Below are 108,057 nucleotides of genomic sequence, written 5' to 3'. Positions count from 1 at the left end.
GTTTTTGTTTTGTTTTGTGTTTGGGTCTTGATTTTTTAAAATAGGTCTCTCTGTGTATCCCTGACTGTTCTGGAGCTCACTATGTAGACTAGGCTGGCTTCCAACTCACAGAGATCCCCTTGCCTCTGCCTCCTGAGTGCTGGGACCAGGCGTGTGCCACCACAACAGCCACACTGTGAGGTTTTTTTGAAACGGGTGTGCAGTGTTTTTGTATTTGTACATGTTAAAGATTTTAAATACTAGAAACATGCCTAGGAGAGACAAAAATCTCAAGTTTTGATTAAGTATTTCTTTGGGATTTATTTTTTATTGTGTGTGTATTTGCTAAGTAAGTGTAGGTGCCCTTGGAGGCTAGAAGAGGTACCATCTGATGAGGGTGTTGAGAACTGAACTCAGGTCCCCTAGAAGAGCAGCAAGTGGACTTAACTGCTGAACCATCTCTCCAGCCCCTTGATTCCGTATTTTAAAATACAATAAGCATGAATCTTATGGGACTACGGAGCTTGGTGGCACCTGGAGAGAAGCTCTCCAGCTACAAAGGTCAATAACTCATAAAAAGGGGGTTATTTCAGCCCAAAGTCTTGTCTATGACACAGTGCTTTAGACTAGTCAGCAGAACAAAATCCACTTATCTCATATCCAGGAAACAAGAAACAAAGGCACAAGGATCCCACAATTTCCTTCAAGGGCATCCCCCAAAAGACCTACTAGGTTCCACCTCTTTTGCTTGTTTGTTTTTCGAGAAAGAGTTTCTCTGTGTAGCTTTAGAACCTGTCCTGGAACTCGCTCTGTAGGCCAGGCTGGCCTTGAACTCAGAGATCCGCCTGGCTCTGCCTTCTGAGTGCTGGGATTAAAGGCATGCACCACCACTGCCTGCCTTCTAGGTGCCACCTCTTTTTTTTTTTATAATTTTAATAAAAAATTTTATATGCATTGGTGTTTAGCCATGGGTCCCCTGGAAATGGAATGGTGAGCTGCTATGTGGGTGCTGGGTGCTTTGGAAGAACAGTCAGTGCTCTTAACCACTGAGCCATCTCTCCAGCCCCTTTTTAGATTTTTTTTTTTTTTTAATTTCCGGAGCTGAGGACCGAACCCAGGGCCTTGTGCTTGCTAGGCGCGTGCTCTACCACTGAGCTAAATCCCCAACCCTGATACAGTATAAATTCTTATCCTAATAGTGAAATGTTTCATTGAGGCTTTAGGCGCCACCTCTAGCTGTCACTGCCTCTCCAGTATGGTCAACCTGATGAGCAAAGCTTTGACACATGGTCTACATGGTCTACAAAGCGAGTTCCAGGACAGGTTCTAAAGCTACACAGAGAAACTCTTTCTCGAAAAACAAACAAGCAAAAGAGGTGGAACCTAGTAGGTCTTTTGGGGGATGCCCTTGAAGGAAATTGTGGGATCCTTGTGCCTTTGTTTCTTGTTTCCTGGATATGAGATAAGTGGATTTTGTTCTGCTGACTAGTCTAAAGCACTGTGTCATAGACAAGACTTTGGGCTGAAATAACCCCCTTTTTATAAGTTATTGACCTTTGTAGCTGGAGAGCTTCTCTCTAGGTGCCACAAGCCCCCGTGGTCTCACAACCCACGTATAAAATAATCACTCAGATGTTTATATTACTTATAAACTGTATGGCTGTGGCAGGCTTCTTGTTATCTACTTCTTGTATCTTAAATTAACCTATTTCTATTAATTTATAACTTGCCACGTGGCTTGTGGCTTACCTGTACCTTACATCTCATTTGTCATGGTGGCATCTGGCAGGTCTCTCTCCCTCCACCTTCCACTTCCCAGACTTCTCTGCTTGTCCCACCTATACTTCCTGCCTGGCTACTGGCCAATAAGTGTTTTATTTTAACCAATCAGAGCAACACATTTGACATACTTGAACATCCCACAGCACTTCCCCTTTTCTTTTTTTCAAAAAGCAAGGCTTTAACTTAAGGAAGATGTAAGGTACCAGTAAGCCACGAGCCATGTGGCAAAGTATAGATTAATAGAAATGGGTTAATTTAAGATAAAAGAAGTAGATAGCGAGAAGCCTGAGCCATTAGGCCAAACAGTTTAAATAACATAAGCGTCTGTGTGTTTATTTTATAAGTGGGCTAATGGACTGCTGGGGCTTGGTGGGACCTGGAGAAAAGCTCTCCAGCTACAGACCTTGGTTGTTTCCTGCTGTGGATATCGCTCTGTGTAAATAAAGTTCTGATTGGCCAGTGGCCAGGCAGGAAGTATAGGCGGGACAAGAGAGAAGAGAATTCTGGGAAGTAGAAGGCTGGAGAGAGACACTGCCCAGCGCCACCATTGAGAAGCAACATGTAAGACACTGGTAAGCCACAAGCCATGTGGCAAAAGTATAGACTAAAACAGAAATGGGTTAATTTAAGATAGAAAAGGTAGATAACAAGCAGCCTGCCATGGCCATACAGTTTGTAAACAATGTAAGTTTCTGTGTGCTTTCTTGGTTGGGTCTGAGCGACTATGGGACTGGCGGGTAAGAGAGATTTGTCCTGACTGGGCCAGGCAGGAAAATCTAACTACAGTTTCCTTACAGTGGCAAAGGCTGCTGGTGACTCAGGATCTTTCCTCTTGGAGTTATGAACTCATGTTTTCACTTGTTAGGCTTTGTAAGTACTGTTAAGACATGGTCTTGCTAATTCATGTCTCCTGTTGCTGATACAGTTGGTTATTGGACGCAGGGTCCACTCTCTTTTCTTCCTCCTCCCTCCTCTCCCCTCTTTGAGACAAGGACTTAGTATGTAGATCAGGGTGGCCTCGAACTTGCAGAGATCTACCTGCCTCTGCCTTCTGTTATAATATGCCACTATGCATGACTTCCTTCTTTCGTTTTTTGGAGACAGGATCTCATGTATCTCAGGATGGCTGCAGACTTAAACTTCAGAGGTCTTCTGCCTCTATCTCCCAAGTGTTAGGATTACAGGTGATGTGATGCTGGGATTGATCATAGGGCTCTGTGTGTGCTTAGCAAGCACTCTGCCAAGTGAAGCCCATTCCCACCCCAAATAGGTTTCTTTTCTTTTTTCTTTTTTCTTTTTAATAGAAGATATACTTACTTTTATTTTGTATGTCTGCATGTATGTATGAGCACTGCATGTGTGCAATATCTGAGGGGGTCAGAACAGGGTTCAGAACACCTGGAGCTGGAGTCACAGATGATTGTGAGCCTCTGTGTGGGTGCTGGGAACTGAATTCAGGTCCTTTGTAAGATCAGCCAGTGTTCTTAACTGCTGAGCAAACTCCTGTTGAGGGAAATTTGATTGCACAGTGGCACTCTGAGACTGTTAATAAAGTTTAACCTTAAATCAGTGCAGAGTTAGCGACTAGATGACCAGAATTAGCCATAGAGGTTTTGGAGGACCCAGGATACATACAGAGAGACAAAGGCAGTAGTAAGGAGGGGTTTAGAAAGATTTGTGGGCCCTTTTGGATAGGGAAAGGAGAGAGAGAGAGAGAGAGAGAGAGAGAGAGAGAGAGAGAGAGAGAGAGAGATATCACTGGTTGCTTCTCCACCGCTTCTCTCGTCAAGTTTTTACCCCAATATTTGACTCCTGAGTTTTTAATAATAATAAAAAATTCAGATAAACTCTTCACCTCTTTTATTTTCTTTAATATTTTCTAGATTTGTTATTTTATGTATATGAGTATTTTTCTTGCATATATGTCTGTTCACCACATATGTGCCTGGTGCCTGAGAAGGTAGAAAGGACATCAGATCCCCTGGGACTGAAGTTACAGATGGTTGTAAGCCAGTGTGTGGAGCTGGGAATTGAACCTGGGTCCCCTGCAAGAACAATAAGTGCTCTTAACTCCTGAACCAACTCTCTAGCCTCCTTTTATTTTCTTTACTTTGATTGTCTACGGGTTTACAACTCATACCTTCAAATGACAGAATCCAATTTCAAATGGTTCCATATTAGTTCAATATTACACAAACCCACAAGCAGTGGGACTTTCTGTCCTTTGCTGTGTTCATACCGCTCACGCCCATGGATGTCACATATCCCACAAGACTGTCTCTGGTTTTACTTTTTGTTTGTTTGTTTTTAGGGATAGGGCTTCTTTGTGTAACAGCCCTGACTGCCCTGGAATTCTGTCTGTAGACAGGCTGGCCTCAAACTCACAGAGATCCGCCTGCCTCTGTCTCCCGAGTGCTGGGATTAAAGGCATTCGCCACCACGACCCGGCTTACCAGTTTTACTTTTATCAGTTGACTTCTCTCTTAAAGAAAAATTTAAAACAAGAAAACTATTTTCCTAGGTACCAACACATTTACCATTCTAGAATTCTTCCTCCTTTCCTTTGGTCCAGTTTGGGTCTGGCCATCTTCCTCTGAGGGACCCCCACTTCCCACACAGTGCTTCTTCTGTGGGTCTGCTGGAATACAGTATGACAACTGCGGGGGGTGGGGGGGGGAGGTTGGGTTGGGTGTCTTAGTCTTCTGGGTCAGTTTTGCAGGACCACTCTTGAAGATGCTGTTTTGTTATCCCTCCTCCTCTGCCCTGTGATGGTGATGTGCCTGTGACTCACCTATGTGGGCTCCTGAGGCAGATGGGGTGGGGTCTGAGGCACCAAATGTTTCATAAGCACAGACACTTCTGCAGGGAAGAGGCAGGGACATGGAGCTCCACCCAGGCCCAGTTGCAGGGCATTGGAGGGAGCTGGGCTCAATTGAGGGCCCAGTTGCAGGGCATTGGAGGGAGCTGTGCTCAGTTGAGGGCCCAGTTGCAGGGCATTGGAGGGAGCTGGGCTCAATTGAGGGCCCAGTTGCAGGGCATTGGAGGGAGCTGCGCTCAGTTGAGGGCCCAGTTGCAGGGCATTGGAGGGAGCTGGGCTCAATTGAGGGCCCAGTTGCAGGGCATTGGAGGGAGCTGCGCTCAGTTGAGGGTCCAGTTGCAGGGCATTGGAGGGGAGCTGCACTCAGTTGAAGGGACAGCAGGTTACTTGGAAATGTGTTCGATGGAACCAATCAGCTCTCTTCAAGGTGAGCTAGGCATTTACAGCCTTCACCAAGTTCAGAAGATCGACAAGTACTCTCTCTGTCAGCATGTGATCCCCTGTTCCTCTTGTCCCATGATTTGTTTTTGTTTTTGTTTTTGTTTGATTTTTTTTTTTTTTTGTTTTTTTTTGTTTTGTTTTTTTTTTCATTACAGGTGCTCTTCTCCTCTAGACAAAGTTCCACTGGGTTCTTTTTCTGTCTCCTGTATTTTCTCATCATATTTTTTTAGCAGTGTTGATTGTGCCTGTGCATGCCATCACCTCTGCATTCCTTCTGCTTCTGCAGACAGAGTTCTTCCCTCAGGTTGTGGACTGTTGCGGCAGGCAGCTGCCGTCATGGTGTGTGAAGGAGTTGCTTTTGTCATTGTGACAAGACACAGGAGAGGAGAAATAAAAATGAAGAAGCATTGGTTTCACTGCCATGGCTGCTTGGCTCCATGCACATGGGCAGAGAACTTGGAGGGGAGCTGTTTACTTCCTGTCCAACCAGAAGCACAGGGCACTAGAAGAAGGACCTGTCACAACACACTCCTAAACCTGCACTATTTCCCCCAGTTGGGACCCACCTCCCAAGGTTTCCAAGCTTTGCCAAATAGCACCTCTCACCAGAGACCAAGCATTCACAACATGAGCTAGTGGGGGACGTTTCGCTTTCTTTATTCTTTGCCCAACACAATATTTTTATTAATTATTTGGGAATTTCATACAATGCACCCATCACACTTGTTTCCCATTCCTCCTGTGTCTACCCTCCCACCCTTGTGCTTTCCCCCACAAAACAAACAAGCCCACCAAGTCCAATTTGTGTTGCCCATATACCCATTGGAGCATGGTCAATCTCCCAGGGGATGGCCCCTTAAAGGAAACAGTGTGTTCCCCTGCCCCCCACAGCCCTGCAATAAGTCATCGTTTGTGAAGAGGGACACTTCAGCATCTTATCATGTTTTTTGTTTTTTGTTTTTCAAGACAGGGTGTCTTTGTGTAGTTTTGGTGCCTGTCCTGGATCTCTCGCTCTGTAGACCAGGCTGGCCTCTGCCTCCCAAGTGCAGGGATTAAAGGTGTGCGCCACCACTGCCTGGTTCTTTGTCACAATTTTTAAGGACTCTTTTCAATAGCTTCTTGTTGAGACTGTCTCTCTTTTTTTTCTTTTTTGTCAAGGAGAGAGGTTGTCTTCAAGGTCTCCCATTCTTAGTTATGAGTCTTCAGTCATTGATACCACTGCAAAAAGCTTCCCTGTCCATAGCAGCAGCATGAACCACGGACATCAACATAGCTACCAGCTGCAGCATGGATCATGGACATCAGCATGACCCCCAGCAGCAGCATTGACCATAGAAGTCTTTCAAGGAGGCTCAATCCAGAAAACAAACCATTCCTCATCTCGGATACCTTGCTGCTGCTCAGAGTCAGGGCAACCATGCAGTTGGGCAGTGTGTCTGGGGGCAGGGCCTGTGCAAGCTCCAGGTTGCTGTACACCACCCTGCCCATGGCCCGAGCCTCCTGGCAGATGAGGACTGGCCCTACTGGGCAACAACATTCTCCTTTGTTGCTGGGGCTGAGCTCCCATACCTATAACCACTGTCTTGTCTCTAATTCCTCTTTTCTCTGCCTCTCGCCATGCCATTCTGCCATCTTCTTTTCCAATTCAATGAAACCAGTTTTTAAAAGCATCTTCTCATAAGAGCTGCCCTTTAAAAGTTGTTCCAGAGATACTGTGTGCTCTGCAGGCTCATCTTCCACTGCCGCATCTCCCCTTGTAGCCTCCATGGATCACGTAGGCTTCTCAGAGCAGCCCTGTAGCCCTATGGGTGCTGGCAGCTGCCATCATCTTGAATCTCCTAAGAATCTTTCTTATCGATGTTTCACTTTCAAATGGTAATTGTAACAAATCCTGTGGTAATCAATTTACAAAGGGAGGTTTATTTTGGCTCCTGATTTCATAGCTTTCAGTGTGTGTTTATATAACTCTGTAGTCTCAACCCATGGCAGCTTGGTGCATCCTGCTGCCAGGGTGTCTTAGTTGGGGTTTCTGTTGCTGTGAAGAGACACCATGATCATGGCAACTCTTATAAAGGAAAAATATTTCATTGGGGTAGTTTACATTTTCAGAGATTTAGTCCATTATCATCATGGTGTGCCATCATGGCATAGAGGCAGACAAGGTACTAGAGCTGAGAGTCCCACATCTTGATAGGCAGGCAACAGGAAGTGGTCTGGCTCACTGGGTGTGGCTTTAACATAAATGAGACCTCAAAGCCCACCTCCACAGTGACACACTTCCTCCAACAAGGCCACAGCTACTCTGATAAGGCCATACAGAATAGTGCCACTCCCTTTGGGGCCATTTTCTTTCAAACCACTACATTCCACTTTATGGCCCCCAAAAACTTGTAGCCATATCATAATGCAAAAATGCATTTAGTCTAATTTCAAAAGTCCCCATAGTTTCATATAACAGCATCAAACTTATTTCAAAGTCTAAAGTTCAGTCTCTTCTGAGATTCATGCAACCTTTTAACTGTAGTCCCCTGTAAAATCAAAATAAAAAAGCAGATCACATACCTCCAACATATAATGGCACAGGATATACATTACCATTCCAAAATGTAGGGAAGGGAGCACAGTGAGGAAATACTGGACCAAAGCAAGACTGAAAATCAACTGGGCAGACTCCAAACTCTGCATCTCCTTATCTGACTGACGTCAAAATGTTCTCCAGATCTCCACTCTTTTCAGCTTGATTGACTGTCACACACTTCTTTCTCTTGGGCTGTTTCCACTCCCTGTTAGCAGCTTTCCTGGGCAGATATCCCACGACTTGGGCATCTCCAACATTTTGGAGTCTCCAAGGTAACCCAGGTTTCTCAACAGCTTCACATAATGGCCTCTTTGGGCCTCCATTCACAGATTCAAGATGGTGGCAGCCACCTCATTTGTTCCTGTGGTTGTGGTTTGAATGTGGCTTGGCCACTCCCAAGTTCCCAATGGAGTTCAACCCCACTGAGAGATATTCAGAGGGTGGACACTTGGTCTGACTGTGGTTTTTAGAGGTGGGTTCCTTGGGAGCTAACTGGGATTAAGACATCATAGTCAACTCTGTGATAGAATTCTGGTGTCTTTATTCGAAGAGGAAGGCCCAAGGACAGAGCCTCACACATCCTCTTTCTCTCACCACGCAAAGTCTTACATGTCCTCTGGACTCTGACTGTAGGAACTATGTGTAACTCTGGATAAGGCATTCCGCCTCCCAGAGCCCGAACCCGAATAAAGCCACCTCCTTGGTGACTTATTTAGACTGTGCTTTCAAGGGTTATGAGCAATAGAAAGTAGACTAACATGCCGTCTCCCAGAGGCTGCTGCCTGCACATGGCGTTGGTCAAGGCCTGAAAAGAGGAATGCCAAGGAAATCCCAACTTCTTCGTGTTTGCAGAAGGCAAAGCTGGTTTAGTTGCTACCACATAACTAGAAATGGAAGCTCTTCAAGTCTTTAGACACCGCACACAGAGGAAGAACCAGCTTTCCTGTTTTAATAAAAGTTTCTACTTTCTGAGTCTGTCCTAAATAACAGATACAATTGGAGCCACACTGTTGCCGCGGCTCTGTGTTAGTCTCTTCTATGTGGTAGCAGGTGTCAGCATCTCTATCCATTGGAAGGCTTCTGGACAGCAGTCTGTGGTGTAGACACGTGTCTGGGGTTCCTGGGCTGCTTCTTTTGCCTCTTGTTAATCCTGCCACTGTGGATATTGGTGTGCACATCTATTTTAGTCCTCAGTTTTACTTCTCCTGGGACTATGCCCAGAAAAAGTGACATTGCTGAGGCAGATGGTGACACTAACCCAACTTTCTGAGGAACCGCCAAGCTGGTTTTCATGTTGGCTCACAGTCTCACCAGCCACACTCCAGGTTCCCGATGCTCAGTGTCCTCAACAGCACATGTTTCTTGTTATTGTACACATATGCCAAAGCATCCAAGCGGCTGGAATGGATGAGCACTGAAAGCTAGTTCATCTTCTACCTCTGTGTGTAGATTCCTGATTTTGGGTTTTTGCATCTGATTCTTGAAGGTTCTGTGTACATATGATCTCATTTACACAAAATTTCATACAACTTGGCACAAATGGCAGTTTCCTGTACAGATATATCTTCAACCTGTCCTTGGACTTACAGCAAACCCTGGGGTTAGTTCCACCACTGTCAGCCCGCTCTCTCGCTCCTTGTAGTGACTACCCAGTAATCTTGGCATAGATAGGACCTCATGTATGGACTGTACTGAGCTCACTTGCAGCCTGAGCCAGCAGATATGAGGTCATTTTTGTGTATCTGCAGAGTCTGTGGTATCTATAGGAACTTAATCAAAAGTGTTGGGCCAAAGTAATCAAAAGTATTTGAAAAGGACATGTTGTCAGGTCCTCTTGACAGGTTTTGACAATTCTTGTCCCATCCCAAATGTGCCAGAGGATCTGTTTCTGACCCTGCCATGACTTGTGGCACTTTCAACCCATCATAGGCAGATGTCAAGGTGTCAAGATGTCAACAACCATGACAGTTCCCCCATGTTGAGGGCCACCCTGAGCTGGCTTCCCCATGGCCTGTGCTAGAAAGAGGCAAGGAATGCTGGGGTGGTAGTTAGGGTTTCTACTGCTATGATAAAACGCTGTGATCAAAAGCAGCCTGGGAAGGAAAGGGTTTACTTCAGCTTACAGCTTGTAGTCCACCACACAGAGAAGTCAGGGCAGGAACTGAGGCAGAGGCCATAGGGGAGTGGGTGTTCTTTGGGTCCATAGCATGGAAGCCTGCTTGGCACTCCACAAGGCTGCTCTCCCAGGGGGACCTGCTGTTTCCTGGCCCCATCATTCCCTTTTCCTTGGTTTCTGCCAGAGCACATCCTTGAGGAGTCTTTTCAGAAGCTCACGGAAAGTACATCTGGCAGTTCCTCAACACAACTGTTCGTGACCTTCCCCTCAGTGGGAAGTAGAACTGTGTTCCCCTCCTGTCTTAGCTGGCCCTGTGATATCTGGCCCTGCCCCTGGATTGCAGCTGCAATGGGAGAGCTGGCCCTGCCCCTGGATTGCAGCTGCAATGGGAGAGCTGGCCCTGCCCCATAAGGGAGAGCTGTCCCCACCCCACAAGAGAGAGCTGGCCCATCCCTCACCACAGGAATGGGAGAGCTGACCTGTGGGCTCAGGAAAGCTAGCTCTGCCCCTCATCTAAGGGGAGGAGGCAGTCCCAGCAGAGGCCCAAACTGACCAACTCAGCTACCTCCCAGGCCCAAATTCATGGCTTTGAGCGGTCCACCTCAACATCTACTCCACCTATGGTCTGCACATGAAGGGACCGGTCCTGTGGAACCATAGCTGCAGGATCTCCATGACTCAAGGCAACAGCATGATATCCAAGAGGAGTTTTGGTGAGAGTCCAGTATTGATGGTATACCAAAAGTCAGAGGCCTTGAGCCAGACCAATAACTCATTCCAATGAACATTTGATAGTAAAGCTATTTGGACAGAAGGGTGTACTGTGTGACATACCACAGCTCCCAATGGCACAAGATGAATGAAGAGTGATGGAGATGTGGGAAAGACAGAGGAGTGTTGTTGCTTGTTTTCTTTACTTTTTGCTCTTAGCTATTTTGGCCCTTTTGGGGGCCCCACCATCCAGCTCCCAAATAAATCACATGTGGAGGCTTATTCTTAATTATAAATATCTGGCCTCAGTTTGGCTTGTTTCTAGCCAGCTTTTCTAACTTAAATTATCCCATTTACCTTTTGTCTCTGGCTTTTTCCTTTTCTTACTTCTGTAATCTTACTTTCACTTTTACTCCGTGACTGGCTGTGTGGCTGTGTGGCTGTGTGGGTGTGTGGGTGTGTGGGTGTGTGGCTGGGTGACTGTGTGTCTGTGTGTCTGTGTGGCTGGGTGACTGTGTGTCTGTGTGTCTGTGTGGGTGTGTGGCTGGGTGGCTAGCCTCTAGCATCCTCCTCTCCTTGTTCTCTTGCTCTTTCTTCTTTTCCTCCCAGATTTCTCCTTCTACTTATTCTCTCTGCCTGCCAGCCCCGCCTATCCTTTCTCCTGCTTCGCTATTGGCTGTTCAGCTCTTTATTAGACCATCAGGTGTTTTATACAGGCACAGTAACCCAGCTTCACAGAGTTAAACAAATGCAACATAAAAGAAGGCAACACATCTTTTCATCATTCAACAAATATTCCACAGCATAAAAGAATGTAACATACCTTAAAATAATATTCCACAACAGAGGAGCAAAGTGCTTTTTTTTTTTTTTTTTTTTTTTTTTTGGTTTTTCAAGACAGGGTTTCTCTGTGTAGCTTTGCGCCTGTCCTGGAACTCACTTGGTAGCCTAAGCTGGCCTGAAACTCACAAAGATCCGCCTGGCTCTGCCTCCCAAGTGCTGGGATTAAAGGTGTGGGCCACCACTGCCCGGTACAAAAGGCTTTTTTTAAAATTAATATTTTTATTTTATTTTGAGAGGAATGCTGTGAGGGTGGAGGGTAGATATGGAGATACTGGGAAATGAGTGGGATTTGGGTTCATGATGTGGAATTCCCAAAGAATCAATAAAACATTATGCTAAAAAATACACATATTTTTATTAATCTTAGAGAATTTTGTACATACATACAATGTATTTTGATTTTATTCACCTATTCCTACCCCTAACTCTCCCTAGATCTATACCCACCCCACCCAACTTTCTGTCCTTCATTAAAATTTTTTTTATAGCCCACCAGGTTGACTTTGTATTGCTCATATACTCATGGGTGTGGGACCCATGAGTGGAGCACAGTGGACCTACTGGGGCCACAGTCTTAAAGAAACTGATTCTTCCTCCCCCAAGAAGCCAAGGGCATAGTTTAAAAGCCATCTATTTTATTGAGTCTCATTTTTTTTTTTTTGTTTTGCTTTTGAGATAGGGCCTTATCTAAGCCTGGCTGGTCTGGATCACTGTGTAGACCATAATAACCTCTGACCTGTGGCAATCCTTTTGCCTCTGTCTCCTAAGTTCTGAGATTACAGATATGTATATATCACCATGCTCAGATAAAAATTTTATTTTTTAAAATTTTATTTAAAAACTTGAAAAGTTAAAAAAACACACACACCAGAATTAACCAGACTCAAAGTCTATACAACTTGAACATATATAGAGTTAGAATTGGCATTTTAAATGAAAGATGTGAAGCTTTACATGATTTGACCCTTTCAGTATTGAATATACTTTATGATTTAGCCACCATCCAAACCAAAACACCCATGACAGAATTAGAACTAGAAAAATAATTAGCTTTATTTTCTCATTCATAAGTCATGACCACTACTTGCATTTAGACCTTTCTCATCCCCTTTACATTTAGTTTTTAAATTTTTTCCTTTTATTGATTTTTTTCCTTTTATATTCTCATATAAAACCTGACTATGGTTCCTCTCCCTCTACTCCTCCCAGTTCCTCCTCACCTTCCTTCTGTTCCCCCCTTACTCCTTTACTCTATACCTAGTCTCTGTGGTTCTATGGAATTATATGATTATCATTGACTTAACAGCTAATATTCACATATAGGAGAATAAATATTATATTTGTTTTTATGAGTCTGGGTTATCTCACTCATTTGTATCCATTTACTGGTGAATTTCACGAGTTTTTCTTTAGTGGCTGAGTGATATTCCATTGTGTAAATGTACCACATTTTCTTTATCCATTCATGTTGAGAGACATCTAGGTTGTTTCCAGTTTCTGGCTATTGTAAATACAGCAGCAATGAACACAGAGTGAGTGTGTCTGTGGTAGGACAAAGTATCCTTTGGGTGTATGCCCGAGAGTGGTGTTGCTGGGTCTTGAGGTAGATCGGTTCCCATCTTTCTGAGGAATTGCCACACTGATTTCCACAGTGGCTGTACAAGTTTGCACTCCCACCAGCAGTGGAGGAGCGTTCCCCCTGACCCACATCCTCACCAGCAAGAGCTGATACTTGTATTTTTGATCTGAGCCATTCTGAGAGGTATAAGATGAAATCTCAAAGTAGTTTTGATTTGCATTTCCCTGATGGCTAAGGATGTTGAACATTTTCTTAAGTGTTTTCAGCCATTTGAGTTTTTTCTTTTGGGAATTCTCTGTTTAGATCTGAACTCTTTTTTTTTTGAGCTGAGAATCAAACCCAGGGCCTTGCACTTTCTAGGCAAGCGCTCTACCACTGAGCTAAATCCCCAACCCAAACTCTATTTTTAAATTGGGTTATTTTCTTGATATCTTGTTTTTTAAAGTTCTTTATACATTTGGACACTAGCCCTATTTTGGATGTGGAGTTGGTAAAAATCTTTTCCCATATTTTAGGCTGCCACTTTGAATGACAGTGTCCTCTGCCAATCCGAAGTTTTTCAGTTTCATGAGGTCCCATTTATTAATTGTTGATCTTAGTGCCTGTGCTAACGGTGTTCTGTTGAGAAAGTCTTTTTCTGTGCCAGTGAGATTTCTGTTCTATCAAGTTCAGTGTATCTGGTTTTATGTTGAGTCCATTGGTCCATTTGAAGTTGAGTTTTGTGTAGGGTAGTAAGTATGGATCTATTTGCATCTTCTACACACAGCCATCCAGTTTGACCAGCACCATTTGCTGAAGATGCTGACTTTTCTCCAGTGTGTTTCTGACATCTTTATAAAACACCAGTTATCTGTCTTTATAAAACACCACCAGATTTATGTCTGGGTCTTAAATTTAATTCCATTGATTGATGTGACAATATCAATTTTGACATCACAATTTTTTTGACAATATCATACTGTTTTTATTACTACAGCTCTGTAGTAGAATTTGAGGTCAGGGATGGTGATACTTCCAGTAGTTTTTATTATTATTATAATTATTATTATTAATATTAATATTATTATTATTATTCAGCATTGTTTTAGCTGTCCTGATTTTTGTTTTGTTTTGTTTTGTGTGTATGTGTTTATTGAAGCTGAAAATTGTCCTTTCAAGATCTGCAAAGAATTGTGTTGGAATTTTGATGGGGATTGCACTCAATCTATAGATTGCTTTTGGTAGGATGGTCATTTTTACTCTGTTCATCTTACCAAGCTATGAGCATGGGAGATCTTTCCATCTTCTGATAGCTTCTTCAGTGTCTTAAAGTTTTTATCATGACTTTTACTTGCTTGGTTAGAGTTACCCCAAGATATTTTATATTATTTGAAGCTATTGTGAAAGATATTGTTTCCCTGATATCTTTCTCAGTCCATTTGTCATTTGTATATAGGAGGACTACTGATTTTTTTAGTTAATTTTGTATCCAGCTACTTTGCAGAAAATTTATCAGCTGTAGGAGTTTCCTGGTGGAACTTTTCAGGTCACTTATGTATACTATCACGTCATCTACAAATAACAATACTTTGACTTCTTCCTTACAATTTGCACCCCTTGATCTCCTTCAGTTGTTTTATTGCTGTAACTAAGACATCAAATACTATATTGAATATGTATGGAGAAAGTGGACAGCCTTGTCTTGTTCCCGATTTTAGTGGAACTGCTTTGAGTTTCTTTCCATTTAATTTGATATTGGCTATCACCTTGCTTTAAATTGCCTTTATTATGTTTAGTTATATCCCTTGTATCCCTAATCTCTCAAGGGTTTTTATCATGAAGAGGTGCTGGATTTTTTTCAAAGGCATTTTCTGCATCTAATGAGATGATGATGATGATGATGTGATTTTTGTCTTTCAGTTTGTTTATATGGCAGATTACATTTATCAAGTTACATATGTTGAACCACCCCTGCATCTCTGGGATGAAGCTTACTTGATCATGGTGGGTGATTTTTTTTTAAAGATTTATTTATTTATTATGTAATGTTCTGCCTGCATATATGCCTGTATGCCAGAAGAGTGCATCAGATCTCATTGTAGATGGTTTTGAGCCACCATGTGGGTGCTGGGAATTGAACTCAGGACCTCTGGAAGAGCAGCCAGTGCTCTTAAACTCTGAGCCATCTCTGTGGCCTCAGGTGATCTTGAATTCGGTTCACAAGTATTTTATTGGGAAATTTTACATTTATGCTCATAAGGGAAATTGGTCTGTAGTTCTTTTTTTGTTGGGCCTTTTGTGGTTTAGAAATCAGGGTGACTATGGTCTTGTAATACAAATTGGGCAATGTCCCTTGTGTTTCTGTTTTGTGGAATAATTTGAGGAGTATTGACATTCTCTTCTTTGAGAGTCTGGTATAATTGTGTGCTAAAACCATCTGGCCCTGGACTTTTTTTAGTTGGGAGATGTTTAATGACTGCTTCTATTTCACTAGGGGTTATAGGTCTGTTTAAATTGCTTATCTGATCTTGATTTACTTTGGTAAGTGGTATGTGTCAAGAAAATTATCCATTTCTTTTAGATTTTCCAATTTGTTAGAGTGCAGTCCCAACCCCCCCGAGGTTTTTTTTAATTAAGCGATTTTCTATTCATTTTACATACCAACCATAGATTCCCTGTCCTCCCTCCTCCCCGCCTCCAGGATTCCCTCCCTCCATTCCCACCTCCTCCAAGGCAAGGTCTCAGGTTTGTTTGTTTGTTTTCTGAGCTGAGGACCAAACCCAGGGCCTTGTGCTTGCTAGGCAAGCGCTCTACCACTGAGCTAAATCCCCAACCCAAAGAGTTATTTATTTATTACTTATACAGTGTTATGACTGCAGGCCAGAAGAGGGTGCCAGATCTCATTACAGATGGTTGTGAGCCACCATGTGGTTGTTGGGAATTGAACTCAGGGCCTTTGGAAGATCAGCCAGTGCTCTTAACCTCTGAGCCATCTGTCCAGCCCAAGGTCTCAGGATGTCCTCAGTGTCTGTTGATGTCCCCCCTTTCATCCCTACTTTTATTAATTTGGATATTCTCTGCCTTTTAGTAAATTTGGATCAGTTATACTGATTTTCTCAAAGAACTAGCTCTTTGTTTCATTGATTCTTTGTATTTTGTTGTTGTTATTTCTACTTTATTGATTTCAGCCCTCAATCTGATTATTTCTTGACATCTACTCCTTTTGGGTGTGATTTCTTCTCTTTGTTCCAGAGCTTTCAGGTGTGCTGTTAAATTACTAGTATGAGATCTCTCCAGATTTTTTATGTAGCACTTAGTGCTATGAACTTGCTTCTTACAATCACCTTTATTATGTCCCATATGTTGTGTGTTCATTTTCAATTTTCATTCAATTCTAGGAAGTCTTTAATCTTTTCTTTCTTTCTTTCTTTCTTTCTTTCTTTCTTTCTTTCTTTCTTTCTTTCTTTCTTTCTTTCTCTCTCTCTCTCTCTCTCTCTCTCTCTCTCTCCTCCCTCCCTCCCTCCCTCCCTCCCTCCCTTCCTTTCTTCCTTCCTTTTTCTTTCTTTTTTTTTTTTGTTTTTTGTTTTTTGAGACAAGGTTTCTCTGTGTAGTTTTTGTTTTGGTGCCTGTCCTAAATCTTGCTCTGTAGACCAGGCTGGCCTCGAACTCACAGAGATCCACCTGCCTCTGCCTCCCGAGTGCTGGGATTACAGGTGAGTGCCACTGCTGCCGGCTCTAATTTCTTTCTTGACTCTTTTTTTTTTTTTTTTTTTCATTTAGTAGTGAGTTGTTCAGTTTCCATGAGTTGTAAGTGTTCTATTGTTTCTGTTGTTGAGATCCAGCTTTAATCCATGGTGGTCAGGATATAGGATGTTATTTCAATTTTCTTGTATCTGTTGATACTTGTTTTGTTTTACCCGAGTATGTGGCCAATTTTGGAGAAAGTTCCACGAGGTACTGAGAATAAGGTATATTCTTTTGTGTTCAGTGAAATGATCTGTGGATATGTTAGGTCCATTTGGTTATAACATCTGTTAGCTCCAGCATTTCTGTTTAGTTTCGTCTGGATGACCAGTCTATTGGCGAGAGTGGAGTATTGAAGCCTCCCACTCTCAATGTGTGAGGGTCAGTATGTGATGTAAGCTGTAGTAGTGTTTCTTATATGGACATGGGTGCTCTTGTGTTTGGTGCATAGATGTTAAGAATTGCGCTGTCCTCTTGGTGGACTTTTTCCTTTGATGAATATGTGCTGTCCTTCCCTATCTCTTCTCATTAGTTTTGGTTTGAAGCTCATTTTTGTCAGATATGAAAATGGCTACATAAGCTTAGTTCTTAGGTCCATTTACTTAGAATATCTTTTTCTATCCTTTTATCCTGAGATGGCATCCCTCTTGTTGTTAAGGTGTGTTTCTTTGGTACAGCAGAAGGATGGATCCAGTTTTCACATCCATTTTGTTAGTGTATGTCTTTATTGGGAATTGAGACCACTGGTCTTGAGAGATATCAATGAGCAGTTTTGTTGATTCCTGTTACTTTGTTGTGTAGTGTTGTGTGTGCTCCCCCTCTTTTGAATTGCCGGTCTTGGATTATTTAGTCCCTGTGTTTTCTTGGGTGTGGTTTACCTCTTTAAGTGAAAATTTCCTTTGGGAAAGCTGGATTTGTAGATAGACATTGCTTCAATTTGGTTTTATCATGGAATGTCTTATTTTCTCCATCCATTGTGATTGAAAGTTTTGCTAGGTACAGTTGTCTGGGATGACATCTGTGGTCTGTTAAGTCTGTAGAACATCTGGCCAGGCCCTTCTGCCTTTTAGAGTCTCCACTGAGAAGTTAGGTGTAATTCCAATAGGTCTGACATTATGTGTTACTTGGTCTTTTTCCCTTGCAGTTTTTAATATTCTTTCTTTGTTCTGTATGTCTAGTGCTTTGATTATTATTATGTGCTAAGGGGATTTCTTTTCTGGTGTTCTTTATGCTTTTTTAAAAAAAAATTCTTTTTATTTTATACGTATGAGTGCTTTTGCTACATATATGTATATGCACCATGTGTATACAATGCCCTTGGAGGCCAAAAGAGGGCATCAGAACCCTGAAACTGAAGTTACAGATGGTTGTGAGCCACCCAGTGGGTTATGGGAACTGAATCCAGGTCCTCTGTAAGGGCAGTAAATTCTCTTAACCACTGAGTCATCTTTCCAGCCTTCTGTATGTTTCTTGTACCTTGATAGGCATCTCCTTCTTTAAGTTAGGAAAATTTTGTTCTATGATTTTGTTGAAAGTATTTTCTGTGCCTTTGAAATGGATTCTGCTTCCTATATTCCTATTATTCTTAGAATTAGATTTTTCATAGTGTCCCAGATTTCCTGGATATTTTGTGCCAGGAGTACTGTAGATTTAACATTTTCTTTGACTGAGGTATACATTTCTTCTCTTGTATCTTCAATGTCTGATTCTCTTTTTCACTTGTTGTATTCTGTTGGTGAGACTTGTCTCTGAGGTTCCAGTTTGAGTCCTAAATTTTTCATTCCCAGATTTCCCTTAGTTTGGTTTTCCTTTATTGATTCTAATTTCACTTTCAGGTCTTGAACTGTTTTATTCATTTCCTTCCATTGTTTGTTTATGTTTTCACAGATTTCTTTAGGGGATTTATTCATTTCCTCTTTAAGGACCTCTACCATACCCATAAAGGCTATTTTAATGGCTTTGCTTTGTGCTTCAGCTGTGTTGCAATTCCCAGGGCCTAGTGTGGCGTGTTTCTGGGCTCTAGTGGAGACACACTGTCCTGGTTGTTTGTTGTGGATTACTACTTAAAGATGCATTACATTCGTTTATGCTGTGGGATATTTATTTAATGATGCAAAGATGTGTTGCATCCTTTCGTGTTGCATTTGTTTAACTCTGTAAAGCTGTGTTACTTTGCTTTTTGATTGGTCTAATAAAGAGCTGAACAGCCAATAGCTAGGCAGGGGAGGGACAGGTGGGGCTAGCAGGCAAAGAGAATAAATAGGAGAAGAAGGAAGGATTGGAAAAAGGAGGAGAGGAGGACTCCAGGGACCAGCCACCCAGCCACCCAGTCACCAATGGAGTAAGAAGTAGAGAAAGACATATAGAATAGAGAAAGGTAAAAGCCCAGAGGCAAAAGGTAGATAAAATAGTTGAAGAAAAGCTAGCTAGGGGCTGGGGATTTAGCTCAGTGGTAGAGTGCTTGCCTAGCAAGCTCAAGGCCCTGGGTTTGGTTTTCAGCTGGGGGGGTGGGTGGGGGGAAGCTAGCTAGAAATAAGTCAAGGTAAGCCTGGGCATTCATAAGTAAGAATAAGTTTCTGTGTGTTTATTTGGGAGCTGGGTGGTAGGCCCCCAAAGAGTCAAAAGAGAAAAAAAAAACAAAACCCAAATACAGTTGTTATGGATTGTGCTTTTATGGTGGTGTCTAGGCGTTTGGGTTCGGGATGATTGTAGTTCCAGGTGCTGTTATCTGGTCTTGTCTTTGTTGGGTGTTTTGTTCCTTGGTTTCTGTCACCTTCTTTCATTCTTAGGAGGGTGTGGTGGCTGTATGTTGCCTGGTATTTTGATAGGTGTGGCCTCTGGAGGTTCAGGGTAAAATGTTTTTCTAGGTATTGGGAGCTGACACTTATGAAAGGGGATGGGCTGGTGGGGGAGGGGAGGAGGCTGAAGGTGTCCACAGGAGGGAAGAAAGCAGAGTGTTCCACCAGGCTCTGCTAAGTTCCCTGGGAATCAGGGGAGGCCACAACAAGTAGTCTGCTGCAGAGCTAGGGACGAGACTGGGGACTGGATTTGGAGCCGAGAGTGAAAACATGAAGCTCACCTTACTTGCCCTGTTGGCCTACTTGATTCTCTGGCAGGCTTGGCTGGTGGGTTCCCAGGGAATGCCTGTTGCAGCTGGGGGCTGGAATAAAGTGATGAGTTGAGGGGAGGAAGATTGAAGGGGAAGATATGTGTGATCCACCTAAGATGAGGGGAGGGGAAGGAGGAGGCCATAGTTGGTCTGCTACTGAGCTGAGGATGAGACTTGACTGGACTTAGAGGAGAGGACTGGGAAGTGAAGATCTGCAGTTAGCCTACTGGCTTCCCTGACTGGAGTCCCCACTCTGTTTTCCAATTGGTCATTTTCAACAGGGGTGTCTCTGCCTCTTGGGCCTTATTGTAGGTCCCATATAACAGACTCAGGAAGTCTAATGAGGTAGTAACTGGCTCCAGCAGGTGGAGTCTCTCTGGCAAGTCTCTGGACTGGACAGCTGCAATGCTCAGCTCCATCCTCAGGTATAATAGGTATGACTTAACTCTTGAGTGTCCTATCAAGGACCAGAGTCAACTGCCAAACCAGGATGACAACCTATGACTCTCTTACCTTTGGAACTCCTACTCCCTGCTTACGATGCCTTCCTCCCTGGTGCCACTATTAGGAAGTCTTGGCATGGTTCACAAAGGGATATGAGATGTGGATTAACAAACCTGGAAAGACCCAGAAGCAGGGCTGGCTTTGGAGATGATTTAATTTGGTTATTCTGCAATGCTGTCATTACCTGGCTCTCTCTGCCCACTTTCCCCTTCTGCTATTTGGGTTTTATTTAAGGTGGCTCCTCATGGGTGTGGAGTAGCTCCAGCCATCCCTGCTCCTAGAGGCCCTCTGGGGAGTAGTGGTGACCTCTTGCTGTGTCTTCACAGGCAAGCAAGGTCCTAGGACACATTCTGCATGTATATTGATACCTCTGCCATTTTTCTGTGTTTCCTGACCAGAGAAAGAGAAGGTGGGGGAATCAGGTATTCACATATTTTGTGTGGATCATTGTATGGGTAACATAGAGGATTTTGGGTATGATAGGCAGAAAAATTATTCCTTTACCACATCACATCTGTGCCAGAACCTGTATATATTTTGTTATATGGCAGAGTCTAAGGTCACCACTGGCATGAAGGTTGCTAATCAGTTGACCTCTACAAGAAGTCCCCTGAATTGTCCAGGCAGGCCAATTTAATCATAGTTCTGAAAAGTGGAATCGGGAGACAGAGAAGATGCAGGTGTGGCTATACAGTTGTTGGTTCTGGATATGGAGGCAAGGGCTTCAGAACAAGATAGCTCAGCAGATTCTGGAGGAAGAAACAGAAAGGGTCTCCAGAAGAGTCACAGCCCCACCACCATGGATTTTAGCTCGCTGAGATTCACAAGGGCTCTTGAGTTCCAGAACTGGAAGGGGATAAGTCCGTGCTGGTTTAAGCTCTGAATCCATGGTAACTTGTTCCACTGAGGTTGTATAGTATCATGGGAAATGTGGGCTCTTGGTATTTTTGCCTACTGAGATGAATTTGGCTTTTGTTCCTCATGAGATGAGACTTTATAGCTTGGAGCGGTGGTGCTCACCTGTAAGCCCAGCACTCAGGAGACAGAGACAGGAGGATTGCAAAATTGAAGCCAGCTTGGGCTATGACTGTCTCAAGAGGGTGGGGAAGGGGGCTGTGTTTGCACATCTGCTTTGTGTAGAATGAGGAGCCGTGAAGAGAAGGGCCAGAGCTTGCACTGCCCAGAAGCAGGTCACCTGCTGCCCCTTGCCCATCTCTCCACCTGCCTCTGTCCTGGATGTTCACTCTCTGACATGACATTCCCCACTCTGAGAACACCACATTAACTGGGCACTGGGACTCTTGTTCAACCGAAACTCATACTCACCCACAATGTGAAAACCAAAATGCAGGCGATCGTTCATGAGCAAAAATGCATTTTATAAGTCTGCAATCAGAGCATTTCTTCATTATAAAGTCAGCCTGAGAACAATGCTGCCTCTTGCTGAGCACAAACCGAGTCAGTGAGGCTGACAGCTGCAGTCCTTTATCAGCCCAGCATCCAAATTACTTCCCCATTGTGTTTCCTCGCTCAGCGTCCAGCAGTCCTGCGTCACAAAGATAAGAAGCCCCCGTAGTACACATTTTATAAGGGCCTGCTGCGGTGTCAGAAGACCTTCAATGCCAGTGACGGGGTAACAGGAAGTCTGTCCAGATGGAATCTCTAACAGCAGTTCTCCAGGAGGGCAGAGCGGATTGTTTTGAATCACAAATAGGAAAGTCAGACGAGAGGCCCTGAGCTGAAAGTGAGCACTAAAGCCAACAAGCTGTACTCTGGGTTCTGAGTGTAGGCCAAAAGGGGCTCATGCCAGACCTCTGAGATGCTGGATGCGCCTGTCAGGAATAAACCTGAGAATATTCCCGGCTCCTGCCTCTTCTCCAGCTCTGGGACTGTCTGCTCCAGGGAGACCAGCCACTGTCCTGTGTCCTCCCCCAGCATTCCCTGGGAAGTTCCTCGTCTCGTACTCCCTAGCATTGGCAGCAATGGTGTCCTAGCCCAGGATGGCTCTCACTACCTGATGATGCCCTGGAGGCATCTACTTATGTTCTCAAGGGGCTGCAGACTCAAGGGAGTCCTCACTGCTGAAGCAGCCAAGCACAGGGGACACTGGAACCAACTTAGACGCAGTCACTTCTCTCCCTAAGTCTGGGATTGCCCAAAGCCCTGGGTTCTGTTCTGCACTTTGTCCTGGGAATCCCTGGCCACGGTGACAGTAAGAAGGCCAGCCAGTAAAGCCTTTCATGGTGTTTGTGTTTAACCCAGTATTCCACTCAGTGTTTTCTCATTCACCCCACACACCGCCCCTGTAAAGGATATGGGATATTCCTGCCTATTCTGTATAGGAGGAAGGTAAGATTTGGAAAGTTCTGCCCATGGTCCTGGCCAGTGCATTCAGAAGATAAAGCCACTGCAGCCCATGATCCAGGTGACAGGCAGCTTCTAACATGCCCAGGTGAGTGAGCAGGAACAGGGATTCTGGAAGGGGGTGGGGGTGGGTGGGGTGGGTGGGGGTGGCAAAGACCCCTTAGAGCCTCTCCCAAGCCTGGTTGCCAATTTGAGGAGCAGCTCTGGTTTGCCTGAGAAAAGGAAACCTCAGATTACTACCCTCCATTAGGGGGCAGAATGAGGACACGGAAACTTGAAGTCCCAGACAGGCTCAGAGACCATGACCTCAACTAGCTTAGACATGCTGTCTATTCTGGTCACCCCAAACTCCACCCTTGTGCAAGATACTGCAACAGAGACTTAGGGGGTGACCTCAGAGAGGTTGACATGTTCTCTGGCTCCCAGAGTGTAGCCTTCTGGGGGTACACCTGAGCTGGGCCCCCAGAGTTCCCACCTTGGTGTCAGAAACAAGTTGCAACAGCTCCAGTTTGACTGAACCTGCCTCTCCTGTCAGGAAGAGGGTGGAACCTGGAGAACACACGCTCCCTGCAGGGTTTGCTCTTCTGAAGAGCCCAGGGCATCCACCCTGCTTACACAGGAGCTCTGGTGAAGTTATTGGAGAACAGTTATATGGATCTGCTGTGCATCCGGAAACATGAATGGAGGCAAAATAGATGAGTTTTCACTTGTAATTGCACATCACCCCTAATATATCCGGGGGTGGGGGAGCTCACTGTGCCCTGCTTGGGTTGAAGTAGGCTTCAGCTCACCCTCTCAGCCAGCAGAGGGGTCTGAAAGAGGCAGCAGGTAGCCAATAGGTACCTCTTCTCTCCTCACTCAGAGCCTCGGTCCTCATTTTTAGACCTGCTGTGTCAGCCAGTCTCAACCTGAGGAAGGTCCTGTAAAGCTAAGAGCTGGGCAGGGGCCTTGGGCAAGTTCAGTCTAGACACTCAATACTAACCCCTCTGGGTCTAGGAATGCTCTGCTCGCTGTGACCCATGGCAACAGAGCTGGGTTCCAGGTACGAATGTTTGGCCCACAGTGGGCACTGCTGCTGTAGGTCAGGACATTTCCAATAGACAGACTAAGCTGGGGCAAAGCTCCAAGAAAGATGGCTCCTCTGTCCAGGCCCAGGCCCATGCTCCTCCCTCTTTTGGCACTGGTCACGTAGTTATAAACTTTCTGCTCTCAGTGACAAATCCTGTGTGAGAGCAGTGTGACCAGGCTGGACTAGATGTCCAAGGCATGCACCAGCCTTCCTACTTTAGGGCCTTTGACTGGCCTTTCCCATCATCTCATCATCAGAAGCACCTGTGGGTCTGCTCGGCAGTGCTCTTGCATACCCAGCAGAGCAGGGTGCTGCCCTCCATACTCTCCTTGTCCCACTCACATGAACCCTCACCATCTGCCCTGCACTGCCCTATCTGCTTCATCAGGCTGTGATGCCCCTAAGGGAAGACCCTGTACCTCCCACCCCTGTTACTGCTCAGCACAGCTTCACACAGGAGCTGCTATGCATGCAGTGAGAATGTCAGCGCCACACAGTATGCTGGGTCTTGCATTCGGAGGCCTGGCTGCCAGGCCATGGCTCCTCCAGCTGTGAGACCCTCATCTTTGCCCTCTGTGGTCACCACCTTCATCAATCAGATCTGAGGGTGGTGGGATGAGGTCTCGGGGGTTCATCCTGGCTACCAGGCAGACGTCATAGCTGTCATGCATGAGGACGTTGATGGCGACAACATTCCAATGGTTCTCCCAAGGGTCTAGCTCCAAAATTTCTTTGGAGATAACCTCATGGCGATCTGAAAGGCAGCAAAGGAGGGAGAAAAAACAAACAAACAAACATGGGCGTGTTAAGCTCAGAGGCTGTCACCACTCCATCCAACTGCATCCTCTTTGAGGGCCAAGGGTTAATCAACAAACCACTGAAAAGGTACTTTGGCATGTGGAAACATGTGTCCTGATAGTTAAGAATTTAAAGAAGACTGCCATGCAACTCACATTATAAAATTGTCTCAGCACAGCTGGAGAGATGGTTCAGCAGTTAAAAGTACTTGTTGCTCTTGCAGGGGATCCAAGTTCAGTTCTCAGCACCCACATGGGGTAGCTCACAACCACCTGTAATCTAGTTCCAGAGGATCTGACACCCTCTTCTGGCCCCCTGGGACACCACACACACATGGTACACATACATATAGGCAGACACTCACACATACACATAAAATAAAAAGAAATGTATCTCTAAAAAGTATTCTGGGCTGGAGAGATGGCTCAGAGGTTAAGAACACTGGCTGTTCTTCCAGAGGTCCTGAGTTCAATTCCCAGCAACTGCATGGTGGCTCACAACCATCTGTAATGAGATCTGGCATCCACTTCTGGAGTGCAGGCATATATGCAGGCAGAACATTGTACACATAATAAACAAACCTTTAAAAAAAAGTATTGAAGGGTTGGGGATTTAGCTCAGTGGTAGAGCGCTTGCCTAGCAAGCGCAAGGCCCTGGGTTCAATCCCCAGCTCAAAAAAAAAAAAAAAAAGTATTCAAGGATTGATAGAGTATGCCGCTGTCTCACATTGGAAGGATGTTCTGATGCTGTGGAACTGTCTTGATTTTGTATGCACAAGAGGAAAAGCACAGCCTGAGTGGTGTGACCTTGACCCGGCCATCGCCTTCCCTGGTTCAGCCAGGATGTGGGAAGCAGACAGCATGAGAACCCCGGGCAACTTGAGAATTTAGTAAAGGGGGCTTGAGAAAGATGTGGGCGTCTACTGCTGTAGATGCCCCAGTGTTCCTGAACTGAGAACAGCAGGGGTCCGCAATGCTGCAATGGGCGGTAACAGTAACTTCCAGAGCCATACTTTCTGGAGGGGTCTGCCCGACAGGAGCTTATGCAGGCAGAAGATAGATGCAACCACACTTGGCAAGTGTGCGGTGCCGAAGTGCAGGGATAAATGTCCTGTGCTCTGTATGTCGTTCTGTGATGGTCAGCTGGGCATGGCCAGGAGGAACTGTAGGAGGAAAACAGCCCAGTGTAACAACGTCCCAGAGGCAGGGGACAAGGCACACCTTTCAGTGTCGTGGTGAAGACACCAGGTGGTCACGCAGTGGAAGGCAGGCCTGCGGCGACAGGCTAGGCTTCCCATCAGGAGTCTACTACTGCCTGAGATTTTTGTTTGGTTGACTTTTAATAATTTATCTTTATTTATGCATATGTGTGTGCGTAGCCACAGAGTCTAGACGAAACTATCAGATCCCCCAGAGCTAAAGTTACAGGTAGTTATGAGCTGTCCTGTGGGTGCTGGAAACTGAACTCAGGCTCTCTGCAAGAGCCACAAGTGTTCTTAACCCCGATCCATCTCTTCATCCCCTAATATTTTCATATCGATTTTTCTACATTCTTTAATTATGTAAAGATATTTAAAGTATCTGTCTTTTATTCCTTTTTTGTGAAAATACCAATTTTGTTTCTTCTAAAATGTTTTCATGTAAAATATATGAAATATAAACAAAATTTTACACAACTGTCTTATAAATAAAATGTTAATTTTAGAATAGTAAGCTTTTTTTAAAGAAAGAAACTACAGCTTTTCTTAGAAAAGGGTTCTTTCTAAATACAAGGAAATGTCTTTAACAGAACTTTAGCCTGATACCAGTTCTGGCCGGCAGGTGGCGATGAAGGCAAAAATTCAAAATGCAGGCTGTCCTGCTTTATTTAGTCCTTCATTCCTTCATTCCTTCATTCACTCACTGGTGCTAGGGAGTCCTAGAACCCAGGACCTCACACATGCTAGGCAAGGCTCCATTGAGCTACACCCACACCCCAAATACTTTTCTAAAAATCAAGCTATTTAATCTCCAAGCATTTGTTCGGTCCCTTGTTCTTCCATTCACTAGTCTATACATCTGCTATAAAGCCTGCACTTTGTTGGCCAGTGGGCCTCAGCGCATGCCCGTCAAACCACAGCTGACCTCTGGGGCTGCCTGCATCCCCTGGAAGGGCAGCATGCTGGCCATGTGTATCCATGCAGCCATGACTGATAGCTCCTGGGTGGGTATGGATTCGAGGGTACAGAGAACTGATTTGCAGCCTGGGCACCAAGGACTGGTGCAGGAAGTGAGCTGGGCCAACTGTGTTCATTTCTGAGATTTTTAACCTGGAGAGAAGGAGCCAAGTCATGTGTGACTGAGAATCATTACCTAGATTCTACTACTTGGCCCTTTAAGAAAAAGTCACTGACCCCAGTGAGCATCAAAGCCAGAAGGTTCAAAATGGATTATGTCTAAGCTAGAGAAAATGGATACTGAAACCTTCAGGAGGAATGCACTTAGGACAAGTTCTGTGGAGGGAGCCTCAGCTCTCCAGGGGTGGAGAGTCCAGACAGGCAGGCATATCCCCACTTCTCACTCAGGCCTGCTTGTAGACTGGGCCCCTGCTGGAGATCCTCACAGGTGCAGTACTGAATTGAAGATTGTACTGAACAGAAAGCTGAGGAGTGCCAGGCAGAAGTCAGCAGAGGGAGAAGGGATAGGTCTGAGTGAGGGGCACAGGGTTGAAATCCAGGAAAGCACCAGGCTAGGCTTCTCTGATGTGCTTGGAACATGGAGCTCAGAAACTGTTCTAGTTTGTTCTGAGGCCAGATGGGTTGTGGTTTTCATCCCTGGATCCTTGTGCCCAGGCACCCTTCCAATTCAATGCACAAAGATACTTGAGGACGTATGTGTGGCTTACACTGAGAGAGCCTAACTAATACAGAAGCAAAAGAGGACAGGTATGTTCGGTGAATCCTCCATTTGGAAAGTGGGTGACTTGGGGTAAAACGTACCACTGCTCTGTGCCTCTTTTTCATTCTTTGTAATGTTCTCAGGGGATAGACTCAAAGGTCACATGTGATTGCATGTACATCATAGGTGATCTTCAAGAGCAGTGCCTGGCACATGCCAAAGACAGGCTGACTATGAACACACTGGCCCTCCATGTCCACTGGTTCTATATCTGTGAACCTGACCAACCCTGGATGTAAAATATGCAAAGAAGGCACCTGCATCTATCTGTGTGAGCATGCAGATTGTTCTCTTGTAAGAACCATTTGCATTGCTTTTATAATGCACTAGCTCATACACGAAATGTAGAGGCAGTTCTTAGACTGTGGGTCATGTCTCCACATGTGCCAGTTGTGAAAATTCTGGCATCAGCAAACGTTTTATAAATGCCCAAGGTCTAGCAATTAGTTCAAAATCAAATGCACATTACATCGGAGACTTTGCTGGCTGTGCTCACCTGTGTGGCGCTGTGACCTCCTGACAGTCCTGGTTCTAAGCACACAACACCGACAGTTGCTCTGCATTCATCAACCATACTGCCTAAAATACCTCGGCTCAGATTCAAGCCTGTGTACTGTATGTTAGGAACTGCAGGGGTTTGTTTTGTTGTTTTAAATCTTATCTTCCATCTTTTTTTTTTTTTTTTTCATTTTCCTTCCTTTATTTTTTGCCATGGTGTCTCTAGGTAGCCCCAAGCCCTGGCTGTCCTGGAACTCACCATGTAGACCAGCTGGTCTCAAACTCACAGAGATCCTCCTGCCTCTGCCACCTGAGTGCTGAAATTAAAGGCGTGCGTCACCATTTGCAGAAACTTCACTGCTTTTATTGCACACACACAAAAAATGTCTACTCATTTTCTAATTTTATGTGTATTGTGCACCACGTGTGTGCCTGGTGCCTGTGGAGGTTAGAAGAAGGTATCAGATCCCCTGGACCTGAAGTTACAGATGATTATGAGATGCTTGGTGGGTTCTGGAACTCAAACCCAGGCCTTCAGCAAGAGCACTAGTACTCAGTCACTGAACCAATGCTCCAGCCTGAAGTTTCTGCTCTTCCAGAAACCCAAGTGTTTAATTTGGAGCACAAAGACTTTCCCTGATTTCCTCCTGTCATTCCTCAACGTATAATACTCAAATCCATGGTGTCGTGGGTTGTATTGTGTGACACTATCTGTTTTCAAAAATGGCTGTCTATTTGCTGACTTGAATTTCATTAAAAAATCACTAAATGAACTTAGGTTTGGGATTGGGACAAAATTTCCAACAATTTCAGAATCGGCTTTAAGCATGCTTCTGCCACTGGGTTCTGTGTGTTTATGCAAAACACTACTCTTGGTACCAATGAAAATGAAATTCGGATTTTAGCTACAAAATGTTGAAGATTCTCTATGTGGTGGTTAATATTGTTAGCCTGACAGGATCTAGAGTCACCCAGGAGACAAACCTCTGGGCACGTCTGTGAGGGAGTTCCGACACTGGGTTGGTTGAGGTGGGAGAATCTACTCAAAATGTGGTGGCAGCATCCCATGGAAGGAGGCCCTGGGTCAAATAAAACAGAGGAAGAGGGCTGAGCATTAGTGGTCATCTCTGACCCTGGACCTGGAGCCAAAGCAACCCCTTCTTTCCTTCCTTAGCTGCTTTAGTCAGGCATTTGACCACAGCAGCTACGAGAAAAATAACTAGTACACTCTGTGTCCTACGTATCAACACTTGGGCAAGCTCTAACTCTATACAAAACTAGACAAGCACTTCCACCTCATACACAAACTTGCCTTACTCTTTAACAATAGATGGTAAAATTATATGTATGCCAAAGAAGTATTTTAAATAAATGTCTTCATGACTTGCTGTCGATATGTTTTGATTTGTGTGCCCCCCCCCTTTTTTTTAAGATTTATTTATTTATTATGTATACAGAAGAGGGCGCCAGATCTCATCACAGATGGTTGTCAGCCACCACGTGGGTGCTGGGAATTGAACTCAGGACCTCTGCAAGAACAGCCGGTGCTCTTAACCACTGAGCCATCTCTCCAGCCCCTCTGTGCGCCATTTTAATGCACCTACACCCAGGGTCACGGAAATCTCGGGTGAAGAATGCTGCAGGTGGAGAAGCTAAAGAAGTTCCAATGCAGGGGGTGGACAGGGGAACCCATGGCTGATGTGTAAAATTAAAACACAAATATAATAATAAAAAATAAAAAAAAAATAAAAAAAAATAAATAAAATGCTGTTTGGCCAGTGGCCAGGCAGGAAGTACAGGCGGGACAAGAGAGAAGAGAATTCTGGGAAGTGGAAGCCTGGGGGAGGAGCCACCACCATGACAGAAAAGAGATAAAGTACTGGTAAGCCACGAGCCACGTGGCAAAGTCTAGACTAACAGAAATGGGTTAATTTAAGATAGAAGAAGTAGATAACAAGAAGCCTACCATGGCCATACAGTTTGTAAACAATGTAAAAAAACAAGTCCCGATGCAAGGTTTACAGATGTGTGCAAACTATGCAAACTGTTGTTATCTGAGGACTGGAGCTTATGAGGTGTCAGCAGTCCACACACCCCTCCTCACCCCCACCTTCCCACCCCTCCACCCCTACCATGACAACAGAGAAATCAGGCGGCTGCTGAGAGAGAATCTGAATAAACCCCCCACTCACTTATCCCCGCTGATTAAAGGTCACTATTTGGGGATCACACAGATGAGTGAGATGCCTTAGTTTCCCACTGGGTGTACTGTATAGAACACCTATGACGTAGGTGGCTGTAGAACATCAGTTTAGGTACGTTCTGAGATCTGGCCACCCCATCACCGCTGGAACTGGACCCAGCAGCTTAAGCACCCAGACTCCTTCAGTTCTCACCTCACCCTTGTGCCCTTAAGCACCTCATGGCCTCCAGGCAAGATGATGATTTCTCATTAGTCAATCCCAGAACCCTTAATGGCCCGTATCCTCCCTTGTTTGAGGAGCAGCTTGATCCTCTCCAGGCTGCTGCCAACTCCTTCTCAGCCTCAAGCCGGAGCCCTACGAAAGCTTTGCCTGTTTTCCTCAAGCCGGAGCCCTACGAAAGCTTTGCCTGTTTTCCTAAGGCACACATCCTTGTCTCATCCCCCTGCGTCCATGCCAAAAGACATGCAGAATAGTCATTAAGATTGTTAGTCAGCCTCTATCATGGTGACAAGATACCCAAGGCAAATAATTTCTAAAGAATAAAGGTTTACTTTGCTCAGTCTTTGAGGTTTTATCCACTGTTTATTAGCCCTATTATTTTGGGACCGGGTGCTGATGGTGCGCACCTTAGTAGGAGCACAGCTGCTCACTTTGTGGCAGCTGGGAATCTAGGAAGGCGGGTCTCACAGACACCTCCAAGGGCACCTGGGGACCTGGGAAGGGTGCAACCCAATGACTGAAAGATCTACCATTAGGCCTTATACATCCTAGAGGTTTAACCACCTTCCAACATCACCAAACCAACGAGCAAGCCTTTGACGTACAGCTTACAGGGGACACTTACAGATTCAAGTAATAACAGGAAAGGACACAGCAAGAGGTATGGGTCTACAGGGACACACACCCAAAGAGTCGGAGACACTTGGCTTTTCTGCCTTCAACACAGGTGCCCTGACCTTTGCTTTGTATGTATATTTTCTCATTTTGATGGTGCTGACATCACCTTCTGATGCTTTGTTTCATGAATCCTTTCATCTTACCATGTTTCTTGTGTGTGTGCATGTGTGCTTGATACAGCCCTGGCTGGACTAGTACTGTGTAGCCCAGGTTGGCCTTAAACTCATGGTCCTCTTCTGCCCCAACCTCCCAGGTACTTAGATTACAGGCCTGTGCCACCATGCTTGGCTGTCTTCTCTTATTTCATAGAGAAAGCAGGGATGCAAAGATATCTTGAGATCTGGAGTTTGTCAGGCTTGGCGGTAGAGAATTTCTGCATCCCAGTGACCACCCACTTCCCATTTCCCCCTCTTGGGTATTTCTGATGCTTTTTGTTTACTATCTTGATAACATCTAAATAATACTTTCAAACTGGAGGGATTTTAGGTTCAAACAACTAACTTAAAGGTTGTTCTGATGAAAGAATAATGAGAATCTGGATGCAATGTATCTTAGGGTTTCTATGGCTGGAACGAAACACCATGACCAAAGGAAACTTAGGGAGCAAAGGTTTTCTATGACCTACTCTTCTATATCACTGATCATCACTGAAGGAAGTCAGGACAGGAACTCAAACGGGGGAGGAACCTGGAGGTAGAAGCTAATGCAGAGGCCATGGAAGGGAGCTGCTTATTGGCTTGCTCCCATGGCTTTTTAAGCCTGCTCTCCTATAGAACCCAGAACCACAAACACAGGGATGGCACCACCCACCACAGCTGGGTCCTCCCCCACTGATCACTAATTAAGAAAATGCCCAGATCTTAGAGAGGCATTTTCTCAACTGAGATCTCTTCCTTTCAGTTGTCAAGTTGACTTAAAGCTAGCCAGGACACAGTGGTATAAAGAATGAGGCAGAAGGATCATTGCAGCCTAGAAGTTCAGTACCAGCCTGGGCAGAACAAGATCTTACCTTAAAAAAAAAAAAGCAAAAACAAAAAGCCCCACAAGACTAAATTCATATAAGGACAAATGCTTTCATTTGTGCAAGGTTGTCTGATGTTAATAAAATGACTATTTAACACTAGTAGGTGCATTAACTGTTGAGAAAATCAACTGGTCCTTTGAACAAGCATCTAAGAAACATTTTCTCCATTCATAGTGAGGGTAAGAGGTTCAGGCAAGCTAATTAACTTGCCTAAGGTTTTACGGCCCTTGGCAAACAAAACTCCACTGTGTAACACTGTCTTGAGGGGGCTAGATAGCATGATCAATAAGTTTAACCACAGAAACGCAGAGCCCTGTTCAAATGAATCTAAGTATGCACCCACCCAAATATTTCTAGAATGTACACATTAATCAACAATGGATCAGGACAAAAGAAAATCTCAATAGAGCAGAAGTTACAGAAAGTGTGTAGCTGCCCAGAACACAACCGAATTTAGATTTCACTATCAAAGAGCAAGCCAGGCAGTGGTGGCGCACGCCTTTAATCCCAGCACTCTGGAGGCAGAGGCAGGTGGATCTCTGTGAGTTCGAGGTCAGCCTGGTCTACCAAGTGAGTTCCAGGAAAGGCGCAAAGCTACACAGAGAAACCCTGCCTGGAAAAACCAAACAAAACAAAACAAAAAGCAAACAACAGGATCAGGATACGACTAAACACAGAAAGAGGCTTCCTGATGCCACCTGGAACCTGGCACGGAAGGGGCATCACTGATAGTAAGCAACACTGTTGATCAGTAGGTGGGACAATAGCATGGTGGGGGTTAATACATCCACCCAGTCAAAGATGGCTGCTGGCGTGTCAATGAGTGAAATGGCCTGGTCCTTACACTTCTTTAAAAGTACTACGGACAAAACAGAAAGAGGAGGAAAACACAAGCATATTTAGAGCACAAATAAAAGTGACAGACTAAAAATAATGACAAACTAGTTGACGTGGCTACTGGAGTGACTGTTAGGGGAATCTTTCTGAAATAAATGCTCTGACACCAGTGAGATGGGAGAGGAGATGCCACCAGTGGACCGCAGCCAGGCCATCTCCTGAAGGGCTTTGGTGAAGGGTCCCGCCACCAGTGGACCGCAGCCAGGCCATCTCCCGAAGGGCTTCGGTGAAGGGTCCCGCCACCAGTGGACCGCAGCCAGGACACCTCCCGAAGGGCTTCGGTGAAGGGGCCAGTGTATCCTCATTTTGCACCCTAAAACCACGAGGTATTGTGGCCAAGCAAGCGGGATTTTACAGAGGCGTACACAGCAGTCAGCAGGGTGTTAAGGGCAATGGCCCACTGTTTCAGCCATCCCTCCAGGTCCTTCTGGTCCAGGAAGCAAGTGAAGTCATGCTTGGCAAATAGGCAGTACAAGCGGTGCTTTGAGTAAGTCACTACATAAACGAATACATCACTAGCTGATAACTGGTCTTTTCTACCTTAGTCTACAAGATGACTGTATTATTCAAGGCCAGCCTGGTGCATTTAGTGGGACTCTATCTCCAAATAAAAAGTGAAAAAAAAAGAGGGTTGATGATACAGCTCAGTGGTAGAGGAACTGCCTGGCATGCATGAGGCCCTTGGTTTAATCCCCAGAACAGAAAGGAAGAATTAGTATGATTTTGATTGAATTTATATACTATAATTTGTGATCAAATTGGGAAGGGCTTACAGCAGAGACCCTAATTAGAAGCTAATTAGATATACTTCTCAATCTTGGGAATTGGGGAGGTCTTATTATCTTTGTGAAATCCCAGTGAATATACTAGACGCATGGAAAGCAGGAAATCACACCGGACTTCTGACCTCAAATCAAGCACTTTCAAAAGTGTGACAGGATCATTTGCACCAAGCTGAAAGCTGTTTCTGAGAGTTTCACTTATTCTATTTGCAATTCTTTCTCTGTCCCCTGACACGGGTGCTGAATTCACTCTTTAATTTTTCATATCCTTTCAAATAATGTCTTCAAGTGTCTCTTCTGAGGGCTCTACAACCATCTAGAAGATTCCAGGTATGGTTCAAATTTCTCCACAGTCTAACATTTCAAAGTGAATACTGTTTTAACTCAAGACTTGTTTAGAATGTTTACAATTTTCAAGTGGAGGTCTGGAGAGATGGCTCAGCAGTTAAGAGTGTATACTCTTGGGTCCTCAGTTAAGAGGACCCAAGTTTAGTTCCTGGTACAAGTTAGTGGCTCACAATTGCTTGTAACTTAAGTTCCAGGGGATCTGATGCCCTCTTCTTGCCTCTATGGGTATTTCGACACACACACACACACACACACACACACACACACACACACACACACAAAATTTTTAAAAATTAAGCTGATTGCTGAGTGGTAGTGATGCATTTATTTAATCCCAAGACTCAGGAGGCAGAGGCAGGTGGGGTTCTGTGAGTTTGAGGCCAGTACTGTCTACAAAGTGAGTTCCAGGAAAGGTGCAAAGCAAAACTACACAGAGAAACCCTGACTTGAAAAACAAAAACAAAAACAAAAACAAAAACAAAAACAAAAAACAAAACAAAACAGAAATCCTGTCTCAGGGTAAAAACAAAACAAAACAAAACATTAAGCTGATTGTCAGACATGTTGGTACACACCTTTAGTCCCAGCACTCCAGAGGCAGAGGCAGAGGCAGAGGCAGGCAGATCTCTGAGTTCAAGACCATCCTGACCTACATTTCCAGTTTCAGGAAAAGCCAGAGCTACATAGTAAGACACTGTCTCAAAAAAAAAAAAAAAAAAAAAAAGCTGAATTGTAAGTATGAATGTATTGGTGTTTGTCTATCCTTTGACGATAAAAAATTTAAAACAAAATATATTTATTGTGTATATATGTGTGAAGAGTTGACCCTCTCCCTCCACCATGTGGGTTCCAGGGTTACCCAGGGATACCCAGGTTATCAGTCTTGCTGATAAGAACAAGCTTCATTAGCCCCTAGGCCATCTAAACAGCTTTAAAATTTTTAACTTAATTGCATTGTGGACAGGCATACAGTTTCTATAACTTATATTCTGGAAGTTACATTGAAAATTTCTTTTGCTCTATTTACAGTTGCTAACATATATATTCATAAAGTGTCCAACAGGAATGCATCCCTTATTTGGTCAGTGAAGGGTTCTGTACTTTTGTTTGGTTAGAGAGGGTGTAGTTCCAGCTGGTGAGGAACTTGCTATGTAGATCTGGCTGACGGAAAAATTCACAGAAATCTGAGTGCCTCTGCCTCCCAAGTGCTGGGGTTCAAGGCATGCGTGCGTGCGTGTGTGCATGCGTGTGCCCACGCCACAGGTCCTACACTTCTCTGAATTAAACTTGTTCTAGTCCTCGTCTTTACCGCAGTGCTCCACGAGGGGCTTTCTGTGCTGAGGGATGTACTCTAACCTGTGCTGGCCAACACAGGCAGGCATGTGTGATGTCGAGTGCTTTGGATTGTTGTAGTGAGACTGAGGAACTCATTTTTTAGTTTTATTGTTTTTAGATTAAACTAGAAATTAAAATAGTCACGCATGGCTATTAATGGTCTTGTTGGACAGCTCAAATCTCAATCTTTTTGCTCTAGTTTCTAGCAAATTTCCTGGTTTCTGAGAAAGGCATCTTCAAGTCCATCCATCTTAATGGAGTTATTCCTGTATTCTACAGTGTCCAGTGATCCTGCTTTCCATATTTCAGAGCTGAGTTAAGTGCAAAGGGCTTGCTCACCAGGGTTTGGGTGTGGGACGAACAATCTGGCAGCCTGTGGCACGGTGGGGTCTGTTGGGAGGACAGCAGCTCACAGACTGTGGCACACTGGGGCCAGAATGCCAGCACTGCCCCTTGATGTATCACTGCTATGTCCCCTTCTTAGTGGGGGAAAGGAGAGACTGCTTGGGCCCAACCCTGGGGCTGTGGGATACAGGTGCAGGAAGAGGGGGCGCTGTGGGCCTGAAGTGACTGCTCCTTCTCACGGTGACTGTCTTGGGATGCGCTTTTTAGCATGGCCACACTCAAGCTCTGGTTTTCTTGTTTTACTGGGAAGAAGGTCTCTGTGTTTTCCTTCAGATGGATGCAGGCAGACCTCTTAAAACGGCAGTCAGTTTCAGTTGACTTTTCTGGACTCTCCTTTCCCCATCTTCCGTGTGTGTGTGTGTGTGTGTGTGTGTGTGTGTGTGTGTGTGTGTGTGTGTGTGTTTCCTATTTTTTTTTAGACAACGTTTTTCTGTGTAGCCCTGGCTGTTACGGAACTGGCTTTATAGACCAGGCTGGCCTCCAATTAGAGATCGGCCTGCCACTGCCTCCTGAGTACCGGGATTAAAGGCATGTGCCACCACCACCCAGCCCTCACGCTGTTTTTAAAAACCATGTGTGTGTTGCCATTTTCTTCTAGGAATCTGTTACTTCACTGATGTGGAATAAAAATCACTGTATCAATCATAAGAGAAAGATGATAACCAGATGGGCTTCTCCTCAGAAGGAGGGCGCCGTGCACACACCTTCTGTGTGACTCCAGGTTATCACCGTTCCCACCAGCTTGCCTTGGCAGCTTGGTTTGTCCCCTTGGTGTCGCTCTTGCTACTCTTCTAAGCTCAGGGCTCAGGAAACAAGGAACCAGGGCTGGCAACTGAGCTGACCTACTTAGGATGAAATATCATCACACTAACAAGGAAAAGGAACAGGAGGCTGAACCCCATGTCAGCTCTTTTCAATCGAGCTAGTCCCCAAAAATAGATGCACCACATACAGTAGCATCATATTCCCTGAAGGAGTCAGCGAGCCGTGACCACATCTCCAGCAGCCAGTGGTTTCAGAACACATAGGAAATGGGCTCAGCTACACCAGGGAGTAGATGAATATGCACTTGAGTTTTGAGGTATGAAAGTCCGTGTATGTGGCAGACTGCCCTGGGATGCACCCCATGTTTTTTAGGGTGTGCCCTGTGCTCTGGGAGGTACTTCAGTGGGAACACTGGGGACCATTTTCATTTAGATTTACTAAATCAGAAATGCAATCAGAAAACTGGAAACACTATTTGGGGGACTGTAGACTGTTTTCCACTGATTTGCCCATCAGTGAAATGCTAACTTGCTGGTTTGTTATTATAGGAATAGTGTTACTATTTAAAACCTTTTTAGATTCATTTTGTAAATTATGTGCATGTGTGTCTATCTGTCTCTGTGTGGGTATGGACAGTGCTCATGGAGGACAGAGGAGGATGTTGAATCTCCTGGAGTTAGAAGTGATTGTGAGCCGCCTGACTGGGGTCCTAGGAGTTGAACTCAAGTCCTCTGAAAGAGCAGTGCACACTGCTAAGTTCTGAGCCATCCCAGCCCCATAGGAACATCACTGGGGCCATGTCCCACCAGTTTATGTAAGGTACGCCTCACCTCTCTCATGCTTATGTTCCCTTTACTCAGTTCCTGTCCTGTGTAACTGTTGTCACTGTGGTGACCAAATACCTGACAGGAAGCACTTTAAGGAGGAAGGATTTCTTTCTTTTTTTTTTAGCTTAGGGTTTGAGGGAACATAGTCTGGCATGGTGGTGAAGGCATGGTGGTGGACGGCTTCATGGCGGCAGGATGAGCGTCGCTTGCTTTGCTCATGTGTAGCAGACCAGGAAACAGGCTGAAAGCAGCCTGCTCCCCAGAGCCCCTCTTCCTCCCTCGAGACCCTCCCTCCTCAAAGTTTCCTAGCCTCCCCAGACAGCCCCAGCATCCAGGGACCAAGCTGTCATACTCATGAGCCTGAGAGGAGCTGTTTATACCAAAACTGTAATACAGGTTGATTTCAATTTCCATCTCACCGTGTGGTGTGCTCCAGGTTCTGTCCTGTACATGCATGACTCTGAAGAGGGGAAGGAGCCATCTCACTGCCTGTGTTGCTCTGGTCTACTGAGTATGTGAATAAATAGTGAAGAGACCAGGCTCCTTTGGCTTGTTCCCAGTCAGGGATGTGACCTGCTCTTCTGTTGGCTGAGGAAGCTGCCTGTCAATGAAAGCAACAATTTAACTGACCCTGGCTCAGGAAGAAGGAGCGGGCAAGAGGAGCATCGGGACAGGCATGACCAGCAGGTGACAGCCATCCACGCGGAGGGTCTTCGTGATCCCATAGAGCACACAGGTTGGGATCACACAGACAGGAACATGTGTCAACATTCCTGCTTTGACCATGCATTTAATTAGTTAAGGATTTCATCAAAATGAAAGAATACACATGTAAAATGATTTTTGATCAAGCGACAATTGGTATCCCATTATTGGACTGTAAACACATTCTTAGTTTTTCTAAGTTTATTTATAAGAGTATTGAATATCGTGAGGTTTTGTTTTTGTTTTTTGAGACAGAGTTTCATACACAGTCCTGGCTGGCTTGGAACTCGCTCTGTAGCCCAGGCTGGCCTTGAATTCACAATGACCCACCTGTCCCTGCCTCCCAAGTGCTGTGATGAAAGGTGTGTGCCCCAATGTCCAGCTTGGAATGTTTCTATTAAGTTGTATAGATGCATTAAAACAGCAAAACGGGCTGGAGGGATGGCTGGGCAGCTACTCCTGCAGAGGACCTGAGTTCGGCTCCTAGCACCGACCTGGCAGCTCATGTGGATCTGTGGTAGCTGCAGGTGGCGTGCTCTTTGCTCTGCTGAGTGCTATTCCCTATGAAGTTTACAGCAACTTGTTTCTTTGTTCATCTCCTTAAGGGCCTTAGAGTTGCTCAGCTTTAGAAATTAAAACTTGAAAGATATTCATGTGCAAGTTTTTGTGTTCACGTTCTTCTCTCTCTGGGGTAATTACAGAAACAGGCACCAGGTTACAGGGTAAGGGTGTTTTAGCTTTCTCATTTTCCAGAGTGGCTGATTCATTTGCATCCTCACCAGGAACACCGGAGTCTGTTTTGTCTAACGTTCTCATTAGGTCAAGACCTACTTGTCAAATAAATCCTAAAATATTCAGCCTTTCAAATAGTTTGTGGTATCTCGTGGTGACTTTAATTCACATTTTCCTAAGGAAATGGTGTTGGACATCTTATTTCGGGTTTGTTTGTCTACTTTGGGGAAGAGTTTGTGCCAATCTTCTATCCATTTACTTATTTCGGTGTCTTGTTTCCTTAATTGCTGGGTTGAGTTGGTTCTCTCTCACCTGTCAGATTCAGGTTGTTGGGCTTGGGGACAAGTGCCATTGAGCTACCCAGGATCAATTCTGAGCGCCAGCCTTCTTCGCTCAGCCACATGCTCCTTAAATGTCAATTTTCTGGCTAGGAACTGTGGCACAGGCCTTTAATTCCGAACTGGAATGGCAGAGGCAGGGTGATCTCTGTAAATTCAAGGCTATCCTAGTCTACATATTGAGTTTCAGGCTAGTCATACTACACAATGAGATCCTGTATCAAAACAGAACAAAGGAAAGGGAAGCAAAAGAATCTGCCACATTTGTTTGGGTCTGTTTATGGATGTTTGATTTTTTTTTTTTTTCTAAACTCATTTTTGTGTTCTTGTCCTGCATAGATGTATGTCCTCTTGACACAAGCTGAAGTCATCTGAAAAGAGGGAGCCTTAATTGAGAAAATGCCTCCATAAGATCCAGCTGTAAGGTGTTTTCTTAGTGACTGTGGGGGAGGGCCCAGCCCATTATGTGTGGTGCTGCCCCTAGGCTGGTGGTCCTGGGTTCTATAAGAAAGCAGGCTGAGCAAGCCATGTGGAGCAAGGCAGTAAGCAACACCCCCCATTCAGCTCCTGCCTAAGGTTCCTGCCCTGTCTGAGTTCCGGTCCTGACTTCCTTCAGAGATGAACAGCAATGATGAAAGTGTAAGCCAAATAAACCTTTTCCTTCCCAACTTGCTTCCTGTCAGCAGTCCCACACTGTGTTAATGACTGGCTTTACACTGAGTCTTCAAATTAAACGATGAACACTCACTTTAATCTCTGGTTTAAAAATCATTTTGGCTCTTCTAGCTCACTTGATTAGATCTTCCCAAACACAGATCCTCAATGTACATTGTTAGATTTATACAAACAGCCATCTCCTCAGCACAGCTCCCTTTTGCATGTTTGAGACAGGGTCTCATGAGGCCCAGGCTTTCTTTCACACTCTGTGTAGCTGAGCATGATGCTTGTCTCCATCCTCCAAGTGCGGGAATTAGAGGTGCACCACTTCTTCCAGTTTCGTCCTTTGGCTTTTGCTTCATTTTGTTTGTTTGAGACAGGGTCTCACTGTGTAGCCCTGGATGTCCTGGAACTCACCCTGTAGACCAGGCTGGCCTTGAACTCAGAGATCTGCCTGCCTCTACCTCCGAGTGCTGGGATTGAAGGATTGTGCCACCACACCCAGCTCATCTTTTGACTTTGGACTGGGTGCAGTTATGTTTACATGCAGTTTCTTTTCTTGCTTTTGAGGCACAGTCTCATCATGTAGTGCAGGCTAGCTCCAAACTCACAATCCTCTGAACTCAGCCTTGGGGTGCTGACGTTACAGGGGTGCACCATCACACCCAGTGTCAGTCTGACTTTTGTAGGCAGCATATAGTTAGATGCAGTTTATTTAGTCTTAACAACCTTTGTCTTCTAGTTAATTTAATTAGACCACACACAATAGAATGGTCAGAAACAATATGTGAGTAAACAGACGCAGTTTCTAGTGAAATTTTATTTATAAAACAGTGAGCTAGATCTACCAGGGGTGGGCCACAGTTTTCAAATCCCTGGTTTGGGCTATTATATCTGTTGTGATAATAAATAACATGCTTGAGGGTAGGTCTAATTAACTGAAAAAATCATTTTTTTCCCTTTTCCCTATCTTTGTTTTTAAACCGTGTGACTATTTTCAATGTCCATTTTTACATTATCTCAAGGTTCTGCTGGACAGAGAGGGAATCAGGAAGCCTTTTCAGTTCCCAGGGAAGGAAGGAAGGATGTGGAAAAAATGGAACTGAGGTGGGAGTGTTCCTGGAAGCCAGCTGAGGCTGATTATACAATGTCCTGGTGAGCTGCAAGAAGAGCATCTCAGGCTCAGGCTCAGGCTCTGGATGAAATTCTAGGCAGCCAGGGATGGGCTGAAATGGAGATACGACAGGTTCTGCTCCCTAGCATGCCTGCAGAGTTGCCTTGTGATGCTGGGGAGGGAGTAGCTGCAGGCTGGCTGCACAGAAGTGTCTGTGCTGTTGTAGGGATGTGGGGTCCTGTACCAGAAAACCCTGATGAACTGAATTTCATGTCTTCTAAGAACTCAAGGTTTTCACAAAATGCCCACAGTCCAAGCTCATGTGGTCCCTTGAAAAGCAGGATTCATGGGTGCCAAGCATGGGCAAAGGAATCACCTGCCCTCCTAGGGTCACAATTTTTGGGTATTCTTACAGCTGGAACGGTGTCTGCCACTAGGTGTCATCTGTCACCACAGTCTTCATCTCTGGGATGTGTTCTTCCTGCCTCTTCCCTGGCAAAGTGCAGGGATTATTTGGGGGTTGACGATATTCTCAAATTAGATGGTGGGATGGTCACACAAACTGTGAATATGCTAAAAAAAACATACCCCATTGTTTGTTCTTTCGCTTTTAGGGAGTGGATGTTATATGAATTATATGTACTAATACTTACTTTAAAGGAAAAAGTAAGAACTACCACCCCTCCACTCCCTCCTAAGTGGTCAGCTTTGAGGTCTGACACTAAAGAATTGAGCTGAAGTACCCACAGGGAGAAAGTGTGACATCACTTCCCCGGCCACCTTCCTTTGATCCCCAGCCTCCACAAAACCCACTTCTGCCTTTTCCTGGGCTGTTACAACACTGCAGTGAGGACACTCCCATATGAGCTTTTGTGTAGAAACGGAGTTGGAGTCCCTTATGTGTGTACTAGGGGTGAACTGCTAGGTCACAGGGCCCCTGGAGGTTTAACACTTTAAGGAAGTGCTGGCCATGTTTCACAGCAGTTATGCCCTCACCAGTGGGGTATGAGGATCTGACTTCCCCAGACCTTGCTAATACTTGTTATTATCTAGCCTTTTGTGACAGTCACTCTGGTGGGGATAAAGTGTGACCTCATTGTGGTTTTGATGATGTCCAGCACTTGGCCATCGGTTTATATACATTGGAGAAAGGTCTATTCAGGTTCTTTGTCATTAGCAAATTGGGGGCTCCCTCCCTACACCAAGAACTACAGGTAACTGAGGAATGCTGGTGGTGGTGGTGGGGGGTGTCTCCAAAGAAGAGCATATCAACTGGTTAACTAATACCAATGGTCAGCCCTGAAAACATGCAAGTAACATTATACAGAGTGATCGGGGTATTTGTGCATTTAGGAAGGATATACGGAAGGGTCTGGAGGGAGGAAAGGGATGGGGAAATGATGTGATTATATTATCTCAAAAAATAGAAGAAATAATTTTTAAAAGCTTGATCTGTCTTTTTGTTATTGAGTCAGATTTCTTTATGTAATCTAGATATGTCTCTTGCTTGTCAGATACATTATTTACAATTTTTCTCTCACTTTGTCAGTTTTCTTTTTTTTTAATGCTTTTAGAACAATTTGCCTATTAATTGTATAATTCAAAGCCACAAAGATGCCTACTTGGTAGTTTTACCATGACATTTACATTTTTTTGTTTGTTTTTGTTTGTTTGTTTTTCGAGACAGGGTTTCTCTGTGTAGCTTTGCGTCTTTCCTAGAACTCGCTTTGGAGACCAGACTGGCCTCGAACTCACAGAGATCCACTTGCCTCTGCCTCCCGAGTGCTGGGATTAAAGGCGTGCGCCACCACCGCCCAGCGACATTTACATTTTTAAGTCCTTTTTGAGTTCATCTTTGTGCATGGGGTAAGCAGGGTCTACTTTCACTCTTTCACATGTGTCTACCCAATCATTCCTGTACAGTTGGATGGCAAAAGATCCTTTCCCAACTAAACCACCCGAGCAGCTCTGTGGAAGACCAAGTGACTATAATAGAAGGGGTCACTTCTGAATGCTCAGGGCTCTTCCACTGAGCTGTTCCGTGTCATTTGCCCAAACCCTACAGTCTCCTCTCAAAGCTCTGAAGTGAGTATTTTGGTTCTTATTATAAAGGTCTCTTGCATTTCCATATACATTTTTTTCTTATTTTTTTCATATATTTTGAGCATATTTTTTTCTTCCCCCAACTCATTTCAGATCTTCTATCCACCTCCCTGCCCACCAAAGTTTATGTTCTTTATCTTTCTTTAAAAAAAACCCCACAAAATCCCCAAAATGAAAATCAAAATAAATAAAAAAATCCCAATAAGACCAAAAAAAAAAAGAGAAAAGCCAAAACAAAACAAGGGGTGGGGGGGAGAAACCAAAAAACCCCATAAAGTTCTTCATTTTGTGTTGGTCAATTCCATTTAAAATTTAAATCTTATTAATCTACTTATTTGGCTTATTATTTAAATTTTTGGATTTTTATTAATTTTTATTTTGTGTATGAGTGTTTTGCCTGTATGGATGTCTGTGCACCATGTGTGTACAGTGCTGCAGAGACTGGAAAAGGACACTGGATCCGATGGTACTGGAGTTATAGACAGTTTTTAGCTGCCACATAGATGATGAGAACCAAATCTGTGTCCTCTGCAAGAGCAACCAGTGATGTTAATAGCTGAGCCATCTCTCCAGCTCTGGGTTGTTAATATTACTATTATTAATTATTTTGTACTTTTTAATGTACAAGTTCTTTGCTTTTTGTTAAATTTATTCCTAAGTATTTTATTTATTTTTATGGCACTATAAATGTAATGTTTCTTAATTTTAACATTTGGATTGTTTGTTGCAAGGGCATACAAATATGATTTTCTGCACATTAATTTTGCATCTTGCAACCTTTCTGAACTTGCTTCTTAGTACCAATAAGTTAAAAAAATTCTCAGAATTTTCTAAATACAAGATCATGTCATATGCAATTAACTATTACTTTATAATCTGGCTGCTCATGTTTTCCTTTTCTTTCCTAATCACCCTGAGCAGAGTCTCCAGCACAATGCTGAACAGTTCCAGTTCCTAGTTCTAAGGCCAAAGCTTTTGGTCTTTGCCCATTAAGTATGACATCAGCCGCAGCTTTTCCATAGATGTATGTTAGAGGTTCAGTGTGCCGAGTGTTTACGTTATGAGTGGGGGCTTCATTTTGTTGTCTTTTATTTGTCATCTGTTAAGATGCTCATCCTGTTTTTTATTTTATTCTACTAACAGGTGTGTTATATTCATCAGTTTTCAGAGACTTGGCCAACCTTGAGTGTCTAGGAAAATCCTGCTTGGTTATGATATATAACTCCTTTTGTACATTGCTGGGTTCAGTTTGTGAGTATTTTGTTGAGGAGTTTTGCATTTGCAATCTTTGATTATTTTTGGTGTGTCTATGTGCCATGTGTACAGGTTTTATACACATGAGTGCATATATGGAGGCCTGAGTTGACATCAAGTGTCTTCCTCAATGGCTCTGTACCTTGTTTATTTTTTTAAGATTTATTTTTATTTTTTATTTAAAAATATTTAGTTGTATGGGTGTTTTTCCTGCATGTATTTCTGTGCATCACATAGGTGCCTGGTGTCCAAGGGGGACAGAGAAAGGTGTCGGATCCCCTGGAAGAGGAGCTGCAGGTGGTTGTGAACTGTCACGTGGGTGCTGGGAACCAAACCCCAGTCCTTTGACAGAGTGGCCAGTGCTCTCGACTGCTGAGCCATTTCTCTAGCTCCTTATTTTTATTTGTAATTGTCTGTCTGTCTGTCTCTCTGTCTATGTGAACGCAGGTGCCTTTGGAAGCCAGAAGAGGACATCCGATCTTCCAGGGCTGGAGGTATAGGTTATTGGGAACCACACTCCAGTCTTTTACAAGAGCACTACATGCTTTCAGCCCTGGAGGCATCTCCAGCCCAACCCTTATTTTTCGAGACAGCACTGCTCTCTGAACTCACTGATTTGCTAGACTGGCTGGATCCTTCCTAGTGCCGGGATTACAGGAGTATTTCCGGCCTCTAACATAGGTTCTGAGCGATCAAACCCAGGTCCCCAGGCCCACAGGGCAAGCACTTTACTGACTGAGCCATCTTCCAGCTTCTGAGCTTTGCTTTTTTTTTTTTTTTCCTTAGTTGGGTAACACTGACTTCACAGAATAAGTTGGGAATTGTCCCTCACTTATGTTCTGTAAGAATGTGTACAGAGAGACTGGTGTTATAAGCTCCGGCCTTGAAACAACGCTGGCTTCCTCAGCCCATGTTGGAGGTGGAGAAGATAGCCTCCTGGGAGAGAGTTAGTGCTTTGTCAAGAACTGTGATGGCTCTGCATTTTTCTAAGCTAGTTTGCTGCAGACTCCAGGGTGCCGAAGAAGACAAGAGACCCCCAGTGTCCTTTGCTGCTGCTGCCGCATGTCAACATTTTCAATGCCAGCTATCTGAGCTCACCATCTCAGAGCGACCTGAAGAGTGCCAGCTAACACCTGTGAGTGCTAGAAAGAAATCCTGGGCTTAGGAACTGGGAGACTTTCCCAAGGGCCAGTGAGCATGTCTGCCCTTCGTTATGGAGGGAGATAATGTATTTTCTAAGATCATCTGCTATACAAAAAAAAAAAAAAAAATGCTTAAGAACCAGTCCAGAACAACGGCAGCCTGTGTCTGCCCGGAGACAGGAGAATCCCACCAGCCCCCCAGGGACTGGTCTCCAGCAGCTCCTTAGAGCTCCCCTGCCATCCCTCTTTATGCACACTTGATTTGCATATTGTCAGCTATGTTCCAGCTTTCCCAGTTTCATAGTCACATGGAGGAAGGGTCGGATGACTCTGCCCCTGCAATTCCTTGAAGAAGCTGTCCCTACCCACTGCTCTTCTCCCCACCCGGCAGCTTCTCCCAGCACTGACTCCAGCCCTATAAATAACATCTTATAACACTTCATTCTTGATTTCTCAGATGAAGGCGGGCGTGCTTAAGAAACTCTTTGAGTTTGTTCTCTAAAGATTCATGTGTAGGAAACTTCGTCTCCAGAGTGGTGGGGCTGGGAGCTGACGGGGCTCTTAAGAGGTGGGGTTTTGTAGAAGGTGAGCAGATCCTGGGATTGCTCTCCTCAGAGGGGGCTGGTGCAGCTCTTATGGGGCCTGACTAGGGCCCCAGATTGGTTGAGTGCAGCCTAGTTGATCATGCCTATAACTGCAGCACTCAGGAGGCAGAGGCAGAGGCTCATTGTAAGTTCAAGGCCAGCCTGGCCCACATAGTGACTTCCAGGCCAATCCAGGCTAGGTAGTGAGACCTTGTCTCACAAAACAAAGACCAGAGTGAGCATAGCTGCTGAGATACTCTGCTTCCTATTTGCCATGTGACCTCTCCCTTCTGAACACACTGCCACCATGACACCATCCACCATGCAGTGACTCAGCTAAGAAGCTCTCTTACCAGAGGCCAAACAGTTGGGGTCACTTGAGTATGAGCTTCTCTTCTCCAAAACTGTAAGCTAAATAAGTGTTTTCTTATTGGCACCCAACTTCCGGGATTTTGAGATAACCACAGAAACAGATAAAGACAATGGCTGAGAATGCTTAGACTCCCCTTTTCCAAGACTGCAGGCAGACCCTGCAGTCTCCACACTCTGCCCCCACACCCATCTGCCTGAGACCCCAGCCACTTCCTAAGACTCAGGGACCAGCCCCCAGCTCCCATCCTGCCTGAGCTCCCATCGGGACAAGATAAGGAGATCCCAGCCACTTCCTGAGACTCAAAGACCAGCCCCCAGCTACCATCTGCCCTGGAACTCCCATCTGGACCAGAGCTTCCATCCTGCCCTGGAACTCCCATCTAGACAAGAGGAGCTCCCATCTGGACAAGATATGGAGACCCCAGGGACTTCCTGAGACTCAGAGAGCAGCCCCCAGCTCCCATCCGGCCAGCACTCTCATCTGGACCAGAGCTCCCATGTGGCCCAGAGCTTCCATCTGGACCAGAGAGAGGCTCCCTAACTCTGTCAGCTCTGTCTGGACAAAGTGCACTGATAAGACCAAGAATGAACCCAAGAGGAGATGGGCAGACGTCAAGGCAGAAGTACATACAACAAAATAAAGAGCAATACAGCATCACCAGAACTTAGCCCTTCTCCAACAGCTAGACCTGAACATCACAGAATGGAAGAAGCAGAAGAAAACAACCTTATAAGTAACATCATGAAGAGGCTAGAGCCTTATATAGAAGAAATCAAAAATAAAGTAGAGGAACAGACAAACAAAAAAATGGGAAGAATGCTATAAAAAACTAGAGGAAAGGACAATTAAAGCAGAAGAAAACAATAAGTCCCTGAAAGAAAATCATGAAAAAACAATGAAACAGATGAGGGAAACAGTCCATGAACTGAAGAGGGAAATAGAAAAAATGAAGAAGACACTAGCAGAAGGAATGCTGGAAATAGAAAATCTGAGTAAATGAACAGGAACTTCAGAGGCAAGTATAACCAACAGAATGCAAGAGATGGAAGACAGGATCTCTGGTGTTGAAAATACGGTAGAAGAAATAGATTCATCAGTCAAAGAAAACACTAAAGTCAACAAAGTCATGACCCAAAATGTCCAAGAAATTTGGGACACCATGAAAAGACCAAACCTACGAATAATAGGGATAGAGGAAGGAGAAGAATACCAACTCAAAAGCACAGAAAATATATTTAACAAGATCATAGAAGAAAACTTGCCCAACTTAAAGAAGGAAATGCCTATGAAGATACAAGAAGCCTATAGAACACCAAACAGACTAGAACCCCCCCCCCAAAAAAAAGTCCCCTTGCCACATAATAATTAAACAACTAAACGTACAGAATAATGAAAGAATATTAAGGGCAGCAAAGGAAAAAGGCCAAGTGACTTATAAAGGCAAATCCATCAGAATAACACCCGATTTCTCAATGGAGACTTTGAAAGCCAGAAGGACCTGGACAGATATAATGCAGACACTAAGAGACCATGGATGCCAGCCTAGACTAATATACCCAGCAAAACTTTCAATCATCATAGATGGAGTGAACAAGACCTTCCAAGACAAAACCAGATTTAAACAATACTTATCCACAAACCCAGCCCTACAGAAAGCACTGGGAGGAAAATTCCAACCTAAGGAAGTCAGGCAACAACACAGGCAATAGATAACACCACAGCAGTAAACCCCAAAGAAGAGAAGTACACACACACTACCACCAAAAACTAAAAATAATAACAGGAATGAACAATCACTGGTCATTAATATCCCTTAATATCAATGGAATTAATTCACCTATAAAAAGACACAGACTAACAGAATGGATATGAAAACAGGACCCATCTTTCTGCTGCATACAAGAAACACACCTCAAATTCAAAGATAGATACCTCCTAAGAATAAAAGGCTGGTAAAAGACTTTCTAATCAAATGGTATTAAAAAGAAAGCTGGTGTAGCCATCCTAATATCCAGCAAAATAGACTTCAAACTAAAATCAATCAAAAGAGATGATGAAGGACATTACATACTCATCGCAGGAAAGATCCACCAAGATGAAGTCTCAATTCTGAACATTTATGCCCCAAACACAAGGGCACCCACATATGTAAAAGAAACATTACTAAAGCTTAAATCACATATAAAACCCCACACATTAATAGTGGGAGACTTCAACACCCCACTTTCACCTCTGGACAGATCTGCCAAATTGAAACTTAACGGAGAAATAATGGACTTAACTGATGTTATGACTCAAATGGACTTAATCGATATCTACAGAACATTCCACCCGAACAAAAAAGAATATACCTTCTTCTCAGCACCCCATGGAACCTTCTCTAAAGTTGACCACATACTTGGTCACAAAGCAAATCTCAACAGATACAAAACAATTGGAATAACCTCCTGTGTTCTATCAGACCACCATGGTTTAAAGTTGGATTTCAATAACAACAACAACAACAACAACAACAAAAACAAAAACCTACAGAAAACCTACAATCTCATGGAAACTGAATAATGCTCAACTGAATCACCAATGGGTTAAGGAAGAAATAAAGAAAGAAATTAAAGACTTCCTAGAGATCAATGAAAATGAATATACCACATACCCAAACTTATGGGACACTATGAAAGCAGTGCTAAGAAGGAAATTCATAGCACTAAATGCCCACATAAAGAAGTTGGAGAAATCTCACACTAGTGACTTAACAGCACACCTAAAAGCTCTAGAACAAGAAGAAGCAAAGTCTCCCAGGAGGAACAGAAACCAGGAAATTATCAAATTGAGAGCTGAAATCAATAAAATAGAAATAAAGAGAACAATACAAAAAAATTCATGAAACAAAGAGTTGGTTCTTTGAGAAAATCAACAAAATAGACAAGCCCTTATCTAAACTAACCAAAAGACAGAGAGAGAGCATCCAAATTAACAAAATCAGAAATGAAAAGGGGGACATAACAACAGACAATGAGGAAATCCAGAGAATCATCAGGTCATACTTCAAAAACCTCTACTCCACAAAACTGGAAAATCTAAAAGAAATCATACCTAAGTTAAATCAAGACCAGATAAACCATTTAAATAGTCCAAGAACCCCTGAGGAAATAGAATCAGTCATTAAAAGTCTCCCAACCAAAAAAAAGCCCAGGACCATATGGTTTCAGTGCAGAATTCTACCAGATCTTCAAATAAGACTTAACACCAATACTCTTTAAATTGTTCCACACAATAGAAGCAGAAGGAATATTACCAAACTCCTATGAGGCTACAATTACCTTGATTCCTAAATCAAACAAAGATGCAACAAAGAAAGAGAACTACAGACCGATCTCCCTCATGAACATTGATGCAAAAATACTCAATAAAATACTGGCAAACAGACTCCAAGAACACATCAAAACAATTATCCACCATTATCAAGTAGGCTTCATCCCAGGGATGCAAGGGTGGTTCAACATGTGAAAGTCTGTCAATGTAATACACCATATAAACAAACTCAAAGAAAGAAAAACACATGATCATCTCACTAGACGCAGAAAAGGCATTTGACAAAATCCAACACCCCTTCATGATAAAGGTCTTGGAGTGATCAGGAATACAGGGAACATACCTAAACAAAAATAAAGGCAATCTACAGCAAGCCAACAGCCAACATCAAATTAAATGGAGAGAAACTCAAAGCAATACCACTAAAATCAGGAACAAGGCAAGGCTGTCCCCTCTCCCAATACTTATTCAATATAGTACTTGAAGTTCTAGCTAGAGCTATAAGACAACATAAGGAGATTAAGAGGATACAAATTGGAAAGGAAGAAGCCAAGCTTTCCCTATTTGCAGATGACATGATAGTATACATGAGTGACCCCAAAAATTCAACCAGGGAACTGATACAGCTTATAAACACCTTCAGCAACATAGCAGGATACAAGATCAACTAAAAAAAATCAGTAGCCCTCCTATATACAATAGACAAACAGGCTGAGAAGGAAATCAGAGATAGCTACAATATAGCCACAATAGCCACAAATGATATAAAATACCTTGGGATTGCTCTAACTAAGCATGTGAAGGACCTATATGACAAGAACTTTTTATTTTATTTTATTTTTTTATGTCAAGAACTTTAAATCCCTGAAAAAAGAAATTGAAGAAGATGTCAGAAAATGGAAAGATCTCCCATGCTCATGGATAGGCAGGATTAACATAGTAAAAATGGCGATCTTACCAAAAGTAACCTACAGATTCAATGCAATCCCCATCAAATTACCAACGCAATTCTTCACAGACCTGGAAAGAATAATACTCAACTTCATACGGAAAAACAAAAAACCCAGGATAGCCAAAAGAATCCTGTACAATAAAACAACCTCTGGAGGCATCATGATCCCTGACCTAAAGCTCTACTATAGAGCTATAGTAATAAAAACAGCTTGGTACTGGCATAAAAACTGACATGTGGACCAATGGAATTGAATTGAAGAACCTGACATTAACCAGCACACCTATGAAAATATAATTTTTGACAAAGAAGCCAAAAATGTACAATGGAAAAAAGAAAGCATCTTCAACAAATGGTGCTGGCATAACTGGATGTCAACATGTAGAAGGCTGCAAATAGATTCATATCTGTCACCATGCACGAAACTTAAGCCCAAGTGGATCAAAGACCTCAACATAAATCCAGTTACTCTGAAAAGAAAAGAAAGTAGGAAGTAGTCTTGAATGCATTGGCACTGGAGATCACTTTCTAAATATAACACCAGTAGCACAGACACTGAGAGAAACAATCAATGGGACCTGTTGAAACTGAGAAGCTTTTGTAGAGCAAAGGACATAGTCAACAAGACAAAGTGACAACCTACAGAATGGGAAAAGGTCTTCACCAACCCCACATCTAACAGAGGGCTGATATCCAGAATATATAAAGAACTCAAGAAATTAGACATCAAAATGCCCAATAGTCCAATTAAGAAATGGGCTATAGAACTAAACAGAGAATTCTCAACAGAGGAAGCTCAAATGGCTGAAAGACATTTAAGGAATTGCTCAACTTCCCTAATTATCTGGGAATGCAAATCAAACGACCTGATACCACCTTACACTTGTCAGAATGGCTAAGATCAAAAACACAGAAGACAGCTTATGCTGGAGAGGATGTGGAGCAAGGGGAACTCTCCTCCACTGCTGGTGGGAATGCAAGCTTGTACAGCCACTTTGGAATCAATATGGTGCTTCCTTAGAAAACTGGGAATCCATCTCCCTCAAGACCCAGCTATAGCACTCTTGGGCATATACCCAAGGAATGCTCACTCAGAACATAAGGGCATTTGCTCAGCTATGTTCATATCAGCATTGTTTGTAATAGCCAGAACCTGGAAACAACCTAGATGCCCTTCAACTGAAGAATGGATAAAGAAAATATGGTACATATACACAATGGAGTACTACTCAGCAGAGAAAAACAATGACATCATGAGGTTTGTAGGTGAATGGATGGATCTAGAAAAAAAATCATCCTGAGTGAGGTAACCCAGACTCAGAAAGACAAACATGGTATTTACTCTCTCATAGTAGGACACTAGATGTAAAACAAAGATGACTAGACTGCTACACAACTCCAGGGAGGCTCCCTAGAAAACGGGACCCTAGAAAAGACACAGGGATTGCCCAATGACAGAAAAATGGATGAGATCTACATGAACAACCTGGATGACAGTGGGAGTAATGAAGGGCAAGGTTCGGGGGAAAGAGAGCTTAGGGGAGCAGGAGATCCCAGCTGGATCAAGAACAGAAAGGGAAAATAAAGAATAAGAGACCATGATAAATGAAGACCACATGAGAACAGGAAGAAGCAAAGTGCTAGAGAGGTCCCCAGAAATCCACAATGATACATCCACTGTAGACTACTGGCAATGGTCGAGAGAAAGCCTGATCTGACCTAGTCTGGTGATCAGATGGCCAAACCCCCTAACAGTTGTGCTGGAACTCTCATCCAATAACTGATGGAAGTGGATACAGAGATCCTTGGCCAGGCCCCAGGTGGAGCTCCAGGAGTCCAACTGTCGAGAAAGAGGAGGGACTGTAAGAGTGTGAATTATTGAGACCAAGATTGGAAAAGCACAGGGACAAATAGCCAAACTAATGGAAACACATGAATTATGAACCAAAAGCTGTGGAGCCCCCAGCTGGATCAGGCCCTCTGGATAAGTGAGACAATTTAATAGCTTGAACTGTTTGGGAGGCACCCAGGTAGTGGGACCCGGACCTGTCCTTAGTGCATGAGCTGGCTGTTTGGAACCTTGGGCTTACACAGGGACACTTTGCTCAGCCTGGAAGGAGGGGACTGGACCTGTCTGTACTGAATCCACCAGGTTGAATTGAATCCCCAGGGGTGTCTTGGCCCTGGAGGAGATGGGAATGGAGGGGAGGGGCTTGGGGGAAGGTGGGGATGGGGATGGGAGGGGGGAGGACAGGGGGAACCCATGGCTGATATGTAAAATTAAAACACAAATATAATAAAAAAAGAAAGGAAAAAAAGCAAGAAAGAAACATTAAAAAAAAAAAAAAGAATACTTGTTGCTCTTGCAGAGGGACCAGAGTTCATTTCCCAGCACCATGTTGGATCTGATGCCCTCTTCCCCACAGCGCGTGGATAGCTCTATTCTGCACCGATGTTCCCCAGGTCTGCTGTACAGCAGTTATTTTTCTGGGGTCTCCCTTCATGCTCTCAGGAGTTTCCTCTTTCTACTCCACTTAATCCTTTTCCTGGGATCTACTCTTTCTTGGTGTACATATCAAGTTTTTGGTGAAACCTCTTGATTTTAGAAGGACATGGAGGAGAGGTGACTTGACTAACAGCCCAGCAGGTTCAGACCATGCAGGTGGAAAGAAGTTTTCCACAGAAATTCTGAACGCATATGCTTCATTTTCTTTTCGCTTCTGACATCACAGTTGAGAAGTCTGATACTTGGTACTTTGGGTAAAACTCTTCCTTTCTTTAGAATGGTTTGAGATCAAAGTTTCTCTCTAATGTCATGGTGATGTGCTTTGGCTTGGTCTGTTTTCACCTGCTTCCCAGGACATTTGGTAGCTTCCCTTAGTGACTTCAGTTCTGGGGTTTCTATCCATCTACTCTATGGATGACACGTTCTGTCCACTTTCTCTGTTCTCTTTGCCAGAGGTTCTGGTACTCCAAGGCTGGACCTCCTGGACTTCATTTCTCTCCCTCTGATTTTACAATGGTTTCTCTACTCTGCTTTCTGGGAATTTTCATCAACTATCGTTGCTAACATTTACAGTGTAGATCCAATTTATGCTATAAATCTTTATTTCCAGGAAATTTCTTCACTATCCATTCCCTGTTCCTTCAACACAGCATTTCCCTCATCTCTCAGGCTGCAGCTTCTCCTGGCATAGTCCCTGGTCTTCTGGGCTTTGTACATTTTCCTCAGGTGTCTAGCTGTTGGCTTCTCTTTCAACATGAGGTAGCCAGATTCCAGCACTTGGGATGCTGATGCAAAAGGATCACAAGTTCAAGGCCAGGGTGGACTACATAGTGAGACCTTGTCAAAATATATATATTTACACACACACACACACACACACACACACACACACACACACACAAATATACATATATATACACATACATACATATATGTACACACATACATATATACATGCATATGTGTGTTTGTGCGTATATATGTGTGTGGGGACCATGGGATATCAAGGGAAGTTTTTCTGTGAGTCTCTTCACAGGAGGACTGACTTGGCTCTGCCCAATCATGGCTTCTGTAGGGTAAAACTGTCAGCATTCTAGATGTCAGGGAAAGAAGAAAACTGGGGATCTCAACTCCATGTGATCTTTCTCTTAATTCCCATCTTTAGTATTGGACCCCGACCTTAGCGCCTGTCCTCACTTCTGTCGCTTCTGGGATGAAGGCTAGGTCTCTCCATGAGATCGGGACAGGTGACTGGGTGGCTTCCTGTCTTTCAGTACTCTCCATGCTTCAGTATCACCCTTACTTCTCCACCCAGAGTCAGCTGCTGTTGCCAGCTCCTGAGGGTGTGTGGGGTCTGCAGTACCCACTGTTTTTCTTTCTCTTCTCATTCTGGTTTAGGATTAAACTGTCTCAGGTCTTCACCATGTGCTCCTCTGCTTCCCAGCTTCCAAGCTGTGCTGCTCTGTTCTCCCTCTTTTCTTAGACCATGCTGATGTTTCAGGGGGACTTGCTATTTTAACCCAGAACAAATCCCTGTTCACTGTGTGCTAATGTATCTGTCTTTCAAATGCTGAAGATCTCAAAAGGGCATTTCAATGAACTTCTGCTGAATTCACAATATTAAAAGAGACTGAAAGCTAGGTCTGGTGGCTCATGCCTGCCACTGCAGCACTTTATAGGCTGAGTGAGGCATGACGGTTGTCATAAGTTGGGGTCTAGCCTGAGTAACTCAGTGAATTCAGGTCACTATGGGTCACAGGGTGAGATGCTGTCTTCACAGGGGAAAGTAGGGAGGGGGTTCATTGATTATGGTTCCCTAGATAAGTAATGGAACAATAGGTTCTATCTGTATATTGTCACACAAGGAGAGAAAATACAGTCTCTTTAAGTCTGGTGACAACCCCAGATCACAAGAGCATGCTGTCATCCAATTGTTATATTTCCGCATAAAAATCTCAATGACAATCCATTCAGCAAACCCCAGGCAACCTACCATCTTAGAACTAATGAATTAAAATGGGCTTTGGGAGCTCATGAGGTCCATTCTTTCCTTCCAGCTGGAAGCATGATCAGTCTGTTATAGAACCAAGGAGAGTTCAGCATGAGATGACTTTATCAGACCTCTGAAGAGCCGGAGGAACTCTACACAAGGGAAGGTAGGATCCAGACATTAGGCAAAGCTGTCCACCTTCCAGTGCCTTAGATACTGGTGACCACCCATTCTCAGAGGACCTGAGGCCAGCTCTTATATCTCTGCCCTTCTTTTCTGGTCAAGAGAAAGTCAGCAGTCATGTGACCAACAAAGGCCACAGACCAAACTGGAGGAGAACCCAGTGCCCAAACCCTCATCAGGCAATCTTTCAAGGAGCTGCACTTAGAGTTCCTATACTATCAGTTTTCCTGCTACTGTGAGAGAAATTAACTCAAAAAAAGACCTCTTTGGGGTGGTGAGATGGCTCAGCAGGGCCAGTCTCTTCCTGCCAGGCCTGACAACCTGAATTCAATGCCCCAGGACCCACATGGACAACCAGCTGCCAAAAGTTGCTCTTGGCCCTCCACGCTCCAGTTACCCCACCCATACACACACTGAGTAAATGTAATAAAAATGTAAAGACCTTTTTGGGAAGTTCCCTAAAGGATAAATGGAGAAAAAGGGAAGTCCTGGGGACTTTCCGGCACACAGCAGTGAATCGGTGAAGGCAGCCCAGGCCAGCGCAAATCTACCCAGTTCTAATAATGATCACATTCATCAGTGCCGCAGAATGGATTCTAGCTCCTCCTCCTCCTCCTAAAAACTCTACTGCAGAGCTACAGAGGTGGCTCAGTGGTTTAGAGCACTTGCTCATCTTTCAAAGGACCTGAGTTCAGCTCCTGGCATACAGGTTGGGTGGCTCACAACTGTCTGTAAACCCAGCTCCCAGGGATCTGACACCCTCTTCTGGCTTCCAAGGTCCATGTGGCATATACACACATACTTAAATAAAGAATATTTTAAAAGATTTGCTATAGTAGTGCAGACTTCAGACAGTGCATCATTTTCACCTCAAATACTCAAATATAATCTCCAAGTGTTCAGAACATTCTTTTTTTTTTTTTTTTTTTTTTTTGGTTTTTCGAGATAGGGTTTCTCTGTGTAGCTTTGTGCCTTTCCTGGAACTTGCTTGTAGACCAGGCTGGCCTCGAACTCACAAAGATCCACCTGGCTCTGCCTCCCGAGTGCTGGGATTAAAGGCGTGCATCACCGCCGCCCAACCAGAACATTCTTTTTATTTAGATTTACATAAAATACAATACCATTATTGTCTCTATAATAGCTTATTAATGTCATCTAATACCCAGTCCTATTTTTAAATTTCTCACAATATATGAAAAATACCATTTTATGAAAGGTTTAAATAAAGAACAAAAACTTACTGCATTTGACTTATATATCTTCTAAGTTTCTTTTTTGGTTGTTGTTGAAAATTGTGTGTGTGTGTGTGTGTGTGTGTGTGTGTGTGTGTGTGTGTGATTCCTCAAGTACCTTCCATCTTTTGAGAGAGGGTCCCTTACTGGCCTCGAACTTTGCCAAGTAGCCAGACTAACCAGGCAGGGAGCTCCAGTGATCTGCCTGTCTCTGCCTTCCATCTCATAAGCACTAGAATTATAAGAATGCTCCATTATGTCTGCAGCATCTCCAGCTTTTTACATGGGTTCTGGGGGACCGAACTCAGGTCCTCACTCTGTAGACCAGGCTGGCCTGGAACTCACAGAGATCTGCCTCCTTAGTGTTGGGATTAAAGGTGTGTGCCACCACCACTTCCCAGAAAGTCTCTTCTAACTCACAATGAAAGCCTCATTCTCTAAGTTAGTTACTTAAAACTGTACGCTTACAAAATGAAGGCAAGTTGATTTTAATCTGGCTTCTTTCAAACTTTTAAGTGCTCTGGGGCGTGTGTATCGTGGGTATGTATTGGCTCAACACTCCAGTTGGGGAGGTCAGAATCAGCCAGTCAGTTTACTAAGAAGGCATTCTGCCTTATTTACTGAAGTAGTTAATGAGACTTTAGAGACACCGGCCTCTAGATTTATGCGGGCTTAAAAGCCTCCCTGCTCCCTGCTGTAGAATGCAATGATGGTATTGGATGTGCACATTCAGTAATAAGAATGTATACCAGGCATCATTTTAGAAATGCATTCAAGCAATTTACTCCAGTTGGTGGTAGTGGGCAGTAGTGGGGTTTTCTGGGTTGGTAGCTAAAAACCTAACACCCAACACTTCGGCTCATTCTTCTGCTTCCATGTCCCTCCTGTTTGGAAATCATTCTTTTATTCCTGCTAACAGGAATTTGCCTTCCTCTTCTATTTCTTTGCCCGTCATACTCAACTGCCATGGGCTGAGTGGCTGCCATGTGCTAGATGTATTGGACTTGAACCCACAGAATCCTCACCATTTTCTAAAGGCGAGACCCCAGAGAATCTAGCTGCTGCAGGCCACTGGGCTCTGAAGGCCAAACTCTTGCCAGTGCCTACTCTGAAAAGCAAGCACCGGCCATTAAGTCATGTAATGGAGGTAGAAGTCAATGCCAAGAAGTCCATGCTGTATTTATAGCTAGAGCGGTACCTGCTCCATGAAATCCCCCGCAGACATAGAGCTTGCCATCCACGACACCTGCATTAGTGGAATTGGTTCGCAGTGAGAGGAGGGGACTTGGCATAGGTGGGCCTTCCCTCCAGAAGTCTCCATCAGGGTTGTAGATCTCCACCACATCAAGGCATTTCCGAACCTGTCCCTTGTCGCGGCCCACACAGCCAATTCCACCTAAGAGAATGAAGCACAAAAATGGGGTGTTTGGTATTGTGGAATATTATTTTAAAGTGTGTTGCATTTTTTCCTACTGCTTTTGTTAACAATGAAAAAATGTATTACATTTGTTTGATTAAATAAATTAACCTGTGAGCAGGAGGCTGAGTCAGCAAGCAGCTAACAGGAAGTAGTAGGGAGGAACCACGTATAGCGGGAATCCTTAAGAAGGATGGTTGGGTTTTTTGGAAGAAGCAAAGGGAGAAGGTTAGCTACTTGCTATTCAGCCTCTCTGAGCAGGCAGAATTCCATCTCAACTTTTGAATCGTGAGTTCTTTAGAGGGATAGAGATCTAGATAAAGTTTCCCTGAAAGAGTTGGTGCCTGAGGGAACAGAATTCCCTCAGGTTGTTGCTGGTAATGGTGGAGCTGCAGTCTCTGATTAGGCAGCTGCAGTTAACAACAGTTTGGGAGAAGCCTCACAGTGGACATCCTCCCCTCCTAGTGTGATTGGCAGCACAGGCTCGCTGGCCTTAACTTCTCTGTGTCACCTATTTCAAAGGTAATTTCTATGTGACAGCAATGTCTTCTGACAGCAATATCATCCGTGTGTTTCACGGACAAGTTTAATGTCACTATAGTGCAGTATTTCCCGTCACTTAGATGTAAGATTCATTCCGAGTAGACCCTGCAATGTTGGTTCACATAATGAGCACTCCCTTTCCAGTAAGAATATTGGTTGAATGGCTGGGACACCACCTCATTGAGAGCCATGGTTTCACTGACGTAGTTATCCAGGACTATCTTTGCCATGCCTCATCACTGCAAACTGGCCTCTTGTCTGCATTTGCATGGATACTTTTCCATTTGAAAAGAAGGGCTCTGGTAAATTTCAGGTTTGAGATTAAAGGAAGAATGTCATTGGGGATGGGGCATGTCCCTGGGGGTGGCCTTTGAGAGTTCCAAGACCTGTACCATTCTTCAGCTTTGCTCTCAGCTTCCTGTTTGTAGTTCAAGATGTGAGCTCTTAGCTTATTGCTCCAGTCACCATGCCAGCCTGCTTTTCCTCCATGGTAATGGACTCTTATCTCTTTGGAATGGTAAGCCAAAATAAACCCCTCCTTCTGTAAGTGGTATTTTATCTCAGCAACAGAAAATTAACTAAGACACCTCCTAAGTCCCAAGACAAAAGGATTTAAATGTGAGGGTCATGGTTCTTGACCTACAGGCAGCTCCTGACACTGAGGCAGATTCCCTGGAAGAAGGGACAGTCTCGAGGTGAAATTGTTCTCATCACTACCCCATTCCATTTATACCCACTGCTGATATTTGTAAACCATGAAAGGACTGTAAAGTGTTGGCCTTGGCTACACCAGCTCTCGGGGAGGATGGTCAACTCAAAACTAAGAAATGCTTATGACCTTTATGATAGACTCCACTTGCTGAGAAGTTGCTCACAGTCTCCTCTCTTCCTCACTGCTGCTTAGACTCTACTGTTCGCTGAATCAGTCAGGCAGCATCTTCATCACCATTTGTGTCTCTTTGTCTTGTACTCTGACCCCACCTTCAGCACCACCCTCGGGTCCTGACATATCATGTGTCTGGAATGAATGAATGAGTAAGATATGTTCCTTCCCCATGTTCTCTCTGCCATTCTTTCCACACTGTATTTATTCCCTGTCTGTCCTGGTACTGTAAGCTCACGGAGGGCAAAGGTCACATCCTCCTAACTGGGCCTTCCACACAGTACTCAATGAATTCAGGGATGGGAGCTGTGTGCTTCTCCATAAATGGGTCTTAAGTTCTGAAGGTGATAAAAGACTGGAGTCGTCCCCTCTTTGCTGATGTCACCTGACCAGTTCTCTTAGCAGGAACCCAGAGGCTGATGATATGAACTTATCTGCTAAGACATATAATTTAGCCCACTATGAAGCCGAGTCTGAGCTGCTGTGTTTTGAAGGAGGGGACACACTGGCCTCAGCATAGCTCTGTGTTCAGGGGCAGGCCTACTTTCAGTGTGACACTGTGGTAGTGGGACACTTTTTTGTTTTTTGTTTTTTTTGAGACAGGGTTTCTCTGTGTAGCTTTGTGCCTTTCCTGTAGATCAGGCTGGCCTCGAACTCACAGAGATCCGCCTGCCTCTGCCTCCTGAGTGCTGGGATTACAGGCGTGCGCCACCACCGCCCGGCTGTGGGACCCTTCTTAGTGTAGAGAAAACACAACTTCCTACTATTGGACAAGAAGTCATACAGAAGAGGGTTTATCTGTGAGAGGCAGGAGACATGCTCTGGTGCTGGCAAAACTGGTGTTGCAACCACGTTAGGCCAGTAAATGAAGCAAGCAGTCTGGATGGAAGTCACCAGGAGTCAGGCTGTGGCACCCAGAGCACCAGCCTCTCAATTCTAACTCCACAGAAAGGCCCCTTAGGGAAGCTCCCCAATGTGGCACAAGCGGTGTGGGTGTCATTCTTGATTGTCTGAGATAATGAGAGTGCCTGTCACCTTTGCTCTGCTAGCAAGTGCATTTAATTACTACATTCAAAACTAACCTTGTGCAATGTGCCCATTCTTTTTGGTGAGCAGATGGTTCACTTGCTCTGCCCCATCCCTGGGTGACCCGAGCTTACTGTGTGCTCTGTTTCTGTCCTGGCTGTGAAGCCTGGACTCATTCTCTATGTCAGTGGGTGTAATTTCACCTCAAGCACACTCCATTAGCAGCAGGCTTAATGAGCTTAGACTGAAGGTGAATCTTGATTAGATAAATAATCAAATAAAGGCCTGATCTTTATTAATAAGTCAGCACCGGCTCTACAAGCACAACCTTTTGATGAGAGGAAGCCTAGGGTGTGATCTGCAGCTGCAGAATGTCAATAAGTCAGCTCAGTGGCTTTAATCTCTGTGCTGCCAGAATTTCCGAGCATGACATTCCTTCACTCAAAAGCGAGCAAATGAACAGAAATTACCTTCATAGATCATGCCCAAATGCACCCCACATGCAAAATATCTACCTAGATTATTCGGGTGTGGGAGGGGGAAGAAAATTACAACTTGCCACTCTTTCTTCATTTTATTCGCACAAAGATAAAGATTCCTTCTTCTGATGTTGGGCTATGATCGGTTCTTTCATTTCTGGTGGTGTGTGGAAGTCAGCTTGTCCTCCTACAGAGAGCCTGGCAGACAGCTGGCTGAAGGCTGTCTTGGACTTGCCATCCCGTTGCCCATGAATACAGTCCATACCCTTGCCCTCTGGGGCAGCCTCAAGGTGGCAGGCTTATTCTACCCTGCTCTGGGCTCGATCCAAAGCAGGAGAAGGATTTCATTAATGTTTATGACAAACTCCCAAAGTTGCTTGCATTGCTAAATTAGGCTTGGGGGTGGGGCACTGACTGTGTGTGGTGGTGGGGCACCCATGTGCCATGGCGAAAGCATGTGGACCTTTAGAAACAGATCCTGGTTCACATTCTTGTAGCACTACCTGATAGCCAAATGCAGTTGACTGACTTAATTGTTCTAAGACTCCATTACTCTCACCTGTAAACTAAGGATAATAATGCCAATTGCACAAAATGTGGCAAGGATCAAACTGCTCTCAGATAATAACCGCAGAAAGGAGAAAGCAAGGAGGAACTCAGAGCACTCATGGGTATCACCAAGGGAATTTTCTTTTACATATTTCCTCTTGTATACTGCATTGAAGCAACACGGCACACATGTGGCTGGTGCTCAGATGACGATTATTTCTTCATGTTCTGTGGGGTTTTAGCACACCAGTGTTCTCTGAAATTGTTGAGAGCTTGTGATTACTCTCAATTGAATTTTTATGTGTACAGTTGCTGGCTTATTGATATAGGATCAAATACTCCTAGATATTTCTTTTCAACTTGGGTAGAGGGAATCAGGTCAAGACAGCCAAAAGCTGTGGTATTACATGCCTGTAATCCCAACACTTGGGAAGCTGAGGCAAGAGGATTGCCATGAGTTTGAGCCTAGCCTGGCTACATAATAAATATGAGGCCAGCCCAAATTACTTAGTGAGTTATCAATCCAGCCAGGGCTACAGAGTAAGGCTCTGTCTCAAAAAGCCAAAATCCATCAGGCATCAGATGTTCTCTCTGACCCCGAAGAGCCACTTAGCAGCCATAAGCATTTGAGCTGTAAGAACCGTGGGGAAGAAAGTTCGAGAAATCTTCAGCGTCTTGGAGTCAAAGCGGCCCACCTCTGAGCTGCCAGGCTTCTTTCTCCCAGGTGGATCTTAGCCCCTGTCTACTAATGGGATGCTTTTGACAATTTGCTTCATTCTCATGAAAGCTGTCAGCTCTCTGACCCTCCCCCTAAGTTATTTTAGAATTCTAGGTGTCAAGCCTAAAACCTTAAAAAAAATCAACTTGTCACTTTCTAAAGCCTAACAAAGGGACTCTTGGACATTTTCAGTAAAAAGTTCTTCCTTCCTCTTACCAAATTCTGGACAACACTAGGCATTGCTCACCAACAGTGTGCCTTAGGTTCAGAGAACTTGGGTTGGTGGTTCCCACACATTTCTCAGCAAGCTGAGAATGTTAACAATCTGCTTTGCATTTTATTTGCTACTCAAGCAGAATACCACAACCCACTATCCCCCAAAAAACCAAAATCCCAGAAAAAAAAAAAACCAGCAGAAAGACCGAGTTTCATGTATTAGAGCTTGATTTTGGAGAGAAAACCCCCGCATATTTGAACTGTTTTGTGCCTTCTAAGTCGAAGGTGAATAGACAGTTCTAGAATGACACAACCGAGAAAAATAAGAAAAAGAAAGTAAGAACACAGAAAGCCCTGGAGCGGAACCACTGGGGCCACGTGAGCGGCTGTGAAGTCCCGTCCCAGTGGACGGTGAGCAACCCTAGGCTGTCGTTCAAGCCGGCACTGGGCAGCGGTGTTTCTAGTCACACCTGGGCACTTCAGAGCCTGAGTTCATCTTTCCTTGTCTCTTCCCATGCTGTGCCAGTGTGTACTGCAGGGCCTCCAAAGGCCTGAGGGTTGTTGAGTCCCCAAGGAGAGAACAGCTCAGGATGGGGCTGGGACAGCAACTCTGAGCAAGTTTCCAACAAAACCAGTCTCGACCACAAGTGAGGCAACAGCCCCAGATGAATGGCACCATTATCCTCCACATCTTTCTTAGTCACCTGTTCTGTAGACACTGTCTATTTCCATATCTACTCCTTCCTCTGAAGGGGCACAAGGCTCTGGATAATGCAGGTCCTGCCCTCCTCACATGCCTGCCCCCCCAACCCCGTCCCCGTCCCTGTCCCCTGCACCTAAGTTAAGACAGTTCAACAGTTCCCCACAGAGTCAAGACCTTTCTCTCTGACCTTTTCTTGGGGTGCATTCTCTGACATTCCTTTCCCAGCTTGACATACTCCTGTGCCTTTAAGGCCTAGCTTGCCTATACCCTCCCAAAAAGTCATTCCTGTCTCCATACAGGATGCGACTTTGTCCCCTGAACAGAAATCAAGGTTCCTAGAAAAATGTGCTCTCTCTCTCTCCCTCCCTTCTTCCTTTCTGTCTATTAGATTAGACTACAAGCACCCTGAGGACAGAACTCCCAGTACTTTCTTCACTGAAATTGAGGTGAACACATGAATGGCAGTTTCCTCACCTTATCCCCAGGTCACCTGTTTCCCGATGACTAACTGTAGAGTGAGGCAAGTTCTAAGCCCCAAAGAACTCAGCACTTGGTACCTGGACAGCTGTAGAAGCAGACCACATGCAAATGAGACTGTGCTTCTCCTCCTCGGGCTTGCCTGCCTACCAGGATGACTAGCCTCTCCTGACTTGGGTTGGACCACCTAACAGGATACAGACCAAACCCCCACTATTACCTCTACAAAGATCTACCAATCAAATACATACCAGCTCAAAAGCATAGGGGGCACAAGGCAGAAGTCCTTCAAGGCATGGTGTGTACCTGTGTATTTCCTGAGGTGCCAAGCCTGATGTCTTTCTCTTAAATAGGGCTTGACAGAATTTGAAGAGAGAAGATTAGAGTGGGGGAGATGATCAGGAGGTGAAAGTATTAGATTTGTATACTGGAGGACCCGAGTTTAATTCTCAGAATCTACGTTAAGAAGCGGGATTTGTTTCTGTAATTTTAGGACTTCTACACGGAGGTGGGAGGCAGAGACAGGAGGATGCCTGGAAGCTCACAGGCCATCTAGCCTGGAGTGTGCAGTGCAGCAGAAGAAACAAGGAGACCCCAAGACAAAGTGGAAAGCAAGAACCAACTACTAAGAATTGTTTTCCACATACGTGCAGTGGAATACCTGAGTGCTCTAATACATACAAACCACACACACACACACACACACACACACACACACACACACACACACACACTATTAAAAATACTAACACCTGTATTCTACCCTTAGGGATTCTGAATGTATTATTTTTAATGTATTTATTTTACTTTCATGTGTATGAATGTTTTGCCTACATGTAAGTCTGTGCATCACATGTGTGCCTGGCATCTGCAGAGATCAGAAGAGGGCAGCAGATCCCCTGGAGCCAGAATTACAAGCAGTTTGTGAACTGACTGACCTGGGTGCTAAGAACTAAATTCCAGTGTTCTTGTACCATCTTTCCAGGCCTCAAAACCATTTATACTTCAAGCAATCTAAAATTTCCTGTGCCCAGTTTATACTTGTATCAAACATCAGGCAATAAGCAGCATCTGGTTTTCGTGTTTTGTCCCTACAACACTCAGAGTCTTCGTGGAGAGCACACACATAACACAGAGTGTTGGGGTTTTGTCCTATTAGACTATCACATCGCGATGAAATACAGAACCTTCAGGACATTAGTGGCAGACTCTACTGTAGCTAAGCTGCAGTCTAGGAGCCACATGCAAGTCTGGTCTTCTGAGTGCTGTTAAGGACACCTGATGAGAAAGGGTTAACATGATTTTAATGCTTAGCTGGAAACAACTTATTACTATGTACAAGCAAGGATGAGCCATTCACCCCAGCTGAGAGCCTCTTGGCCACAGAGGCTCTACACGCAGGACTTCTCTCGGAACAAAGAGGCACTGAGGATAACTTATTGACCCTCTGGCAACAGGAAAGTACATTTTCACCCCCATTCAGCATGAGTTTTATGAATGTCATTTTAAGCAAGGAAAACTTAAATATCGTGCAATCAGAGAAGATCATGCCAGGCCAGTGCTCACATCACTTGTCAGGACACTTTGACCAGATAATGGAGTGCACTGTGCTAGCTATGACAAGAAGCACTGTACTCATCCAGGTCTCTTCTAAACCAGCCCAGGGCTGGCCAATGCAGCACAAGTTTAGTAAACACTCTGAGTATATGTCACCTACACAGACAATCTCACAATATCTGTGTTCTCAAAGTTCAGCCCTATGACCATTCACTCCAGAACTGCCCAGCAACTCCCTACTATCAGGCTCCCAAAGACAGGTAGCTGCCAAGGACAGGAGCCAGGCACATGCCATTTTAAAGCACAGCCAAGGTAATTCACAATACACTTGTATTTTTAAAAAAATTGTCAAAAGAAAAGACAGTCTTGTTACATTGAAGTTTGGTGCTCTTATAAAATAATTCACCACTAAAGTGATCTTTGGAATGCATTTCCAGTAATAACATGGACCTTTTATGTAACAATTCCCTTCATTACTCTTTAATGGCATTCAAGCTGAGTCAGTTTCAGACAATGCTATTATATTTTCAGCAAGGCAATGAGGCACAGAATGGCTTCCTGAGGAACAACATTGATGGTTTGGGGCATTAGCTGTGTGGGAAGACTTGACATTGACCATCTCCCTCTCTACAAGGAAATGAAAAGCCTCTATTTAAGAAAATTGCCCAAAGCCCTCTAATCTGACTTTTAACAAGTTGAACTTTACAGGAAGGAAGATTAAGGCAGGATATAGACATGGGGAAATTCATGTTGGCACACAAATGTTTATCAAGTATCTGCCACATAAAGCCTGCCCTTAGGTAAGGGACGAAGAGATAAAGGACATGAGGTCTTTACTGTCTAAATGCCAAGAGCAGTGGCAGAGACAGGGGACCCTTGTGCTGTGGAGAACCAGTGGTCCATCTGACCAAGGGGTCACAAGCTGCTAGGAGGAGATGGATTTCTGCTGGACTCTGAGCTGCCCAGAAAAGAGGGTAGGGGACATATGTCCAGGGGAGGGCCCTGAAGCCAGGGCTGTTCCCGGGATTTCAGGGTGCAGCTGGAGAAGTGGGGGCTGCACAGTGTGCAGGGCTGCCTCGTGCAGGCCGAAGGCTTCTACAGGTGGCCTCTGCTCCCCACTTCCTGCATTCTGTGAAGTTAAGGTGGAGTCTGTACTCAATTTGACTTTTCATAGAAATCCAAAACACACACACACACACACACACACACACACACACACACACACACAAACACACACATAACACACACATATGCACCTTCATTTCAGGAGCAAGCACAGACTATTCAAAAGCATAATTAACAGTATGGGGTTTTTAAAGGTGCCTGCTTCTTTATCAGCCCACCATGTGCTTCTGTGCCCAGACAATCTCAGGGCATCTTAGTAGGAGCGTATAACTAACTTTTTTTTCCCTTTGAGAATAGTTTCACTAAGATTTTGACCATGGTTTCCCCTCCCCCAGCCCCTCTCAGAGCCTCCCCACCTCCTTACTCATCCAAATTTATGTTCTCTCTCTCTTTCAAAAAAAAAAAAAAAAAACCCACAAAACACAAAAGCAAACATCAGAACAAACGAACAAAAGACCAATAAGGAAAAAAAAAAGCTAAAACCAAAGTCTACAAACAAACAAACATAGAGTTCCTTTTGTGCCGGCCTACTGCTCCTGAGCTCAGGGCTTGCCCTGCAGTGGGGTGGATGCACTCAGTGAGCTTTCACTGGAGAGCTGCCTGCCTTCCTCCCTTGGTGCTGGGACCCCGTCTGCTTAAACCTGTGCAGGTCTGTGTGTGCTGCCAGTCTCGTACGTGCACCTGTCCTGTTGTGTCTGGAAGACTCTGCTCCTTGGAGTCATCTCCTTCTCGCTCTTCTCAGTCTCTGCTGCCTAGCTCCCCGGGCCCTGAGGGGAGGATGGGGGAGCTTGATGAAGACATCCCATTAAAGACTGAGTGCGCCAGTCTCTCACTCTGCAGTGTCCGGTGTGGGTCTCTGTGTTAGCTCTTGTCTACTGCAGGAAGTTCTTCTAGTGAGCACTGAGTGGGACACTGATCTATGGATATACAGCAGTATACAAGTAAGTTTTCATAACGTGGAGCCCAGAGTGTCCTATGTTTTAGATACTTTACTGGTATGAGCCTGAATTTAATTCACTTTCTACTTTGTTGTTCACAAAATGGGATTTAAACTTGGAAATAAGGAGCTCACATTTTCTATAGAAATAGGATACAGTAACCTGTTTTCTAGACATCTCTTGTAGAGTAAGCACTTAATGATCTATTAAAGTGAGCTTCCTCCTGCAAGTGAAAAAAAGGTTTTAAACTTCAAAATAAGGCATTTAAAATACACAGTGAAGGCAGCACCCACATTTGGTCTTTTCCAGATTGGGTCCCAGTGGCTCTGTCTGGCACACAGCACCATCACCACCACAATACTTCCAAAAATCCAGGCATGAGGAAACCCTCAGGAAGAAAGTCAAAGTGAAGATCAGGCTGTTTCAGCACCTGTATGTTTGGTGGGCATACATTTACTCATAAACCTCATATAGACTATTTAGATCAGCAGTTCTCAACCTGTGGGTTGCGATCCTTTTGAGGGTCAAACAAGCCTTTGTGGGGAGGTCACCTAAGACCATCAGAAATATCAGATATTTACACCATGATTAATAACAGTAGCAAAATTACTATTATAAAGTAGCAATGAAAATAATTTTATGGTTGGGGGGGGTCACCATAACATGAGGAACTGCATTAGGTTGCAGCATTAGGAAGGCAGAGAACCACTGGTTTAGATTATTTTACACTTCCCAGGAAGTCACCTATCAGAACCATCAATCATAGCACAGTAGAGCTGATAAAACACACATGGCATGGAGTCTCTCAAAGAAGTGAGCCATATTTCTATCTCTATGTGAAGAAGGCAATCTGTAGATGGTCAGGAAATAGATCTATGTGAAACTAATGCTTCTGCCCCTTGACTAGTTCAATATCATTCCAGAAGCTCTTTTCACCTAAATTCAAGGTTATCTGTAAGAACATGCTTTTCAAAAACAAACATTTCCTCAGTTAAAAAAATTAGTTCAAGCCGGGCAGTGGTAGTGAACACCTGCAATCCCAGCACTTGGGAGGCAGAGGCAGGCAGATCTCTGAGTCTGAGGCCAGCCTGGTCTACAGAGAAAATTCCAGGAAAGGCTCCAAAGCTACAGAGAAACCCTGTCTCAAAAAAAGAAAACAAACAAACAAACAAACAAACAAAAAAACGAAAAAAAAATTAGTGCAGATTTTAACTGAGGCTCAAATTAAGAATTGTTTACAATTGAAACCAAACCTTGGGCTGGGATAAGGGTCCGCACACAACTGTTGAAGGCTTTTGTCTTCAGTATCTGCAGCAAGAACATATTCTGCACAGTATTTTGAGTACTGACCATGGGAAAACGTAAGTGCACCACACAGGGCAGCAGGTAGTTCGAGAAGCAGGCAGAGGTAAGGTTCTCTAAGAAATGCCCCAGCACAGTGATGCCCCCTCAGGCGGCCAGACAGAGGTATCTGGGCTGATCACCATCAGGGCTCTAGTGCATGCTGGACCTCTTACTAAAGTGATAATAATTACTTTAACTATCACCTACCACACACTTACTATCCAGCACTTGACAGAATGTGCTCTCAAGTGTCAAGTCAAGTGACTTAATGTGTATTAGAGAAACAATCTTGGTAAGTGAGGTGGCCTGGACCCAGAAAGACATATGCAACATATTCTCTCTTAAGTTTGGATTCCTGTTCTGATTCTTGTGGTGTGAGTAGACACAAACCAGGCAAGGGCAAAAGGGACCAACATGGGCAGTGGAGGCACTGCCGTGAGGAGGATAATAGGACACAGGTGCTGTGAAGGAAGAAATTAAAAATGGCAGGGGGCTTTAACTAAGGAAGGGGAAGGGAAGAATACAGAGGGTCGGGAAGGGAGAAGGAATAAATAACACTACAGATGTTTGAAAAAGCCATGGGCAAACACATCACCTCCTATTTACGTAAAAATACACAGTACATAACAATCCTTCCAAGAGCCATAGACTATCTAACAAAATCCCTAGTGCCAAGTATAGGAAACCTCCCTTTGAATTGTTGGTTGGGATGTCCAAGAGTCTCCCAAAACAATACAGGCTATCACTGTTGTCCTTCAGAACTCATCGTGAAGATGCCATACACTTAGGGTGCTGGGCAGGGAAGAACCGGACTGGAACTGCCCTGGAAACCCCCTCACTTAGGACCAGCTCTCAGGGTCTCACAAGGTGCTATGCCAGCTGCCAAGGGAGAAAAGCAGTCAACCGTCCTATGCAGCTGTGACGAACTCTAGCAACCATGGCAATATATCCCCAGTGGTGCGACAGTGGCACTCAGGGGTCAGGAAGTCAGACTTCCAGACCGCTGCCCAGCACACAGAGGCCAACTGCGAAAAAGTAAAATTGTGTGTGTGTACCAGCGCCATGACAGAGACCTGAAACTCTGTTTTGTAACATTTGGGAGGGGTGTGTGTGTGTGTGTGTGTGTGTGTGTGTGTGTGTGTGTGTGTGTGTGTGTGTGTGTGTGTGTGTTATATGATCTCATGGCCTAATTTCATGTATAGTCTGTAGAGATACACAGTTGTCTGTAGTGCGATCTTGTGCATGTTGCATAGAATGCACAGAGAATCTTGCATGAGCACTGTAACAGCCACAAAAGATGACGAAACAGTAACTAGTATCAGAAGGAAGGATTGAGGACTGGGTTGTGGCTTGGTGGCAGAACACTTTCCTGGCATGAAGCAAGGCCTCAGGTTCCATCCCCAGCCCTAGACAGAACCTGGCACTTGCCTAGCAGTGTGAGGGTAAAGAACCATCCAGGTTATCTATGTCCTCTTAGTTCAGGGGATGAATAGTTTCATGATTCCACAGCCACGGACATTACTCATATGCAGAGGACAACATTTGCTGATCTCCCTCTCTCTCTCCCCTTCCCCTGTGTGTGTGTGTGTGTGTGTGTGTGTGTGTGTATGTATGTATATATATATACACACACATATATATGAAGTACAAATTAAAAAGGAAAAATAGATTATAAAAAAGTAGTGTTAGTCAGGCAGTGGTGGAGCACACCTGTAATCCCAGCACTTGGGAGGCAAAGGCAGTGGATCTCTGTGAGTTTGAGGCCAGCCTGGTCTACAGAGTGAGTTCTAGGACAGCCAGAGTGGTTGCACAGAGAACCTTGTCTTGAAAAACAAAAACAAAAACCAAATAATTAAAAACAAAAGGCAGTGTTGTGAAATACTCCTTTTGTACACTGTGAAGATATGTTGCTCTCATTGTTAATTAAAAGCTGATTGGCCAATGGCGAGGCAGGATTTTGGGGGCAGAGAGAATGCTGGGAAGAAGCTGGAGTACGAGAGGATAGCATGGGACTTGGAAGAAACAACACGGGAAGTTTATAGTGAGAGGACCAAGCAGACACCATAACAGGCTGCTCAGTCTTCTCTCAGAGATCAGGCTTCAATTTCAGTTTCCTGAGACTGAACAAGCAGTTCCTGAGTCACAAACAAAGGAAAATTAATCAATCTCCAACACCTCCTCCCCATTAGCAAGGATGAGGAGGCTTGATACATGCAGTATTAGGCCAGCCAGCCTCCACAGTCAGCAAATAACCACATAAGGACAAAGCCTGGGACTTGTCCAGGCCTGCCCCCAAATGGAAAACTATAGCCTTGACCAGCCCCTAACTAGCCTTAGCCAATTAGAACGTACTAGTACAATTGCCACTAGCTTAAGCCAATCATATCTAAAATGACCTAATTTCTCTAGGACTTCCCCATGGCTGTGCTTAAAAGAAGCCCACATGTCCCAATTGGGGTCTTTGCCATCTTGCCTTTGTGTGGGATGGCAGGCCCCAGCATGCTGGAATAATAAATGCTCTTGTTAATTGTATACATGGATGATGGTCTTTTGTGGGACTTCTCCAGGACCTTAACACATAGATGAGGTAAACAAGCCTTGGGGCAGCACTTAGATGATTAGAAATGGGTTAAATTAAGTTGTAAGAGCTGACTAGAGACAAGCCTAAGTTATCAGACGAGCATTTACAATTAGTAACAGGTCTCTGTGTGGTTATTTGGGAACTCTCTGGTGAGATAGAAAAGTCTGCCTACAAAGCAGACTTTAGCAAACTTGTTTTCTGGAGGTAGATAAAAAAGAAAGTAGTACAAAACTTGTTATTTCTATTTGTAAAGGGTTCAAACCTGAAATAAGAGTCTTAGAAAAAAAATACATTGGGAAAGAAAATTGCTGATTTAGAAGCATTTTCTTTTTTATTCTTTTTCTTTTTTTCTTTTCTTTCTTTCTTTCTTTTTTTTTTTTTTTTTTTTTTTTTTTTTCGAGACAGGGTTTCTCTGTGTAGCTTTGTGCCTTTCCTGGATCTCGCTCTGTAGACCAGGCTGGCCTTGAACTCACAGAGATCCACCTGCCTCTGCCTCCCAAGTGCTGGGATTACAGGCGTGTGCTACCACTGCCTGGCTAGAAGCATTTTCAAAGGCTCAGAAAGGCCCCAGAATTGGATGTATGCTCATTAAGGAGTACAATTTGGATCTGGAGTGTCCACCAAAGGCCCATGTCCTAACTGCATGTTGTCAGTATTGAGGGACTGTTGGGAGGTGGTGGAACCTTGAAGAAATGAAGCCTTGAGGCCTGGGGTTGACCTCAGTTTTCCCTGAGTCCACTCCTTAGCTCTGAAAAAAAAATTAAAGAAATGAAGCCTTGAAGAAGGAAGTTAGGCCATTGGAGGTCTACCATTGGTAGTACTGGTATTCTGGTCTCTGCCCTTCCCTCTCTGATTCCTGCTGCCACAAAGTGAATGGACTTCCTCTGCCATGTGCTCCTGCCATGAAGCACCATGAAGACACCGGCCTAGCAGCAAGGGGATCAAATAACCCCTCTGAAACTGTGAGCCAGAAAATCCTTTCTTCCTTTAGGTTAACCAACCACCTCTGGCAGTTGTCACAGTGATAGAAAGCTGACCAACACAGGGATCTTAAAGTGTGGTTCTCCAGATAATCCTTAGAAGCATTTGGTCCACAGGAAAACCACTATATGTAAAAGATAGCTGTCCATGGCAGACTAGAGAACAGGGTCTTCTAGAATCAGATTCACTTTTTAGATACTTAAAAAGATACCTCTCATGGTACTTTTCTCCTTAGTAGTTACTAAATGATGATGACCGTCTAACCTAGTAATCTGTTACCTAAACATTGGTTGTGTGGCTAATTTGGAATGTGGCATAGAGACATTTTACACCAATGTTAGCAATACTGATAAAATAGAATGTGAAATAAAATAAATAATAATAAAAATATAAAAAATAAATAAAATAAAAATACATAAAAATGTATGCTTGCATTGAGAGGAAGGATAAAATCTCCCTGGAATAGAATGGTGACCACTACAAGACCCAAAGACAAATATCAGAGGTCCCACTGCTTCACAGAGATCACACGCTTTTCTCTTTCTCTATGTGGGACTCAGGTCTGTGATGTCCACCAGGTCCAGGACTAATTAATTCCCTACAGTCCTCTTAGGGGCTTTGTCCTCTGAGAGGAAGTTAAGGTGGTAAGCCCTCCCTGAGACAGATGAGCACCACGAACAGAGTCCCAAGGATAATAATCCCGGGCACAGAAGTTCTTGCCTTTAGTGGTCTTCAAAATTTACCCCTAACTTTGACTGATACAGAAAACAGTTAATCCCAGGTCTCGTAGGGCACAGAAAACCAGGTTAAATTCCTTTGCTCAGGTATTTATGAACAAAAGTACAGCCTAGAATTTTCTGTTGTTACGAAGGTCTATGCCATTGTGGACACTTCATCTGAACCTGGATTAGCACCACAGATAAATCAGAGCAATTTTTATCCAAGCAAGATGAAAGGCAGACTGACTGAGGAAGCTTGAGGGCGTTGCTGGGACTTGACTTCACATCATTCCATCAGACTGCTCTCCCATCTTTTCTTTGTAACTGTTAACTAGAGTGTTGTACAGTTAGATGTGTTTATCAAGTCTTAAATCTACACAGCCAACTGACCAAGAAATATTTCAACAAATGCTTTACATACAAAGGCAGGATGTGCTCATGTTGTTCAACATGCAGATCCACAAGCAAAACCCCATCTTTAAGGAGAATGAGCAACAGTGGTGGGTATCTGGACAGCTCCTGTCAGTCTCCTTGCTGCTTGACTGATGAAAAATCCAAACAGGGACATACAAAAGCCCCACACTTCTAGGAAAAGGCAAGTGTCCTATGGGCTCAACAGGCCAGCCACAGACTAGCTTCTGATAAGATTAATCAAGCAGCAACAGCATTCTCCAGGGCCATTGCGGCAGGGAGGGGGGCATTCTCTTTCTCTAAAATGCAGTGAGCTGACTCACCCCACTGAGCCTCCCTTAGGCCTGGCCCCCTCAGTAATAAACATAAGACAAAGTTCTAAGTGACAGCAATCCATTCCCAGCTTGGTAACAAATGTTTACCCAAAATAAGCTCTTGTTCACAGAACATCAACAGTTTGCCTTGGATAATAAGAATTACCTTTGACAAGCTAATTATTCTTGCACAAAATAAATATTAAAGGATTGAAAAATTAAGGGGGCTGGAGAGATGGCTCAGAGGTTAAGAGCACTGACTGCTCTTCCAGAGGCCCTGAGTTCATTTCCCAGCAACCACATGGTGGCTCACAACCATCTGTAATGAGATCTGGTGCCCTCTTCTGGCCTGCAGTCATATATGCTGGATACATAATAAATGACACAAAGCATTTGACAAAGTTCAACATCTACTTGTAATTTAAAAATAAAACTATCAACATTATCTGCAGAAAGAATTTTCCTTAAATGTGAAGATCCTGGGGCTGAGGAAGAAGAGCTTCTCCCAAGAGAACTGGGCTGGGCTGTGGCTGCCGTTGTTCCCACGTCTACACAACAGGGCACTGAAGCACTAGTCAGAGAAGACAAACAAGGGGCCAGAGAGATGCTCAGCGGCTAAGAACCTGGACTGCTCCTCCAGGGCACCCAGCTTTGGCTCCTAGCACCCACATCTGGAGGTTTACAATCATATGTAACTCCAGCTCCAGGAAATCTGATGCCTTTGAGGGCAACTGCACCCAGCCAGCTACACAAACCTACAGGCACACACACACACACACACACACACACACACACACACACACACTTAAAACATTTTTTAAAGAGAGAAAACAGATGAGATTAATACGTGTATATTACCTGGAGTGACACAAAAATTCAAAGCAATCCTCTTTAAAATCCCAACATTGTTCACATAAGTTTTATGGAACAATAAATTCATATATAAAATTTATATTTTTATATATATATATATAATATAAAATTCACATATAAAGTTCATAATTTCATATGGAACCATAAAAGATCTTGAGAAATAATGAATCTGGCACACAATTTCCTGATTTCAGAGTACATTACAAAGCTATAGTGATCAAAACAGTGTGGTTCTGGCACAAAAATACACACATAGCCCAACAGAACAGAACAGAGATCTCAGAAGTAAAGCTGAACATATGGTTAGATATTTTTTGACAAGGTGCTAGGAATACACAATGGGGAAAGGAGAGTTTCTTCAGCAGATGCTGCTGGAGTACTGTATACCTACATGTAAAAAATTGGACCCTTTTCTTGTACCATACACAAAAATCAACTCAAATGGATCAAAGGCTAAAACATAAGATCTGAAACCATAAAAATTATAGAAGAGAACACAGGAAAAGGCTGCTTCACATTGGTCTTGAAAATATGATGCCCAAATCTGATATACTAAAGAAAAATAAAAGACTATATCAAACCAAAAAGCTTCTGTATGACAAAAGAAACAACCAATAAAGTTAAAAAAGAAGTATTTTGAAAGCACATAAGTAACAATAAGCTAAAATTCAAAATACACAAGGAACTTATATAACCCAGTAGTAAAGAACCTAAACAACCTGCTTAAAAAGAGCAAAAGACGTGCTGGAGAGATGGCTCAGGGGTCAAGAGCACTGACTCTTCTTCCAGAGGACCCGAGTTCAATTCCCAGCACCCACATAGCAGCTCAGACCTGTCTGTAACTCCAGTTTCAGGGGACCCCGACACCCATGACAAAAACACAAATGCACACCAAAAAAAATAAGATAAAATATATTTTTTAAAAAAGGAGCAAAAGAACTAAACGAACTTTTTCCCCCAAAGGAGACATACAATGTCCAACAGACACAAGAAAAGGTACTCAGTATGTTGAAACCACAGTGAGATCTCACCTCACACCTGTTAGGAAGCTTGTTGTCCAAAAGCTAAAAGGTAGGTGTTGGCAGGATGTGGAGAAGCAGGGGCCTTGCACCTGGTTTGCAGGAATGACAGTTGGTATAGCCTATGGAAGACGGTATTGAGATTCCTAAAAGGTGAAAATACCGGTACACTGAACCCTTCTTCTGGGAATTCCTCCTCTGGGGGAATGAAAGTACTTCAAAGCAGTATGTGTGCTCTTGTTGCAGAACTTCTCACAATAGCTAAGGCGTAGACAGCCTAAGTGTCTGTAAATGGGTGACTAGCTAGAAACCAAGTATTATTTAGGTTTAGGAAGGGACCTCTGTGCTAGGAGAAGGCTCAGAGGGCAGAATCTTTGCGGCACAAGCACAAGGACCTATATTCAAATCCCCAGAATACACATACAGAATGAGTGAAGTGGCAGGCCTGTCATCTCGGCACAGCTACAGGAAGTTGGGGGCAGGTAGAGACAGGAGAATCTCCAGAAGCTTGCACCTAGCTAGCCTGGTGAAGATGGCAGAAGACCACAGAGGCAAGGCCTCCAAACAAGGTGGAAGGCAAGGACCAACACCCAGGGTTGTCCTCTGACCTCACACGGGGCACGTTCTCTTTCTCTCTCTCCTCCACCCAACACACATTACATACATAAGCACAGCATATACACACATACACAGAGAAAATAAATAAAAGGAGATCCTGGCATCTGTAACAACATGGGTGAGGTTGGAGGACAGTGCACTAAATGAAATAAGCAAGAACCAGACAAATTCCACAGGACTTTTCACAGGTGGAATCAGAAAAGGCTGAATAAGTGGCTACCAGAGCTGGAGAGGTGGGGGAAGTGGAGAGAGAGCCACCAAAGGGCACAGAACTGCCTCACACTGGAGCACCTCAGCTTCTTTCAGTCACTCATGTATTTACTGAAATTTTGCAGTATTCCTCTTAATAGTTTTTCTTTAAAGATTATGAAATATGTACTTTTTTGTCTTATCATTTTGAGACAGAGTCTTATACTGTAGTCCACGTTGGCCTCAATTCAACTTGTAGCAATCCTCTTGCCTCAGCTTTCCAAGTTCAAGGATTACAGATGTGAGACACAGCCCTCGAGAAAATATGTACTTAATATTTCATAGTCTACTAAGAACTAATGCTTTACAGGTCCCCCATGCATCCCCTTATGCCTTATAAATCTGTCATGTTTTCATGTCTATATACACTGAAAACTGTAAAATATAATAATTTTTACTTTCAATCTGCAAACATATTTTAAGATCTCCAGAGCAGAACATGCCACTTGTCCAGACATTTGCCATCTCTACTGAGCTCATTCCATCCTGGTGTTCTGGGTGTTCACTTGGCACCTTTTCCTTCTGTCTGAACCACTTCCCTTAGCAGACACATTAGTATTCAGTATCTTAGCTTTCCTTTATCTTTGAATACGTTCATTTACGCCCACTCATGAAGGAGGCTTTCGGAGGAATACAGAATTCTAGGTTGATGGTTCTGTTAGCCCTTTATCTGTGTTTGCCCAACTCTGAGCTCTCCTGGTTTCTGGGCAGAAACCTCTAGTTACCCAGTCTGTGTTCCCCTGTAGACAGTTCAGGGATTTTGCCTGTTTGCTTTTTTTTCCCTTTATTTTCTGCCACTAGTTGGCAATGTGATATGAATGTGGGTTTTATGGATTTATTCCATTTGGGGTTGGTTCAGCTTCTTGTCTGTGAATTTACAACTTTAAACAATTTTGGAAGCTCTTAAGGCATTATTAAATGATTTTGAGGGGCCTACACTTTGGTATTTGAGATTTGGGATCCCAGAGACATAAGCAGGAGGCCCTCTCCAGTTGTTCCGCAGATCTTCAGATTTGAACACTTTCCTCTGTCACCCAGACTCTAGCTTCTACAGTGAGTCTTTGCATTTGCTGACTCTTTTCCGTCTTTGCTCTCAGCTTTTGTATCCATTCCCTGAACATCTTGGTTTGTGGAACACTATTTCCTGTTTAAAATTTTTTACTTTGTTTTTCTTTGTATCTCCTATTTCTTTGTTGAGGTTTTTCTATTTTAGTATTTTAAGAATGTTCATTATATATAAACATATAAATATTTTAGTATTTTAGAGTAACTGCTTTAAGGACTTTGAAAGATGACTCATGCCCAGCATGGTAGCGCACACCTTTAATTTCAGGAGACAGAGGCAGGCGGATCTCTGTGAGTTGGAGGCCAGCCTGGTCTACAAAGTGAGTTCCAGGACAGCCAGGGCTACACAGAGAAACCCTGACTCGAAATACTGGGGAAAAAATAAAAGGAAGATGACTCATGTGTTTATGTCTTTTCTGTCATTACTGGTGCTTTTTCCAAGTGATTCAAGATTTTCCAGGGTGATTTTTTTTTTTTTTTTTTTTTTGGTCTGTTGAATAAGAATGGATTGTGCCCTGGGTATTCTGATCATACAACTCTGGGGCTTATTTAAATGCTAGAGATAACAATGATCACCTCTCCTCTCTCTCCCTCTCTTGTCTTCTCTCCTTCCCTCCCTGTGACCCCTTCAACTTTAAACTGGTCAGGTGCCGGTTCCAGCTGCCTGCTATGCACTGTCATTCTTGCGTTGGCTCAGAGTTCAAGTGAGTCAGTGTTGTTTGATGCTTTCATGAGGTCCATCACTTGGGTAATCAGCTGAGGCCTGAGCTGTGCTTGTCTGTGATTTAGTTCTCAGTGTCTGTGGTATGAGAATGTCAAGGCAGGTATCACCTGGGGTGAACCTCGGAGTCCATGAGGCTGGAATCTCCAGTTTCTCTCTGTACTGGTTCTCTGGCTAGAAACCTGGGGTTCTAGTCATCCCATCCAGCCACACTTAGCTGTGATTGGCCTAAATGACAAGGCAGGATGGAGGGAGGAGGGAGAGGGGGAAGATAGGGAGGCAGTGGGGAGACTCACTCTGAGAATGACGTTTCCTTTCCAGTGATGGAGGCCAGAACTACATGGATCCTCTCAGAGCTGTCTGCACAGTGTGGGCTTCTGGGTTCCAGCTGACACAGGTCAACGGACATAGGAGGGGAACCCTGAGATTCACAGCCGCTCCAGTGCTCCTTCCTGATGCACAAATGGCAAATGTCTTTTGTCTGCATGTTGGCCATGCTCTGCAGCGCTGTTCAGTGGGAAGGCAGGGTGACAATGCTTGCCCATTTGCCTCAGGTAGAAACTAGATTTGTGGTTAAAAGTCTAACATCAATACAGCTATGTCATCATTTAGTTAGAATTTGCCTGGAATAGACTTTCCAGTCAGGTCCTTCGACACCACAGCCTAATGAGGGCCTGCCTTCTAGTATTTCTATTATTTCATAATAGTGCTACAGGCTGGTGGCTAGGCCTTCAACATATAAGATTTTGGGGGACAGTGCACATTCTCATGAAAACCATCTGTAACATCAAGAGGCTCAATGGAAGGCTGTTATGCTTACAATGCAGGTACCTGACATACATCTTACTTAACTGTTATAATTAATCTTATAATAATAAAATATTTACTAGACCAGAGTCAGGTTGAAGCCAAGATTTAGTTCCCCTTAACTCTGAGGCTGGAGCCTTCCTCACATACTGCTGCCTCTCTGGAAAGGAGGAGCCACTGGCTGCTCTTTGGGAGATACTCTGCAGTCTATCCAGGAGACGGCGAGTATTAAATCCACTAGAGAGTAAGGAGGGGGCCTATTTTCACAGTAACTGGCAGGGATCTTCAAGCACAGTGGGGTGTATGTAGCTACCCTAAAGCAGACAGTCAAAAATGATTGCAAGGTATCGGTGACTCACCTAAATCAACAATTTTAAGGTTGTGTATATTTGTCTCAATTCCAATTACACACGGAGTGAATAACTAACTCTGCACCAAGACTACAGAAATGAAACAACTGAGTTTCACTTCACTTCAAAGCTTATATGTAAGTTTAGGATTAAGCACAAATGTTGGGTAAGGTGACTTTGGGGTGAATTTTACCTATGGCAAAGCTTACTGGATGATCATGAATCTGGTTCCTGGTTCTGGGAATCTTGAAGCAAGATTCTAAGCTACTAGTTGGTCTCCCCACTTCCAGCTTCTCCTGGCCTTTGATCTCCCCAAACATCCTTCAATCAAGTTGCTTCTGTGTGGTTTCTCATTGCACATTTTCTTTCCTCTTTTCTTCCTTCCTTCCTTCCTTCCTTCCTTCCTTCCTTCCTTCCTTCCTTCCTTCCTTCCTTCCTCCCTCCCTCCCTCCCTCCCTCCCTCCTCCCTTCCTTTTTTTTGAGACAAGGTTTCTCTGTGTAGCCCAGGCTGTCCTGGAACTCACTCTGTAGACCAGAGTGGTCTCAAACACACAGATATCCCTCTGCCTCTACCTCCCGAATGCTAGGATTAAGGGTGTGCACCACCACCACTACCTGGCAAAGCAACTACTTTTTGGTGTGTGTTGTTTGTTTGTTTTGTTTTTTGAGACAGAGTTTCTCTATGTAGCCTTAGCTGTCCTGGAATTAGCTCTATAGACCACACTGGCCTCAAACTCACAGAGATCTGCCAGCCTCTGCCTCCCCAGTACTGAGATTAAAGGCATGTGCCACCAACCACCTGATTTTACTATGTTTTCTTAATTCTTCATCCATGGCCTTCATAATGTGGTTCCTAGTTGATATGGTTTCAACTTGAAATGTCCTCCACAGGCTTGCAGTTTGAAGGCTTGACCCCCCAGCTGGTGGTGCTATTTTCAAGGCTGTGGGGCCTTAGGAGGTAGGGTCTGCCTGGCTGAAGTAGATTACTTGGGGTGGGACTTGGAAGGTCATATCCACCTCTGGTTCTTGCCACAGTTTTGCTTCCTGGTCCATCCCATGTGAACTACCGCTGCCTCCCCCGGGCACAGACCACGCTGATGTCCCTTCTACGGTGGGCTGGAGTCCCTCTGAAACCACCCATCACACTAACCCTTCCACCCTTCAGATGCTCCTGTCGGGTGTTGTCACCGAGACACGAAAAGCCAGGGACCCGTGCGCCTGCACCGCTCTTAGCCCCGTCCGCACCAGGGCTCTCCTATCCCCGTTCTCTCCCCAAGCCGCTGCCACCACTCACCCTCCCTGGTCTTTCCTGCCTCTCCTGAAGCACAGTCCGTATACTCTTTTTTCACTGACAGAAATGCTGTAGGCCTCTTTCGGTACTGGATAGCCATCCCAGCATTGGCCTGGAAGTTCCAACCCCCACTGAGGCTTCGGTAATGGTCACGCCCACAAGGCGAGGCGGAGGAGGAAGGGGAAGACCAATGATCGGGTCCAGGAGGTCTCTCTCTTGGTTCCCAGACTCTGGACGCTGGAGGTAGACCGAGCATCTGGACGCTGGAGGTAGACCGAGCAGAGTTCTCCAGAGAACACCGCCGGACTGCGCTATACCTTTGCCAGACCCTGCAACCTACCCCTTCATTTGTAAGTTACCCCACAAAATAAACCTCCCTTTTGACTACGTGGAGTGGCCTTAATAATTTCACCAATATCTTTCAATTTCCCTGTTGTTCACCAGTGGACATTTGTCCGTGCTATGAAGAGTGGGTTTCTCAGGTAGCCGCTAAAGTGTCCTTTCCCACAGCCATCCGAAAGACATTATCATTTTTATTACACGTCTAGCCCAGTTGAGCTTCCCTGTTAGGAAGAGGTCTCCTTCTGGTTATAACAAAGGAAGGGATATTTATCTAGAGGAAAAACTTAATTATAATCATGAGTCTCTTAACTGAGGTAATCATAAATTATGTTGCACAATTGTTCTTAAATAAAACAATTTTAATATTTGAGTATATGAATTGCTCTGCTTCATGCTGTGAAAACAGCCAAAGATAACAGCCTTCATTTCATGGTGGGTTTTTTTTTTTCATCGTCTCCAGTAGAGGCCTGGCTTGCTCTCACCCCCGAGCTCATCATTTCCGCCATTTCTTTGCCTCTTATCACCTCCCTGTTCTCCAGTGAGGCAGTCATGCAGGTGGGAGGACTGAGACTCAGCAGTCCAGTCAGCCGAATGCCCGGTCCTCCCAGCCTCTGGGGAGGGGGGTGATAGAGGGTGATGTCAGAGAGAAAACACACTCTGAAGACTAAGACCTGAGGAAGCAGGAAGACGCAGGAGTGAGGCCGGAAGGGACCTACGGCAGGTGTCTGGAATTCTTACCAACTGTTGGAATTTCTAGGAACTGTATGTAGTCTTTCATCAGCCCCTGATGGGCAGTACCGACCACACACATTCAAGAGAGGAGGGGCAAAGGCATTCATGGAAGAGTTACTTGGTAGTATGTCTTCAGAAATTTGGAGGGTTAGGCAAATTGAAGAGAACTGGCAAAATCTGTGGCATAGTCTACCCTGCTGCTGCTTTCTCATTCACAACACAACCACAGTTGGCTGCAGAACCCCACATTTCACCAACTAAAAATAGACAAAGACTTCTTTTACTTCACTAGGATGGATCATGCTGCTTTTGCATTCCAAGGCCCTCGAAAATGCCATAAAAATAGTTTTGCCCTCAAAGCCAATGCACTTTGACTTAATTGGCTTGTACTCCAGAACATAAGAAATACCTTTTGGCCAGTTACGCAAGTGTATTTGAACTGGGACACAAGAGGAAGGGAAACTTTTGTTTTTTACAGGAGTAGACTGTTGACATAATGAAAGCAGCTATACTCTGAGCAATCTACTACTTACCCAGAACATAGATCTCACTGTTGACGACAGCTGCACTGAACCGGTACTTAGAGTACCGCATGGGTGCCTGCTCTCTCCATTGATCTTGGCTGGGGTCATATCGAAACAGTTTGTTGCTTAATCGATCAGGCTCTTCATCAGGAAGATCCATCTGTATGAAATATGACAGCGAATGTAACAACAGACCACTTAGAGGCTCTTGTGAGCGTGTGAACACAATTAATCAAAGCAGACAGCAGAGGAGATGAATGGAAGTTGACTGTCTCACTCAGACTCGCAGACTTGCCAAGGACTCTGTCAACATCAGAGGGATTTATATGTGCAATGGGCTAATAGGCTGGTTACAGCAATCACTGATTTTCACATTTGGACACCAAAAATGAATCAACCACAAGATTTAAAAAAAAAAAAAAGCAAAGCATGCTCTCTTGAACAGTGTGTAAAGTAAACCCTAACCTCACCAAACTTCATAGTTGTGAATTTTAACAATATTCATGAAGAACTAATTTTAATAATTCAAAACACTTCTACTGTTTCAGTAATTAGAGAATTTTAGACCACAATTATGAGCCATATGTAAATAACCTGATTTCAATTTTCAAGATAATAGGATTAGCATAAATCACTTGGAGTTTTGTTTACATATTCACTTATGTTATATATTTGTATATTTCTTTAATGATTAGATAGTAAAAATTGAATAATTTTATTCTTACATAGATCACAAGCAGCTTCTACCCATAAGCTTCAGGTAAAATAATGTTATTTTTATTTATGATATCTGGAACTTTATAACAACTTCGAGCTAAGAATTTATGTGTCCCTTTTTGGGTCCAAGTTTTCAACAAAGAAATAACTGCCACCCTTAGGACCATTACATGCACTTCACTTTGGTCTAGTCCTTTAAAGACAGCGGAAATGATGACAGTGTGGGCACTCAAAGCCCGTTTCATGTGCTCTGTCCAAAGCACAGTGAGATCGCCTCATTACACAATACTCAATCACAGACTACAAATTAGCAAATATTTTCTTTATTGCTTACTTTCTTCTGTTTTAGGTATTTAATCTCCACATTAGTAAAGCAAAGCTTCCAAGTTATTTTGAGGGCTTGTTCATGCAAATTCACTGTGAAGGTGGATAGTTTTAGAAAATGAAACTACAGATAATGTCAGGTCCAAGCTTCTTACTGTAATGAAATCTGTACCATGTTTGATATACAGCACAAATAGAAGCATCAGAATAGAGTTTTCCAAGCTTATTAGGGAATGCAAAAGCATGAGTTTTATCATGAGGCAAGTCTGATAAAATAAGAGAAAATACAGGAAAATAAATTTACATCACATGGGCAGCCATGGAATGAGAGTAATCTGCAATGGAAAAACTGGAAGGCAGGAGCACAGGGCAGCTGAAAAGATACCATTGTAAATGCCAAAGGCCCAGGAGGACCCTCAAAAGGACTCAGGGCCACTGTGTCACACTGCTGACCTCTGTACTGGCTTGCCTTCACTTCTCTGGGCTTCAATAGTACCAGCAGGCTTCTGTTAATATTACTTGGTGTTTACAGTCACAGCATACTTTCTCAGAAATGATGGTGACACTACAGAATCAATTTTCTGGTTATCCATTTACGGTAAAAGCCTGTGTGTGTGTGTGTGTGTGTGTGTGTGTGTGTGTGTGTGTGTGTGTATGTGTGCGCGCGCGCGCGCACGCTCTCGCACAAGCATGCATGTGCGTGTATGCGTGTTTGTACTTATGGTGAATGTGGGTGTTCATGTACATGTGCATATGCAGGCCAGATGCTAAACCCAGGTGTTCCTTGGGAGGGTCTACCTTAAGTTTTTGAGACAAGGTAGCTTGCCAAATCTGGAGTTTGCCAATTTGACTAGACTGCCTAGTCAGCAAGCCCCACTGGCCCTCCTGTCTGTTTCCTCAGTGCTGGGATTACAGGCATTTACGTGGGTTCTAGGAATCAAACTCAGGTTCTCACGATCTTCCCAACTGAAACACTTCCCCAGGCCCTGCAGCAAGAATCCTACATGTAGAAAAGGCTTAGGAGTGTAGCCACTGATCACACAGCCATCAGACAGCAGACTGGAATGAGGATCCAGTTGTTCCACTTAGCTACCCCTCGGCACAGGGATCTTTTCCAATCAGCCAGTAGGGGAAGAATTATAAAGTCCATAGCATAGCACGAATACTAAATGCACCCATGTCTATAAATAACACATTTAAAAATCAATTTGCTAAAACTGCTTTGACACTTTCAAGACTTAAGTTTATATTATATGGTAAAATATATTTATATTATATGGTAAAAAAAAAGCATTTTGCCAAAATGTAAGCCATAATCTTTTAGTACTCAACAGCTGCCACATTTTTCAGCAAAGCCAGACACTCCAGGTAGGTATGCAAGGAATTTCTTAACCTGAGGGGTCCAGCCTCCGATGACATACAGTTTCTTGTTCACTGTTACCACAGCATGACAAGCCAACTGCAGTGGAAGGGGACACACTCGTTTCCAGGTGTCTTGGTCTATGGAGTACTTATCAACACAGTTTGTAATGAGGTACTGGTTTTTAATTTTCATCTGTCCTCCTATGACGTAGAGGTCATTATTGATGCTGCCCAGAGCATAGAGCTCTCGAAATTCAGCTGTGCATAACTTTTCCCAAAACTGGTTTCCTCTATCATGATACCTGCAAGTTAACAGGGGGGGGGAGGGGGGGCAGGATTAGAGTTACCATGGCAACAACTCACCCAAGAAACACATTCAAGTTTTTTTTTTTTTCCAACACAAAACAATATGACCTGACTCTTCTAATTGGAGGAGAAACAGATAATTAACATGAGACAGTAATATATATTTGCTTTCTTTTCCCCCAAAGATCAATGAACAGAACATAATATGTTGAAATATATTCTTCATCTCCCTGAAGAATTTTAGGAAAAATAGACATGTAGAAAGAGTATACCTTAACCCGGACTAGTTTTTAACATTTCCTAATTCTGGGAAAGAAAATCAGGAACAGGAAAATCTTTCAGAAAATCAGTTTTAACCTTAACATAAATGAATAAAGACATAAAGATACAAAATATCCTGAATATTTGGATAAGAAACAGCATTTTAGTACAACATTAAAAGATTCATGGTTTTAGGCAGAGAATCTAAAAAGTATCTCAATTTAGAATTTCTAGCTGTAAATTGTACATAGGTAGAATTGTTTTAAAGACAAGGTCTTTCTGTGTAGCTCTGGCTATAGAACAGGCTGGCCTTGGCTATAGGGTAAGCTGCTCTCAGCATCTCAAGTGTTGGGATTAAAGGTGTGCATCATCTTGCCTGGCTACTATTTAAGTTATAGTTTTGGTTCAACACTTATCAAGAGCATTGTGTTAAAATCCATCTGTAGTCTCAGTATTTAGCCCAAACTGGCCTAGAACTTGCCATCCTCCTGCCTCTTAAATGGTTGGTTATACACTTGTGCCACCATGCTTGGCTTGTAAATATATCTTTTCCAATTGTAGTTTGAGACATTTGGTATGAGAAAGAAAAAAATACACATGGTGATAGTGAGATAAAATATCTGAAATTAAATGTCTCAGAAAAATGTAGAAAAGTGTACATGGAACAAAACCACAAAACCCAGGAACATGGAAAATAAGGAAGCAGGTGTTCTGCTTGGAAACAAGATCAAGCCTTTATGTGTGCTTTGTACAGAGTACAGTTTTTAAGGAACACTCTACAGTTAGTCATCTAATCAGAGTCTCTCCCACTTGTTCTGGGCCAGCTCTCACATTCCCCAGAGAACATTCTGCTTCAGGCTTGACGGGAAAGCTGAAAGGCATATTCCTTTCATAGAGGCTTGTGTGGCTTGTCCCAGTTGAATGCAGAGATCTCTCAAACTTTCCAGTGCCTATCTTCCATGCAAATCTAAAAAGGAAGTCCAAGTTCCTGGAATCACAAGGAATATTTTCACTAATTTTTAATTTATGGATTTTTCAAAGATAAGAAAGATCTTATCAATATGCTAAAGTAAAGCTAACTGAGTGAATATGTAAATAGAACCAAAAATGGGTTTGGGTTTTCTGAGGCATATTTTAAGAAAACATGGTAGAATGGAATTGGTACTATGAAGACTGACAATGGTTTTCTAAATAACTTGCTAATCTGATTTTTGTTTCAACAGTTAGAACTGTAAATGGGGAGATAAAATGCTTAGATAAAACTATAAAAACTTGTGACTAGGAAATAGATATGACATAAAAAAAAAGAAAGTAACAATGACAAGAGCACTCTGTGCCAGCAGGTTGGTAGTTTAAAGATGGCATTTACGTGCTCACTTACTGGGCAGTAGTGGCACATATCTTTGATCCCAACACTCGAGAGGCAGAGGCAGAAGGATCTCCAAGTTCAAGGTCAGCCTGGTCTACAGAGTGAGTTCCAGGATAGCTAGGGCTACACAGAGAAACCCTGTCTCAAAGAACAAAAAAACAAAAAAACAAAAAACCAAAAAACCCAAAAAACAAAAAACAAATAAATACATGCTCACTTATTTCAGTGGGAAGATAAAAGAAGAAGATGGAAAGAACCAGCCTACCAAGGTGTTTGTCTATTTCCTACTTTAACTCAAGAAGAAATACACCTGCATGGATGCATGGGCATCTATACTGTACAACACAGGCAATCTGAAGAACATCTGGGTAAAGATTAGAATGATAAGAAGCAATGATATTAAAATTATGGAAGTATCATTATAAAATAATACTGTAGGGACACACCATAGGACATTTGTTTCCCCTATTTATCACAAAATTAGCACCAAAGTGACCTACAGTGATGCCAGATTAAGAGTCTTGTGAGAGTAGGTCTCAGGGAAGCAGGTCTCTCAGTGCTCTCTAGAGTCCTCTGTGGTGACTAATTATGAGGAAGGACGTCTCATTAAGTGCAAAGCAATGCTTCTGATAACCTGACTACCCGTCTTTCTGACAATCTTATATCAAAGGTAAAGGTGGCAGAAACTAGTGACTTGTACCCTAATTCTGACCAATGTAGAGGAGCTGTTTGGTGCCCGAAACCTGGCTAAGTCTGTGATAGTTAAAAAAAGACATGATGGAGTATGCAGTTAGACACTGCTTCAGGGAAGGGAAGAGGGCTTTTAGAGCAAAGATGAAAGATGTTTAATGCTCAGAACCAAAACACACACACACACACACACACACACACACACACACACACACCAGTAATTGATGCTTATTAACAATAACTTCTGGTGAGAAACCAGTAGACTGTCTTGATGAGGAAGAAAAGAGATATATGAAGAGCTCAAGGCTCTTTAAGGTCCCAAGATAGAAAGGGCACCAGCACAAAGCATGTGCCATCCATGAAACAGAACTGCAAGAATCCTGTCAGGAAAGCTAAAGCCTGTTCTTCCTGTAAGGCCTTCATATTTACTTTGCAGTCTACTGATAATTCTGAGAAAGGATGCTCCTGTAGCCTGTGACATGCTTGGCCACCATGGATGTGGGTCCAGATCATTATCCAGGACTCTGTAATCCCTCCCCACTTGGGGAGATTAGATACATTCCTTAAACCACAGCTGTGTAAGAGACAGAAAAGGCACAGAACAGATGTGTAGTGCTCATAAGTGATGGAGGAATAGTAGACTTCTAAGTTCCTTCTTTGCTCCATCTTTGCTGTCACAAAGAATTACATTATGATTGAAAAATATGAATACACCCTGATGAGAGGGATCTGAGAAGCTAGGATCCTGAAGGAAAGTTATACCTCTTAGTACTTACTCTATGTCCATATTTCATACTCATGTAGTTAAATAGTAAGCACTCAGAAAACAAATAGATCAGAAAGTAAACGTGTTTTCACAAATAACATACAGATTTACTTACCCATGTCTAAGCAGGTATCTATGTAACTATGTAACTAAGTATCTATAGAACTATGTATAAGAAGGTATTCTTGTTCCTCTTATTATAACTGAAGGTTCCTTCAAAGGGTCTGTAATGCTGAAGGTTTAGGAAAGATTCACAAATTGAGGGCACAGAATGAAAACTTTCTGGTTAAGAAAAAGTTCTAGCCAGGGGTGTTGTCACATGCTTGTAATCTTAGCACTCATGAGAGTGAAGGACGTAGGAGTTGGAGGTTAGTTTGGGATACATAGCAAGCTCCCTTGTTCAGCTGGCATAGTGTTTGCCTGGAATGAGGGAAGCCCTAGGTGCAGTCCCCACACATAAACTGGACATCCCAGCACTTGTGTAGGCAGGATGATCAAGGTCACCCTTAGCTACACAGTGAATTTTAGGTCATCCTAGAATACATAAGACCCCACCTTAAAAAAATTACTTACTACTCTAAATAATAAATAATAACTAAAAAAGAAATTAAAGAGTTTATATAAACAAACTTTTCTTTTTATTATAAGTTATATAATATATATTACACCTGATCATATAGATAATTAAAGCCAAGAGTGAAAAATACAATTGTATCATAACATAGATATATTTAAGTAATTAAAAATTCAATTATATCTTGACAATTAATGGAAAAGGCAGGCTGTGGATGGAGCTCAGAGACAGAGCACTTGCCCAGCATGGCAAAGCCATGAGTTTGATCCTTAGCACTAGCTAAAAGCAGCCAAACAAAAACCAATAATAACAACAAAAAAACCCCAAAGAAAAGTAATTTTAAAATATGAATGACTTCATTATAAATATTATATATGCTATATTGACATTATGGCTATATAATATGTTCTGTATATTACTCTATGAGAGATGTATACTAGAATTTTTACTATATATAATTTAAAATGTGACCCTTCAGTAGTATTTCTTCAAGTGCTAATGTCAAAACAAGATTTAAAAAACATATAAAAACTGCTGAGGAGGTAGAGGCAGGTGTATTTCTGTGAGTTCAAGGCCAACCTGGCCTATACAGAGAGTTTCAGGCCAGTTATGGCTACATAATGAGACCCTATCTCAACAAAACAAAACAAAAAACCTGCTATGAGATACAAACCTATAAATTTCAATATTCTTGCTCTTTTGTCTAGAGAGTCGAGAGGCAGTTGCTTCTCCAGCCACAATTATAGTATTGTTTTCCATGACTACCCCAGTGCACACTGTTCCCAAACCCTCCCCATACTTGGGTGATGAAATAAAATAGGTCTTCCGTGACACAGGGTCATAACAAAAACTGGCATCCCCATAGTTCCTGTGCCGTGATCTGATCCCAGAAGAATTGTTCCCAATGCAGAGCAGCAGGCTGGTGGTCTCCATGCCATAGCGAAGATTAGGGGAGTGCTGCTGGGGTGTCTTGATGGCTTTGAATGCATTCTGGATTATGTCAATGCAACTACCATCACAAAGGAGCATCGTGTTCCTTCTTAGGGCCTGTCTTAGAAAGGAAGCATTTATAAGTTCCAGTCTGACTTGCTTCAAAAGCTCAACGAGATGCTCTGTGCGCAAGGCTTGGTTATGATTTACCCATCTCAGAACCAAGTCCAGAATGCTCTCTTCTCTGGATATATTCAGATCATCAGACTTAATGAGTGCCAGAAGCTGGTGAGCTTCGATGTCTAGTATTTCTCCATGTAGGCTTACCTCAGCAAAGTGCTGATATAAATACTTCTTTGACTGATCACATAAATCTTCCGCTCCGATTTGTTTTGCAAAATAATAGATTCCTATGCAGTTGGAGGCATCCATGTGGTCCATCATGTATTTTTGGCACACACTAAAGACTTCTTCCATCTGCATAAAATAGGCAGCCATTGCTACAGTCTGTACGTTGGCATTATTGATCTCCAGGACTGCACTGTACATGTAGTTTAGTATCACTGAAACACTTTCTGCTGTGATGTCATGGAGTATGACCTCCCTCTGAGTGCACTCGAGTAGTCCACAGGTGAACATAGCCTTGAAATAAGGACTAAATGCAGCGAGAACTAGTCTGTGGCAAGGGAATTTCTCCTCTTCTGCTATGAGCACTACATCAATCATTTCTTCTAATTCTTTCATAGTCTTAATTTTATCTAGTAAATTCAAGCAATGCTGGTGTTTTCCCTCAGTCTGGCACTCCATGATATACTCCTTGAAATTTGTAAGTAAGGTTTCTTTGATTTTAGCTTGATTCCTGAGGGGCTATTTGCATTTCTGATTACTCACAAATCAACAGAGATGCCATGAAACAGTCCTGAGGGTAAGAAAAAAAAGAAGGTTTTGTCTAAGAAAAAAATTTTCTTCATACTTAATGCATAGCAATAATGCTAAGAAGTGTTTATAAATAAATATTATACATTCAGAATAGAGCAATTTAAGACAACTACTTTGTATCTTAAAAAGACTTTGATGTGTAAATCATCAATTATTAACTGCTACTGCAATAGTTTATAATCATCAGAGGGATTTTTTTTTTTTCTAGGACTGGAAAGATCTCAGAGTAAAGGAAGAAAGAAGTAAAAAGATAAGCACATTTTGCAGTTCCATTTCTAGTTATCAAATGGGCCACCCTGCAGGCTGAGGGTGCAGGGGGTATCAGTGAATATCATTTCTAAAGAGATGCAGTGTTGATCTGGGTTACACTCAATCCCTCCACAACACACAATCACATGTATAAGGACTAATCCATAAACTATGACCAGGGCTACATAGACCCCCGAAAGTGGGATGGCTGAAACCAAGTCCACACTCTGATTAAACTTTGGTACGGAAAAATTATTCAGACTGGTAGGTAATGAAAATTTCATTTCTACTGAGCTTCAAAGCACAAGCCAATGGCTGCTAATCTGAGAATTCATGGTATTTAAAACATAAACCTAAATGTGTCTTCCTTCCTTGCCCAGCTTTTCTTTGTTCCCTATTTCACAGTGGCACAGACTGAATTGCTTCTTGCCTTTAACAGCCCTAGTCTAATTAAAAGGCTCTAAGCTGGTGGTGTCACCTTCGCCTTCCCCAGGCGATGCAAACATGAGGTTGCAAGGAAGTTAATTAGCTACTTTGATTTAAAGAAAGACATTCCCAGAGCCAGGAGCTCTTTAGAGGAGAGGGTCCTAGTCTCTATATCCTTTTCTAGTTCTCACTTGGCTACAAAGCTACAGGCAGTGAGAACAAATAATAATGGCGGCAGAGTTGATGCTTAAGAAAGAAATGTGGAGTTAGAAGGGCAGGAATACATTTTCAACTGGAAAGGATAGTGAGTCCCCAAATTTCTATAGCCTTGTAAAGAATTAGACATTTCATGAAAGATTGTCTGTTTTTTTTTTCCCTTTGAGTGTTGAATTAAATTTCACTTCAAGAAACAAGTGATATACACATAGTAAGGAGTTATAGATAAAGACCCAAGAAGCACTGTGAGAGCCTGTGACATAACAATCGTCCGAGCTTAGAACCGAAATAGCCATAAAAGTCTACCTGCTGGGCCTTCTGGCACTGCCTTTTTCTGTTTAAACTTCCATAAAGCTTAAAGCTTTCTTGGAGATGGCTTTCTGGTTAAAAGCAAGCTCTGATTTACTATGTTTTTTTTTTTTATTTATCTATAAGAGTATCCAATTATGGGCACCTAAGAAATTGTTACATGTCTGGATTCTCTTATATACACTATGACTAGCCCAATTTACATTATATAGGTGTCCTGATGCAGCATCATACCATTTAATACATAAAAGCTATTAGTTGGGGCTAAAAAGAACCCAAGCTATTTTGTTGTTGTTCAGATCTGAGAGTTGAACTTGGAATATCACATGTGCTAGGCAAGCTCTTTACCATGGAGCCATATCCTTTGCCCTGAACATAAACCTTCTTTTAAGGAAGTACCCTTTTTTCTGTTTTTGTTTTTTGTTTTGTTTTGTTTTATTTTGTTTTGTTTTCGAGACAGGGTTTCTCTGTGTAGCTTTGGAGTCTGTCCTGGACTAGCTCTTGTAGACCAGGCTGGCCTCAAACTCACAGAGATCCACCTGCCTCTGCCTCCCGAGTGCTGGGATTACAGGCATGCGCCACAACTGCCCGACCTGTTTTTGTTTTTGAGACAGCGTTTCTCTGTATAGCCCTAGCTGTCCTGGAACTCACTCTGTGGGCTAGCCTCGAGCTCAGAGATCTGCCTACCTCTGGCTCTGGAGTGCTGGGATCAAAGGCCTATGCCACCACCACCTGGCTAAGGAAATAAATTTTTAAAAAAAACTTAGTATTTTATTTGTATTGATGTATAAAAATATCTCAAAGCATACCAGTGTCCACAATGTCAGCAGGCTGTGTACCTTCCAAATGAGATGCCCTTGATCTAATATACCACAGGTAGTTTGGTCAATTCCTAGAATGCTGATCTTGATAATATTAGAACTCTGATGCTTGAGACCCAAAGATTATAATCCTATGATTTCACATATTTAAGATAGGAGTCAAACTACCTGATGGACTTTTTGGTGCTATTTTTTTTGGCTATTGTGATAAAAACAGGAAGTTCAAGCTAAATAAGTAATAAATCTGTTTGTTCATAAATATGATATAGGTGGTATTTAAAACATTTTTTCATTACTTTGATTTTATGTGTATAGGTGTTTTGTTCACATGTATAATTGTGCACTATGTGTGTGTGTTACCTACAGAGGCCAGGCAAAAATTGTCTGATCCCCTGGAACTGGAGTTATAGACAGTTGTAAGCCACCGCACTGGGAATCAAACCTGGGTCCTCTGGAAGAGCAACCAGTCCTCTTAGCTGCTGAGCCATGCTGGTGACACCTTAATTGATTTTATAGTGGATGATGCTGGGCTTCTCTTAGTATCCAACCAACCTTCCTGGAAAAAGACTGGTCCCTACATCCCTTACTAATGTTACTGGTTCAAGGACAGGCATGTCCCAAGGGTGGCCATAGCAATGAAATTCAGGTCTTGGCTCCATGGCTGGGAGGTCCGTATGTTAGACACTTGTTGCAGCCATGTCCCTGTGAGCCAGCATCAGGACAAAGCAAACTCGGGGAGGGAGGCAGAGTATTCAGAGTAATGGGTTTGAAAATGCATTTTATATCAACAGTTTATGGTTTGGTGGCCATTTAAGCTGATTCGAATTGGGGAATGCTATTATTTGTAATCTAGAAACCTTACTTGTATAAATGGCATTTGAAGAAATGTTGAGAAAAATGGCCATCACTGGGTTGTAGTCTTATATTTTCAGATACCATGCTGTCGAGTAGAACCTTCAGAATCTCCTTCATAAAACACACCAATCACAAGCTGGGCATGGTAGCATACACCTTTAATCCAAGCACTTAGGCAGAGGCAGAGAGGCAGGAGGATTTCTATGAGTTCAAGACCAGCCTGATCTACATGACCAGTTTCAGAGCCAGGACTACATGGTGATATCTTGTCTCAAGAGAAAAAAAAAAAAAAGCACTAATTATGTAAGTTACTCTTTTTTCTATTGGCTTTTCTCAAAATGGCCAAGGCATTATACATGGAAACAGACTGAATTGTGAACCCAATTCCATCTGACCCCAACATCTGCATCCTTTGTCCTTCTAGTGCAAGGGCTGGAAACCTAAGGCCAAGTGGTAAATATGTCAGGCAGGCCATCTGGGCTCTGTCACAATCACTCAACTTTGCTCTTATAACACAAAAGCAGCCAGGGGGGGGGGGAGGTGCCCACAAACAAATGAACATGACTGTGTTCCAGTAAAATGAATTTTGGATGCTGAAATTTGAATTTCACAGATTGAACATGCCCTATTTTCATGTGTCATGAAATATTATTCTTCTTTTGACTTTTAAAAGCTATTTAAAATTATGAAACCTGTTCTTAGCTCATAGACTTTGCAAAAACAAGTGGCAGGCTGCCGACTGCTCCAAAGCTATAAATAAATCTACTCTCAAGACTGTGAGTAGGACACTATCCTGTCTGGATGACTAATCTCCATTTCTTTCCCTAAATTCAGCTGAGAGTTTTGAGAATTGGTTGTCTGCTTTGAAAATATCAACTGTTTGTTCATATCTATATCTATATTATTATACCTACAGTCAATCTCTTGAACAAATAAATGGTGTATTGGGATGTGGTTCCTCTTTCTCAAACATTGGCTTACACAAATAACAACAACAAAACCCCTTCAATTTCCTTTAAAAGAGAAACAACAGTTTCAAACATTTGGAAGAATCATTTACTGTGAATGGTTTAAATGGACATATACATTTGCTAAGTACCTATTCTTTCTAATTGCTGTTTATAGACTCCTGAAAGGTATTCTAATTGCTTTGGCTTTACAGATAAAATTAATTTGCTGGTTGAAATCTTGAAAAAAAAAAAAAAAAAGCCTGGATGTTAAATCAGCTGCCACACTTCAAAAATACTCTCAGCACTGTCTCTACATTTAGAGCATAGAAGGTATTGGTGTGTCAGACAGAGGTTAAGCTAGCTGCTCACTTACTTGCTGTCATCTTAAAATGATTTAACCTGTCCTAAATCTTGGTTTATTCATCCAAACAACGGGGATAAATCATATAAATGAAGCAGTTTTTTCTGTCTCTAGCCCCCAAATGGACAATGGGTATATTCTACCATCACAGTGACTCAGCAAACAGTACTGCTCCGCAGTTAGGAACAGAACTTGGGCTTGGTTACCGAGGCCTTGGTCTGACTCCTTGTCTGCATAATCCAGTAATATGAACATGTTTCATAGCCTCTTTAAGTTCTAGCTTCTTCCCCTGGGATTTCTTTTAAGAACTGTGTAGGAATAGTTGGAAGAAACGAATGAGGTTATGCATGCAATTAGTTTTGTAAAATCTACTTGGTAAAGTGAAGGCAGGACATACCTGTACAAACATTTTTCAGACAAAAATAATTTGAGTGCATACACAAATCACTTGTGGATACAGATACAGCTCATAAATGGAGAGAGCTGACAACAACTTTTTCTCATAATGAGGGCAGAGAGTGCATTCTCCTTTCATCAGCAAAACAAAATTGTATAAATGTTCTCAATGATATCAATGGGGAGTTATTCTCTGCTCCAATTTATAGCAGACTGAACTGATGCATTCATAATAATAGTACTCATAATAATGGAGAGAGATGAGTAGCAAAGATAAATATAAATCACAAGAATAAAGCCTAATTACTCTGCAAATTCAAAATGCAGTTACACCCAAGTCCATTATATTTAGTTTAGAGAAGTGCACTGCTATAAATTTAATGGGGGGCAAAAATGTCAATTTCTTTACATCATAAATGTTTTGCTTTCAGAGACCAGGGGCCTCGAACCAGTCCAATGATTCTTTGAGATGAACGCTTGCATGTAAAAATATATGGATAATGGGGTTTACTGCGTGCGTGACTCACTGTGTCACACTGCAGCTTCCATGACAAGCTTTCTCTTTCTCCCCCCTTCTCCCACCTTTTTTTCTTAAATTTTATTTTGTTTCATTCTGGCGGAGGGAGATGGGTGGTACTGGGAGGTATGATGTGAAAGAATAAATAAAAAGAAAGTTAAAAAAATGTTTTGCTTTCACAATGTTTGCTTTTATAATCTTTACAGTTGCTACTTTTTCTGAATAATGATTGATACATGACCAAGCTTTCCTTTCTAAGAAAATTCTCCATCTTCAGCAGAAATTAATTAAAATTCATAGCAACACTGTTTGAAATAGCAAAAAAACACCTTTAGCAAAAACCACCATTAGCAGAAGACTATATTATATTCACTCAAAAGAATATTACACAGCAGAAAAATTAATAAACATGATCTTCATGTATCAAAAACATGGTTGTGAGAAAGACTAAAATACATGCTGCATACTACTAATGTGTTTGTAAAATATACAATACAGTATACTGTTCTAATAGAATAGTGTAGATAATATATTCTGACATAAACAGTTGGTGAATTTGGTAAAGTGTACTACAAGAGTTTTTAATATTATTTTTGGATTTTTTCTGTAAATTTGGAAACACCAAAATAAAAAGGTTAAAAATTATGTATTTTTAAGAACCTCTACTGGGACATAAAGCAATGGAGAGTGGTTGTTTTTACGGGGTGTGGAAGAAAGGGAGACCAACAGCAAAGAATGACAAGGAGTTTCAACTGTATAAATGTTTAATTCCCCTAGCTGGAGGGTGAGGACTCAATCCACACTTCATTGTTCTTTAAGCCCTTTTGTATATCTTGAAAACTGCATGAAGTGTGTTTAAAAGATTGTATTAATATTAATCACTTATGGCTTCTGAAAACCTTAGCCGTGTTATAAATGATGCCTGTACATGATCTGATATGTCATATGCAGAGAAATAATAGATACATTATGAATTTTCATATATTATAAATTTACATATCAAAGTGTAGGCAACCAAAGTTATGAGTGATGAGAAAATACAGAAACCTCCCTATGTGGCCTGAATGACAACAGCTTTGAAATCTTGTGGATACCCCCCACCCCCACTTCCTTGTGAATTTCTTTAACATTGACCTGTGTGATGGAAGTTACTAGATTCAGAATTGTTATCTGTTTATTTCCCCCATAAAAATGTTTGGAACAGTGAATAGGTTACAACCATGATAGAAATGATCAACATCAAAGCTTTGCTTTTTTATTTATAAAAAATAAACAAACAACAAACCCAAAAACAAAACAAAAACGGACGAGCAAAAAGTGACTAGGACAGGGCTCCAAAATCTAGTTTTCCCAAAATTGCCGTCAACAGATTCGGGTCAACAAACCAAGAAATGTCAACATTATGACATCAGAAAATAATGTCCCAGTTCCTATGTTTAAAGCAAAACCCTCTATTAAGAAGGCCTTTTTAAAGTCAGTGATTACCATGGAGAAAATTCTTGCCTCACACTGAAAACATGTAGCAAGGGCCTGTTTTCACCACCACCCATTTAGTGTTGCAGGCTCCCGGGCGCCGGGCGCCTCCCACCGCTGCCTGTCTCATTTCCGGACTTGCCTTCCTCGTAGATGTTCTGTGGAGTCAATGGGCTCCAGTGCTAATGCATAAATGTAATTCTCTGTCAGGAACATCCTTCTTCCCTTGTCCAGCTCTTCAAAATTCAGCTCAGACACCACTTTCTTGAAGTAAAGGGCTTTATGTTTTATTCACTTCTCTATTTTTATTATGTCTGTGGTGACATTTGGCATGTGAGAGTTGCTTGGCATGGTTTGGTTGATAAATTAATGTTTTTTTTAATACTAGATCTTTCCTAATAACTGTATTTCCCCCTCCTCTTTGTCTTCAAAATAGTTTTAGAGACTAGGGGGTTGGCCTCCAGTTCACAGAGATCTTACCTGCCTCTGTCTCCTGTGTGCTGGGATTAAAGGCACGTGCTACCATGTCTGCCCCCCACCCCCATATCTTGCATGTATATGTCAGTTTTGGAGATTTTTACTTTGTTTAAGCCATGCTTTTAAACTTTACGTTATTGTCCTCCTGTCCAACTATAAAATTCACACAGGTTTTCCTCCCTTGCCCATAAAATTTGTTGCATTATGACACTTCTCACTCCTACCCTCAAAATTAATTCATAGCCATTATTTGCTCTCTAAGATAGAGGCCTCCTTCTTGGGGGAGAGCCAGCAGAAGCTTGCATCCGCTTCAATAAGCAAACTTGAAATATTCCCAAATCTATAGGGGAAAAAAAGTAAGATACGGCAACAATAGGCCCTTCATTCCCGTGTGACCTGAAAAGTCAACTGCAGCTCCTCAGACAGCAGCACGTCTGCCCAGCTTTACTAAGACCTAGGTGTCAGCCAGTATTGCTCTCCTGATGCTTTTCACACCCCTCTCCTTGTAGATTATTTGACCGCCATTTAAGTTTGCGACCCCTGGTTTATAATGTTATACTCCCTTGCTGTATTTTGTTTCGGCCACCACCAGCTTCCCCCAATCCTACATTTACCGTGGTAGGAGATCGCTCTGAAAAGGCATACCACCCTAAATGTACTCCCCGCTTTCCTGCTGGTGTGGTTTCCCCGATTTGTTTAATACTAATAATTCACCCTCCAGCACGCACGAGGCATGTAATAACGAGTCACAGAGGTGATGAAGACAAATAAGCGTTCTTTTCTCTTTTCTTTGGTGCGCTGACAATGTTTTGCACTCTTAGTTCTTTATACTTTTCCAAGCGCTTTAATATGCATTATAGCTCATTAGTTCCTCTTAAGAATCATGTGGGGGAAATGCAAGGCAATTATATTCCTGGCTTTAAAGTTAAGAGAGTTGCCCGGGGATACATTCAGCGCTGATTGAATCTAAACGAACCGAACCCTGCTTTATTAAGGGGCTCCAGGAAGGCAGGAGAGCCCTTACCTCGATGGCGTTTAGAGTCTAGCTGGGACGGGACGGGTCATTTAGGGAAGGGCATCATCACGGAGAGCACGCGAATGAATCCCGCCACAGGGAGGCAGCGGACCCTCGCCGGCCGCGTCCCCTCTCTAGGCCCTCACTTACTTGCTGCCGCCGCCCGGCCCCGCTCGTTCCGCCGCGATGGCGCAGTGACTGGGCACGCCGCGGGGTCGAGGGCACCACCGCCGCCGGGCCTGGCTGACCACATTGCCCGAAATGAGCCAGTGCGGAAAGCGCTATAAATAGACAGATCGAGGGGGGCGCGGGGGACAGACGGCGCCCAGCGTGGACAAGGACGGCGCTGGCGGCCACCCTGAGGTAACAGGTGCTCCGTCTCTGCGCGGGAAGGGGCCGGCCACGCGGCAGTCTGCGCCTGCGCAGAGGGGGTCTCCCCGCGCCTGTCCCACACTGAGTCCGCGGCCGTGTCCCCCCCCCCCCAGCAAGTGTTCTGCGCCTGCGCGGGCTCTTCCCGCGCCGATTCCAACCACAGCCCCTGCGGGTTGCCTCAGGCAACAACTGCCCAGAGACTTCCCACGCCAGACCGTGTGCTAGGGACAGCGATGGTCTGTCAGGAGCCTAAAGGACATCTTTTCTTTTTTTTTTTTTTAAGTTTTGTCATAATTTTTTAACTTTTTATTTTTATTTATTTATTTTTCTTTATTTTTCTTTATTATTATGTGTTTTAAATTTTATACATCAGCCATGGGTTCCCCTGTCCGCCCCCCTCCGACCTCCACCCCCACCTTGCCCCCAGCCCCTCCCCTCCATTCCCATGTCCTCCAGGATCAAGGCACCCCTGGGGATTCATTTAAACCTGGTGGATTCAGTACCGGCAGGCCCTGTCCCCTCCTAAAGGACATCTTCTAAAAGAGACTTTGGAAGTCGGATCTTTTAAGGTGACAGATCTTTCATTTAGTTTTTAAACGTTGCAAACCTCAAGCCTTCCTTCTGTGTGTTCTCGTTGAGAATGGCCTACGGTGGGGTTGCTGAACAAACACAGGAACCCAGTTTAAAAAAAAATTCAGACATTCAACCTCTATTTTTTTAAAGTATAATATGAATATCATATGACCAATTCACATTTAGATGCAACTCATTGTTTTGGTTTGGTTTTCTATACTTTTTCTATTCATTACAGCTGGCAACCTGACCTGAAGCAGCTCCTGATTCGGGCGGGGCGCGGGTTTCCTTAAGAAGTGACTATGTCTCCTACTCTCGAGGAAAGACTGAATTCTGTTCTCAGCTGAGGGTACTGCTGGGATAGGAAACTTAACCCCTGAGAAGTGTAACAGAGCCTCTACTTTGTGGATCAAGAAGCAGTATTAAGTCAGCTAGTGCAAAACAAAACAAACAAAATGGCTTTAGCACAGTATGTTAACTTACATTTAACATTTCACTGCTCTGGAGATCAGAATTGCAAAATGTCTTCCCAATGGGTTGGAATGAAGGTGTCAGTGGGCATGTGTTTTTAGGAGAGAATCGGTCTCCTGGCTGTTTTACGGTTTCTAGAAACAGTTCTGATTCTTTTAGGTGCAATTCCTTCCTCTTAAAAGTCAGGATCAAGCTGGGGGTGTTTGGGCATACCTATAATTCCAGCACCCAAGAAGTGATGGTAGGAGCATCAGGAGTTCAAGGGTAGCTTGGGGCACATGAGACACTGTATAATATCCCCACTTCCCCAAGCTGAGATTATAAAGATGAGTCCTTCTCAGGTTGTATCCCTCCGGTGCACACTCTTCTTTTGCCTTAAAAAAAAAAAATCTTTGTGGTAAAATATGTATAATATAAAATTTGCCTGTTATTTGTTTTAAGTGTTCAATCTAGCCCCCCTAAATATGTTAACAATGCTGTGTAACTACTATAATTTGTATGTTGAATATCCCCCAGAAGTTTGCATTTTGAAGGTGTGAGCCCCAGGGTGATGCTATTGGGAGGCGCTATGACCCTTAGGATGTGGGGGCCTGATAACTCCTTAGATATTTGGAGTATGTCTCTGATGGAGTCCACAGGACCTCAGTTGGTCTTTTTACCTCCTGTATGAATCAAGCTGTTTACCCTGCCGCTTCCTACCATTACCATCTAGTTCACCTACCAGAGGTCCAAAGCAATGGACTCACCCAGTCTTGCTCGGGAACCTCCCCATTTGAAATAAAATAACCTCTTTCTCTTTCTAAGCTAATCATCTCAGATATTTTACGAAACTAACTGGTAGCTGAGTAACACAACTGCAATCACCATTTCTATTTCCACCTTTTAAAAATCATGAAATAGGGGGCTGCAGAGATGGCTCAGAGGTTAAGAGCACTAGCTGTTCTTCTAGAGGTCCTGAGTTCAATCCCCAGCACCCACATGGTGGCTCACAGCCATCTGTAATGAAGTCTAGTGCCCTCTTCCAGCCTGTAGGGATGCAGGCAGAACACTGTATGCATAATAAATAAATATTATTTTTAAAAAATCATGAAATAGTCCTGCTAGATAATGTGCTTAATAAACTATAAAGTCACACCAAGTCATTTTTCCTCTGACAGTTATACGATATTGAATCGAACTCTTCCCCAAAGATCTTGAAAATGGGCTTTTCTGCTTTCCCTTCTCTCTTGTTCTTGAGGGTGCATTCCCTTTCTTATAAATTCTCCATTTCTGTTTCTGACCGTGTGTCATTGGGGTGGCCCTTTGCCTTGGGATACAAAGAGTCTGGATCAATTGTCCTCTGAACTCAGATCTGTGACTCAGCACTGTTAAGTATGCTTCTCTGACATTCTGGGCTTTCACACTGTTCTTCTGACCTCCGTGTCTAACTTAAAAGTCATGCATTTCCCCATATCTCCTTCTCCTGGCAGTTGCCAAGATTTTCAGCTCACATGTCCTTTTATTTGTCTCTCAAACTTTAATAAAACTGTCCTTGATCTTCAAAAAGATCCTGAAAATGGAACAGAAAGCTATCTCTTGTTCATAATCTATTTCATCCCACTGAGCTAGATATGGACCATACTTCTTTTGTTGGCATTCCCATTTTAGGAATCTATCACAGAGAAGCTCAGAGAACAGTTATTACCAGTTTACTAAGCCCCACTGTTCCATTTCTGTGAACACAGCTATTCAGGCATCTTTTTCATCCTGAGGGCATTTGAGGCTACATACAAGTTAATCACAAAACATTCTGGAAATCAAATTTCTCTTGTTTGGGATGATTCCATTTTTCTCAGCCATGAAATCCCCAAATTCCTAGTATATGAGTTCTCAAACTCTACTTTAGTAAAGTTCCAGGTAGTTTCTTGACACAAGCATGATGAGTTGCTATTGTTTGTCGCATTATTAAGCAGTAATCCAGTGATATATATTGATTGACATTACAAATCATTAGAACGAGAGCTCCTGAAAATACAGAAAGCAAATTTTTCATACGCTTTTCAAGGCTGCTGAAGTGGCTCTAGGTGTCAGCCACCCAGCCTCCTCCTCTCTTCTTAATCTATCTTCCCTCAAATATTGCCCTCATCCACCTGCCCTGGGATAGTCTACTACTACTTCCAAGAAGTAGCGAAGAGAGGATATCAAGCCTTTCTTTGTGAGAGGATACCTCTGTGTACACAAGATGAGTTACTGTGTATCACACTGACTTTTAGTTACACAACAAAACCTAGCTGTCAGGGGGAAGGGATTGGGGGATTTAGTTTATCCCGGATAGCAAATAGTTTCAGAAGAATGGAGATACAATATTATATCTTCTAAGTAGGCAACATCGTATACCATTCACACTCTATAACTCAAACATTTATTTTGCTTTTCACAATGTCTTGTACCTCTCCTTTCTAGTTGTTTTCAAGTTTAGTCTTGCATTTGTGCATTTATTTGTGTAACTAATGGCTTCTCTCTCCAAATGCTATGAGGGCAAGGAGTGTGTATGTCTCTGCCTTCAAGCCTACCACAGCCTGTGCAGAGTAGATAGATGCTTGATAAGCTGTGGAGTAAATGAATGTATGTAATTAGGGAGTCCCTCATTATCTCCAGGGCCACTTTGTGTCTTCACCAAAACACACTTCTAGCAGCACACTGATGCTGTCATCTGTGTCCTCAAAGCACTTCAGCTGTCTCTTCACTGGTAAATAGCCTCAGCCGATGGCACCACAGTGTTTCGGGTCTCTATCCTGCTGGATGATGAGCTTCTCCCGGGAAGAGTGGCCCAGTTCATTACTGCATCCCTAGGGATCAGTACATGGCTGGTTCATAGGTTGCTGTGGTTGGATGCTCCCTCTAAAACTCATTATATATTTACTTGCTGCTGTGTAGATATTGGGAGGTGGAATCTATAATAGGTGATTAGACCATGAGGGAGCCACCTTCATGGGTGGGTCAAGGCCTTTATTGAAGAAGGAAGTTATTTCTAGAATTCTACTCAATTTTCTCTCTTTGTCTCATTTGTGTTTGCTTTTTTGCCATGCTTTGATGTCCAAACTATGTGGGCCCTTTGATTTTAGAATTCCTAACTTCCAGAACTCAGAGAAATAAGTTTCTCCTTCTTCTTAAGTGTCCACGGGCCTGTGATATTCTGTTCTGGAAGCAGAAGAGTTAAGAAAGGATCCCTCAACCGAACTCATCTGTGTTTGAAATGAATCCTTCTATAGAAAACAAATGGAGAGTTTTCTTTCCCATTTTTCCCTCTTGCTCATGCATCTTCTCTTCCAAAACAGTTTTTTCATGTCACAATCCAGCCCTTTCTTTCTACTTGCTAATGCTCAGGTGAGAGAGGAAATTTTATGCCGTATCACACAGGAAGGCCTGTCTCACCAGTGCAGTCATTGGCCCCAGCTCCTGTCTCGACTCCTTCTTCAGCTCTGATTTCATCCTTGCCAAGTCATTTGACATTGGCGTTGGAAGAGACGTCTGTTTTTCCATTTCTCCAGTCCTTACACACATTGACTGAGCATCCATTCCATGCCAGATAAAGCTAGATGTTGATTAGCTGTGGACAAAACAGATACAGTTTCTTGGAGGTTATAATCTGGAGATATATATTATCTGTATTTTATTATATATTATTATATATTATAATTTGGAGATAGCAGATGATGGATATGTAACATCTGATTTCCCCTATCTTCTACTTTCATACAGAGATGTTTGGTTTTTCATAGTTTAGGAAATTGCAAAAATTTTTGTTCCCTTTTCTGCCTCTCTTAACACCTCTGCCTGTGTTTCCTCTTTGCTGCTAAGTTTAAAATGTGTGACCTCCTCCTGTGGAGGTCATTTCTTGATGCTGTCAACCTCTCTATGCTAACTTGCTTTCCATGCTCTTTCCCAACTGTAAGTGTTTCCTCCTCCTTGGAAATGCTATGTTTCTTCATTGACAATGGTCTTATGGCATAGCTTTGCTTGGATGATTTAAGAGATTTATTATGACCTCAAAAAAAGTGTACCCATAGACTGGAGAGATGATTCAGGGCTTAAGAGCACTTGGTGCTTGTGATGGCAATCTTGGTTGCCGACTTGTCTCCGAGAGAGACTTTCCTTAGTTGCAGTATCTGAGGGGGGAGATCCTAACTGGATCATTCAAAGTCAGAAGATGCACCATAAATCTTGGTCACACACCTTCTGGTAGCAGCCCACATAAAAGGACACGGAAGAAGGAAGATTTTGCTTTCTGTCTTCCCTCCCTCTCACTGGCAAGTTCATTGATCCTGAGCCCTTCCTTCGCTGGAGTTAGAACATACTTCCTCTGGATTCTACTGTGGACTGAAAACTGGCAGATCTCTAAGACCTCCCTGGGACGCCAGCATCAGATTGAGACTGCTGAGATGTCAAGTCTCATGGACTGAACAACTACCAGATCCTTGGCCTTTCCTTCAGGAGACAGCCATTGTTGGACTACTCAGACCATAGCCTGTAAGCCACTCTAATAAATCTCTTATATATAGTCATACATATAAGCCTGTAAGCCATTGTAATAAATCATATATATTCGTTGTATTAGTTCTGTTCCTTAGAGAGCCCTGACTAACACACTGCTCTTGCAGAGGATCTGGGTTTGGTTTTTGTCTAAGTTACTTTTCTATTTCCGTGACAAAGCACCATTAGCAAGGAAACTTATAGAAGAAAGAGTTTATAGGGGCTTACAGCTCCATAAGTTTAGAGTCTATGATCATCACAGCAGGGAGCATGTCAGTGGGCAAGCAGACAGTCATAGCACTGGAGAAGTAGCTAAGAACTTACATGTCATCTACAAGCATGATAGGATGGGAACTGGGAATGTCATGGTCTTCTGAAATCTCAAGGCCTACTCCCAGGAACACACTCCTCCAACAAGGCCACACCTCCTAATCCTTTCCAAATAGTTCCACCAACAGGGAACCAAGCATTCAAATATATGAGCCTAGGGGGAGGGGTGTTAGCATTCAGACTCACCCCTTGGGACCCACCCAGCATCCTGATGTCATCTTATGTAAAGTCCCCTTTAAGAAAAAAAAAAAACCCTCCCTCCTCTTCTTCTCTTTTTCCTTCCTCTCTCTTGCTATGGGGTAGTGCACACTTCCTCTCTTCCTTTCTTCCCTTTTCTCTTTCTCTTCTTCCCTGCCCTCCTTTCTTCCCTCCCAGTAAAACTTTCCACACGGATGCTAGATGCCGTGCCTGCATGGTGTGAGTAACTTTCCACCTTGCCACACTGCTGCCTGCTGCTCTGCATGGTGAGTCTCCCTCACCTGCCATGCCCCTGGGCTTCACCCGCCAAGGCCACCATGCGATGTTTTACAATAGTGGGGGCCATTTTCATCCAAACCACCACATTCCACTCCCTGGCCCCTATAGGTTTGTAGCCATTTCATAATGCAAAACTCATTAAGTCCAACTTCAAATGTCCCCATTGTCTTTCACAGTCTCAACGCAGTTTTAAAAGTCCAAAGTCTCTTCTGAGGCTCAAAGCAATCTCTTAATTATAACCCCTCACAAAAGTAAAACAGCAAATTACGTACTTCAAACATACAAAGGCACAGATTATATATTACCATTCTGAAAGGGAAGAATCTGGGCATGGTGAGGAAATGCTGCACCAAAGCAAACTCCAGATCAGCTGTGGCTCCACATCTGATGTCAAAGGGTTTAGATGGCTCTCCCCTTCCACCTTTGCCTCCTGCAAAACACTTCTCTCAGGCTGCTGCTTCCATTCCATGTCTGCAACTTTTCTTGGCAGGTACCCCATGGATCTACCAACTCCAACACAGTCTAGGTTTCACCTTCACAGCTAAACACAATGGCTTCTTAGTGCCTCCATGTAAGGACTCCCCTCCCACATGCCTTGCCTCAGTGGCTTTTAATTATAGATGAAGATCCCACAGCGCTTTTACTCATGAAGAACTCTAACTCTAGAACCATGCTACCAAATTCCTCTGCCTGCTTGGGAATGGAACCTAGTACCCTCTTTGAATTAAATTTGCATAAGCTTTAATTTGTTGTTGCTCTTTAGGAACAGATAATTCCTTAGCACACCCCTGCCCCCCTCCCCCAAATTGCAGGATTAGTTAGGTAAGGTATTGTTTTAAGGGCATCACTCCCTTTATTTCTCTTTATCTCTTTCAGCACAAACCAAGGTTCCAACATTAAGTTATGTGGTGTTCTTTCTCCTCAAACTGTATAATTTGTGATTTCTTCTTGTACCACTTGCTCATTTTTATTATAGACCTGCAAAAGATTGATTACTAATAACCATGCAGCAGAGTCAATATTAGGCTGTCTTAAAATCTCCACTGCTACTGAAATTAGTCTAAAACTCTACAGTTTGGTCTTAGGCAGATTCTTAGGACAAAAGCAAAGGCAGCCACATTCTTTGCCAAAAATATCACAAGAATGGTCTCTAGCTCAGTTATTAGTATTGTTCTCTGAAACCTCTTGAGCTGGGCCTCCCTAGTGCACATTTCTCTCAGCACAACTGTCTTTTAAGCTACTACTAGGTTCCCATTAACCCCCATTTAGAGCTTCAGCTGCTTTCATAGTCTAAAGTCCCAGAACAGTATACAGCCAGGCCTATCACAGCGATAACCTACTCCATGGTACCAACTTCTGTCTTAGTTATATTTTTTTACTGCTGTGGCAAAGCACCATAACCAAGGCAACTTATAGAAGAGTTTATTAGGGGACTTCAGTTTCAGAGGATTAGAGTCCATGACCACAGTGATGGGGAGCTTGGCAGCAGGCAGGCAGGTACTGGAACAGTTGTACCCCTCCCCCCAAAAAAGATGCAACTGGTAAATCTTCTCATTCAAAAGCATATATAATTGACAGTGTATCCCAAGTCTCACACTCCCAGCTCTTCAGCCCACAGACATTAATTTCAAGTTTCTGGAGTATTCTAGAAATATACTGTTATGGAGAGTTCACCAGAGATGACCACTCAGACACAATTTATAGGCAATTGAAAGTCTTTATACAAGCTAGCTGGGACTATACCCAAATGTTCAGGGACCTAGTATGCCATTGAGTGTCCAGAACATGGGATTTTTTTAAAAGGCAGAAACCATATCTTGGCATCTCACTTGGCAGCTGCAGGGAGGCTTGGCAGAAGCAAACAGTTTAACAGACACTAAATAAGTGGTTAGCAGGAGGGGGTTCTGCACAAACAGATAGTTCAACAGAAGCTAAGATAAATTAGCTAGGGCATCCTCACTTTGGGTTCCTAGAATAGAGCTGGGTAATCTTCCATGGAGTTCTCCATCAAGGAGATCAAATTCTAGTTAAACCTCAGTAAAAATAAAAGATAGAACGCCTGCCCTGTCCTGCCCTGTCACATTATACTGATTTAATAGATAGAGGTCACCAAGATGCTTTCTGTATGGAACTGAGCATGAGGTCAGGAAGAGCAGTCAAAACATATTTGAGGAGTCTAAAATAACATGTTAGGAGAAATGCATGATCAGCACAGAAATATGTAGAGGGAGAAATAAGATGCTAAGTATTAGAAAAGACATTGGAGAGTGGAAAACAACTGCAGGGTTAGTGAGTGACTTTCACAAGGGTTCCTGCAAGAATAAAAGTACCTATGATGGAATAAAATTACTGAGTTGAGGTTGGAGCAGAGCTTCCCCCAACCCCTACTTTATGAGTTTAACGTTGTTTGAGATGACCAAGCCATTTAAAACAGTTTTCTTCCTGTAGAACAATCCTTTTCTACACTATGAATATGTATTACTCTAATTGGTTAATAAAAAGCTGACAGGCTGGTAGCTGGGTAGGAAGTTAGGATGGAAAGCCCAACTGAGAATGAGGGGAAGAAGGATGACGGGGTAGGGAGAGATGCCAGCCAGTCACCAAAAAAGCAGAACATGTAAAAAATGAGGTAACAAACCATGAGCCACGCGACAAAGTGTAAATAGAAATATGGGTTAATTTAAATGTAAGAGTTAGCTAGTAACAAACCTGAGCTATCATCCGAACATTTATATTCATATTCAGCGTCTGAGTTGATTATTTGGGACCAGGCGGTTGGCACAGGGAACATCCATTTTCATATGGCATTCCAACTTGTGGCTGAAATGTCCACATAAAACAAAGCTTAAAAAAAAGATTCTAGACACACAAGAGTGGAGTCAAGCACAGCTTCTTGGTAGCTGCCTTTTCTCTGGTGGGCTCTGTTTGCTCTTGGTGA

The 108,057-nt window shown here is 43.3% G+C and overlaps 1 protein-coding gene across 1 annotated transcript; it reads right to left on the bottom strand.

Moving 5' to 3' along the window:
- Positions 1-23,813: 23,813 nt before the first annotated feature.
- On the bottom strand, positions 23,814-98,810 carry Kbtbd12 (kelch repeat and BTB domain containing 12). The gene is made up of 6 exons (XM_036180329.1): positions 98,394-98,810; positions 89,124-90,299; positions 84,516-84,786; positions 82,091-82,241; positions 57,708-57,905; positions 23,814-24,370 (listed from the first exon to the last, which is right to left on the bottom strand). Exons 2-6 carry the CDS (start codon positions 90,185-90,187, stop codon positions 24,177-24,179), a joined length of 1,878 nt encoding a protein of 625 aa, XP_036036222.1. The 5' UTR covers positions 90,188-90,299; positions 98,394-98,810; the 3' UTR covers positions 23,814-24,176.
- Positions 98,811-108,057: the final 9,247 nt, after the last annotated feature.

This window comes from Onychomys torridus, chromosome 3 (genome assembly GCF_903995425.1).
Source record: "Onychomys torridus chromosome 3, mOncTor1.1, whole genome shotgun sequence".
Lineage (NCBI taxonomy): Eukaryota > Metazoa > Chordata > Mammalia > Rodentia > Cricetidae > Onychomys > Onychomys torridus.
Note: the sequence above shows the minus strand (reverse complement) of the source record. Positions and strands in the feature narration are given on the sequence as shown.

What these genes read in the sequence shown, in the direction of transcription:
- Kbtbd12 (XM_036180329.1), bottom strand. Translation starts at nt 90,187, where the DNA reads ATGGAGTGCCAGACTGAGGGAAAACACCAGCATTGCTTGAATTTACTA. An exon ending in CAGTGAGATCTATGTTCTGG is followed by an intron (nt 57,906 to 82,090) that starts GTAAGTAGTAGA and finishes TCATTCTCTTAG; the next exon opens with GTGGAATTGGCTGTGTGGGC. An exon ending in CGGGGGATTTCATGGAGCAG is followed by an intron (nt 24,371 to 57,707) that starts GTACCGCTCTAG and finishes GCTGCCTTTCAG; the next exon opens with ATCGCCATGAGGTTATCTCC.